This window comes from Monodelphis domestica, chromosome X (assembly GCF_027887165.1).
Source record: "Monodelphis domestica isolate mMonDom1 chromosome X, mMonDom1.pri, whole genome shotgun sequence".
NCBI classification, from domain to species: domain Eukaryota; kingdom Metazoa; phylum Chordata; class Mammalia; order Didelphimorphia; family Didelphidae; genus Monodelphis; species Monodelphis domestica.
In genome coordinates this window covers 76,440,056-76,566,837 of record NC_077235.1, presented here as the reverse complement: position 1 = coordinate 76,566,837, position 126,782 = coordinate 76,440,056, and the positions used below count along the sequence as shown (strand labels likewise).

Sequence of the window (126,782 nt, the reverse complement as noted above, 5' to 3'; positions counted from 1 at the left end):
GAGAAGGGAAGAGAGGAGAGGAGAGGAAGAGAGAGGAGGAGGAGAAGGAGAGAAGAGGAGAGGAGAGGAGAGGAGAGGAGAGGAGAGGAGAGGAGAGGAGAGGAGAGGAGAGGAGAGGAGAAGGGAGGGGAGGGGAGGAGAGGAGAAGAGGGGAGAGGAGAGGAGAGGAGAGGAGAAGGGAGGAGAGGAGAGGAGAGGAAGAGAGAGGAGGAGGAGAAGGAGAGAAGATGAGAGGAGAGGAGAAGTGAGGAGGGAAGGGAAGGAGGAGAGGAAGAGAGAGGAGGAGGAGAAGGAGAGAAGATGAGAGGAGAGGAGAGGAGAGGAGAGGAGAAGGGAGGGGAGGGGAGGAGAGGAGAAGAGGGGAGAGGAGAGGAGAGGAGAGGAGAAGGGAGGAGAGGAGAGGAGAGGAAGAGAGAGGAGGAGGAGAAGGAGAGAAGATGAGAGGAGAGGAGAAGTGAGGAGGGAAGGGAAGGAGGAGAGGAAGAGAGAGGAGGAGGAGAAGGAGAGAAGATGAGAGGAGAGGAGAGGAGAGGAGAGGAGAAGGGAGGGGAGGGGAGGAGAGGAGAAGAGGGGAGAGGAGAGTCATTGCAACTTAGTGAAGGGGTATATAAGTCTAGTTAGGTTAGGAGACACCGTTATTGGGGGTTGAAGGGAGAGGTATAATGGGGAAAATTACAGGGCCAATTTAGCGTTTGCCACAGAAGTGAGGAAAACTGGAAAGAGTCCAACAGCCACCCTCCATTTGGGGAAAGCAGATTGTACAGGGTTCAGAGAAAATATAGGTGGGATTCCATGGACCATAGTTGTAACCTCTCCCCTCAGACCCCAGTAGAGGCAGACCAGGACCTTGCACTGGGGAATAGCAGCACCCCTCAAAATACCACCCCAGCTTCTAGGCCAGCCCCTGAAACTACTGTCAGGAGAGCAACTTCACAGTAAGTCCCTCTGTCAGTGCATCAGCCCCACTTCCTGAGCACTCATACAGCTACATGGAAAGGAAATCATTGGAGACACATTATCATTTATCTGCTGCTCTGTCCTATGGACCATTAGGCCTTTCCATTGGCCTTGTAGCTGAACCCTCCTCTATATGTTTTCTCCTCCTACTGGAATGAGAGGTCATTGAGAGCAGGAACCATCTTTCTTTATTATTACAAAGCGTGGCACTTAGTAAGTGCTTAATAAATGCCCATTCAATTGTGACTTTATATGAGTACTCTCTGATAACAATGACCAATCCGGCCAGGTTTTGCTTGATAATGCAAATTGCTTCTGGGGTGGGGGAAGATTTGGATCTTATAATTTCAGAAAACTGATGTGGCAATTTGTTAGTACATATAATTGGTAAATAAAATATCCTTAAAAATAAAATTGGCCTTACAAATACAAAAACAACATAATAAGAAATACCCATTCATTTGTTCATTCATATAGGATCAATCCAGGAGGAATGGAAAGCTCTTAGGAATAAAACTAAAGAAACAAAGAAAAATAATTGGAATGAAGGAGAAGAGAAAAGTTGTCTGAAGGGACTGAGGCAGATATGCAGGGACATCAACAACCAAGATGATAACAATAGTAATTCGTAGTCCTATAAGCAGAACATCAGGAGTGGTGGCACCAAGGATGTACTAGTAAATGTTTAACAATCAGCTTTTGGTGAGGGGGGTGAGAGTATATGTATATAGTTCATTTTCAAGTTTAATCTGCTTTATTAACATTTTCCTCATAGCTTTCTTAAATCTAGACAATCAAGAAAACAAAAATCAAACCTGCTTTATAGCATTTGCTGATTTTTGAGGTATAAAAGCTCACACTGAAGATTTAACACTCTGCTCTTCTGAGACAGTTTGAGCTGGCTCAGGAACACCCTGGATGGCTCTATCCTGAGACAAGAGGAGACCGGAAGGCTAGAGTTTAGAATAAGCTAAGCTGGAGAAAGAATGCTACAGATAACAGAAAGGGTTGGTCTTTGTTCTTTTGTTTTATTTTAGTTATATTGAGGAAGAGTCTCAAAGAAGGGACAGAGCCTTTGCTCTGGATAGATATGATAGCGATAATAGATAAAACACAACTGCTCAATTATCAGTTTGTTTCCGGTTTTTTTCCTGCCAAGGTGAATGTTCTTTGGATTAGAAAGAACAGAACAAAATGGCTGATCAGTAGTTGATTCCCAGGATAAGAAGGGAGATAACACCTACTCTGCCCCATAGTATAACATTGAGCCCGGAAGAGCTAGCTTTTCAAGAACCAAAAGAAGGGACATGTTATTCCTGAGTCAATGTGATAATCTTGGAAAGATTGTGGCCCAACGGATTAAAGAAGGACAAATCTTGTCATAATTTTCAAAAAAGGAAAGAAAATGCAACATTATTTAATATAGGGCTAGAAATGCTTGTAGTATTAATAAGCAAGAAAAAGAAACGGAGAGGATAAGCAGAGGCAAAGGGGAAATAAAAATTATCATTTTTGCTGACAACATGATAATTAAAAAAACCCTAAAGAATCTATTAAAATTCATTCAAACAATAAAATAAACAAATCACAGGTCTTTCTGTATATTACCAACATAACTCAGTAGGAAGATGCCATTTAAATAACTACAAGATACGTAAAATACTTGGGAATCTACTTACCAACACACACACACACACAAATTATATGTATATGACTATAAAATATGCTTTCTAGAAATAAAGATGGACCTAAATAAATGGAGTGATATTAATTGCTCATAGGAAGGCCGAATCATTTAATAAAATAATACCAGCTAAATTAATGTACTAATTCAGTGTTATACCAATCAACTACCTAAGAATTTCTTTAGAGAGCTAAAAACTTTCCTCTGAAGGTATAGAAGGTCAAGAACCTCAGGGGAAAGAATGAGAGAAAAAGGAAGGGAAAGAATGTGGAACCTAGTAGTATCCGATCTCCAACTGTACTACTATGACATAATCATTTACAAATATTTGATCAAAGAGCAAAGAAGTCAATCTACAGGATGGATCAGGTATATAGCATCTGGAAACAAATGCTCAATAAATCTATCAACCTCAACTACTAGGATAAGGACTAATTATTTGACAACAACTTCTGGGAAAATTGGAAAGTAATTGGTCTGACATAGGATTGAGATAAAGCTTCTTTAAATGGATACTTGACTTAAACATGAAAGATCATATCATAAATAAATTAAAGGGGGGTAGCTAAGTGGTTCAGTAAATAGAGCACCAGGCCTAGAGCCAGGAGGACCTAGGTTCAAATCTGTCCTCATACTTCCTAGCTGGGTAAGTAAGTAAATCATTTAACCCCAATTGCCTACCCCTATTGCACTTCTGCTTTGGAATCAACAAGGATTTTAAAAAGAAAAAATTTTAATGAAAAAAATGAATTAGAGGAGCAAGGAAGAAAATAACTTTTGCAACTATGGGCAAGGGGAATGTTCATCACAAGGCAAAGGATGGAAAGGACCATAGCAGAAAAAAATGGATTATTTTGATTATATGAAATTGAAAAGGTTTTGCACAAACAGAATCAAGGAGGAGAGAGAAAATAAATGCTTGTTAACTTTTTAAATGCATGAAACAAAACAAAACAAACCCCCCAGAGTAATTCACAATTTCACATATAATCTGTTTTTCTCTCTTGGTGTTTGGTAAATTCAGAATTCCAAAAAAGGGAAGTGAATATAGGCAGCTAGGTGAACTGGGATTAGAGTTGGGAAGACTAATATTTAGATCCCGCCTTGGTACCAAAATATTCATAGCCACACTCTTTGTGGTAGCAAAAAATTGGAAAATGAAGGAGTGTCCCTCGATTGAGTAAATGACTGAACAAATTTTGGTATGTGATATTGATGGAATATTATTGTGCTGTAAGGAATGATAATCTGGAGTATTTCTATATGAACTGGATAGACAGACCTCCATGAACTGATGCGGAGTGAAATAAGCAGAACCAGGAGAACATTGTACGCAGAAACTGAAACATTGTAGGACAATCAAAGGTAATTGGCTTTGCTACTAATAATAATGCAATGATCCAGGACAATTCTGAGGGACTCATGAGAAAGATGCTCTCCACATCGAGGGAAAGAACTGTGGGAGTAGAAACACAGAAGAAAAACATGATTTTTCACTTGTTTATATGGGTATAGAATGTGGGGTTTGTTTTTTTCTTTTTTTCAGCATTTTCTTTTTCCAATTCCATGTAAAAACCAACATTTAACATTAAAAATGTTTTTGAGTTCCAAATTCTTTCCCTCCCTAAAACCGTTAGGGCTAGCAATTTGATATAGATTATTCATACACAGTTTTACAAAACATATTTCCACATTAGTTATGTTGTGAAAGAAAATGCAGGACAAAATGAACAAACCCAAGAAAAATTTAGAATGGTTAAAAAAAGTATGCCTCAATCTGTATTCAAACTCTATCAGTTCTTTCTCTGGAAGTGGATAACATTTTTATTATAAATCCTTCAGAATTGTCTTGGATAATTGTATTATTGAGAATAGTTATGGGGTTTTTGCTTTTAAAAGATTACTGTATTACAAAAATGGACAATATGGAAATAGGTATTGAGTGATAATATATGTATAACTCAGTGTAAAGTAAAATAAAATAAAAATAAAGTTAAAAAAACAAATCCTACCTTGGTCATTGATTAGCTGTATGAGCCTGGGCAATTCACTTAAACTCTCTCAACCTTAATTTTCTTATCTATAAAATGGAGATAATAATCACATTTACATCATAGGGTTGTTGTGAGAATCAAAAGACATAATCTGGTTTTCTTTGTAAACTTCCAAGTGCTGTACAAATTTTTAAAATAATTTTAAAATAAATAATTAAAAGAAATCATATTTCATCAATATTATCATTAGTCTGAAATTATAGGTCAATAAGTTTAACTGAAATGACTAACAAATTCCAGTGGTGTGCTGGTAATTGACAACTGGCTCTCCCTCCCAAAATGTATATATGACACACGCTTCATTTTAATCTGCTTATTAACAATTTCCCCCTTATTTTCTTCACTCTACACCTGGTACTGGCCAGCCGATACCACTGATTGCCTTCCTATGGCCCACAAGCTTATAATGGCTTTTATGTTTTTAAATAATGTTGTATCGGGACATGGTCACACTCATTTGTTTCACACTCGTGCTACACCAACTATACACGTACAAATAGAGCTTCTCATTATTTTTAAAAAACTCTTTCCTTCTGTCGTAGGATTGATACTAAGTATTAATACTAATATCATTTATTATTAATTGATACTAAGTTTTGATACCAGTATTGGTTAATATCCACTGATATTAATATTGGTTATTACCAATAATACTAAATATTGATACTGATATCAGTTAATACTAGTTGAGACTAATATCCTGTAGTACTCATTGATACTAAGTATTGATTCCAAGACAGAAGAACTGAGGCAATTAGAGTTAAGTGACTTGCCCAGCTAGGAAGTAACTGAGGCCAGATTTGAATCCGGGTTCTCCCGACTCCTGGCAGGATACTTTATCCACTATGCTACCACGCTGCCCCTATTCTTGTCATTTTCTCTGCTGCTTGGCACACAGCTTGAAGTGACATCGTTATAACTTGCCAGCATCTTGAATGACGTCATATTTCCATTAGTTCTTTTGAATATCCAATGCGTACCCAACATGCCAAAACAGGAAAAGAGGAAAAACTCATTTTAGAATCATCTTTTTAACTTAGGGTCAAAATTGGAATTTTTCTGAGTGAGAACTTCTATCAACCACTCGAAGGCCAATTAGCCTTTGCTACAGACTTGATATTGTCCTTTTTTCTTTTATGACCCTTACCTTCTGTCAAAATCCATACTAAGGATCAGTAAGGTCAGGGTTGAGAGACTTGCCCAGGGTCATACAGCTAGGAAGTATCTGAGACCAGGTTTGACTCTTTTAATTCACTATTCTAGTTACACAGTGGTGTGTTGGAACCAGTGCTAGGGTTTTATTGATTGCCAATACCACTGGTGTCAAATTCAAATAACAAACTGTACATAAAGATCTCCAGGCCACATACTGACTTGGAAAACAACATACTAACATTATCCATATTATATTATAATATTTTATTTATTATGATCAATATTTTCCAATTACATTTTAATCTGGTTTGTGCTATACTCAGGAGCACTGCAAGTCTGACACATTATTTTAAAAACCAAGTTATTATTAAAATTTGAATTTCATCAATACAATTTTGCACAATTTTATTTTCTCTTTTGCTATTTAAGTACCTTCAATTTTGCCTCTCAGCCCACAAAGCCCAAGATATTTACTAATTGGCCTTTGAGTGTTTGATAATACTGGTTGATAGAAGTTCTCATTCAGAAAAATTTCAATTTTGACCCCAAGTTAAAAAAATGATTAGACTAAGATTATTTTAAATATCTTGGGCTTTGTTGGGCTGAGAGGCAAAATTGAAGGTACTTAAATAGCAAAAGAGAAAATAAAATTGTGCAAAATTGTATTGATGAAATTCAAATTTTAATAATAATTTGGTTTTTAAAATAATATTGGTCTACTAATAATGAAAATTCTTTGGAGGGGGAAATAATATTTCTCTTAATTGGGGATTAAAGTTAGTATTCTCTCATCAAAATTGATTACTAATATTCATCTATTAATGTTGATCTGTGATTAGATTTTTCATATTTCATCTCTGAAAATGTCTTTTCCCACAGTTAGATACTGCCAAATACTGTTATTAGTCTACAAGCAGATGATTTTAATTGGGCATATTTATTCCTCGAAGGCATTTTGTAGAATTGTATTAGCTCCTTCTCTTGATTATTATAAGACAAAGTTAGAGTTCAAAAAAAAGGAATCATCTAGAAAAAGAAGTAATGATTATAAAGAGCCAGCATGGCTTCATCAAGAGCAGATTATGCCACACTAACCTCACTTTGTTTTTTGCAAAGGTAGATCAGAGAATGATGTAGATAAAAGTTCCCTTGATTTTAGGAAAGCATTTCACAAAGTCTTAGAGCTATTCTTGTAGAAAGGATGGAGATGTTGGTTAGACACCAGTACAGTTAGGTTCAGCTCTAACTGCATGTTCAGACTCAGAAAGTAGTCACTGTGTTAATGGTTCAATGTCAATTTGGAAAAGGGGATCTTAAGTACAAGACACCAGAGATGTATACTTTAGTCCTTAGGTGTTTAATTTTGTATTTCTTTCATTTGGGAGGGCGGTAATGGGGGTTAAGTGACTTGCCCAGTGTCATGCAGCTAGGAAGTGTGCAAAGTCAAATTTGAACCCACAACCTCCCATCTCCAGGCTACCCAATTGCCTAGCCCTTACCACTCTTCTACCTGGGAACTAAGATGGAAGCTAAGGGTTTTAAAAAAAATCAGTCATTTCTCAATGTCATCATATCTGCCAATTTGCTATACTATAGACTTGAGTTGCTTTAATTTGTATTTCTCTTATTACTTATTACTATTAGTTCTCACATTTCCATATGATCACTGATCATTTAATTTTCTTTTTAAACTGTTCGATCACGAGGACTTGAGCTTATATATTTTTATGTAAATTCTACATCTATCCTTCATGGCAAACTTTTACAATAATCATTTTATGCAAATAATTTCCCACTTGACAGTTTCCCTTCTTATCCTAGCTATGTTGATTTTGTTCATGTAAAAGCTTTTTAATTTCGTGTTATTAAAATTCTCCATTTGCTCTATTCCTAGTTTCATTATAAATTCTCCACCTGGTCATGGCCACAGTTATGAAATCTCTTTCTTTCCATTCTCCTCTACTTGCTTTTGATGTGGTCTTCTATATTTAGGTTTTGGTTCAGTCTTTTGGAATTTATGATGCTGTTGAGTGTCAGATTCTGGTCCAAACCAAATTTCTTCTGAAATGTTTTTCAAATTTCCCTCCAATAATTCTATTAAGTACAGTTTCCCCACCCTCACCTCTGGTAGTTTATGTTTCAGGATTTATCACTGGGTCAAATATTGGGTAGAAATTTTATTTATATTGGGTTCCTGAGTTAGATTGGGGTTTTTTTGCTATCTACTCCCCCATTTTCTCCATCAGATTGCCTTCCCTATCGTTTCATTTTCTCTTATCTTTGCTCTCTATCTACTGACTCCTTCTGTGCTGTCCATGTTTCTCCCCTTCTGGAGAAAAACTCATTTGATTTCACTCCTCCTATTATCTCCCCTCCCTTGCTGGGTTAAACTTCTAGAGAAAGCAATCTGTACTCGGAATTCCCACTGTCCCTCTTGTCACTTAATGCTTTCCACCTTGTATAATGTCACCCATTGCCTCTGACTCTGTTTCCCCATGCGGAAGAGGCTGAAGAGCACGCTGCTTGGAGAACCATGATGATGTCTGATGGAGGTGCCTTCAAGAGACTTTGTTTGGAACGTGTTTAGACATTCCATAAGTGGTTCTGGTTCTGGCAAATGGCAACTTTAGTTACAGATCAGCAACTGGAGGTGTCTTCAAAGGGTCATTCTTTCAGATGATCAATCTTGGTTCTACCCCTCCCTTTGTTGACAGGATCCAGTGAGAGAGAACTTTGGAGGGGAAGAGGCCTTAGGCATTGGCCCCTCTGAGGCCCACATGTGGCCTCCTTCTTTTGCCTTGAAGTTTTCTTTCTGTTTTCCTGTTTTAGGTAAAGGCAATTCATCTGGAGGCTATCACCTCTCAAGTTTCAAAAGGCCAGAAGAACAATTTGGTTTATGTCTCTCTGAATTCCTTCCCTCTCCCCTCCCAGAAAACCATCCTTACCAGCAAGCAAGCTTTCCAAAAGAAAAAGAAAGAGGAAGAGAATAAAACATTCAGCAAAGCATAGAAAATGGACATTTTAGGCAATGGTTGCTTTGCATTCATCTCGTTTGCCTTTAAGCCCTCTACAATATGGCTTCCAACTTCCATTCAACTGAAAGTGCTCTCTCCAATGATCTCTTAATTGCCAAAAATGTTTGTAAACCCTTACTTTCTGCCTTAGAATTGATACTAAGGATCGGTTCCAAGAGAGAAGAGCAGTAAGGGCTAGACAGCTGGGGTTAAATGACTTGCCCAAGGTCACCCAGCCTGGACATAAAGCCAGGGCCTCTCATCTCCAGGCCAGGTTCTCTATCCACTGAACCACCTGGCTGCCCCTATACTCTTTCTCTTCTTTGCTTTCATGACTCGGATCTCTCCCGGTTCTCCTCCTGCCTGTTCCACCACTACCCAGGCTCCTTAGCTGGATGCTGAATCTTCACTCAGGTTGTGTCCTCTAACTGGGAGTATCCCCAAAGGGTTGGCCCTGTGCCCACTCAGTTTTCCACATTATCTCCCCTTAGTGCCCATGCTTTGAATGACACCATCTCTGCACAAATAATTCTTGGCTCTTCGTTTGCAGCTCTATTCTTTCCCAAGTTACAGTGCCACGCTGGCACAGCCTTTTGAACATACTAAACCAGACATCCTGCAGCCATCTCAAACTCCACATGGCCAATTTGGAACTCATTATTTTTCGCCCACAACTTTTTTCTTTTGAACCTTCCTATTATTGTCAAGGGCACCATCATCCTCCCAGTTCCCCAGGTTGGCAACCTCAGTGGCATCCTTGCCTTGTCGCTCCCACACATAGAATCTGTTGTCAAGATGTCATTTCTGCCTCCACACATCTCTCTTCTATGCCCCTCCTCCCCACTCACAGGATACCATCCTAGCCCAGGCCTCCAGCACCTCCTGCCAGGATCAATTCAGGCGATGTCCTTCTATTTGATCTCCCTCTCAGGGTTTTCCTTTCTCCGAGCTGTCTTCCACTCAGCTGCCAAAGCCATCTTCCTAAAGCCCTAAAGGGCTGATTTTGTCACCGCTCCCAAGCTCCCACTCAGTCAACTCCAGAGGCTCCCAATTACCTCCCTGATCAAATAGAAAGTCCTCAGTTGGAGGCCGAAGGCTCTTCCTATCTCTCTGGGCTTCTTACCCCTTCCTCTCCTACTCTAAGAACCAGCCACAGCTGCCTTGCCAGGCTCCTTTCAGTCAACAGATACCTAACATTTTTCTCGACTCCTTTGATAAAGACTGAGATGGAATGCTTCGACAATCCTTGACAGACACAAAGCCCAAGGGGAAAGGGAAGGGCAGCAAAGGCTGAGCACAATTCCTGCTTAATGAATGTTCATTGGATCGATCTGCTTGGCAGACCCACCCAGAAATAATAGCTCAGTCACTTACTCACCTTGTGACCTTGGGCAAGTCATTTACCACCTCTGGAGATGAGTTTCCTCCTCTGGGAGGTTTCTGAGGCCTCTTCCTTCTCTAGAGCAAAGATCCTCTGATCTTTAAGGGAGCTAGAACAGATGAAATCTAATATGGGCACACCACTGCAGTTTACACTTGACCACAGGGAGAAGGAAAAAGGGATGGCTAGACTTGGCAAAGGATACAGAGAGTTCCCTGATCTAACACGAGTCAACAATGGCATGTGGTAGTCTGGAACCTAAACACAGCTGCAGGCCTTGTTAAGAGAAGCGTAGGAAGTCAAGGGCTGGAGAGTGGGGACGAGAGAGGGCATCAATGTACTGGATGGCGATGGTGCCTTACATTAGGAGTGGTTGAAGGACATGGGAATATGTAGCCTGAAGAAGCAAAGGCTTGGGGGAGATGAGTCACCCTCCAATATCCAAAGGGCTGTCACATAGAAGAGACATTTGACCTGTTCTGCTTGGCCCCCAGAGAGAACCAGGGACATTGGGTACAAGTTGCCAGTCCCTTTGCTTTTCCTTTCTTTTTTTAAACCCTTGCCTCCTAGAATCTTGGAACAGATACCAAGTATCAGTTTGAGTCAGAAGAGCTGGAGGGGCTAGGTAGTTGCTTCCTGTCTCCATGTTTTTGCATAGGAATGCCCATCCTCCTCAAGTCTTCCTCAAATTTGCCTTAGAAAACTGAGTGGCTCAGTGGATTGAGAGCCAGACCTAGAGATGGAAGGTCCTGGGTTCCAATGTGACCTCAGCCACTTCCTAGCTGGGTGACCCTGGGCAAGTCACTCCACCCCATTGTGTAGCCCTTACTGCTCTTTGGCAGCCTAGCACAGTTGCAGAGGAAGGAAACTTTAGTTCCGAAATCATCACTGATATTTACGAGGTGGGTGATTCTGGGCAAGTCATTTAGTCAGCCTCGGTTTCCTCGTCTATAAAAGAAGACTAATAATAGCACCAGTTGTCTGGGGTTGTTGTGAGGTTTTAAATGAAACAAGGTCTGTTAAGTGGCTCCTAAACCTTATAGTACCATAAAGATGTCAGCTGTTTAGCTTGTTGTTATTCAGCTGTTTTCAATTCTGCCAGCTGTTAATAGTATTGCCCTAAAAGCCTTCTAGGAAGGAAAGACATTCTGGATCTCCTTAGCTGGTGGTGTTCTCTTCTTCCTCCAAAGATCTTCCATTTACTTCTCCATTCATAGATTGTATTCCTCCCACTCTGGTCAACTAGCCCCATGTAGGGCTGGGACCTTTTTTCCCCCCTTTGTCTTCCCATATCTAACTCAGTGCTTTGTAGGAAGATGCACCCACAGCACAGAATACCCATTGATGCTCTCAAGAAATGCTTGTGGAATTGACTTGAAAGGAATTGGCAGGGGCAGCCAGGTGGCTCAGTGGATATCGAGCAAGGCCTGGAGAAGGGAGGTCCAATCTGGATTCAGGTTCCAATCTGGACACTTCCTGGCTGTGTTACTCTGGGCAAGTCACTTCACCTCTGCCTGCCTCGGTTTCCTCCTCTGTACAATGTACATTCCAATATCTTTGCCAAGAAAACCTCAAATGGGGTCACCTACAGTCAGAAGTGATTGAACAACCAACGATTATGTTACCTAATGTTGTGCTACTTTAATTGATTCATTATCCCACTGACTCGTCACTCTTACCAACTTTTTTCATCCCTTCTCAGATCTTCCTTAGCTCCCCTCTCAGCTGGGGACCATGCTTCACATTTAACCAAAATAGTTGAGGTCATTCGCTAAGAGCTCCCTCATCTTCTCTCCTCCTCATCTCACATCCCCGATGCCTTCTTTCACTATCTACTCCTTCACTCCTCTCACATGAGGAGGTGGCTTCTTCACTCCTTGCCAGGGTGACCCCCTCTCCATGCACAAACAATCCCATCCTATCCCATCTTCTCCAGCAGGTTGCCCTCTGTGCCATCCTCATGCTCTCATTGATCTTCAGTCTCTCCCTGTCTACTGGCTGCTTCCCCACTGCCAACAAACATGCTCAGGCTTCCCCCATCCTCACAAACCACTCACTGGATATCTGCCTCTCCTCCCTTTCTTGGCTGAATCCATTGAGATGACTGGCTCCAACCTTCAGTTCCTCAGTTCCTCTCCCCTCACTCTCTGAAATCTGGCTTCTGACCTCATCAGGCAGCTGAAACTGCTCTCTCCAAAGTTCAGTGTGCTCTCAAGGATCAAATCTTTCCTCAGTCCTTAACCCTCTTGAATTCTCTGCAGCCTTTGACACTGTTGATTACTTTGTTCTCATTCCGTTTTCATGACCCTGATCTCTTTCCTTTCTGGCTGCTCCTGTTTGGTCTCCTTTGGAATCAGGAAGACCTGAGTTTGAATCTGGCCTCAGAGGCTTACTAATTGTGTGAGACCCTGAGCAAGTCACTTCACCTCTGTTTGCCTCAGTTGCTCATTAACTCTGGATGTCCCCGTAAGGCACCATCCTGAAGTCTCTTCACTTCTCCCTCAACTATTTCCCTTGACAATTTCATAAACTTCCCATTTTAGTGGTCATCTCTATGCAACTGGAGTCTCAGTCCAACCCTAACCTCTCTCCTGACATCCAGTCTGGCATCTCCAACTACTTCTTAGAATCTTGAACTGTATGTCCATCCTATGGTTGTCTTAAATTCATTATCTTTGTCCCAAACCCTTCCCCTTCCCCTTTTTCTTTTACTGTGCAGGGCACCACTATTCTCTCTTTTACCTGGGCACATAAAGTAGATATTATCCTGGACTCTTCAATCTCTTATCCCCCATATCCAATTAATTGCCAAGACCTGTTGATTCTACCTTTAAAACATGGCCCTTTCTCTCCTCTGATAATGCTTTCACTCTGGTGCAAAATTCCATCACCTAGCACCTGGGTTCTCATGGTAACCACCTTGTGGTTCTGGCTACCACCTCAAATCTCTCCCTACTCCAACCCATCCTCCACTCAGTTGCCAATGATCTTCCTAAAGTGTAGGTCTAGACATGCCACACATCTCCCCCCCCACACACACACACACTCAATAAACCCCCTTAGCTCCCTGGGAGGTTTCCAGGATCAAATATCAAATTCTGTTTGACTGTTAGAAACCTTTACAAATTTTCACTGATCTCCTTGATGTTCCTAGAACAAGATCTCCATCTCCCAACTCTGGCTGTTTTCACTAGTTGTTTCCTGTTGCCTGGAATTCTCTCCCTCCTTGTTTCTCCCTCCTGGTTTCTCTGAATTCCTTCAAGTTCCAGCTAAAATTCTACCATCTGCCAGAAACCTTTCCAAATCCTCCTTAATGCTAGTATCTGTCCCCTGTTGGTTATCTCAAATTGATCCTACATATATAGCTTGTTTGTATATGGCTGTTTGGATGTTGCCTCTTCTTGAGGGCAGATGCTGTCTTTTACTTTTCTTTGTATCCCAAGCACTTAGCATAAAGACTGCTACTAAGTGTCCCACACTGGATTTGAACTTGGGTCTTCCTGACTTGAGGTCAGTGCTCTAGTCACTGTACTGCCTAAATGCCTTGAAGGTGTTGTTAGAGCTGGGAGAATCCTAGGTATATTCATAGGGCATCAGGGAAGAAACCAAGAGATAAGGAGAGATTGAAGATAAGAAAGAAGAGGAGGAAAAGACAGCAAGGAGTGGAATCGAGAACAAGAGGAGAGTGATTGGCCTCAGAAAGAGCAAGAGTTACTTTAAAAGACCCTTACCTTCCATCTCAGAATCAATACTGTACATTGGTTCCAAGGCAGAAGAGCAGTAAGGGATAGACAATGAGGGTACAGTGATTTGTCTAGAGTCACACAGCCAGGAAGTATCTGAGGCCACATTTGAACCCAGGATTTCTTATCTCCAGGCCTAGTTCTCTATCCACTGATGCACCCAGCTGCCTTCAAGCTCATTTCTTCTTTAAAAAATTTTTCTCTACTTCCTAAGTCCCCTTTCATTGAAAAAGGGGAGTGGGAACGCCTTTGTAACCAATATATCATCAAGTAAAACATATTCTTGCATTGGGTATATCCAAAATCAGTATGTCTTATTCTGCACAGAGTCCATCATCTCTCTGTGAGGAGGTAGGGAGCATGCTTCATCATGAGTCCTCTAGAATCTTGGATCATCATTGCATTGATGGGTATTCTTGAATCTTTCAAAGCTGCTTATTTAAAATGTTGTAACTTTGTAGATTGTTTTCCTGGTTCTACTCATTTCACCAGATATCAGTTCATGCAGGTCTTTGAGGTTTCTCTGAAACTGTTGCTTTCAGCATTTCTTTGTCTTTTAAATTCTTACCTTCCATTTTAGAATTAATATTGTATACTGGTTACAAGGAAGAAGAGCAGTAAGGCCTAGGCAATAGGTGTTAAGTGACTTGCCCAGGGTACCACAGCTAGGAAGTATCTGAGGCCAGATTTGAACCCAGGACCTCCTGTCTCTAGACCTGACTCTCAATCCACTGAGCCACCTAGCTGCCCCCTCCCTTCATCATTTCTAATCACATGATACTTAAATTCATAAATAATTCAAAAATGAATTCAGAAATCCACATACTATAATTTATTCAGCCATTCCCTAATTGTTGAGCACTCCCTTAATTCCCTAGTTTTTTGCTATAACCAAAAAGTTGCTCTAAATATTTTTTTAAATATAGGCCCTTTAACTTTTTCTTTGATCTCTTCTGAAAGAATATGTACAGTTTCCTGACTTTGGGGGCCTAAGGTTAAATGACTTTCCAGAACAGCTTCACCAACAATGCATCATTGTGCCTGTTTTTATCTAGCCCCTCCAACATTTGTCATTTTCCCTTTTTTGGTTATCTTTGCCAATATGACAGATGAGTGGTGGAATCTCAAGTTGCTTTCATTTGTGTTTCACTAATTATTAGTGATTTGTAATATTTTTCTTTGGTCATGTGGATTTCTTTCTTAGAAAACCACCTGTTCACATCCTTTGACAATTTGGCAGTTGGAGACTGGGAAGGGCTACTTCTTCACTAGATATTCAAGCAAAGAAGGAAAGGATAGAGCCTTATGTAGGAGGTTTTGCTATAGAGAATAAGGGAAAGTTGTCTTGGATGACCTTTATTTTCCCATGAAAGAAGGAGATAAGATTCTTTGCTGAGAGGTAGGAGAGGTACAGGAAATATAAGTTTGATGCTTGGACACATTTCTTAATAGTTTGAGCTGTGGACCAGTGGCTTGATCTGCCTCAGAGGTGATGGCTTCCCTCTTTCTGGTATGAAAGAGAATTCTTTACTCTATTGTCTATCTTGAGTTAACACTAACGTAAGTATCCCTACTTAGTACCTCACTAGACCTTTTGATTGAGTGAACAAAAAGCTTGAACTAGATGGAGAAGATGCAAGTCACTTACTAAAATGGGTGACAACTCCAGAAACTTGTGAATCCTATGATCAGAGTTGACACCTTCAGAGGCCTTTGATAAGAGTTGACACCTTCAGCACCATAAAAGCAAGCCCCAAACTCCCTCAAAGCAGATTGTCTTTGAGAAGATAGTCTGAAGAGAGTATCTACTGGAGATAGTCTTTGAATGAACTTTGCTGGAGACTTTGGCTCGGATCGGGGGCTTGGAGCTCGGCTTCAACTTGGACTCTGACTCTTGGACTACTTCGTGGGTGAGTGAAAGGCCGACTCCTTTCCTAGTTTCTGGAGAGACTAGCTTCCATCTTGGAGGAGACCACGTGGTTACTCACTACGAGCCTTCCTGATTGAGAGCTAATTAATCTCTGCCTGGATTAAGATAGATAACCTCTACACAGTTCTCTATTTTGTTGTTTCTTCTTCATTTTAAAATATTTGTAAATACATTTCTGACTCGAGACACAATAAATATTGGTGACCACATAATTTCATAAAATCATTGTCCAACCATTAAATTTAACCATTACACTGGGGATCTTCAAGCAGAAGCTGGATGATTATCTATTAGCAACACTGGAGGAGGCAATCCTTGATCAGTCAGGGATTGGAATATATGGCCTCAGAAGTCCCCTTCCAGCTCTGAGATTCTGCTGTTCTCAAAGGGTAGTCCATGGACACCAGGGGAATCCCATGAGCCTTTTAAGGGAAATAAGAGGCCAAAATTATCTTCCTATAATAACATTATAACATTTTAACTTCTGATGTGGCGAATATAGATATAGATATAAAAGCACACATAAACAAAAGCTCTTGTTTGGAGGGGGACCTTCCATAGTTTTTTAAAAGTGTAAAAGAGTGGGAGTAGCTATGGATTGAGAGCTAGAGATGGAAGGTTCTAGGTTCAAATCTGGCCTCATATATTTCCTAGCTGTGTGACCCTGGTCAAGACCCTCAACCCCCATTACCTAGCTCTGTGTTGGTGAACTTAGGCACATGTGCCAGAGGGGGCTGCTCCCCTTCCCCTCTCCATGTGGGCCTGAGGATAGTTCTGTCCCTGTCCCTCTGCCCAGCAGTCCAATGGAAGCACAGCTCACAGGCACTTGTAGTTTGGGCACTCAGTCTCTAAAAGGTTCACCATCATTGGACTAGACTTTACTGTTGTTCTGCCTTGCAACCAATATACAATATTGATCCTAAGATGAAAGAGAAGGGTTAAAAAAGTGTGAAGGAGTCCAGAGACCAAAAAACCTCATGCCCTAGAACAAGGCAGGGTGCAGAGTCCAAACTAAGCCTGTGTCCTTAGTATTATTACCTTGGGGTCAGCATCTATTCATCTCCCACCTGAGGGCTTCATCCTAGCACAGGGCCAGCCTTTGGAGATGGTTTGGTAAAGGTTGGTGACAGTTCTCAGCAAAGAAAGGGACAGACAGGCTGGTCCTTCCTAGCTCCAGTAGGGATGGCTGCAGCCTAGAACATTCTGAACAAAAGACCCCCTTTCATGGTTCCTTAAGGGAAGGATGACATACTGGTAATCTCTATCCAAGAGTGTCATTCCAGCATTGATCAAAGGAGGACAGCACTGGGGACATACTTGGGAAATGTTCAAAAGGGCTGCCTCATATTCAGTCGATCTATTTATGGGAAAAGAAAAGGCAGGTTGTTTTTTGTACCCATTGGGGTAATATAAAGTGAGATTGAATGAAGTCGTTCTGTGGTCCCCTCTAGGTTCCCCCACCTCTGACACTCCCTGTTTAAGGACACTCCAACTTCTAACACTCCCTGTTTAAGGCACCTCCCAGCACTGACACTCCCTAATTAAGGCCCCTCCAACATCAGACACAGCCTATTGAAGGCCTCTCCCACATCTGACACTCCCTGCTTAAGGCCCTTCCCACCTCTAACACTCCCTGTTTAAGGCCCCACCTAGCTTTGACACACCCTTTTTAAGGCCCCTCCTACCTGTGACACTCTCTGTTCTTAGGTCCCTACAAGCTCTGGCATTCCCTATTTTAAGTCTCGTCCCATCTCTGACAGTCCCATTTCAAAGGCTCTCCCACCTGTGACACTCCCTGCTTAAGGCCCCTCCCACTTCTGACACTCCCTGTTAAAGTCCCTCCCACTTCGGACACTCCCTGATTAAGGCCCCACCCACCTGTGACACTCCCTGATTAAGGACACTCCCACATGTGACACTCCTTGTTCTACGGCCCTTCCAACCTCTGACACTCCCTGCTTAAGGCCCCACCCACCTGTGACACTCCCTGTTTAAGGACTCTCCCACATGTGACACTCCTTGTTCTAAGGCCCCTCCCACCTCTGACCCTCCCTGTTTAAGGCCCCTCCCACCTCTGACACTCCCTGTTTAATGACCCTCCCAGATCTGACATTCCCTGTTTAAGGCCCCTCCCACCTGTGACACTTTCAGGTTAAGACACCTCCCACCAGTAACACTTCCGGTTTAAGACCCATCAAAGCTCTGACACTCCCTGTTCTAAAGCTCCTCCCCTCTCTGACTATCCCTGTTTAAGGCGCCTCCCACTTCTGACACTCCCTGTATAAGGACCCTCCCATCTCTGATACTCCCTGTATAAGGCTCATCCCACTTCTGACACTCCCTTTTTAGGGCCCCTCCAACCTGTGACACTCCCTGTTTAAGGACTCCCACATGTGACACTCCTTGTTCTAAGACCCTTCCCAACTCTGACACACCCTGCTTAAGGTCCCTCCCACCTCTGACACTTCCTCTTAAGGCCCTTCCAACCTCACACAATCCCTGATTAAGGCCCCTCCCATCTCTGATACTCCCTGTTAAGGCCCTGTTTAATGACCCTCCCAGCTCAGACACTCCCAGTTTAAGGCCCCACCCACCTGTGACACTCCCTGTTAAGGCCCCTCTCACCTCTGACACTCCTTGTTTAAGGCCCCTCCCACCTCTGCACACCCTGTTTAAGGCCCCTCCCCCATCAGACACAGCCTTTTTAAGGCCGCTCCCAACTCACACACTACCTGGTTAAGGCCCCTCCCACCTCTGACACTCCCTACTTCAGGCCCCTCCCACCTCTGACATTCCCTGTTTAAGGCCCCACCCACCTGTTACACTTCCAGGTTAAGACACCTCCCACCAGTAACACTTCCTGTTTAAGACCCATCAAAGCTCTGACACTCCCAGTTCTAAAGCTCCTCCCCTCTCTGATACTCCCTGTTTAAAAACCCTCCCACATCAGACATAGTATATTTAAGGCTCGTCCCACCTCTGACACTCCCTGTTTTCATCCCATCCCACCTCTGACATTCCCTGTTTAAGACCACACCCAGCTCTGACACACCCTTTTTACGGCCCCTCCTACCTGTGACACTCTCTGGTGTTAGGTCCCTCCAAGGTCTGGCATTCCCTATTCTAAGTCTCCTCCCATCTCTGAAGTTCCGTTTCAAAGCCTCTCCCACCTCTGACACTCCCTGTTTGAGGCCCCTCCCATCTCTGACACTCCCTGTTTCCATCCCCTCCCACCTCTGACACTCCCTGTTTAAGACCCCTCCCACATCAGACATAGCGTATTTAAGGCCCCTCCCACACCTGACACTGCTTTGTTAAGGCACCTCCCACCTCTAATACTCCCAGTTTAAGGCCCCTCCCACCTCTGACACTCCCTGTTTCAGGCCCCTCCCAGCTCTGACACTCCCAGTTTCAAGCTCCTCCCAGCTCTGACACTCCTAGTTTAAGGCCCATACCATCTCTGACACTCCCTGTTTAAGGCCCCCCAACCCCTGACACTGCCTCTTAAAGGATACTTCCACCAGTGACTCGCCCTGTTTAATGACACTCCCAGCTCTGACACTCCCTGTTAAAGGCTCCACCTACCTGTGACACTCCCTGTTAAGGCCCCTCCCACCCCTGACACTCCCTGTTTAAGACCCTTCCCACCTCTGACACTCCCTGTTTCAGGCCCCTCACAGCTCTGACACTCCCTGTTTCAGGCCGCTCCCACCTCTGACATTCCCTGTTTAAGGCCCCTCCCACCTGTGACACTTCCAGGTTAAGACACCTCTCACCAGTAACACTTCCGGTTTAAGACCCATCAAAGCTCTGACACTCCCTGTTCTAAAGCTCCTCCCCTCTCTGACTATCCCTGTTTAAGGCCCTCCCACCTCTGACATTGCCTGTTTAAGGCCCCTCCCATCTCTGATACTCCCTGTTTAAGGACCCTCCAACATCAGACATAGCATATTTAAGGACCCTCCCACCTCACACACTCCCTGTTTAAAGCCCCTCCCACCTCTGACACTCCCTGTTTTCATTCCATCCCACCTCTGACACTCCCTGTTTAAGGCCACACCCAGCTCTGACACACCCTTTTTAAGGCCCCTCCTACCTGTGACACTCTCTGGTCTTAGGTCCCTCCAAGCTCTGGCATTCCCTATTCTAAGTCTCCTCCCATCTCTGACGTCCAGTTTCAAAGCCTCTCCCACCTGTGACATTCTCTGCTTAAGGCCCCTCCCAACTCTGACATTCCCTGTTTAAGAACCCTCCCACTTCTTACAGTCCCTATTAATGGCCCTTTCACACCAGACACTCCCTGCTTAAGGCCCCACCCACCTGTGACACTCCATGTTTAAGGACGCTCCCACATGTGACACTCCTTGTTCTAAAGCCCTTCCCACCTCTGACCCTCCCTGTTTAAGGGCCGACCCATCTCTGATACTCCCTGTATAAGGCTCATCCCACTTCTGACACTCCCTTTTTAGGGCCCCTCCAACCTGTGACACTCCCTGTTTAAGGACTCTCCCACATGTGACACTCCTTGTTCTAAGACCCTTCCCAACTCTGACACACCCTGTTTAAGGCCCCTCCCACCTCTGACACTTCCTCTTAAGGCCCCTCCAACCTCACACAAACCCTGATAAAGGCCCCTCCAATCTCTGATACTCCCTGTTCAGGCCCCTGCCACCTCTGACTCTCCCGGTTTAATGACCCTCCCAGATCTGACACTCCCAGTTTCAAGCCCCTCCCAGCTCTGACACTCCTAGTTTAAGGCCCCCCAACCTCTGACACTGCCTCTTAAAGGATACTTCCACCAGTGACTCTCCCTGTTTAATGACACTCCCAGCTCTGACACTCCCTGTTAAAGGCCCCACCCACCTGTGACACTCCCTGTTAAGGCCCCTCACACCTCTGACACTCCTTGTTTAAGGCCCCTCCCACCTCTGACATTGCTGATTCAGGCCCCTCCCAGCTCTGACACTCCCAGTTTCAAGCTCCTCCCAGCTCTGACACTTCTTGTTTAAGGCCCATACCATCTCTGACACTCCCTGTTTAAGGCCCCTCCGATCTCAGACACTCCCTGTTTAAGGCCCCTCCCCCATCAGACACAGCGTTTTTAAGGCCACTCGCACCTCACACACTACCTGGTTAAGGCCCCTCCCACCTCTGACACTCCCTGTTTAAGGCCCCTCCCACCTCTGACTCTCCCTGTTTAATGACCCTCACAGCTCTGACACTCCCAGTTTCCAGCCCCTCCCAGCTCTGACACTCCCTGTTTAAGGCCCCCCAACCTCTGACACTGCCTCTTAAAGGATACTTCCACCAGTGACTCTCCCTGTTTAATGACACTACCAGCGTTGACACTCCTTGTTAAAGGCCCCACCCAACTGTGACACTCCCTGTTAAGGCCCCTCCCACCTCTGACACTCCCTGTTTCAGGCCCCTCGCAGCTCTGACACTCCCAGTTTAAAGCCCCTCCCAGCTTTGACACTTCTTGTTTAAGGCCCATACCATCTCTGACACTCCCTGTTTAAGGCCCCACCCACCTCTGACACTTCCTGTTGAAGGCCCCACCCACCTATGACACTTCCTGTTGAAGGCCCCTCCCACCTCTGACACTCCCTGTTTGAGGCCCCTCCCATCTCTGACACTCCTTGTTTAAGGCCCCTCCCACCTCTGACATTGCTGATTCAGGCCCCTCCCAGCTCTGACACTCCCAGTTTCAAGCTCCTCCCAGCTCTGACACTTCTTGTTTAAGGCCCATACCATCTCTGACACTCCCTGTTTAAGGCCCCTCCGATCTCAGACACTCCCTGTTTAAGGCCCCTCCCCCATCAGACACAGCGTTTTTAAGGCCACTCGCACCTCACACACTACCTGGTTAAGGCCCCTCCCACCTCTGACACTCCCTGTTTAAGGCCCCTCCCACCTCTGACTCTCCCTGTTTAATGACCCTCACAGCTCTGACACTCCCAGTTTCCAGCCCCTCCCAGCTCTGACACTCCCTGTTTAAGGCCCCCCAACCTCTGACACTGCCTCTTAAAGGATACTTCCACCAGTGACTCTCCCTGTTTAATGACACTACCAGCGTTGACACTCCTTGTTAAAGGCCCCACCCAACTGTGACACTCCCTGTTAAGGCCCCTCCCACCTCTGACACTCCCTGTTTCAGGCCCCTCGCAGCTCTGACACTCCCAGTTTAAAGCCCCTCCCAGCTTTGACACTTCTTGTTTAAGGCCCATACCATCTCTGACACTCCCTGTTTAAGGCCCCACCCACCTCTGACACTTCCTGTTGAAGGCCCCACCCACCTATGACACTTCCTGTTGAAGGCCCCTCCCACCTCTGACACTCCCTGTTTGAGGCCCCTCCCATCTCTGACACTCCGTGTTTAAGGCCCCTCCCCCTTCTGACACTTCCTGTTTAAGGCCCCTTCCACCTCTAACACTCCCTGTTTGAGGCCCCTCCCAGCTCTGACACTTCCTGTATAAGGACCCTCCCATCTCCGATACTTCCTGCTTAAGGCCCCTCCCACTTCTGCTCCCACCTCTGACACTTACTCTTAAGGCCCCTCCCACCTCTGACTCTTCCTGTTTAATGACCCTCCCAGCTCTGACACTCCCAGTTTAAAGCCCCTTCCAGCTCTGACACTTCTGGTTTAAGGCCCATACCATCTCTGACACTCCCTGTTTAAGGCCCCACCCATCTCTGACAATCCCTGTTTAAGGCCCCTCCCCCATCAGACACAGCATTTTTAAGGCTGCTCCCACCTCACACACTCCCTGGTTAAGGCCCCTCCCATCTCTGATATTCCCTGCTTAAGGCCCCTCCCACATCAGACACAGCCTATTTAAGGCCCCTCCCACCTGTGACACTCCCTGTTTAAAGCCCCTCCCACCTCTGACACTCCCTGTTTAAGGCCCCCCAACCTCTGACACTGCCTCTTAAAGGATACTTCCACCAGTGACTCTCCCTGTTTAATGACACTACCAGCTCTGACACTCCCTGTTAAAGGCCCCACCCACCTGTGACACTCCCTGTTTAAGGCCCCTCCCACCTCTGACACTCCCTGTTTGTTTAAGGCCCCTCCCACCTCTGACACTCCCTGTTTCAGGCCGCTCCCAGCTCTGACACTCCCAGTTTATAGCCCCTCCCAGCTCTGACACTTCTTGTTTAAGGCCCATACCATCTCTGACACTCCCTGATTAAGGCCCCTCCCATCTATGACATTCCCTGTTTGAGGCCCCTCCCATCTCTGACACTCCCTGTTTAAGGCCCCCCAACTTCTGACACTCCCTCTTAAAGGATACTTCCACCAGTGACTCTCCCTGTTTAATGACACTACCAGCTCTGACACTCCCTGTTAAGGCCCCTCCCACCTCTGACACTCCCTGTTTAAGGCCCCTCCCACCCCTGACACTCCCTGTTTAAGGCCCCTCCCACCATGACACTCCCTATTTCAGGCCCCTCACAGCTCTGACACTCCCTGTTTCTTCAGGCCCTCCCACCTCTGACATTCCATGTTTAAGCCCACTCCCACCTGTGACACATCCAGGTTAAGACACCTCCCACCAGTAACACTCCCTGTTTAAGACCCATCAAAGCTCTGACAATCCCAGTTCTAAAGCTCCTCCCCTCTCTGATACTCCCTCTTTAAAAACCCTCCCACATCAGACATAGTATATTTAAGGCTCGTCCCACCTTACACACTCCCTGTTTAAAGCCCCTCCCACCTCTGACACTCCCTGTTTTCATCCCCTCCCACCTCTGACACTCCCTGTTTAAGGCCACACCCACATCAGACATAGCGTATTTAAGGCTCCTCCCATGCCTGACACTGCTTTGTTAAGGCCCCTCCCACCTCTAATACTCCCAGTTTAAGGCCCCTCCCACCTCTGACTCTCCCTGTTGAATGAAACTATCAGCGCTGACACTCCCTGTTTCAGGCCCCTCCCACCTCTGACACTCCCTGTTTCAGGCCCCTCCCAGCTCTGACACTCCCAGTTTATAGCCCCTCCCAGCTCTGACACTTCTTGTTTAAGGCCCATACCATCTCTGACACTCCCTGTTTAAGGCCCCTCCCATCTATGACACTCCCTGTTTGAGGCCCCTCCCATCTCTGACACTCCCTGTTTAAGGCCCCTCCCATCTATGACACTCCCTGTTTGAGGCCCCTCCCATCTCTGACACTCCCTGTTTAAGGCTCTTCCCACATCAGACACAGCATATTTAAGGCCCCTCCCACCTGTGACACTCCCTGTTTAAAGCCCCTCCCACCTCTGACACTCCCTGTTTCCATTCCCTCCCACCTCTGACACTCCTTGTTTAAGAGGCCCCTCCCACATCAGACATAGCGTATTTAAAGCCCCTCCCACGCCTGACACTGCCTTGTTAAGGCCCCTCCCACCTCTAACACTCCCTGTTTAAGGCCCCCCAACCTCTGACACTGTCTCTTAAAGGATACTTCCACCAGTGACTCTCCCTGTTTAATGACACTACCAGCTCTGACACTCCCTGTTAAAGGCCCCACCCACCTGTGACACTCCCTGTTAAGGCCCCTCCTACCTCTGACACTCCCTGTTTAAGGCCCCTCCCACTTCTGACACTCCCTGTTTCAGGCCCCTCCCAGCTCTGACACTCCCAGTTTAAAGCCCCTCCCAGCTTTGACACTTCTTGTTTAAGGCCCATACCATCTCTGACACTCCCTGTTTATGGCCCCTCCCATCTATGACACTCCCTGTTTGAGGCCCCTCCCATTTCTTACACTCCCTGTTTAAGGCCCCCCAACTTCTGACACTGCCTCTTAAAGGATACTTCCACCAGTGACTCTCCCTGTTTAATGACACTATGAGCTCTGACACTCCCTGTTAAGGCCCCACCCACCTCTGACACTCCCTTTTTAAGGCCCCTCCCACCATGACACTCCCTATTTCAGGCCCCTCACAGCTCTGACACTCCCTGTTTCTTCAGGCCCTCCCACCTCTGACACTCCCTGTTTTCATCCCCTCCCACCTCTGACACTCCCTGTTTAAGGCCACACCCAGCTCTGACACACCCTTTTTAAGGCCCCTCCTACCTGTGACACTCTCTGGTCTTAGGTCCCTCCAAGGTCTGGCATTCCCTATTCTAAGTCTCCTCCCATCTCTGAAGTTCTGTTTCAAAGCCTCTCCCACCTCTGACACTCCCTGTTTGAAGCCCTTCCCATCTCTGACACTCCCTGTTTCCATCCCCTCCCACCTCTGACACTCCCTGTTTAAGGCCCCTCCCACATCAGACATAGCGTATTTAAGGCCCCTCCCACCTCTAATACTCCCAGTTTAAGGCCCCACCCACCTCTGACACTCCCTGTTTCAGGCCCCTCCCAGCTCTGACACTCCCAGTTTATAGCCCCTCCCATCTCTGACACTCCCTGTTTAAGGCTCTTCCCACATCAGACACAGCATATTTATGGCCCCTCCCACCTGTGACACTCCCTGTTTAAAGCCCCTCCCACCTCTGATACTCCTTGTTTCCATTCCCTCCCACCTCTGACACTCCTTGTTTAAGAGGCCCCTCCCACATCAGACATAGCGTATTTAAGGCCCCTCCCACGCCTGACACTGCCTTGTTAAGGCCCCTCCCACCTCTAACACTCCCTGTTTAAGGCCCCCCAACCTCTGACAGTCCCTGTTTTTGCCCCCTCCCATCTCTGTTACTCCCTGTTTAAGGCCCATCCCAGCTCTGACACTGGTATTCTAAGCCTCCCACAGCTCTGACACACCATATTCTATGGCTCCTCCTTCTCTGACACTCCCTGTTTAAGTCCCCCCCAACCTCTGACACCACCTCTTAAAGAATACTCCCACCTGTGACTCTCCCTGTTTAATGACACTCCCAGCTCTGACACTCCCTGTTAAAGGCCCCATCCACCTGTGACATTACCTGTTAAGGCCCCTCCCATCTCTGACACTCCCTGTTTGGGGCCCCGCCCACCTCTGACACTTCCTGTTTTCCTCCCCTCCCTCCTCTGACACTCTTTGTTTAAGGCCCCTATCACATCAGACACAGCATATTTAAGGCCCCTCCCACCTGTGACACTCCCTGATTAAAGCCCCTCCCACCTCTGACACTCCCTGTTTTCGTTCCCTCCCTCCTCTGACACTGCCTCTTTAAGGCCCCTCCCACATCAGACACAGGGTATTTAAGGACACTCCCACCTCTGACACTTCCTGTTTAAGGACCCTCCCACCTCTGACACTCCCTGTTTGAGGCCCCTACCATCTCTAACATTCCCTTTTTAAGGCCCCTCCCAACTCTGACACTTCCTGTTTAAGGCCCCTCCCACCTCTGACTCTCCCTGTTTAATGACTCTCCCAGATCTCACACTCCTTGTTTAAGTCCCATACCATCTCTAAGACTCCTTGTTTAAGGACTCTTCCACCTATGACACTCCCTGTTTAAGGCCCATTCCAACACTGACTCACCCTGTTTAAGGCCCCTCCCACATCTGACACTCCCTGTATAAGGACCCTCCCATCTCTGATACTCCCTGTTTAAGGCCCCTCCCACTTCTGTCACTCCCTTTTTAGGGCCCCTCCAACCTGTGACACTCCCTGTTTAAGGACTCTCCCACATGTGACACTCCTTGTTCTAAAGCCCTTCCCACCTCTGACCCTCCCTGTTTAAGGGCCGACCCATCTCTGATACTCCCTGTATAAGGCTCATCCCACTTCTGACACTCCCTTTTTAGGGCCCCTCCAACCTCTGACCCTCCCTGTTTAAGGGCCGACCCATCTCTGATACTCCCTGTATAAGGCTCATCCCAACTCTGACACACCCTGTTTAAGGCCCCTCCCACCTCTGACACTTCCTCTTAAGGCCCCTCCAACCTCACACAAACCCTGATTAAGGCCCCTCCAATCTCTGATACTCCCTGTTCAGGCCCCTGCCACCTCTGACTCTCCCGGTTTAATGACCCTCCCAGATCTGACACTCCCAGTTTCAAGCCCCTCCCAGCTCTGACACTCCTAGTTTAAGGCCCCACCCACCTGTGACACTCCCTGTTAAGGCCCCTCCCACCTCTGACACTCCTTGTTTAAGGCCCCTCCCACCTCTGACATTGCTGATTCAGGCCCCTCCCAGCTCTGACACTCCCTGTTTAAGGCCCCTCCCCCATCAGACACAGCGTTTTTAAGGCCACTCGCACCTCACACACTACCTGGTTAAGGCCCCTCCCACCTCTGACACTCCCTGTTTAAGGCCCCTCTGACTCTCCCTGTTTAATGACCCTCACAGCTCTGACACTCCCAGTTTCCAGCCCCTCCCAGCTCTGACACTCCCTGTTTAAGGCCCCCCAACCTCTGACACTGCCTCTTAAAGGATACTTCCACCAGTGACTCTCCCTGTTTAATGACACTACCAGCGTTGACACTCCTTGTTAAAGGCCCCACCCAACTGTGACACTCCCTGTTAAGGCCCCTCCCACCTCTGAGACTCCCTGTTTCAGGCCCCTCGCAGCTCTGACACTCCCAGTTTAAAGCCCCTCCCAGCTTTGACACTTCTTGTTTAAGGCCCATACCATCTCTGACACTCCCTGTTTAAGGCCCCACCCACCTCTGACACTTCCTGTTGAAGGCCCCACCCACCTATGACACTTCCTGTTGAAGGCCCCTCCCACCTCTGACACTCCCTGTTTGAGGCCCCTCCCATCTCTGACACTCCGTGTTTAAGGCCCCTCCCCCTTCTGACACTTCCTGTTTAAGGCCCCTTCCACCTCTAACACTCCCTGTTTGAGGCCCCTCCCAGCTCTGACACTTCCTGTATAAGGACCCTCCCATCTCCGATACTCCCTGCTTAAGGCCCCTCCCACTTCTGCTCCCACCTCTGACACTTACTCTTAAGGCCCCTCCCACCTCTGACTCTTCCTGTTTAATGACCCTCCCAGCTCTGACACTCCCAGTTTAAAGCCCCTTCCAGCTCTGACACTTCTGGTTTAAGGCCCATACCATCTCTGACACTCCCTGTTTAAGGCCCCACCATCTCTGACAATCCCTGTTTAAGGCCCCTCCCCCATCAGACACAGCATTTTTAAGGCTGCTCCCACCTCACACACTCCCTGGTTAAGGCCCCTCCCATCTCTGATATTCCCTGCTTAAGGCCCCTCCCACATCAGACACAGCCTATTTAAGGCCCCTCCCACCTGTGACACTCCCTGTTTAAAGCCCCTCCCACCTCTGACACTCCCTGTTTAAGGCCCCCCAACCTCTGACACTGCCTCTTAAAGGATACTTCCACCAGTGACTCTCCCTGTTTAATGACACTACCAGCTCTGACACTCCCTGTTAAAGGCCCCACCCACCTGTGACACTCCCTGTTTAAGGCCCCTCCCACCTCTGACACTCCCTGTTTGTTTAAGGCCCCTCCCACCTCTGACACTCCCTGTTTCAGGCCGCTCCCAGCTCTGACACTCCCAGTTTATAGCCCCTCCCAGCTCTGACACTTCTTGTTTAAGGCCCATACCATCTCTGACACTCCCTGATTAAGGCCCCTCCCATCTATGACATTCCCTGTTTGAGGCCCCTCCCATCTCTGACACTCCCTGTTTAAGGCCCCCCAACTTCTGACACTCCCTCTTAAAGGATACTTCCACCAGTGACTCTCCCTGTTTAATGACACTACCAGCTCTGACACTCCCTGTTAAGGCCCCTCCCACCTCTGACACTCCCTGTTTAAGGCCCCTCCCACCCCTGACACTCCCTGTTTAAGGCCCCTCCCACCATGACACTCCCTATTTCAGGCCCCTCACAGCTCTGACACTCCCTGTTTCTTCAGGCCCTCCCACCTCTGACATTCCATGTTTAAGCCCACTCCCACCTGTGACACATCCAGGTTAAGACACCTCCCACCAGTAACACTCCCTGTTTAAGACCCATCAAAGCTCTGACAATCCCAGTTCTAAAGCTCCTCCCCTCTCTGATACTCCCTCTTTAAAAACCCTCCCACATCAGACATAGTATATTTAAGGCTCGTCCCACCTTACACACTCCCTGTTTAAAGCCCCTCCCACCTCTGACACTCCCTGTTTTCATCCCCTCCCACCTCTGACACTCCCTGTTTAAGGCCACACCCACATCAGACATAGCGTATTTAAGGCTCCTCCCATGCCTGACACTGCTTTGTTAAGGCCCCTCCCACCTCTAATACTCCCAGTTTAAGGCCCCTCCCACCTCTGACTCTCCCTGTTGAATGAAACTATCAGCGCTGACACTCCCTGTTTCAGGCCCCTCCCACCTCTGACACTCCCTGTTTCAGGCCCCTCCCAGCTCTGACACTCCCAGTTTATAGCCCCTCCCAGCTCTGACACTTCTTGTTTAAGGCCCATACCATCTCTGACACTCCCTGTTTAAGGCCCCTCCCATCTATGACACTCCCTGTTTGAGGCCCCTCCCATCTCTGACACTCCCTGTTTAAGGCTCTTCCCACATCAGACACAGCATATTTAAGGCCCCTCCCACCTGTGACACTCCCTGTTTAAAGCCCCTCCCACCTCTGACACTCCCTGTTTCCATTCCCTCCCACCTCTGACACTCCTTGTTTAAGAGGCCCCTCCCACATCAGACATAGCGTATTTAAAGCCCCTCCCACGCCTGACACTGCCTTGTTAAGGCCCCTCCCACCTCTAACACTCCCTGTTTAAGGCCCCCCAACCTCTGACACTGTCTCTTAAAGGATACTTCCACCAGTGACTCTCCCTGTTTAATGACACTACCAGCTCTGACACTCCCTGTTAAAGGCCCCACCCACCTGTGACACTCCCTGTTAAGGCCCCTCCTACCTCTGACACTCCCTGTTTAAGGCCCCTCCCACTTCTGACACTCCCTGTTTCAGGCCCCTCCCAGCTCTGACACTCCCAGTTTAAAGCCCCTCCCAGCTTTGACACTTCTTGTTTAAGGCCCATACCATCTCTGACACTCCCTGTTTATGGCCCCTCCCATCTATGACACTCCCTGTTTGAGGCCCCTCCCATTTCTTACACTCCCTGTTTAAGGCCCCCCAACTTCTGACACTGCCTCTTAAAGGATACTTCCACCAGTGACTCTCCCTGTTTAATGACACTATGAGCTCTGACACTCCCTGTTAAGGCCCCACCCACCTCTGACACTCCCTTTTTAAGGCCCCTCCCACCATGACACTCCCTATTTCAGGCCCCTCACAGCTCTGACACTCCCTGTTTCTTCAGGCCCTCCCACCTCTGACACTCCCTGTTTTCATCCCCTCCCACCTCTGACACTCCCTGTTTAAGGCCACACCCAGCTCTGACACACCCTTTTTAAGGCCCCTCCTACCTGTGACACTCTCTGGTCTTAGGTCCCTCCAAGGTCTGGCATTCCCTATTCTAAGTCTCCTCCCATCTCTGAAGTTCTGTTTCAAAGCCTCTCCCACCTCTGACACTCCCTGTTTGAGGCCCTTCCCATCTCTGACACTCCCTGTTTCCATCCCCTCCCTCCTCTGACACTCCCTGTTTAAGGCCCCTCCCACATCAGACATAGCGTATTTAAGGCCCCTCCCACCTCTAATACTCCCAGTTTAAGGCCCCACCCACCTCTGACACTCCCTGTTTCAGGCCCCTCCCAGCTCTGACACTCCCAGTTTATAGCCCCTCCCATCTCTGACACTCCCTGTTTAAGGCTCTTCCCACATCAGACACAGCATATTTATGGCCCCTCCCACCTGTGACACTCCCTGTTTAAAGCCCCTCCCACCTCTGATACTCCTTGTTTCCATTCCCTCCCACCTCTGACACTCCTTGTTTAAGAGGCCCCTCCCACATCAGACATAGCGTATTTAAGGCCCCTCCCACGCCTGACACTGCCTTGTTAAGGCCCCTCCCACCTCTAACACTCCCTGTTTAAGGCCCCCCAACCTCTGACAGTCCCTGTTTTTGCCCCCTCCCATCTCTGTTACTCCCTGTTTAAGGCCCATCCCAGCTCTGACACTGGTATTCTAAGCCTCCCACAGCTCTGACACACCATATTCTATGGCTCCTCCTTCTCTGACACTCCCTGTTTAAGTCCCCCCCAACCTCTGACACCACCTCTTAAAGAATACTCCCACCTGTGACTCTCCCTGTTTAATGACACTCCCAGCTCTGACACTCCCTGTTAAAGGCCCCATCCACCTGTGACATTACCTGTTAAGGCCCCTCCCATCTCTGACACTCCCTGTTTGGGGCCCCGCCCACCTCTGACACTTCCTGTTTTCCTCCCCTCCCTCCTCTGACACTCTTTGTTTAAGGCCCCTATCACATCAGACACAGCATATTTAAGGCCCCTCCCACCTGTGACACTCCCTGATTAAAGCCCCTCCCACCTCTGACACTCCCTGTTTTCGTTCCCTCCCTCCTCTGACACTGCCTCTTTAAGGCCCCTCCCACATCAGACACAGGGTATTTAAGGACACTCCCACCTCTGACACTTCCTGTTTAAGGACCCTCCCACCTCTGACACTCCCTGTTTGAGGCCCCTACCATCTCTAACATTCCCTTTTTAAGGCCCCTCCCAACTCTGACACTTCCTGTTTAAGGCCCCTCCCACCTCTGACTCTCCCTGTTTAATGACTCTCCCAGATCTCACACTCCTTGTTTAAGTCCCATACCATCTCTAAGACTCCTTGTTTAAGGACTCTTCCACCTATGACACTCCCTGTTTAAGGCCCATTCCAACACTGACTCACCCTGTTTAAGGCCCCTCCCACATCTGACACTCCCTGTATAAGGACCCTCCCATCTCTGATACTCCCTGTTTAAGGCCCCTCCCACTTCTGTCACTCCCTTTTTAGGGCCCCTCCAACCTGTGACACTCCCTGTTTAAGGACTCTCCCACATGTGACACTCCTTGTTCTAAAGCCCTTCCCACCTCTGACCCTCCCTGTTTAAGGGCCGACCCATCTCTGATACTCCCTGTATAAGGCTCATCCCACTTCTGACACTCCCTTTTTAGGGCCCCTCCAACCTCTGACCCTCCCTGTTTAAGGGCCGACCCATCTCTGATACTCCCTGTATAAGGCTCATCCCAACTCTGACACACCCTGTTTAAGGCCCCTCCCACCTCTGACACTTCCTCTTAAGGCCCCTCCAACCTCACACAAACCCTGATTAAGGCCCCTCCAATCTCTGATACTCCCTGTTCAGGCCCCTGCCACCTCTGACTCTCCCGGTTTAATGACCCTCCCAGATCTGACACTCCCAGTTTCAAGCCCCTCCCAGCTCTGACACTCCTAGTTTAAGGCCCCACCCACCTGTGACACTCCCTGTTAAGGCCCCTCCCACCTCTGACACTCCTTGTTTAAGGCCCCTCCCACCTCTGACATTGCTGATTCAGGCCCCTCCCAGCTCTGACACTCCCTGTTTAAGGCCCCTCCCCCATCAGACACAGCGTTTTTAAGGCCACTCGCACCTCACACACTACCTGGTTAAGGCCCCTCCCACCTCTGACACTCCCTGTTTAAGGCCCCTCTGACTCTCCCTGTTTAATGACCCTCACAGCTCTGACACTCCCAGTTTCCAGCCCCTCCCAGCTCTGACACTCCGTTTAAGGCCCCCCAACCTCTGACACTGCCTCTTAAAGGATACTTCCACCAGTGACTCTCCCTGTTTAATGACACTACCAGCGTTGACACTCCTTGTTAAAGGCCCCACCCAACTGTGACACTCCCTGTTAAGGCCCCTCCCACCTCTGAGACTCCCTGTTTCAGGCCCCTCGCAGCTCTGACACTCCCAGTTTAAAGCCCCTCCCAGCTTTGACACTTCTTGTTTAAGGCCCATACCATCTCTGACACTCCCTGTTTAAGGCCCCACCCACCTCTGACACTTCCTGTTGAAGGCCCCACCCACCTATGACACTTCCTGTTGAAGGCCCCTCCCACCTCTGACACTCCCTGTTTGAGGCCCCTCCCATCTCTGACACTCCGTGTTTAAGGCCCCTCCCCCTTCTGACACTTCCTGTTTAAGGCCCCTTCCACCTCTAACACTCCCTGTTTGAGGCCCCTCCCAGCTCTGACACTTCCTGTATAAGGACCCTCCCATCTCCGATACTCCCTGCTTAAGGCCCCTCCCACTTCTGCTCCCACCTCTGACACTTACTCTTAAGGCCCCTCCCACCTCTGACTCTTCCTGTTTAATGACCCTCCCAGCTCTGACACTCCCAGTTTAAAGCCCCTTCCAGCTCTGACACTTCTGGTTTAAGGCCCATACCATCTCTGACACTCCCTGTTTAAGGCCCCACCATCTCTGACAATCCCTGTTTAAGGCCCCTCCCCCATCAGACACAGCATTTTTAAGGCTGCTCCCACCTCACACACTCCCTGGTTAAGGCCCCTCCCATCTCTGATATTCCCTGCTTAAGGCCCCTCCCACATCAGACACAGCCTATTTAAGGCCCCTCCCACCTGTGACACTCCCTGTTTAAAGCCCCTCCCACCTCTGACACTCCCTGTTTAAGGCCCCCCAACCTCTGACACTGCCTCTTAAAGGATACTTCCACCAGTGACTCTCCCTGTTTAATGACACTACCAGCTCTGACACTCCCTGTTAAAGGCCCCACCCACCTGTGACACTCCCTGTTTAAGGCCCCTCCCACCTCTGACACTCCCTGTTTGTTTAAGGCCCCTCCCACCTCTGACACTCCCTGTTTCAGGCCGCTCCCAGCTCTGACACTCCCAGTTTATAGCCCCTCCCAGCTCTGACACTTCTTGTTTAAGGCCCATACCATCTCTGACACTCCCTGATTAAGGCCCCTCCCATCTATGACATTCCCTGTTTGAGGCCCCTCCCATCTCTGACACTCCCTGTTTAAGGCCCCCCAACTTCTGACACTCCCTCTTAAAGGATACTTCCACCAGTGACTCTCCCTGTTTAATGACACTACCAGCTCTGACACTCCCTGTTAAGGCCCCTCCCACCTCTGACACTCCCTGTTTAAGGCCCCTCCCACCCCTGACACTCCCTGTTTAAGGCCCCTCCCACCATGACACTCCCTATTTCAGGCCCCTCACAGCTCTGACACTCCCTGTTTCTTCAGGCCCTCCCACCTCTGACATTCCATGTTTAAGCCCACTCCCACCTGTGACACATCCAGGTTAAGACACCTCCCACCAGTAACACTCCCTGTTTAAGACCCATCAAAGCTCTGACAATCCCAGTTCTAAAGCTCCTCCCCTCTCTGATACTCCCTCTTTAAAAACCCTCCCACATCAGACATAGTATATTTAAGGCTCGTCCCACCTTACACACTCCCTGTTTAAAGCCCCTCCCACCTCTGACACTCCCTGTTTTCATCCCCTCCCACCTCTGACACTCCCTGTTTAAGGCCACACCCACATCAGACATAGCGTATTTAAGGCTCCTCCCATGCCTGACACTGCTTTGTTAAGGCCCCTCCCACCTCTAATACTCCCAGTTTAAGGCCCCTCCCACCTCTGACTCTCCCTGTTGAATGAAACTATCAGCGCTGACACTCCCTGTTTCAGGCCCCTCCCACCTCTGACACTCCCTGTTTCAGGCCCCTCCCAGCTCTGACACTCCCAGTTTATAGCCCCTCCCAGCTCTGACACTTCTTGTTTAAGGCCCATACCATCTCTGACACTCCCTGTTTAAGGCCCCTCCCATCTATGACACTCCCTGTTTGAGGCCCCTCCCATCTCTGACACTCCCTGTTTAAGGCTCTTCCCACATCAGACACAGCATATTTAAGGCCCCTCCCACCTGTGACACTCCCTGTTTAAAGCCCCTCCCACCTCTGACACTCCCTGTTTCCATTCCCTCCCACCTCTGACACTCCTTGTTTAAGAGGCCCCTCCCACATCAGACATAGCGTATTTAAAGCCCCTCCCACGCCTGACACTGCCTTGTTAAGGCCCCTCCCACCTCTAACACTCCCTGTTTAAGGCCCCCCAACCTCTGACACTGTCTCTTAAAGGATACTTCCACCAGTGACTCTCCCTGTTTAATGACACTACCAGCTCTGACACTCCCTGTTAAAGGCCCCACCCACCTGTGACACTCCCTGTTAAGGCCCCTCCTACCTCTGACACTCCCTGTTTAAGGCCCCTCCCACTTCTGACACTCCCTGTTTCAGGCCCCTCCCAGCTCTGACACTCCCAGTTTAAAGCCCCTCCCAGCTTTGACACTTCTTGTTTAAGGCCCATACCATCTCTGACACTCCCTGTTTATGGCCCCTCCCATCTATGACACTCCCTGTTTGAGGCCCCTCCCATTTCTTACACTCCCTGTTTAAGGCCCCCCAACTTCTGACACTGCCTCTTAAAGGATACTTCCACCAGTGACTCTCCCTGTTTAATGACACTATGAGCTCTGACACTCCCTGTTAAGGCCCCACCCACCTCTGACACTCCCTTTTTAAGGCCCCTCCCACCATGACACTCCCTATTTCAGGCCCCTCACAGCTCTGACACTCCCTGTTTCTTCAGGCCCTCCCACCTCTGACACTCCCTGTTTTCATCCCCTCCCACCTCTGACACTCCCTGTTTAAGGCCACACCCAGCTCTGACACACCCTTTTTAAGGCCCCTCCTACCTGTGACACTCTCTGGTCTTAGGTCCCTCCAAGGTCTGGCATTCCCTATTCTAAGTCTCCTCCCATCTCTGAAGTTCTGTTTCAAAGCCTCTCCCACCTCTGACACTCCCTGTTTGAGGCCCTTCCCATCTCTGACACTCCCTGTTTCCATCCCCTCCCTCCTCTGACACTCCCTGTTTAAGGCCCCTCCCACATCAGACATAGCGTATTTAAGGCCCCTCCCACCTCTAATACTCCCAGTTTAAGGCCCCACCCACCTCTGACACTCCCTGTTTCAGGCCCCTCCCAGCTCTGACACTCCCAGTTTATAGCCCCTCCCATCTCTGACACTCCCTGTTTAAGGCTCTTCCCACATCAGACACAGCATATTTATGGCCCCTCCCACCTGTGACACTCCCTGTTTAAAGCCCCTCCCACCTCTGATACTCCTTGTTTCCATTCCCTCCCACCTCTGACACTCCTTGTTTAAGAGGCCCCTCCCACATCAGACATAGCGTATTTAAGGCCCCTCCCACGCCTGACACTGCCTTGTTAAGGCCCCTCCCACCTCTAACACTCCCTGTTTAAGGCCCCCCAACCTCTGACAGTCCCTGTTTTTGCCCCCTCCCATCTCTGTTACTCCCTGTTTAAGGCCCATCCCAGCTCTGACACTGGTATTCTAAGCCTCCCACAGCTCTGACACACCATATTCTATGGCTCCTCCTTCTCTGACACTCCCTGTTTAAGTCCCCCCCAACCTCTGACACCACCTCTTAAAGAATACTCCCACCTGTGACTCTCCCTGTTTAATGACACTCCCAGCTCTGACACTCCCTGTTAAAGGCCCCATCCACCTGTGACATTACCTGTTAAGGCCCCTCCCATTTCTGACACTCCCTGTTTGGGGCCCCGCCCACCTCTGACACTTCCTGTTTTCCTCCCCTCCCTCCTCTGACACTCTTTGTTTAAGGCCCCTATCACATCAGACACAGCATATTTAAGGCCCCTCCCACCTGTGACACTCCCTGATTAAAGCCCCTCCCACCTCTGACACTCCCTGTTTTCGTTCCCTCCCTCCTCTGACACTGCCTCTTTAAGGCCCCTCCCACATCAGACACAGGGTATTTAAGGACACTCCCACCTCTGACACTTCCTGTTTAAGGACCCTCCCACCTCTGACACTCCCTGTTTGAGGCCCCTACCATCTCTAACATTCCCTTTTTAAGGCCCCTCCCAACTCTGACACTTCCTGTTTAAGGCCCCTCCCACCTCTGACTCTCCCTGTTTAATGACTCTCCCAGATCTCACACTCCTTGTTTAAGTCCCATACCATCTCTAAGACTCCTTGTTTAAGGACTCTTCCACCTATGACACTCCCTGTTTAAGGCCCATTCCAACACTGACTCACCCTGTTTAAGGCCCCTCCCACATCTGACACTCCCTGTATAAGGACCCTCCCATCTCTGATACTCCCTGTTTAAGGCCCCTCCCACTTCTGTCACTCCCTTTTTAGGGCCCCTCCAACCTGTGACACTCCCTGTTTAAGGACTCTCCCACATGTGACACTCCTTGTTCTAAGACCCTTCCCAACTCTGATACACCCTGCTTAAGGCCCCTCCCACCTCTGACACTTCCTCTTAAAGTCCCTCCCACCTCTGATTCTCCCTGTTTAATGACCCTCCCAGCTCTGAAACTGCCAGTTTAAAGCCCCTACCAGCTCTGACACTCCTTGTTTAAGGCCCAAAACATCTCTGACACTCCCTGTTTAAGGCTCCTCCCCCATCAGACACAGTGTATTTAAGGTCCCTTCAACCACACACTATCCCTGATTAAGGCCCCTCCCATCTCTGATACTCCCTGTTAAGGCCCCTGCCACCTCTGACTCTCCCTGTTTAATGACCCTCCCAGCTCTGACACTCCTAGTTTAAGGCCCCCCAACCTCTAACACTTCCTCTTAAAGGATACTTCCACCAGTGACTCGCCCTGTTTAATGACACTCCCAGCTCTGACACTCCCTGTTAAAGGCCCCACCCACCTTTGACACTCCCTGTTAAGGCCCCTCCCACCTGTGACACTCCCTGTTAAGGCCCCTCCCACCTCTGACACTCCCTCTTTAAGGCCCCTCCCACCTCTGACACTCCCTGTTTAAGGCCCATCCCAGCTCTGACACCGCCTCTTAAAGGATACTCCCACCTGTGACATTCCCTGTTTAATGACACTCCCAGCTCTGACACTCCCTGTTTAAGGACCAACCCAGCTCTGACACTCCCTATTAAAGGCCCCACCCACCTCTGACTCTTCCAGTTTAAAGCCCCTCCCTGCTCTGACACTCCCTGTTTAATGCCCCTCCCACCTGCTAAACTCTTTGTTCAAGGCCCCTTCCACCTCTGACACTACCTGTTTAACTCCCCTCCCATCTCTTTTACTCCCTGTTTAAGGCCCCACCCACCTGTGACACTCCTTCTTTAAGTCCTCTCCCATATGTGAAGCTCCTTGTTGTAATGCCCTTTCCAACTCTGACACACCCTATATAAGGCCCCTCCCAGCATTGAAACTCTCTGTTTAAGGCACCTCCAAGTTGTGACACTCCCTGTTTAAGAACCCTCATAGTCCTGACACTCCCTATTCTAAGGCCCCCACCCAGCTCTGACACTCCCTGTGTAAGGCCCCTCCCATCTCTTACACGCCCTGTTTAATGGCCCTCCCACTTCTGACACTCCCGGTTTAGGGCCCCTCCCACCTCTGACACTCCCTTTTTAAGACCTATCACAGCTCTGCCACTCCCTGTTCTATAGCTCCTCCCAGCTCTGACACTCCCTGTTTAAGGATCCCACAGCAATGACACTCCCTTTTTAAGGCGCCCCCAACCTCTGATACTGCCTTTTTAATGAGCTTTCCAGCTTTGACACGCCCTCTTAAAGGCCCCTCCCACCTCTGACACACCCTGTTTAAGGTCCCTCCCACTTCTGACACTCCCTGTTTAAGGCTCCTCCAATCTCTGATACTCCCTGAACAAGACCCCTCCCACCTGTGACTCTCCCTGTTTAAGGCCCTTCCCAACTCTCACACACCCTATATAATGCCCCTCCCAGCATTGAAACTGTCTGTTTAAGGCACCTTCCACTTGTGACACTCCATGCTTCAGAAGCATCATAGCTCTGACACTCCCTATTCTAATGCCCCACCGAGCTCTAATACACACTGTTTAAGGCCCCTCATACCTGTGACACTCTCTGTTCTTATGTCCCTCAAAGCTCTGACATTTCCTATTCAAAGCCTCTCCTAGCTTTGGCACTCCCTGTTTAAAACCCCTCCCACCTCTGACAATCCCTTTTTAAGGCCCCTCCCATCTATGACACTCTGTGTTTCAGCCCCCTCCCACCTCTGGCACTCCATGTTTAAGGCCACACCCATCTCTTACACTCCCTGTTTGAGGACCCTCCCACCTATGACACTCCCTGTTTGAGACCCCTCTCATCTCTGACACTCCCTGAATAAGGCCCCTCCAACCAGTGACACTTCCTGTTTAATGCCCCTTCCACCTCTGACACTCCATGTTTAAATCCTCTCCCACATGTGACACTCCTTGTTCTAAGACCCTTCCCAACTCTGACACTCCCTATCTAAGGCCCCTCCCAGCATTGACACTCCCTGTTTAAGGCACCTCACACTTGTGACACACCCTGTTTAAGGCCCCTCCCACATGAGAGACTCTCTGTTCTTAGGTCCCTGTGAGCTCTGACATTCTCTATTCTAAGCCCCTCCTAGCTTTGACAATCCCTGATTTAGGCCCCTTCCACCTATGACACTGCCTGTTTAAGACCCCTTCCATTTCTGACACTGTCTGTTTAAAGCCCCTCCCACCTCTGACACTCCCTGTTTAAGGGGCTTGGGAGATTCAGGGGTGGGATTATCCTTTAACAGGGAGTGTCAGAGGTTGTGGGGCCTTGAAAAGGGAGTGTCATCACTGTGGAGTCCTTAAACACGGAGTATCAGATATCGCAGGAGCCTTAGGATATGGTGTCAGAGCTGGGGGAGGCTTAGAATACGAAGTGACAGAGATGGGAGGGGCCATAAACAGGGAGTGTCAGAGGTGGGAGGGGCCTTAAACAGACAGTGTCAGAGGTGGGAGTGGCCCTAAATAGGCTGTGTCTGATGTTGGTGTGGCCTTAAATAGGGAATGTCAGAGATGGGTGGGGCCTTAAACAGGCAGTGTCAGAGGTGGGAGGGGTCTTAAACAGGGAGTGTCAGAGCTGGGAGGGGCTTTAAATATAAAGTGTCAGAGATGGGAGTTGCCAAAAACAGGGTGTGTCAAAGGTGGGAGGGACCTTAAACAGGGAGTATCAGTGGTGGGAAGGGCCTTGAACAGGGAGTGTCACAGGTGGGAGGGGCCTAAATCAGGGAGTGTCAAAGCTGGGAGAGGCCTTAAATAGGGAATGTCAGAGCTTGGAAGGACATAAGAACAGAGAGTGTCACAGGTACGAGGGGCCTTAAACAGGTTGTGTAAGAGCTGGGTAGGGCCTTCAAATAGGGAGTGTCAGAGCTGTGAGGGTTCTTAAACAGGGAGTATCACAGGTGGGAAGGGTCTTAAATAAGGAGGGTCAGAGTTGGGAGGGAACTCAAATAGGGAGTGTAACAGCTGGTAGGGGCCGTAAATAGGGAGTGTCAGTCTTGGCAGGGGCCTTAAACAGGGAGAGTCAGAGGTGGGAGGGGCCTTAGAATAAGGTGTTTCAGAGCTGGGCGGGGGGGGGGGGGTGGGGGGTGGGGGGGGCATAGAACAGGGATTGTCAGAGGTTGGAGCCACCTTAAATAGGGAGTGTCAGAGGTGGGAGGTGCCTTAAACAGGGTGTGTCAGAGGAGGGAGGAGCCTTAGTATAAAGTGTGTCAGAGATGGGAGGGGCCATAGAACAGGGATTGTAAGATGTGGGAGAGACCTTAAACAAGGAGTGTCAGAGGTGGGAGGGGCCTTAATTAGGGAGGGTCAGGGATGGAATGGTCCTCAAACAGGGAGTGTCAGAGGTGGGAAGGGCCTTAAATATGGAGTGTCAGAGGTTGGAGGGGCCTTAAATAGGGAGGGTCAGAGGTGGGAGGGGCCATGAACAAGGAGTGTCAGAGGTGGGATGGGGCTTCCACAAGGAGTGTCAGTAGTGGGAGGGGCCGTAAAAGGGAATTCTCAGAAGTGGGAAGGGTCTTAAACATAGAATGTCAGATGGGGAGGGGTCTTAAACAGAGAGCGTCACAGGTGGGAGGGGCCGAAAACATAGAGTTTCAGAGATGGGAGGGGCTTTTAAAAGGGAGTCACAGAGCTGGGAGGGGCTTTAAACAGGGAGTGTCAGAGGTAGGATGGGCCTTAAACAGGGAGTGTCAGAGGTGGGAGGGGCTTTAAACAGGGAGTGACAGAGGTGGGAGGGGCCTTAAGCTAGGAGTGTCAGAGGTGAAAGGGGTTTTAAACAGGGAGTGACAGAGGTGGGAGGGGCCTTAAACAGGGATTGTCAGAGATGGGAGGGGCCTCAAACAGGGAGTGTCAGAGGTGGGAGGGGCCTTCAATAGGAGGTGTGAGAGGTGGGAGGGGCCTTAAACAGAAAGAGTGAGGGGTAGGAGGATCATTTAAGAGGGAGTGTCAGACATTCCAGGCCTTAAAAAGGTAGTGTCATCACTGTGGGGTCCATACACAGGCAGTATCTAAAATGGGAGGAGCCTTAGAATATGGTGTGTCAAAGGTGGGAGTGGCCCTAAGTAGTCTGTGTCTGTTGTGGGAGGGGCCTTAAACAGGGAGTGTCAGAGGTGGGAGTGGCCTAAAACAGGGAGTGTCATAGGTGGGTGGGGTCTTGGACAGAGAGTGTCAGAGGTGGGTGGGGCCATAAATAGGCTGTGTCTAATGTGGGAGGGGCCTTAAACAGGGAGTGACAGTGGTTGGAATGGACTTAAATAGGCTGTGATTGTTGGGGGAGGGTCCTTAAACAGGGAGTGTCAGTGATGGGAGGGGCTTTAAACAGGGAGTGTCAGACATGGGAAGTGCCTTAAACACAGAGTGTCAGAGGTGGGAGTAGCCTTAAACAGAGAGTGTCAGAGGTGGGAGGGGCCAAAAACAGGGAGTGTCAGGGGTGGGAGGGGCCTTAAATTCGCTGTGTCTGTTGTGGGAGGGGCCTTAAACAGGGAGTGTCAGAGATGGGTGGGGCCTTAAGCAGGGACTGTCAGAGGTGGGAGGGGCCTTGTACAGGCTGTGTCTGTCATGAGAGGTGCCTTAAATAGGGAGTTTCAGAGATGGGAGGGGATTTAAACAGGGATTGTTAGCTGTGGGTGGGGTCTTAAATAGGCTGTGTCTGTTGTGGGAGAGGCCTTAAACAGGGAGTGTCAGCGGTGGGAAGGGACTTAAATAGGCTGTGATTGTTGTGGGATGGGCCTTAAACAAGGAGTGTCAGACATGGGAGGTGCCTTAAATAGGGAGTGTCAGAGGTGGGAGGGGCCTTAAACAGAGAGTGTCAGAGGTGGGAGGGGACTTAAACAAGGAATGTCAGGGGTGGGTGGGGATCATAAATAGGCTTAGTCTGATGTGGGAGGGGCCTTAAACAGGGAGTGTCAGCGGTAGGAAGGGACTTAAATAGGCTGTGATTGTTGTGGGAGGGGCCTTAAACAGGGAGTGTCAGAAATGGGAGGGGCTTTATACAGGGAGTGTCAGACATGGGAAGTGCCTTAAACAGGGAGTGTCAGAGGTGGGAGGGGCCTTAAACAGAGAGTGTCAGAGGTGGGAGGGGCCTTAAACCGGGTGTGTCAAATGTGGGAGGGGCCTTAAAGAGGGAGTTTCACAGGTGGGATGCCCCTAAAACAGGGTGTGTCGCCCCTAAAACAGGGTGTTTCAAACCTGGGAGACCCCTTAAATAGGAAATGTCAGAGCTGGGAGGAGACATAGAAGAGGGAATGGCAGAGTTTGGAACGACATAGGAACAGAGAGTGTCACAGGTACGAGGAGCTTTAAACAGGGTGTGTAAGTGCTGGGTTGGGCCTTAGAATATGGAGTGTCAGAACTGTGAGGGTTCTTAAACAGGGAGTGTCAGAGTTGGGAGGGGCCTTAAACAGAAAGAGTCAGAGGTGGGAAGGTCCTTAGAATTAGGTGTTTCAGAGCTGGGAGGGGCCATAGAACAGGGATCATAACATGTGGGAGAGGCCTTAAACAGGGAGTGTCACCGGTGTAAGGGGATTAACCATGGAGTGTCAGAGGTGGGAGGGGCCGAAACCTGGGAGTGACAGAGGTGGGAGGGGCCTTGTACAAAGAGTTTCAGAGGTGGGAGGGGCTTTAAACAGGGAGTGTCAGAGCAGGGAGGGTCCTTAAACAGGGAGTGTCAGAGATGGGCAGGGCCTTAAGCAGGGAGTGTCAGAGGTGAAAGGGGCTTTAAACAGGGAATGTCAGAGCTGGGAGGGGCCTTATAACCTGTGTCTCAGAGATGGGAGGGGCCTTAAACAGGGAGTGTCATAGGTGGGAAGGGCCTTAAATAGCCTTTGTCTGTCATGGGAGGGGCCTTAAACAAGGAGTGTCAGAGATGGGAGGGGCCTTATACAGGGAGTGTCAGAGATGGGAGGGGCCTTAAACAGGGAGTGTCAGAGATGGGAGGGGCCTTAAACAGGGAGTGTCAATGTTGGGAGGGGCCTTAAACAGGGAGTGTCAATGCTGGGAGGGGCCTTAAACAGGGAGTGTCAATGCTGGGAGGGGCCTTAAACAGGGAGTGTCAGTGCTTGGAGGGGCTTCAGGGAGTGTCAATGTTGGGAGAGTCTTTAGGGAGTGTCAATGCTGAGAGGGGCCTTAAACAGGGAGTGTCAGAGATGGGAGGGGCCTTAAACAGGGAGTGTCAGAGGTGGGAGGGGCCTTAAACAGGGAGTGTCAGAGATGGGAGGGGCCTTAAACAGGGAGTGTCAGAGGTGGGAGGGGCCTTCAATAGGCTGAGTCTGTCATGGGAGGGGCCTTAAACAGGGAGTGTCAGAGGTGGGAGGGGCCTTCAATAGGCTGTGTCTGTCATGGGAGGGGCCTTAAACAGGGAGTATCAAGATGGGAGGGGTCTTAAACAGGCAGTGTCAGAGCTTGGGAGGGGCTTTAAAACGGAGTGACAGAGATGGGAGGTGCCTTAAACAGGGAGTGTCAGAGGTGGGAGGGGCCTTAAATAGGCTGTGTCTCTTTTGGAGGGGCCTTAAACAGGGAGTGTCAGAGATGGGAGGGGCTTTAAACAGGGAGTGTCAGAGATGGGAGTTGCCTTAAACAGGGTGTGTCCGAGGTGGATGGGGCCTTAAACAGAGAGTTTCAGAGGTGGGAGGGGCCTAAGACAGGGAGTGTCAGAGGTGGGAAGCCCCTAAAACAGGGTGTTTCAAAGCTGGGAGAGGCCTTAAATAGGGAATGTCATCGCTGGGAGGTGACTTAGAATAGGGAATGTCAGAGCTTGGAAGGACATAAGAACAGAGAGTGTCACAGGTACGAGGGGCCTTAAACAGGGTGTGTAAGTGCTGGGTTGGGCCTTAGAATATGGAGTGTCAGAGCTGTGAGGGTTCTTAAACAGGGAGTGTCAGAGATGGGAGGGGCCTTAAAATGGGATTCTCAGAGCTGTGAGGGGCTTTAAACAGGGAGTGTCAGAGGTAAGAGGGGTCTTAATCAGGGAGTGTCAAAGGTGGGAGGGACCTAAATCAAGGAGTGTCAGTTGTGGGAGGAGCCGTAAACAGGAATTGTCAGAACTGGGAGGGGCCTTAAACAGGGAGTGTCTGAGAAGGTAGTGGCCTTAAACAGGGATATGTCAGAGATTTGTTGGCCTTAAAAAGGTAGTGTCATCACTGTGGTCAGAGTGATGCGGTCAGATTGTCCCACCTCTGACACTCCCTGTTTAAGGCTCCTCCCCTCTCTGACAGTGTAAGGTCTTGGGATTCTTAAGGCTTCACAAAACCCTTCAGCAATGCAGGGGGCTCCGAATTAGATAATACTTGAACTTGGGGAAGGTCTGGGTGGCTTTATCCTATGACTCCTATAGACTTTCCTGCTTCTCAGAGTTACTAAGTGATTTTTCCAGGGTCACAAATTGGCTTTCCAGAGGTCCAGGGCCAACCAAGTCTTTTCTACTCAACAATCTTCAGATGCTACCCAGTGCCTCCTGCATGAAATATAAATTCTTGTTTGGCATTCAAAGCCCTTCTTAACCTGGCCACTTCCTGCCTTCTGGGCTTCTTACACCTTTATCTTATTACAGGAAGTTAGAGAGCACAGTGGATAGATAGAATGCTGGGTCTGTAATCCAGAAGACCCGAATTCAAATCTGGCCTTAGATACTAGTTGTGTGAGCCTAGACAAGTCACTTAAAGTGTTTGCCTCAGTTTCTTCCTTTTAAAATGGGAATAATAATAGCAAGTTTGTTGTTGTGAGGATCAAATGAGATAACAATTGCTAAGTGTTTGGCACACAGTAGGTGCTATATAAATGTTTGTTGTTGTTATCAGTCCCTTGTGCATCTTCTGAGATTGGGCACTGGCTTCCTTGGATGCCATGCAAACAATCATGAAATGCTTTCCCTTCTCCAAGACAACTGAAATCCCATCTTCTGTAAGAGTCTTCTCCCCTCTGAAATTGCTTCCTGCTTCCATAGTTGTCTTACCCATTGGAATGGGAGCTCCTTGAGAACAGAGATGAAGTTTTTGCCTTTCTCTGTAGCCCCAGAGCTTAGCACAGTGCCTGGAAACCTTGTAAATAGATGTCAATGGATCCCAGGGCCCATCCAAATCACATGGTTGCCAAACCAAGAAAATCTTTGGTCTCTTTTGACCTCAGCTGAGGTTGGCAATGAGAGCATGAATCAGAGGACCTGCTCTCCAATCACAGTTCTGCCCTTTGTCATTTCCTAGTTGTGTGACAGTTTCCTTCTCTGTAAAATGAGGGAGGGGGGTTTTGGACTAGATCAGTGATGGCGAAACTTTTAGAGACCAAATGCCATGTCCCACCCTACCCCCAGAGACTGAGTGCTGTGTGCCCCACCCCTTACCCCACACAGGGGAAGGAGAAAGTGCTCCCATTGGGCTGCTGGGGCAGAGGGGCAGTTGAAATGAGGAATGTCCTCAGGCATGGTGGAGAGGGGGAAGAGAGCAGCTCAGCCAGTGCCCTCTGGCTTTCTAGTAACAGACTTTGGTGGGCATGCCCACAGAAAGGGCTTTGCATGCCCTCTTTGGCATGTGTGCCATAGGTCCACCACCATTGGAGTAGATGGTTTCCAGGATCTCTTCTAGTTCTAGAGCTAAGATCTTATGTGTGACCTTGGGTAACTCAGTTTCTTTCCCTGGGTCTCAGTTTCTCCCTCTGGAAAAGGTAGAGGTAGGACTAGAAGGCCCCTGAGATCCCTTCCAGTTTGTAATCTAGGTTCTAAGACTTGCCAAAGGTCACAGAGTATGTGACAAAGCCTGGCTAGAAGCCATGACCTTCTAAAGGCAAAACCAGTAGTCTTTCCAATCCCAGTTGCTCCTAATGCTCCCTTCATGACCCTGACCTCATCCCCAATCAGACTCTGTATCACTTCTCCAGGTCATTGGAGAACTCCAATTGACTGCCAATTCAATTTGGCGTAGTGGAAAGATCACTTTGGACTGCAGTCCAAAGACCTGGGTTCAAATTCTGCCTCACTTTCCTCATCTCTAAAATGAAGAGCCAGGCAGCCTAGAAAGTCCTTTCCTGCCCTTGATCTAGCATCCTATGATGACATCACTCAGTCAAGAGCTGGCTACCCTCAGATCATTCATTCCCCCTTCCCAGCAGGCCCAGGGGGTGCCAGAGAAGGGCGTTGGCAATCACAGTCAAAGGCCTCTCTCCTTACTCCTGGTGGGGATTGCTGCTCTTATTGCCATATATGGAAAGCAGTTTTTCTATTGTAAATCTGGAGTGACAGAGTTCTAGTCCATTGGGGGGGGGGTAGCACGGAAACTTCAGTCCATGAGTCATGGAGGCTGAGGATGGGGGTGGGGGAAGGACCTGGGACCAGCCATTGGGCTTCAGATCTGCCTGTCATGTCAGCAGGCCAATGAGCAGAGGGTGGGAGGCAGGAGCCCAGGGTAGAGATGCTGGGAGGGCCTGGGCCAGAGTGCAGGCTCCTACAACAGGAAGAGATGGCAGTCTGCTGTGGGTCATGGGACAAGGCAAGTGTGCTGCCGGAAAAACAAAGCCCAGAGAAATGGCCACCAAGTAAGGCAGCCTTGTGGGGCCCCTGAGGTCCGGAGGCCAGCCTGGAGGGAGGGCAAGCCCGTGCCAGGAGAATCCTTCAAAGCACAATTCCCAGACCTGCTTTTTCCCAACCTGTTGCATTGTGGGAAATATATAAGATCTGGAGGCAGAGCCCCTAGCTTTGAATTCTGCTTATACCCCCTCACTTGTGTGACCTTGGGCAAGTCCCTTACTGAAGTTCCCTTTCATCCCATAATCTAGGAACCAGTGGACCTGCCAGGCACCTGGGCCACGTCACTTACAGCACATCATAGAAGAAGGGGCACTGCAATTGGCATTAAGAGGATCTGAGTTTAAGTTCCACCTGTGACGCAATAACAGCTTCTTCTTTGCCTCAGTTTCTCCACATTTAAAAGGGTCAATGGCCCTTAAGATTTCTTCTACCTCTGAAGGTATGATTCTGTGAACTTCACTGTACCTTGGTTTCCTCAGTAGACAAATGGAAGGGTTGGATAAGATGGCCGCCAAGGCCCATCCAGGTAGAGAACTAAGTTCTCTTCAGCTGATTTTGTTCCATCTATCTCTGAAGGAGCAGACCTGGAATTCAAAGCCCAGGCCTTTTCTTCTTAGTAGAAGGGTGGCGAAAGGGTCTGTGAAGTCAATACAACCTGTGTGACTTTGGGCATGTCCCCTCCTCTCCCTGGGTCTCCTTTTCTTCTTCTGTAAAATGAAAGGCTTGGACTCAATGGCCTTTGGGGCCCTTCCAGCTCTATGGTTAAGACCCTAGGCATGACCTTAGACAAGTCTCTTCACGTCCCTGAGTCTTAGTTTCCCCCTGTATAAAATGAGGGAGCTGGAATCCATGGCCTTTCCAACTCTAGAGTTGGGATCCAATGTGTCACCTTGAGCAAATCCATTCCCTTCCCTGGGCCTCAGTTTCCCCCTCTGTAAAATAAGGGAGGCTGGACTTAATGGTCTCTGAGGCCCTAATCAGCCCTAGGGTTAAGACCCTATGTATGACCTTAGACAAGTTCTTCCTCTTCCCGGGCCTCAGTTTCCCCTCCTCTAAAATGAAGGGGTTAGACTCCATGGCAACTCTGAGGCTCTTCCAGCTCTAGAGCTAGGATCCAATGTGTCACCTTGGGCAAGTACATTCCACTCTCTGGGCCCCAGTTCCCCCCTCTGTAAAAGGAGAGAAGTTAGACTCGATCCCCTCAGAGGTCCCTCCAAGCTTGGGGTCTAAGATTCTAGGACCACTGTAGGATGGCCTGAAGCCCATGGAAGGAGCCTCCAAAGGCCAGAGAAAGAAGACCTTTTCTTGGCTTCCTGGCCAGGACTTAAATAATAGTAATACGGCTCTTGATTCTACATTGTTTTGCAGAGCTCTTTTCTTCCCAACAGCCCAGGGAGATTGGGAGTGTGAGGGTGATCACCCCCATTTTACAGACACATAAACCAAATCCCAGAGGCAGTAAGGTGGTCCAGTGGTTAGAGCACCAGGCCTAGACTCAGGAAAACCTGAATTAAAATTCAGCCTCAGACACTTCCTAGCTGTAAGACTCTAGGCAAGTCCCTTAACCCTATTGACCTCAGTTTCCTCATCTGTCAAAATTAGCTAGAGAAGGAAATAGCAAACTACCCCAGGATCTTTGCCAAAAAGCAAACAAACAAATAAAAACCCAAGTGGGGTCAGCTGAAGAGTCAGACATGACAGAAAAATGACTGAATAACACTGAAACCTAGAAGTCAGTCCCATCATTCAAACGGGGGGGGGGGTGGGGGGGGACAAATTCTAAAAGACTCTTTCCTTTCCACTGAGTCCTACTCTTCCTCATCGTGCTGTGTCCTGAGTAAGTTTCTCAGGGCTTAGGAGCAGAAGGTGAAGCAGGATGAATCCCCCAGTTTTCCCCACAAAGCCCATCATGGTCCTGGGTTCGAGAGGCAGGCCAGCCTTGCCTAGGAGAATGGCAAGTGGCTTCAGTTTTCATCATTGCATTGGCTTGCTTCCCTTGCAGATGTCTCAGGATAGGGCTGGCCACTGCCTCAGGCCCAAACCGGGCTGGAACTAGTCTGGAGGTAGAGGGAAACATGGGAGGACTTGTTTTTTTTTCCACTTAATAAGTCATCCTTTAGAGTGGAAAAACCCACTAAGAAGGAAAGGAGGGAAGGGAAGGGAGGGAAGCCAAGTGAGAAGGGGAGAGACGGAAAATGGGAAGGAGAAAGAGAGGAAGGGGAAGGCAGCGAATGATGCTAAAGAGGTGGGGAGCAGGGGGGAGGGGAGGACCATGAAGGGGGAGGGGAGAGAAGGCTGGAGAACCGGGAAGCAGACGAGTTGGCCTGTCTGGGCCTCTTCTCATTGGGTCTTGGAACAGCCAGGCAGAGCCACTGATTGGGTGTTTCTGTGGCTGCCCGACGGGGCAGCGCAAATCTGCCGAGAAAGCTGGCTCCCCGGCCCCAAGAACTGAGGGTACCCCAACTCCAGTGAGGCTGGCAGAGCCACAGAACTGGGCTTCCCAGAGACTTGGCAGGTCAGGGCCAGCCTAGGGCTTGAAGCCAGGGCCGGGGGTGCCCTCCGAGTTGTGGTCAGCTCCCAGGGGCTCCCTTGGGTGTCTGTCTCGGTCACCCCACTGGCTCAGTGCCCAGGAGGTAAGGAGGGTTTGGGTGGGGCCTCGAGGAGGCTACCAACCGTTAGGCGGAGAGTCGGAGCCGGCTGTGCTTGCCAGAGGATGATGTCTGGGTGGGGGAGTCTGGCAGCCGCTGGGAGTTCCAATGACTGTCTGTCCAGCTTTTTCCCATCAGTCTCCTGGCACCAGGCTCCCTGGCTGGGCCGGCGGGCGGGCCAGCAGGCGAGCGGCTATTTTTGGAAGCTTTCAAAATATCTTCCAAGGTGCTGCTGCCTCCATTCAGGCCCGGATTTCAGGGATTCATTGAAGACAGTTAGGAGGATGGAGCCCAGCCTGGGAAGCCTCCTCCTCCCGGCAGAGCAAGCAGCCACTCCCTGCCTGCTGGCCTTGACTGGGGGGCAGGGGGAGGCCATCTAGCCATCTGACTGAGGAACGGGTGGGGCTGGGACCCAGCTAAGTCCAAGGATAGGCCGAGCCAGTGAATGGAGCCCTGGAGAAAGGTAGAGTCGAGGCACAGGGGGAACACCAAAGACCCCAGAAGACCGGTCAACATATTCTGTGATCCAGGGGGCTTTCTGAGGCTAAGTGGCACAGTGACAGAGTGCTGGAACTGCACTCAGTTGGACCTGAATTCAAATCTTGCCTCAGACACTAACTAGTTGTGTGAACCTGGTCAAGTTACTTAAAAAAAACTCCCTGTGCCTCCATTTCCCCCACCTGCAAAATAATGGGGTTAGAATCAGTGGCCTCAATGATTTCAATTATACTACTGAATGTGGAGTCCAGAAGTTCTGGGTTTGAATCCCTCCTCAAAAACACACTGTAGGGGACAGCTGGGTGGCTCAGTGGATTGAGAGCCAGGCCCAGAGACAGGAGGTCCTGAGTTCCAATCTGGACTCAGACACTTCCCAGCTGGGTGACCCTGGCCAAGTCACTTCACCCTCATTCCCTAGCCCTTACCACTCTTCTGCCTTGGAACCAGTATTGATTCTAAGACAGAAGGCAAGGGTTTAAAAAGAACACTGTAACCCTGAGTAAGCCATTTAGCCTCAGTTTCCTCATCTGTAAATAGGGGAAAATAAAGAGCATCTACCACACAAGTTTGTCAAGAGAATCAAATATGGAAAATGATGCAAATCCTAGATTGCTATGGAAATACTAGATGCTTATTATTATTCTTATTTCATTTTCTCTGTAGATATTTATTAGACTCTGAGCTCCTTAGGTTTGTTTTTCTTTACTTAGCACATTGCCTGACACTCTTTTTTGTTTGTTTGTTTCCTAAAACCCTCACTTTCAGTCTTAGAATACTGTGTACTGGCTCCAAGGCAGAAGAGTGGTAAGGGCTAGGGAATGAAGGTGAAGTGACTTGGCCAGGGTCACCCAGCTGGGAAGTGTCTGAGGCTGGATTGGAACCCAGGACCTTCTATCTCTAGGCTTGGGGTTCTATCCACTGAGCAACCCAGCTGCCCCCCCACATGTTTTTAAAGTCTTCTGTCTTAGGTTCCAAGGCAGAAGAGTGGTAAGGGCTAGGGAATGGGGGTGAAGTGACTTGCCTAGGGTCACCCAGGTAGGAAGTGTCTGAGGCCGGATTGGAACCCAGGACCTCCTGACTAGTGCTCTATCCCCTGTGCTACTTAACTGCACCCTGACATTTAATAAATATTCATTGACTGACTGACTTCTAAGTTCCTCAGAGCTGCTCTGACTTTCCTTGTCCCAAGCTGCTTTCCCTTTCTTTATTTGTATTTGTTAACTTGTTCTCTCCCCCATTAGATTGAGAGCTCCTTGAGGTCAAGGACTATCTTTGGCCTCTATTTGTATCCTCAGGCTTAGCACAGTGCCTGGCACATAGTAAGTGCTTAATAAATGTTTCCTGACTGGCTTCCCTGCTCCGACATTCCTTGTTCTAAGATCCTTTCCTTGTGGAATATTCTGGGTCCCTCTCAGCCCTGATGTTATGTGTTCTCAATTCTCTCCTATCCCTGACAATGTATTCTAAGGTCCTTCTCCACTCTGACAAAGGTCTTGACTCTGGGCTAAGGTCCCTTCGAGCTCTCCAGTCTTCCTAAGGTCTCTGTGGAGAGCATTCTCTGAGCCCTGGGACTCATAGGCAGGAGAGGCACCAAACGGAACCAAACTTGGAGTTTGTTGTATCCCTAATAAAGTGCTTGGTGATTAATGGAGTGTTGAGGAACTCTCTGGGGGATTAGGGAAGAATGAGAAATACGCATTATATGCAAATAGCTTTCTATAATTAAAGCCTTTTGAGAGGGGGCTCTCCCACCCCCAAAAGCAGCGTGGGAAATGCTTTGTCCCAGATCTCCATCCAGAGGGTAGAGCCAGAACTAATCCACAACAGTCAGGCCTTTGCCCCAGGTGCCAATATGGGAGGGGGCGCACTTCCTCTGAGGAGTGCTAGACTTGAATGCTTGCTAGCTACTTCACCCAGTCCCAAGTGGCCTGTGGTGGTCACATCCCTCTCCTCGAGCTTCCTTCTCATCAGAACTGCCTGCCACCCACTATGTGGGATGCTTGAGCTCAGTTGGGAACGTCGGTGACAGAGGGGCATTTCACAAGTAACCTCAGTCACCCCCTGTTCTTTTCTCCTGTCCTCCCTTCCCACTGTGTCCTCTGGAGGCTTCCTTTCTTCTTGTTTTAATTACGTTTTCTTTTTAAAATAAGAACATACAAAGAAGAGAAAAAGAGGATTATAAATGAAACCACAAATCTCTGTAGCAAAGGGCTTTGCCTTCAAAGTCCTTCCTCTCTTGTGAACAAATTCCCTTTCATCTAGGACCTGGCTTCTCATATTCTTCCCATCTTCCTGTGCTCTTTGGAATCTTGCTCTCTGCTCCAGGTTCCCCTAGACTGGCTGTCGCGCCTTCACTCCCACACCCAGACACCAAAGACCAGGGGAAAGTGACTACTTTCTATCCTCCTCACTGCCACTTTCAGACCCCTTTCCTTTTGCCTCGATTTCCTTTCAAGGTCACTCCATCTTGCCTAGACCCTTGTCACCGCCTCCTCCAGGCTTTTGAGTTACTCTCCATCGTCCCCCATCAGCTCAATGTCAGCTTCATAATTATCACCTTCACTCCAATTCCTGACCCCAAATGTCCTCAGGCTGCTGCAGAATTCCCACAGGTCTCTAGGACACACCACAAAAAAGAGACTTGCTAAATACAGCCATATACTTTCGTTCATTTGGCAAACATTTCTTTTAAAAAATCAAGATTTGGTTTTTTTGTTTTTTTCCATGTTGTTCATTTTTCTAAGTGAATAATCTTATAAAGCCCAAATCCCAAAACATAAACCCGAATAAGCAAGTGAAAAATTGTCTCCTTCCATCTGCATTTTGACTTCAACAGTTCTTTCTCTGGAGGTGGAGAGCATTTTCTGTCATAAATCCTTCAAAATTATTCCGCATCCTTGTATTGCTGAGAGTAGCTAAGTCTATGCCAGTTGATCACTCCACAGTATTGCAGTTACTGTGTATGTTTTCCTGGTTCCGCTTTTTTCACTCTGCATCAGTTCATGTAAAACTTTCCAGTTTTTTCTGAAATCCTCCTGTTTATCACTGCTTACAGCACAATAGTGTTCCATCGCCATCATATACCATAATTTGTCAGCCATTCCACAATTGATGGACATTCCTTCAATTTCCAAGGCTTTTCGCAAACATTTCTTAAGTTCCTACTGTATTCCAGAGCCTGTACTAGACACTAAGGATGTTGTTGTTCAGTTGTTTTTCTTTTTTTTTTAAAACATTATTTTATTTGGTCATTTCCAAACATTATTCATTGGAAACAAAGATCATTTTCTTTTCCTCCCCCCTCCCATCACCTCTCCCATAGCTGACGCATGATTCCACTAGTTATCACATGTGTTCTTGACTCGAACCCATTTCCGTGTTGTTGGTATATTCATTAGAGTGTTCATTTAGAGTCTCTCCTCAGTCATATTCCCTCCACCCCTGTAGTCAAGCAGTTGCTTTTCCTCGGTGTTTTTACTCCCACAGTTTATCCTCTGCTTGTGGATAGTATTTTTTAGATCCCTGCAGATTGTTCAGGGATATTGCATTGCCACTAATGGAGAAGTCCATCACCTTCGATTGTACCACAATGTATCAGTCTCTGTGTACAATGTTTTCCTGGTTCTGCTCCTGTCACTCTGCATCAATTCCTGGAGATTGTTCCAGTCTCCATGGAATTCCTCCACTTTATTGTTCCTTTTAGCACAATAGTATTCCATCACCAACATATACCACAATTTGTTCAGCCATTCCCCAACTGATGGGCATCCCCTCATTTTCCAATTTTTGGCCATCACAAAGAGCGCTGCTATGAATATTTTTGTACATGTCTTTTTCCTTATTATCTCTTTGGGGTACAAACCCAGCAGTGCTATGGCCGGATCAAAGGGCAGACAGTCTTTTATCACCCTTTGGGCATAGTTCCAAATTGCCCTCCAGAATGGTTGGATCCATTCACAACTCCACCAGTAATGAATTAGTGTCCCCACTTTGCCACATCCCCTCCAGCATTCATTACTTTCCTTTGCTGTCATGTTAGCTAATCTGCTAGGTGTGAGGTGATACCTCAGAGTTGTTTTGATTTGCATCTCTCTGATTATCAGAGATATAGAACACTTTTTCATGTGCTTGCTAATAGTTTTGATTTCTTTTGCTGAGAACTGCCTGTTCATGTCCCTTGCCCAGTTATCAATTGGAGAATGGCTTGATTTTTTTGTACAATTGATTTAGCTCTTTGTAAATTTGAGTAACTAAACCTTTGTCAGAGGTTTTTATGAAGATTGTTTCCCAATTTGTTACTTTCCTTCTGATTTTAGTTACATTGGTTTTGTTTGTAGAAAAACTTTTTAATTTGATGTATTCCAAATTATTTATTTTGCATTTTCTGACTCTTTCTAAGTCTTGCTTGGTTTTAAAATCTTTCCTTTCCCAAAGGTCTGACATGTATACTATTCTGTGTTCACCTAATTTTCTTATAGTTTCCTTCTTTATGTTCAAGTCATTCACCCATTTTGAATTTATCTTGTTGTAGGGTGTGAGATGTTGATCCAAACCTAATCTTTCCCACACTGTCCTCCAATTTTCCCATCAGTTTTTGTGAAATAGTGGATTTTTATCCCAAAAGCTGGGTTCTCTGGGTTTGTTGTATATTGTCCTGCTGAGGTCATTTACCCCGAGTCTATTCCACTGATCCTCCTTTCTGTCTCTTAGCCAGTACCAAATTGTTTTGATGACCACTGCTTTCTAATATAGTCTGAGATCTGGGACTGCAAGGCCCCCTTCCTTTGTATTTTTTGTTGAGTCGTTTTTCAATTATGGCTCCCTTTGGGATTTTCTTGTGCGATATTGAAATCACTTTTAAAAAGACTGACATATATACTAATTTAAGGTCACCAAGGAATTCACTTATGTAATTCCTAACTGAAACACTCAAGTCAGCTGCCAACTTTTTTTTTATTACAAACAGGAGGAAGAAAGTGAGAGAGAGAGAGAGAGAGAGAGAGAGAGAGAGAGAGAGAGAGAGAGAGAGAGAGATAAGGGAGAGAAGGAAAGAAGTTTAAATATCCACTTTGCTCAGGCTGAGCCAAAGAGGGCTTTAAGGCCCTGGATAGCCAAGGCAAGGAAAGGGATCACTCATTATCACTCATGTGACCAATATGAAGGAAAGCAGTCCACGGGCTCCTCCAACTCCAAGCACCAGCCTCCAACTCACTCTAGCCCTCCTCAAAGGAAGTCCCGAGAACTCCAGAGACTGTTCTCTACCTCACTTCCTGGGTCTCACATGTCCCAATGGTGGCTCTAGCTTGACCTAGGACCACCCAGAGGTCTGTCCTTTTTTTGCACATGTCTGTTGAGGAACATATTCTCAAATAATTAAATCTTGAGTTTTGCTGCAGCCCTTCCTAATCTTGTTACCCTGAGTAGGGTGGAGATTGTAGTTTCCAAGACCTGATTCTGTTATTCCAAGTATCTCTATTGTTATTGATCAGGAAATAGCTAAATCCCATCTTCTAAAGAATGGTCTGAATAGGGTGGAGTAGTTTTGAAATTCACACTTGGCAGAGGTAATTTACCATTTCTTTCTCCAGTTTATTTTAGAGAGGACAAAACTGAGGCATACAGGGTGAAGTGACTTGCCCAGGGTCACATACCTAGGAACTATCAGGCTGGTTTTGAACTTGGGAGGAACATGAGTCTTCCTCACTCCAAGCTCAGTATTCTATTTACTGCAGGGCCACCTTGTTACCCCAGACACTACAGATACAAAGGCCTAAAAGAGACAGTCCCTTCCCTGAGGGTGCTTACCTAATCCTGTATTTATACTGACACACACTCAACTGTGCAATTTATCCCAATACACATCCTGAATCAAGCTATCTCTACAAAAATGCATCTAGACAATTTCCTCTTTCTTCCCTTTCTCTCTCTCCCCCTTTCAAATGTCCAGGATAGAACTATCGAGAAAGAGTCTCAGATTTGGAGTCAGGGGATTTGGGTTTGAATCCAAGTTTTAGTGCTTATAATCTGTGTGGTCTTGGGCAAATCACTTCAACTCCCTGGGGCTCCATTTCTTCATCTGTAAAGTGAGGAGGATAAACAAGATGACTTTTGGAGTACCTTCTAATCCTAGATTGCTGATCCTATGAAAGACCCTTCCCCTCTCCATTAAATTAGACATCATATGTATACATTAGCTCACAGTTCCTTAGCTGACTCAACTCACCTCATTTCTATCTTGGTCTGTCAATCAATAAACATAAAACTCTTACTATTTGCTAAGCCTTGGAGATACAAAGAAAGGTTAAGGACACTGTCTGCTCTCAAGGAGCTCCCTGTCTCTAATCTATTCCAACTACACACAGAGGTGGTCATCCACCAATCCAGGTGTGTGTCAGAATTACTACTTTTGGTTCTTTCAGGGAGAGCAAGCCATTTGGAGCTCCCCAACCCTTTCAAACTAACTGGAGCTAAATGCCACTAAAAAAATCCATTCCTTTGGCAGAAGGCTTTGCATCTCTGGAAGTGATCTTATTAATATACAGCTTCCTAGGGGCAGCTAGATGGTGCTACACTGGAGAAAATGACTGGATCTAGAGTCAGGAAGACCTGAGTTCAAATCCAGCCTCAGACACTTCCTAGATTAGTGGCCCCGAACAAGTCACTTCATACTGTTTGCCTCAATTTCCTCCTTTTCTACAATTAGCTGGAGAAGGAAATGGCACAACCCCAAATGGGGTCACAAAAAAATCAGACTGGACTTAAAGAACTGCCTAGACAAGGGTCACGATAACAAACTCATACTTTCCCAGGCCTTTGGCTGCGTACAAACTACTTTTCATTGAATTCAGAATTGTCTTGCAATTGAGCAGTGATCTAGTAGAATTCTCCTAATTTGCACAGGAGGAAATTGAGGTTCAGTAGAGGGGAAGTCACATGGCCAAAGTCACATTTCTAGGAAGTGGCACTTAAAGCATTATGTAAATGTCAGCTGTAATCTCACTCTCCAGACAACTATAAGGAGGAGGCTGGATTGGGAACTCTAATATCCCCTTCACTACTGACGCCAACATCCCATCATCTTAGAGTAGTCTTCTAGGAACACTTCTCTGTTCTAAATGCTCAAATCCAATCCACATTTGCTCTTTCAGTTTTCAAACTTGAGGTTTTAAGATCTCTAAGAAGGTTTTATTCTGTCCTGAGGCCATTCCCAACTCTGACACTCCCTCACCTGAGGGCCAACAAGCTCTGACCCTACTTGTTCTAGGGCCCCTCCCAACAATGAAACTGCATGTTATAAAGCACCTCCCAGCATTGACACTCCCTGTCCGGAGGCCCCTCCCAGCATTGACCCTCCCTGTCCTGAGGCCCCTCCCAGCATTGACATTCCTCATTTAAGGCACCTCCCAGCATTGACACTCCCTGTTTAAGGATCCGCCCAGCACAGACACTCCCTGTACTGAGGCCCCTCAAAGCACTGACACTCCCTGTTTAAGGCCCCTCCCAGCATTGACACTCCCTATCCTGAGGCCCCTCCCAGCATTGACATTGCTTGTTTAAATCCCTTTCCAGCATTGACACTCCCTCTCTTAAGGCCCCTCCCAGCATTAAAACTCCCTGTTTAAGGCCCCTCCCAGCATTGACATTTCCGGTTTAAGTCCCCGCCCTCCATTGACACACCCTGTCCTGAAGCACCTCCCAGCTCTGACACACCCAGTTTACGGACCCTCCCAGCATTGACACTCCTTCTCCTGATACCCCGGCCAGCAACGATATTCCCTGTCTTAAGGCTCCTCCCAGCACTGATACTCCCTGTTTAAGGCCCCTCCCAGCATTGACAATCCCTGTTTAAGGCCTCTCCCACCATTGACACTCCCTGTTTAAGGCCCCTCCCAGCATTGACACTCCCAGTTTAAGGCCCCTCCCACCATTGACACTCCCCATTTAAGGCCCCGCCCAGCATTGACACTCCCTGTTTAAGGCCCCTCCCAGCACCGATATTCCCTGTCTTAAGGCCCCTCCCAATATTGACACTCCCTCTCTTAAGGCCCCTCGCAGCAATGATACTCCCTAATTAAGACCACGCCCTCCATTGACACTCCCTGTCCTGAGGTCCCTCCTAGCTCTGACACACCCTGTTTACGGACTCTCCCAACATTGACACTCCCTGTTTAAGGCCGCTCTCAGCATGAACACACCCTGTACTGAGGCCCCTCCCAGGACTGACACTCCCTCTCTTAAGGATCCTGCCAGCATTGACACTCCCTGTCTTAAGGCCCCTTCCAGCATTGACACACCCTGTTTATAGACCCTCCCAGCATTGACACTCCCTGTTTAAGGCCCCTCCCAGCATTGACACTCCTTGTCTTAAGGACCCTCCCAGCATTGACACTCCCTGTCCTGAGGCCCCTCCCAGCTCTGACACACCCTGTTTAAGGATCCTCCCAGCACAGACACACCCTGTACTGAGGAGCCTCACAGAATTGAAACTCCCTGTCTTATGGCCCCTCCAAGCCTTGAAAATCCCTTTTTAAGGCCCATCCCAGCACTGAGACTTCCTGTCCTGAGGCCATTCCCAGCATTGACACTCTCTGTTTAAGGCCCCTCCCAGCAATGACATTTCCTGTTTAAGTCCCCACCTTCCATTGACACTCCCTGTCCTGAGGCCCCTCCCAGGATTGACACACCCTGTTTATGGATCCTCCCAGCATTGACACTCCCTGTTTCAGGCCCCTCCCAGCATTGACACTCCCTGTTTAAGGCCCCTCCAAGCATTGACACTCCCTGTTTCAGGCCCCTCCCAGCATTGACACTCCCTGTTTAAGGCCCCTCCAAGCATTGACACTCCCTGTTTCAGGCCCCTCCCAGCATTGACACTCCCTCTCTTAAGGTCACTCCTAGCATTGACACTCCCTCTCTTAAGAACCCTTCCAGCATTGACATTCCCAATTTAAGGCCCCGCCATCCGTTGACACTCCCTGTCCTCAGTCACCTCCCAGCTCTGACAAACCCTGTTTACGGATCATCCCAGAATTGACACTCCCTGTTTAAGGCCTCGCCCTCCATTGACACTCCCTGTTCTGAGGCCCCTCCCAGCATTGACACTCCCTGTTTAAGGACCCGCCCTCAATTGACACTCCCTGTCCTGATGCCCCTCCCAGCTCTGACACAACCGGTTTATGGACCCTCCCAGCATTGACACTCCCTGTCGTGAGGCCCCTCCAAGCAATGACACTCCCTGTTTAAGACCCCGCCCTCCATTGACACTCCGTGTCCTGAGGCCCATCCTAACTGTGACACACCCTGTTTACTGACCCTCCCAGCATTGACACTCCCTGAATAAGGCCCCGCCCTCCATTGACACTCCCTGTCCTGAGGCCCCTCCCAGCATTGACAGTCCCTCTCTTAAGGACCATCCCAGCATTGACACTCCCTGTCCTTAGGCCCCTCCCATCTCTGACACACCCTGTTTACGGACAATCCCAGCATTGACACTCCCTGAATAAGGCCCCGCCCTCAATTGACACTCCCTGTTCTGAGGCCCCTCCCAGTTCTGACACACCCTGTTTATGGACGCTGCCAGCATTGACACACCCTGTATAAGGCCCCGCCCTACATTGACACTCCCTGTCCTGAGGCCCCTCCCAGCATTGACACTCCCTGTCTTAAGGCCCCTCCCAGCAATGTTACACCCTGTTTAAGACCCCAACATCCATTGACACTCCCTGTCCTGAGGCCCCTCCCAGCTCTGACACACCCTGTTTACAGACCCTCCCAGCTTTGACAGACCCTGTTTAAGGACCCCCCTCCATTGACACTCCCTTTCCTGAGGACCCTCTCAGCATTCACACTCCCTCTCTTAATGACCCTCCCAGCATTGACATTCCCACTTTAAGGCCTCACCGGCCATTGACATTCCCTGTCCTGAGGCCCCTCCTACCTCTGACACACCCTGTTTAAGGCCCTTCCCAGCATTGACACACCCTGTTTACGGCCCCTCCCAGCATTGATACACCCTGTTAAAGCCCCGCCCTCCATTGACACTCCTTGTACTAAGGCCCCTCCCAGCTAGGACATAATGTGTTTACGGATAATCCCAGCATTGACACTCCTGTCCTGAGGCACCTCCCAGCTCTGACACACCTGTTTACGGACACTCCCAGCATTGACAGACACTGTTTAAGGCCCCGCCCTCCATTGACACTCCCTGTTCTAAGGCCCCTTTCAGGTCTGAAACACCCTGTTTATGGACCCTCCCAGCATTGACACTCCCTGTTTAAGGCCCCGCCCTCCATTGACACTCCCTGTCCTGAGGCCCCTCCCAGCTCTGACACACCCTGTTTACAGACCCTCCCAGCATTGACACTCCCTGAATAAGGCCCCGCCCTCCATTGACACTCCCTGTCCTGATGCCCATCCCAGGTCTGACACACCCTGTTTAAGGACCCTCCCAGCATTGACACTCCTTGAATAAGGCCCCGCCCTCCATTGACACTGCCTGTCCTGAGGCCCCACCCAGCTCTGACACACCCTGTTTAAGGACCCTCCCAGCATTGACACTCCCCATTTACGGCTCCTCCCAGCATTGACACACCCTGTTTAAGGCCACGCCCTCCATTGACACTCCCTGTCTTGAAGCCCCTCCCAGCTCTGACACACCCTGTTTAAGGCCACGCCCTCCATTGACACTCCCTGTCTTGAAGCCCCTCCCAGCTCTGACACACCCTGTTTAAGGCCACGCCCTCCATTGACACTCCCTGTCTTGAAGCCCCTCCCAGCTCTGACACACCCTGTTTAAGGCCACGCCCTCCATTGACACTCCCTGTCTTGAAGCCCCTCCCAGGTCTGACACACCCTGTTTAAGGCCTCACCCTGCATTGACACTCCCTGATCTGAGGCCCCTCCCAGCACTGACACTCCCTCCCTTAAGGCCCCTCCCAGCAATGATACACCCTATTTGAGACCCCGATGTCCATTGACACTCCCTGTCCTGATTCCCATCCCAGGTCTGACACATCCTCTTTACGGACTTTCCCAGCATTGACACTCCCTGTCCTGAGGCCTTTCCCAGCTGTGACACACACTTTTTAAGGCCCCTCCCAGCATTGACACTCCCTCTCTTAAGGATCCTCCCAGCATTGACACTCCCTGTCTTAAGGCCCCTCCAAGCAATGATACACCCTGTTTAAGACACCGAAGTCCATTGATACTCCCTGTCCTGAGGCCCCTCCCAGCATTGACATTCCCTATTTAAGGCCCCTCCCAGCATTGACATTCCCTGTTTAAGGCCCCTCCCAGCAATGACATTTCCTGTTTAAGTCCCCGCCTTCAATTGACACTCCCTGTTTAAGGCCCTTCCCAGCATTGACACTCCCTGTTTAAGGCCCCACCCAGCATTGAAACGCCCTGTTTAAGGCCCCTCCCAGCATTGACAATCCATGTTTAAGGCCCCGCCCTCCATTGACACTCCCTGTCCTGAGGCACATCCTAACTCTGACACACACTGTTTACAGACCCACCCAGCATTGACACTCCCTGTTTTAAGGACCCTCCCAGCATTGACAGTCCCTGTTTTAAGGACCCTCCCAGCTCTGACACACCCTGTTTACTGACCCTCCGAGCATTGACATTCCCTGTTTATGGCCCCGCCCTCCATTGGCACTCGATATCCTTAGGCCCCTCCCACTATTGACACTCCCTCTCTTAAGGACCATCCCAGCATTGAAACTCCCTGTTTAAGACCCCGCCATCCATTGACACTCCCTGTACTGAGTCCCCTCCCAGGTCTGAAATATCCTGTTTACGGACCCTCCCAGCATTGACACTCCCTATTTAAGGCCCCGCCCAGCATTGACCCTCCCTCTCTTAAGGACCCTCCCAGCAATGACACACCCTGTTTACGGACCCTCCCAGCATTGACACTCCCTATCTTAAGTCCCCTCCAAACATTGACACTCCCTTTTTAAGGCCTTTTCCAGCATTGACAATGCCTGTCCTGAAGCTCCTCCCAGCATTGACACTCCCTGTTTAAGGACCCTCCCAGCAACGACATTCCCTGTTTAAGACCAGGGTCTCCATTGAAACTCCTTGTCCTGAGGCCCCTTCAAGCACTGACACATCCTGTTTAAGAATCCTCCCAGTACGGACACACCCTGTAATGAGGCCCCTCCCAGCATTAACACTCTCTGTCCTGAGGCCCCTGCCAGCATTGACACTCCCTCTCTTGAGGATCTGTCCAGCATTCACACCTCCTCTTTACGGCCCCGCCCTCCATTGACACTCCCTGTCCTGAGACCCCTCCCAGCTTTGACACTCCCTGTTCTGAGGCCCCTCCCAGATTTGACACTCCCTTTCCTGAGGCCACTCCCAGCATTGACATTCCCTGTTTAAGGCCCCACCCTCCATTGACACTCCCTGTCCTGAGGCCCCTCCCATCATTGACACTCCCTCTCTTAAAGACCCTCCCAGCATTGACAGTCCCAGTTTAAGGCCCCTCCCTCCATTGACACGCCTTGTCCAGAGGCCCCTCCCACCTCTGACACTCCCTGTTCTGAGGCCCCTCCCAGCATTGACACTTCCTGTTTAAGGCCCCTCCCAGCATTCACACTCCCCGTTTAAGGCCCCTCCGAGCATTGACACTCCCTGTTTTGAGGCCCCTCCCAGCATTGACACTTCCTGTTTAAGGCCCCGCCCTCCATTGATACTCCCTTTCCTGAGGCCCCTCCTAGTATTGACCCTACCTGTCCTGAGGCCCCTCCCAGCTTTGACACTCCCTCTCTTAAGGACCATCCCAGCATTGACACTCCCTCTCTTAAGGACCATCCCAGCATTGACACTCCCTCTCTTAAGGACCCTCCCAGCATTCACCTTCCCTGTCCTAAGTCCCCTCCCAGTATTGACCCTCCCTGACCTGAGGTCCCTGCCAGCATTGACACTCCCTGTCCTGAGGCCCCTCCCAGCACTGACACACCCTGCTTAAGGCCCCTCCCAGCATTGACAGTCCCTGTATAAGGCCCGTCCCAGTATTGACCCTCCCTGTCCTGAGGCTACTCCCAGCATCGACACTCCCTGTCTTAAGGCCCTTCCCAGCATTGACACTCCCTGTCCTGAGGCCCCTCCCATCATTGAAACTCCCTCTCTTAAAAACCCTCCCAGCATTGACATTCCCTGTTTAAGGCCCCACCCTCCATTGACACTCCCTGTCCTGAGGCCCCTCCCAGCATTGACACTCCCTCTCTTAACGACCCTCCCAGCATTGACACTCCCTGTTTAAGGCCTCGCCCTCCACTGACACTCCCTCTCTTGAGGCCCCTCTCAGCTCTGACACACCCTGTTTACAGACCCTCCCAGCTTTGACAGACCCTGTTTAAGGACCCCCCTCCATTGACACTCCCTTTCCTGAGGACCCTCTCAGCATTCACACTCCCTCTCTTAATGACCCTCCCAGCATTGACATTCCCACTTTAAGGCCTCACCGTCCATTGACATTCCCTGTCCTGAGGCCCCTCCTACCTCTGACACACCCTGTTTAAGGCCCTTCCCAGCATTGACACACCCTGTTTAAGGCCCCGCCCTCCATTGACATACCCTGTCCTGAGGGCCCTGCCACCATTGACACTCCCTTTCCTGAGGCCCCTCCCAGCTTTGACACTCCCTGTCCTGAGGCCCCTCCCAGCTCTGACCCACCCTGTTTATAGACCCTCCAAGCATTGACATCCACTTTTTAAGGCCCCAACCAGCACGGACACTCTCTGTCTTAAGGACCCTCACAGCATTGAGACTCCCGGATTACGGCCCAGCCCTCCATTGACAATCTCCTCCATTGAGACTCCCTGGTGGGGTCTTAACCAGGGTGTGTCATTGCTGGGAGGGTCCTTAAAGAGGAAATGTCAATGTTGGGAGTGTCCGTAAAGAGGGTGTGTCAGAGCTTGGAGGGGCCTCAGGACAAGGAGTGTCAATGTACTTCCAGGTCGTAAACAGGGTGTGTCATTGCCGGGAGGGGCCTTAAGACTGGGAGTGTCAATGCTGGGAGGGTCCCTAAAAAGGGTGTGTCAGAGGTAGGAGGGGCCACAGAACAGGGAATGTCAAGGGAGGGTGAGGCCTTTAAGTGGGAATGTCAATACTGGGAGGGTCTAATAAACAGGGTGGGTCAGAGCTGGGTGGGGCTATGGACAGGGAGTGTCAATGGAGGGGGGGGCCTAAAACAGGGAGTGTCAATGCAGGGCAGGGACTTAAACAGGGTGTGTCAGAGCTGGGAGGGGCCTCAGAACAGGGAGTGTCAATGGAGGGCGGGGCCATATACAGGGAGTGTCAATGCTGGGATGGTCCATAAACAGGGTGTGTCAGACCTGGGAGGGGCCTCAGGACAAAGAGTGTCAACAGAGGGCGAGGCCTTAAAAAGGGAGTGTCAATGCTGGGATGGTCCATAAAGAGGGTGTATCAGAGCATGGAGGGACCTCAGAACAGAGAGTGTCAATGGAGGGTGGGGCCTTATTCAGGGAGTGTCAATGCTGGGGGGGTCCCTAAACAGGGTGTGTCAGAACTGGGAGGGGCCTCAGAACAGGGAGTGTCAATGGAGGGTGGGGCCTTATTCAGGGAGTGTCAATGCTGGGAGGGTCCCTAAACAGGGTGTATCATTGCTGGGAGGGGCCTTAAGACAGGGAGTGTCAATGGAGGGTGGGGTCGTAACAGGCTGTGTCATTGCTGGGAGGGGCCTTAAGACAGGGAGTGTCAATGCTGGGAGGGGCCTCAGGAAAGGGAGTGTCAATGGAGGGCGGGGCCTTAAACAGGGAGTGTCAATGCTTGGAGGGTCTGTAAACAGGGTGTGTCAGAGCTAGGAGGGGCCTCAGCACAGGGAGTGTCAATGTACGTCCAGGTCGTAAACAGGGTGTGTCATTGCCGGGAGGGGCCTTAAGACCGGGAATGTCAATGCTGGGAGGATACTTAAGAGCGGGTGTGTCAATGCTTGGAGGGGCCTTAAACAGGGGGTGTCAATGGTGGGAGGGGCCTTAAACAGGGAGTGTCATTGCTGGGAGGGTCCTTAAACAGGGAATGTCAATGCTGGGAGGGTCCTTAACACAGGGAGTGTCAATGCTGGGAGGGTCCTTAGGGAGGGAGTGTCAATGCTGGGAGGGTCCATAAACAGGGTGTGTCAGACCTGGGAGGGGCCTCAGGACAAGGAGTGTCAATGTATGTCCAGGTCGTAAACAGGGTGTGTCATTGCCAGGAGGGGCCTTAAGACTGGGAGTGTCAATGCTGGGAGGATACTTATGAGCGGGTGTGTCAATGCTTGGAGGGGCCTTAAACAGGGGGTGTCAATGGTGGGAGGGGCCTTAAACAAGGTGTGTCAATGCTTGGAGGGGCCTTAAACAGGGAATGTCAATGCTGGGAGGGTCCTTAAGAAAGGGAGTGTCAATGCTGGGCGGGGCCTAAAGACAGGGAGTGTCAATGGAGGGCGGGGCCTTAAACTGGGAATGTCAATGCTGGGAGGGTCTGTAAACAGGGTGGTTCAGAGCTGGGAGGGGCCTATGGACAGGGAGTGTCAATGCTGGGAGGGGCCTTAAACAGGGAGTATCAATCCTGGGAGGGTCCTTAAACAGGGAGTGTCAATGCTGGGAGGGGCCTCATGACAGGGAGTGTCAATGCTGGGAGGGTCCTTAAACAGGGAGTGTCAATGCTGGGAGGGGCCTGAAACAGGGAGTGTCAATGCTGGGAGGATCCTTAAGAGAGGGAGTGTCAATGCTGGGAGGGGCCTTAAACACGGATTGTCAATGCTGGGTGGGGCCTTAAACAGGTAGTGTCAATGCTGGGAGGATCTGTAACGTACATTGACACTCCCTCTCTTAAGGCCCGGCCCTCCATTGACACTCCCTGTCCTGATGCCCATCCTAACTCTGACACACCCTGTTTAAGGCCCCGCCCTCCATTGACACTCCCTGTCCTGAGGTCCCTCCCAGCTCTGACACACCCTCTCTTAAGGACCCTCCCAGCAATGACACACCCTGTCTTAAGGACCCTCCCAGCATTGACATTCCCTGTTTAAGACCCGGACGTCCATTGACACTCCCTGTCCTGAGGCCCCTCCCATCTTTGACACTCCTTGTTTAAGGCTCCACCCAGTATTGACACTGCCTGTTTAAGGACCCTCCCAGCATTGACACTCCCTGTCTTTAGGTCCCTCCCAGCATTGATACTCTCTGTCCTAAGGCCGCTCCCATCTCTGACACACCCTGTTTAAGGACAATCGAAGCATTGACAATCCCTCTCTTAAGGATCCTCCCAGCATTGACACTCCCTGTATTAAGGCCCCTCCCAGCAATGATACACCCCGTTTAAGACCCGGCCCTCCATTGACACTCCCGTTCCTGAGGCCCATACCAGGTCTGACACCCAGTTTAAGGACCCTCCCAGCAATGACACTCCCTGAATAAGGCCCCGCCCTCCATTGACACTCCCTGTTTAAGGACCCTCCCATCTTTGACACTCCTTTTTTAAGGCTCTGCCCAGCATTGACACTCCCTGTTTAAGGCCCCTCCCAGCAATGATACACCCTGTTTAGGGACCCTCCCAGCATTGACACTCCCTGAATAAGGCCCCACCCTCCATTGACACTCCCTGTCCTGATGCCCATCCTAGCTCTGACACTCCCAGAATAAGGCCCCGCCCTCCATTGACACTCCCTGTCCAGAGGCCGCTCCCATCTCTGACACACCCTGTTTATGGACCATCCCAGCATTGACACTCCCTGTCTTAATGACCCTCTCAGCATTGACACGCCCCATTTAAGGCTCCTCCCAGCATTGACACACCCTGTTTAAGGCCACGCCCTCCATTGACACTCCCTGTCCTGATGCCCATCCCAGGTCTGACACATCCTCTTTATGGACCCTCCAAGCATTGACATTCCCTGTTTAAGGCCTCGCCCTCCTTTGACACTCCCTGTCCTGATGCCCATCCCAGGTCTGACACATCCTCTTTATGGACCCTCCAAGCATTGACATTCCCTGTTTAAGGCCTCGCCCTCCTTTGACACTCCCTGTCCTGAGGCACCTCCCAGCTCTGACACACCCTGTTTATGGACCATCCCAGTATTGACACTCCCTGGCCTGAGGCCCCTCCCAGCATTGACACTCCCTTTCTTAAGGCCCCTCCCATCATTGCCACTCCCTATTTAAGGCCCCTCCCAGCAATGACATTTCCTGTTTAAGTCCCTGCCTTCAATTGACACTCCCTGTCCTGAGGTCCGTCCCAGCTCTGACACACCTTCTCTTAAGGACCCTCCGAGATCTGACACACCCTATTTACAGACCCTCCCAGCATTCACACTCCCTGTCCTGAGGCCCCTCCCAGCAATGATAGACCCTGTTTAAGACTCCAACGTCCATTGACTCTCCCTGTCCTGAGGCCCCTCCCAGCTCTGACACACCCTGTTTACGGACCATCCCAGTATTGACACACCCTGTTTAAGGCCCCGCCCTCTACTGAACTCCCTTTCCTGAGGCCCCTCCCAGCATTGACCCTCGCTGACCTGAAGTCCCTGCCAGCATTGACACTCCCTCTCTTAAGGCCTCTCCCAGCATTGAAACTCCCGCTCTTAAGGATCCTCCCAGCAATGACACTCCCAGTCTTAAGGCCCCTCCCAACAATGACACACCCTGTTTAAGACCCCAAAGTCCATTGACAATCCCTGCTTAAGGCCCCACCCTCCATTGACACTCCCTGTCCTGAGGCCCCACCCAACTCTGACACACCCTGTTTACAGACCCTCCAAGCATTGACATCCACTTTTTAAGGCCCCAACCAGCACGGACACTCTCTGTCTTAAGGACCCTCACAGCATTGACACTCCCGGTTTACGGCCCAGCCCTCCATTGACAATCTCCTCCATTGAGACTCCCTGGTGGGGTCTTAACCAGGGTGTGTCATTGCTGGGAGGGTCCTTAAAGAGGGAATGTCAATGTTGGGAGTGTCCGTAAAGAGGGTGTGTCAGAGCTGGGAGCGGACTCAGGACAGGGAGTGTCAATGTACCACAGGGTCTTAAACAAGGTGTGTCAGAGCTGGGAGGGGCCTCAGGAAAGAGAGTGTCAATGGAGGGCGAGGCCTTAAAAAGGGAGTGTCAATGCTGGGATGGTCCATAAACAGGGTGTGTCAGACCTGGGAGGGGCCTCAGGACAAGGAGTGTCAATGTACGTCCAGGTCGTAAACAGGGTGTGTCATTGCCGGGAGGGGCCTTAAGACTGGGAGTGTCAATGCTGGGAGGGTCCCTAAAAAGGGTGTGTCAGAGGTAGGAGGGGCCACAGAACAGGGAATGTCAATGGAGTGTGAGGCCTTTAAGTGGGAATGTCAATACTGGGAGGGTCTAATAAACAGGGTGGGTCAGAGCTGGGTGGGGCTATGGACAGGGAGTGTCAATGGGGCGGGGCCTAAAACAGGGAGTGTCAATGCAGGGCAGGGACTTAAACAGGGTGTGTCAGTGCTGGGAGGGGCCTCAGAACAGGGAGTGTCAATGGAGGGTGGGGCCTTAAACAGGGTGTGTCTTTGCTGGGAGGGGCCTTAAGACAGGGAGTGTCAATGCTGGGAGGGGCCTCAGGTCAGGGAGTGTCAATGGAGGGCGGGGCCTTAAACAGGGAGTGTCAATGCTGGGAGGGTCCTTAAGAGAGGGAGTGTCAATGCTGGGAGGGTCCATAAACAGGGAGTGTCAATGGACGTTTGGGTCGTAAACAGTGTGTATCATTGCTGGGATGGGCCTTAAGACAGGGAGTGTCAATGGAGGGCGGGGCCTTTAAAAGGGAGTGTCAATGCTGGGAGGATCTGTAAACAGGGTGTGTCAGTGCTGGGAGGGGTCTCAGAATAGGGAGTGTCAAAGCTGGGAGAGGCCTCAGGACAGTGAGTGTCAATGGAGGTCAGGGTCTTAAACAGGGAGTGTCAATGCTGGGAGGATCCTTAAGAGAGGGAGTGTCAATGCTGGGAGGGGCCTTAAACACGGATTGTCAATGCTGGGTGGGGCCTTAAACAGGGAGTGTCAATGCCTGGAGGATCCATAAACAGGGTGTGTCAGTGCTGGGAGGGTCCATAAACAGGGTGTGTCAGTGCTGGGATGGTCCGAAAACAGGGAGTGTCAAAGCTGGGAGGGACCTCAGGTCAGGGAGTGTCAATACTGGGAGAAAACTTAGGACAGGGAAGGTGAATGCTGGGAGGGTCCTTAAGAAAGGGAGTGTCAATGCTGGGAGGGTCCTTAAACAGGGAATGTCAATGTTGGGAGTGTTCGTAAAGAGGGTGTGTCAGAGCTGGGAGGGGCCTCAGGACAGAGAGTGTCAATGGAGGGTGGGGCCTTATTCAGGGAGTGTCAATGCTGGGAGGGTCCCTAAACAGGGTGTGTCAGAACTGGGAGGGGCCTCAGAACAGGGAGTGTCAATGGAGGGTGGGGCCTTATTCAGGGAGTGTCAATGCTGGGAGGATACTTAAGAGCGGGTGTGTCAATGCTTGGAGGGGCCTTAAACAGGGAGTGTCATTGCTGGGAGGGTCCTTAAACAGGGAGTGTCAATGCTGGGAGGGTCCTTAAGGGAGGGAGTGTCAATGCTGGGCGGGGCCTCAGGACAAGGAGTGTCAATGTACTTCCAGGTCGTAAACAGGGTGTGTCATTGCCGGGAGGGGCCTTAAGACTGGGAGTGTCAATGCTGGGAGGATACTTAAGAGCGGGTGTGTCAATGCTTGGAGGGGCCATAACAGGGAATGTCAATGCTGGGCGGGGCCTCAGGACAGGGAGTATCAGATCTAGGAGTAGCCTCAGTACACAATGTGTCAATGCTGGGAGGGGCCTAAAGACAGGGAGTGTCAATGGAGGGCGGGGCCTTAAACTGGGAATGTCAATGCTGGGAGGGTCCGTAAACAGGGTGGTTCAGAGCTGGGAGGGGCCTATGGACAGGGAGTGTCAATGGAGGGCGGGGCCTTAACCAGAGAGTGTCAATGCTGGGAGGGTCCGTAAACAGGGTGTGTCAGAGCTGGGAGGGGCCTCATGACAGGGAGTGTCAATGGAGGGCGAGGCCTTAAACAGAGAGTGTCAATGCTGGGAGGGGCCTTAAGACAGGGAGTGTCAATGCTGGGAGGGGCCTTTTACAGGGAGTGTCAATGGAGGGCGGGGCCTTAAACAGAGAGTGTCAATGCTGGGAGGGGCCTTAAGACAGGGAGTGTCAGTGCTGGGAGGGGCTTTAAACAGGGAGTGTCAATCATGGGAGGGTCCTTAAACAGGGAGTGTCAATGCTGGGAGGGGCCTGAAACAGGGAGTGTCAATGCTGGGAGGGGCCTGAAACAGGGAGTGTCAATGCTTGGAGGGGACTTAAACAGGGAGTGTCAATGCTGGGAGGATCCTTAAGAGAGGGAGTGTCAATGCTGGGAGGGGCCTTAAACATGGATTGTCAATGCTGGGTGGGGCCTTAAACAGGGAGTGTCAATGCTGGGAGGATCCATAAACAGGGTGTGTCAATGCTGGGAGCGGGCTCAGGACAGGGAGTGTCAATGGAGGGCGGGGCCTTAAACAGGGTGTGTCAGAGGTAGGAGGGGCCTCAGGACAGGGAATGTCAATGGAGGGTGAGGCCTTAAAGTGGGAATGTCAATGCTGGGAGGGTCATTAAGAGAGGGAGTGTGAATGCTGGGAGGGTCCGTAAATAGGGTGTGTCAGATCTGGGAGGGAACTCAGGACAGGGAGTGTCAATGGAGGGCGGGGCCTTATTTATGGAGTGTCAATGCTGGGAGGGTCCTTAAGAGAGGGAGTGTCATTGCTCTGAGGGGCCTCAGGACAGAGAGTGTCAAGGGAGGGCGGGGCCTTATTTACGGAGTGTCAATGCTGGGAGGGACTGTAAACAGGGTTTGTCAGAGCTAGGATGGGCATCAGGACAGGGAGTGTCAATGGAGGGCGGGGCCTTATACAGGAAGTGTCAATGCTGGGAGGCCCCTCCCAGCTCTGACACACCCTGTTTATGGACCCTCCCAGCATTGACACACCCTGTTAAAGCCACGCGCTCCATTGACACTCCCTGTTCTGAGGCCCCTCCCAGCTTTGACACTCCCTGTTTAAGGCCCTGCCCAGCATTGACACTCCCTGTTTAAGGCCCCACCCTCCACTGACACTCACTGTCCTGAGGCCCCTCCCAGCATTGACACACCCTGTTTACGGACCCTCCCAGCATTAACATTCCTTGTCTTAAGGACCCTCCCAGCATTGACATTACCACTTTAAGGCCTCACCCTCCATTGACATTCCCTGTCCTGATGCCCCTCCTACCTCTGACACACCCTGTTTAAGGCCCCTCCCTCCATTGACACTCCCTTTCCTGAGGCCCCTCCTAGCATTGACCCTTCCTCTCTTAATGACCCTCCCAGCATTCACCTTCCGTGTCCTACCTTCCCTCTCAGTATTGACCCTCCCTGACCTGAGGTCCCTGCCAGCATTGACACACCCTGTTTGAGACCCCGACCTCCATTGACACTCCCTGTCCTGATGCCCATCCCAGTTCTGACACACCCTGTTTATGGAATCTCCCAGCAATGACATTTCCTGTTAAGTCCCTGTCTTCCATTGACACTCCCTGTCTTGAGACCCCTCCCAGCATTGACACTCCCTCTCTTAAGGACCCTCCCAGCATTGACACTCCCTGTCTTTAGGTCCCTCCCAGCAATGACATACCCTGTTTACCGACCCTCCCAGCATTGAAACTGTGTGTCTTAAGGACCCTCCCAGCATTAACACTCCCTGTCCTGAGGCCCCTCCCGGCTCTGATACACCGTGTTTATGGGCCCTCCTAGCATTGACATTCCCTGTTTAAGACCCCAACCTACATTGACACTCCCTGTCCTGATGCCCATACTAGCTCTGTCACACCCTGAATAAGGACCCGCCCTCCATTGACACTCTCTGTCCTAAGGCCGCTCCCATCTCTGACACACCCTGTTTAAGGACAATCGAAGCACTGACAATCCCTCTCTTAAGGATCCTCCCAGCATTGACACTCCCTGTTTAAGCTCCGCCCTCCATTGACACTCCCTGTCCTGAGGCCCCTCCCAGCATTGACACTCCCTCTCTTAAGGACCTCCCAGCATTGACACACCCTGTCTTAAGGCGCCTCCCAGCAATGACACACCCTGTTTAAGACCCGGCCCTCCATTGACACTCCTTTTCCTGAGGCCCCTCCCAGCTTTGACACTCCCTATTCTGAGGCCCCTCCCATCACTGACACACCCTGTTTACGGATCCTCCCAGCATTGACACTCCCTGTTTAAGGCCCCGCCCTCCATTGACACTGCCTTTCCATAGGCCCCTCCCAGCTCTGATACATCCTGTTTAATGAACCACCTTCCATTGACACTCGTTTTCCTGAGGCCCCTCCCAGCATTGACACTCCCTGTTTAATGCCCCGCCCTCCATTGGCACTCCCTTTCCTGAGGCCCCTCCCAGCATTGACAATCCCCTTCTTAAGGCTCCTCCCAGCAATGACACACCCTGTTTAAGACCCCGCCCTCCATTGACACTCCCTGTCCTGATGCCCATCCTAGCTCTGACACTCCCTGAATAAGGCCCCGCCCTCCATTGACACTCCCTGTCCAGAGGCCGCTCCCATCTCTGACACACCCTATTTATGGACCATCCCAGCATTGACACTCCCTGTCTTAATGACCCTCTCAGCATTGACACTCCCCATTTAAGGCTCCTCCCAGCATTGACACACCCTGTTTAAGGCCACGCCCTCCATTGACACTCCCTGTTTAAGGACCCTCCCAGCATTGACACTCCGTGTTTAAGGACCCTCCCAGCATTGACACTCCCAGTTTCAGGCCTCTCCCAGCATTGACACTCCGTGTTTAAGGACCCTCCCAGCATTGACACTCCCTGTTTAAGGCCCCTCCCAGCATTGACACTCCCACTCTTAAGTACCCTCCCAGCATTGACACTCCCTGTTTAATACCCCGACCTCCATTGACACTCCCTGTCCTGATGCCCATCCCAGGTCTGACACATCCTCTTTATGGACCCTGCAAGCATTGACATTCCCTGTTTAAGGCCTCGCCCTCCATTGACACTCCCTGTCCTGAGGTCCGTCCCAGCTCTGACACACCCTGTTTACGGACCATCCCAGTATTGACACACCCTGTCTCAAGGCCCCTCCCAGCAATGATAGACCCTGTTTAAGACCCCAACGTCCATTGACACTCCCTGTTCTGAGGCCCCTCCCAGCTCTGACACACCCTGTTTACAGACCATCCCAGTATTGACACACCCTGTTTAAGGCCCTGCCCTCTACTGAACTACCTTTCCTGAGGCCCCTCCCAGCATTGACCCTCCCTGACCTGAAGTCCCTGCCAGCATTGACACTCCCTGTCTTAAGGCCCCTCCCAGCATTGACACTCCCGCTCTTAAGGATCCTCCCAGCAATGACACTCCCAGTCTTAAGGCCCCTCCCAACAATGACACAACCTGTTTAAGACCCCAACGTCCATTGACACTCCCTGTCCTGAGGTCCCTCCCAGCTTTCACACTCCCTGTTCTGAGGACCCTCCCAGCACTGACACACCCTGTTTAAGGCCCTGCCCTCCATTGACACTCCCTGCTTAAGGCCCCGCCCTCCATTGACACTCCCTGTTTAAGGCCCCGCCCTCCATTGACACTCCCTGTTTAAGGCCCCGCCCTCCATTGACACTCCCTGTCCTGAGGCCCCACCCAACTCTGACACATCCTGTTTACAGACCCTCCAAGCATTGACATCCACTTTTTAAGGCCCCAACCAGCACAGACACTCTCTGTCTTAAGGACCCTCACAGAATTGAGACTCCCGGATTACGGCCCAGCCCTCCATTGACAATCTTCTCCATTGAGACTCCCTAGTGGGGTCTTAACCAGGGTGTGTCATTGCTGGGAGGGTCCTTAAACAGGGAATGTCAATGTTGGGAGTGTCCGTAAAGAGGGTGTGTCAGAGCTGGGAGGGGCCTCAGGACAAGGAGTGTCAATGTACTTCCAGGTCGTAAACAGGGTGTGTCATTGCCGGGAGGGGCCTTAAGACTGGGAGTGTCAATGCTGGGAGGGTCCCTAAAAAGGGTGTGTCAGAGGTAGGAGGGGCCACAGAACAGGGAATGTCAACGGAGGGTGAGGCCTTTAAGTGGGAATGTCAATGCTGGGAGGGTCTATAAACAGGGTGGGTCAGAGCTGGGTGGGGATATGGACAGGGAGTGCAAATGGAGGGCGGGGCCTAAAACAGGGAGTGTCAATGCAGGGCAGGGACTTAAACAGGGTGTGTCAGAGCTGGGAGGGGCCTCAGAACAGGGAGTGTCAATGGAGGGCGGGGCCATATACAGGGAGTGTCAATGCTGGGATGGTCCATAAACAGGGTGTGTCAGACCTGGGAGGGGCCTCAGGACAAAGAGTGTCAACGGAGGGGGAGGCCTTAAAAAGGGAGTGTCAATGCTGGGAGGGTCCATAAACAGGGAGTGTCAATGGACGTTGGGGTCGTAAACAGTGTGTAACATTGCTGGGACGGGCCGTAAGACAGGGAGTGTCAATGGAGGGCGGGGCCTTTAAAAGGGAGTGTCATTGCTGGGAGGGTCCTTAAACTGGGTGTCAGACCTGGGATGGGCCTCAGGAAAGGGAGTGTCAATGGAGGGCGGGGCCTTAAACAGGGTGTGTCAGAGTTAGGATGGGCGTCAGGACAGGGAGTGTCAATGGAGGGCCGGGCCTTAAGAGAGGGAGTGTCAATGTACGTCGGTCTCTTAAACAGGGTGTATCATTGCTGGGAGGGGCCTTAAGACAGGGAGTGTCAATGCTGGGAGGATCCTTAAGAGAGGGAGTGTCAATGCTGGGAGGGACCTCAGGACAGGGAGTGTCAATGGAGGGAGGGGACTTAAACAGGGTGTGTCAGAGGTAGGAGGAGCCTCAGGACAGGGAATATCAATGGAGGGTGGGGCCTTAAACAGGGAGTGTCAATGCTGGGCAGGGCCTTAAACAGGGAGTTTCAAAGCTGGGAGGGGCCTCAGAACAGGGAGTGTCAATGGAGCGCGTGGCTTTAACAGGGTGTGTCAATGCTGGGAGGGTCCATAAACAGGGTGTGTCAGAGCTGGGAGGGGCCTCCCAGCATTGACACTTCCTGTATAAGGCCCCGCCCTCCATTGACACTCCCTGTCCTGATGCCCATCCTAGCTCTGACAAACCCTGTTTACAGTCCCTCCCAGCATTGACACTCCGTAAATAAGGCCCCGCCCTCCCTTGACACTCTCTGTCCTGAGGCCCCTCAGAGCAATGACACTCCCTCTCTTAAGGACCCTCCCAGCATTGACACTCCATAAATAAGGCCCTGCCCTCCATTGACACTCCCTGTCCTGAGTTCCCTCCCAGATCTGACACACCCTATTTACGGACCCTCTCAGCATTCACACTCCCTCTCTTAATGACCCTCCCAGCATTGACATTCCCACTTTAAGGCCTCACCCTCCATTGACATTCCCTGTCCTGAGGCCCCTCCTACCTCTGACACACCCTGTTTAAGGCCCCGCCCTCCATTGACACTCCCTGTCCTGAGCCCCCTCCCAGCATTGACACACCCTGTTTATGGATCCTCCCTGCACTGACACTCCCTGTTTAAGTCCCCTCCAAGCATTGACACTCCCTGTTTCAGGCACCTCCCAGCATTGACACTCCCTGTTTAAGGACCCTCCCAGGATTGATACTCCCTGTTTAAGGCCCCTCCCAGCATTGACACTCCCTGTAAAAGGCCCCTCCCAGCACTGACACTCCCTGTCTTAAGGCCCCTCCCAGCATTGACACTCTCTGTTTAAGGCCCCGCCCTCCATTGACACTCCCTGTCCTGATGCCCATCCTAGCTCTGACACACCCTGTTTAAGGACCCTCCCAGCTATGACACTCCCCATTTACGGCTCCTCCCAGCATTGACACACCCTGTTTAAGGCCCCGCCCTCCATTGACACTCCCTGTCCTGAGTTCCCTCCCAGGTCTGACACACCCTGTTTATGGATGCTCCCAGCATTGACACTCCCTGTTTAAGGCCCCTCCCAGCATTGACACTCCCTGTTTAAGGCCCCTCCCAGCATTGACACTCCCTGTTTAAGGCCCCTCCAAGCATTGACACTCCCCATTTACGGCTCCTCCCAGCATTGACACTCCCTGTTTAAGGCCCCGCCCTCCATTGACACTCCCTGTCCTGAGTTCCCTCCCAGATCTGACACACCCTATTTACGGACCCTCCCAGCATTCACACTTCCTCTCTTAATGACCCTCCCAGCATTGACATTCCCACTTTAAGGCCTCACCCTCATTGACATTCCCTGTCCTGAGGCCCCTCCTACCTCTGACACACCCTGTTTAAGGCCCCGCCCTCCATTGACACTCCCTGTCTTAAGGCCCCTCCCAGCATTGACACTCTGTTTAAGTCCCTGCCTTCAATTGACACTCCCTGTCCTGAGGTCCGTCCCAGCTCTGACACTCCCTCTCTTAAGGACCCTCCGAGCTCTGACACACCCTATTTACAGACCCTCCCAGCATTGACACTCCCTGTCCTGAGGCCCCTCCCAGCTCTGACACACCCTGTTTACGGACCATCCCAGTATTGACACACCCTGTTTAAGGCCCCGCCCTCTACTGAACTGCCTTTCCTGAGGCCCCTCCCAGCATTGACCCTCCCTGACCTGAAGTCCCTGCCAGCTTTGACACTCCCTGTCTTAAGGCCCCTCCCAGCATTGACACTCCCGCTCTTAAGGATCCTCCCAGCAATGACACTCCATGTCTTAAGGCCCCTCCCAACAATGACACACCCTGTTTAAGACCCCAACGTCCATTGACACTCCCTGTCCTGAGGTCCCTCCCAGCTTTCACACTCCCTGTTCTGAGGACCCTCCCAGCACTGACACACCCTGTTTAAGGCCCCGCCCTCCATTGACACTCCCTGAATAAGGCCCCACCCTCCATTGACACTCCCTGTCCTGAGGCCCCACCCAACTCTGACACACCCTGTTTACAGACCCTCCAAGCATTGACATCCACTTTTTAAGGCCCCAACCAGCACGGACACTCTCTGTCTTAAGGACCCTCACAGCATTGACACTCCCGGTTTACGGCCCAGCCCTCCATTGACAATCTCCTCCATTGAGACTCCCTGGTGGGGTCTTAACCAGGGTGTGTCATTGCTGGGAGGGTCCTTAAACAGGGAATGTCAATGTTGGGAGTGTCCGTAAAGAGGGTGTGTCAGAGCTGGGAGCAGACTCAGGACAGGGAGTGTCAATGGAGGGCGAGGCCTTAAAAAGGGAGTGTCAATGCTGGGAGGGTCTGTAAACAGGGTGTGTCAGATCTAGGATGGGCCTCAGGACACGTAGTGTCAATGGAGGGCGAGGCCTTAGAAAGGGAGTGTCAATGCTGGGAGGGTCCATAAACAGGGTGTGTCAGACCTGGGAGGGGCCTCAGGACAAGGAGTGTCAATGTACGTCCAGGTCGTAAACAGGGTGTGTCATTGCCGGGAGGGGCCTTAAGACTGGGAGTGTCAATGCTGGGAGGGTCCCTAAAAAGGGTGTGTCAAAGGTAGGAGGGGCCACAGAACAGGGAATGTCAAGGGAGGGTGAGGCCTTTAAGTGGGAATGTCAATACTGGGAGGGTCTAATAAACAGGGTGGGTCAGAGCTGGGTGGGGCTATGGACAGGGAGTGTCAATGGAGGGCGGGGCCTAAAACAGGGAGTGTCAATGCAGGGCAGGGACTTAAACAGGGTGTGTCAGTGCTGGGAGGGGCCTCAGAACAGGGAGTGTCAACGGAGAGCGGGGCCTTAAACAGGGTGTGTCAATGCTGGGAGGGGCCTCAGGAAAGGGATTGTCAATGCTGGGAGAGGCCTCAGGACAGGCAGTGTCAATGCTGGGAGGGTCCTCAGGAAAGGGAATGTCAATGGATGGTGGGGCCTTATACAGGGTGTGTCAATGCTGGGAGCGTCCATAAACAGGGTGTGTCAGACCTGGGAGGGGCCTCAGGAAAGGGAGTGTCAATGGAGGGCGGTTCATTAAACAGGGTGTATCAGAGCTGGGAGGGGCCTATGGACAGGGAGTGTCAATGGAGGGCGGGGCCTTAAACAGGGAGTGTCAATGCTGGGAGGGTCCTTAAACAGGGAATGTCAATGTTGGGAGTGTTCGTAAAGAGGGTGTGTCAGAGCTGGGAGGGGCCTCAGGACAGAGAGTGTCAATGGAGGGTGGGGCCTTATTCAGGGAGTGTCAATGCTGGGAGGGTCCCTAAACAGGGTGTGTCAGAACTGGGAGGGGCCTCAGAACAGGGAGTGTCAATGGAGGGTGGGGCCTTATTCAGGGAGTGTCAATGCTGGGAGGATACTTAAGAGCGGGTGTGTCAATGCTTGGAGGGGCCTTAAACAGGGAGTGTCATTGCTGGGAGGGTCCTTAAACAGGGAGTGTCAATGCTGGGAGGGTCCTTAAGGGAGGGAGTGTCAATGCTGGGCGGGGCCTCAGGACAAGGAGTGTCAATGTACTTCCAGGTCGTAAACAGGGTGTGTCATTGCCGGGAGGGGCCTTAAGACTGGGAGTGTCAATGCTGGGAGGATACTTAAGAGCGGGTGTGTCAATGCTTGGAGGGGCCATAACAGGGAATGTCAATGCTGGGCGGGGCCTCAGGACAGGGAGTATCAGATCTAGGAGTAGCCTCAGTACACAATGTGTCAATGCTGGGAGGGGCCTAAAGACAGGGAGTGTCAATGGAGGGCGGGGCCTTAAACTGGGAATGTCAATGCTGGGAGGGTCCGTAAACAGGGTGGTTCAGAGCTGGGAGGGGCCTATGGACAGGGAGTGTCAATGGAGGGCGGGGCCTTAACCAGAGAGTGTCAATGCTGGGAGGGTCCGTAAACAGGGTGTGTCAGAGCTGGGAGGGGCCTCATGACAGGGAGTGTCAATGGAGGGCGAGGCCTTAAACAGAGAGTGTCAATGCTGGGAGGGGCCTTAAGACAGGGAGTGTCAATGCTGGGAGGGGCCTTTTACAGGGAGTGTCAATGGAGGGCGGGGCCTTAAACAGAGAGTGTCAATGCTGGGAGGGGCCTTAAGACAGGGAGTGTCAGTGCTGGGAGGGGCTTTAAACAGGGAGTGTCAATCATGGGAGGGTCCTTAAACAGGGAGTGTCAATGCTGGGAGGGGCCTGAAACAGGGAGTGTCAATGCTGGGAGGGGCCTGAAACAGGGAGTGTCAATGCTTGGAGGGGACTTAAACAGGGAGTGTCAATGCTGGGAGGATCCTTAAGAGAGGGAGTGTCAATGCTGGGAGGGGCCTTAAACATGGATTGTCAATGCTGGGTGGGGCCTTAAACAGGGAGTGTCAATGCTGGGAGGATCCATAAACAGGGTGTGTCAATGCTGGGAGCGGGCTCAGGACAGGGAGTGTCAATGGAGGGCGGGGCCTTAAACAGGGTGTGTCAGAGGTAGGAGGGGCCTCAGGACAGGGAATGTCAATGGAGGGTGAGGCCTTAAAGTGGGAATGTCAATGCTGGGAGGGTCATTAAGAGAGGGAGTGTGAATGCTGGGAGGGTCCGTAAATAGGGTGTGTCAGATCTGGGAGGGAACTCAGGACAGGGAGTGTCAATGGAGGGCGGGGCCTTATTTATGGAGTGTCAATGCTGGGAGGGTCCTTAAGAGAGGGAGTGTCATTGCTCTGAGGGGCCTCAGGACAGAGAGTGTCAAGGGAGGGCGGGGCCTTATTTACGGAGTGTCAATGCTGGGAGGGACTGTAAACAGGGTTTGTCAGAGCTAGGATGGGCATCAGGACAGGGAGTGTCAATGGAGGGCGGGGCCTTATACAGGAAGTGTCAATGCTGGGAGGCCCCTCCCAGCTCTGACACACCCTGTTTATGGACCCTCCCAGCATTGACACACCCTGTTAAAGCCACGCGCTCCATTGACACTCCCTGTTCTGAGGCCCCTCCCAGCTTTGACACTCCCTGTTTAAGGCCCTGCCCAGCATTGACACTCCCTGTTTAAGGCCCCACCCTCCACTGACACTCACTGTCCTGAGGCCCCTCCCAGCATTGACACACCCTGTTTACGGACCCTCCCAGCATTAACATTCCTTGTCTTAAGGACCCTCCCAGCATTGACATTACCACTTTAAGGCCTCACCCTCCATTGACATTCCCTGTCCTGATGCCCCTCCTACCTCTGACACACCCTGTTTAAGGCCCCTCCCTCCATTGACACTCCCTTTCCTGAGGCCCCTCCTAGCATTGACCCTTCCTCTCTTAATGACCCTCCCAGCATTCACCTTCCGTGTCCTACCTTCCCTCTCAGTATTGACCCTCCCTGACCTGAGGTCCCTGCCAGCATTGACACACCCTGTTTGAGACCCCGACCTCCATTGACACTCCCTGTCCTGATGCCCATCCCAGTTCTGACACACCCTGTTTATGGAATCTCCCAGCAATGACATTTCCTGTTAAGTCCCTGTCTTCCATTGACACTCCCTGTCTTGAGACCCCTCCCAGCATTGACACTCCCTCTCTTAAGGACCCTCCCAGCATTGACACTCCCTGTCTTTAGGTCCCTCCCAGCAATGACATACCCTGTTTACCGACCCTCCCAGCATTGAAACTGTGTGTCTTAAGGACCCTCCCAGCATTAACACTCCCTGTCCTGAGGCCCCTCCCGGCTCTGATACACCGTGTTTATGGGCCCTCCTAGCATTGACATTCCCTGTTTAAGACCCCAACCTACATTGACACTCCCTGTCCTGATGCCCATACTAGCTCTGTCACACCCTGAATAAGGACCCGCCCTCCATTGACACTCTCTGTCCTAAGGCCGCTCCCATCTCTGACACACCCTGTTTAAGGACAATCGAAGCACTGACAATCCCTCTCTTAAGGATCCTCCCAGCATTGACACTCCCTGTTTAAGCTCCGCCCTCCATTGACACTCCCTGTCCTGAGGCCCCTCCCAGCATTGACACTCCCTCTCTTAAGGACCTCCCAGCATTGACACACCCTGTCTTAAGGCGCCTCCCAGCAATGACACACCCTGTTTAAGACCCGGCCCTCCATTGACACTCCTTTTCCTGAGGCCCCTCCCAGCTTTGACACTCCCTATTCTGAGGCCCCTCCCATCACTGACACACCCTGTTTACGGATCCTCCCAGCATTGACACTCCCTGTTTAAGGCCCCGCCCTCCATTGACACTGCCTTTCCATAGGCCCCTCCCAGCTCTGATACATCCTGTTTAATGAACCACCTTCCATTGACACTCGTTTTCCTGAGGCCCCTCCCAGCATTGACACTCCCTGTTTAATGCCCCGCCCTCCATTGGCACTCCCTTTCCTGAGGCCCCTCCCAGCATTGACAATCCCCTTCTTAAGGCTCCTCCCAGCAATGACACACCCTGTTTAAGACCCCGCCCTCCATTGACACTCCCTGTCCTGATGCCCATCCTAGCTCTGACACTCCCTGAATAAGGCCCCGCCCTCCATTGACACTCCCTGTCCAGAGGCCGCTCCCATCTCTGACACACCCTATTTATGGACCATCCCAGCATTGACACTCCCTGTCTTAATGACCCTCTCAGCATTGACACTCCCCATTTAAGGCTCCTCCCAGCATTGACACACCCTGTTTAAGGCCACGCCCTCCATTGACACTCCCTGTTTAAGGACCCTCCCAGCATTGACACTCCGTGTTTAAGGACCCTCCCAGCATTGACACTCCCTGTTTAAGGCCCCTCCCAGCATTGACACTCCGTGTTTAAGGACCCTCCCAGCATTGACACTCCCTGTTTAAGGCCCCTCCCAGCATTGACACTCCCACTCTTAAGTACCCTCCCAGCATTGACACTCCCTGTTTAATACCCCGACCTCCATTGACACTCCCTGTCCTGATGCCCATCCCAGGTCTGACACATCCTCTTTATGGACCCTGCAAGCATTGACATTCCCTGTTTAAGGCCTCGCCCTCCATTGACACTCCCTGTCCTGAGGTCCGTCCCAGCTCTGACACACCCTGTTTACGGACCATCCCAGTATTGACACACCCTGTCTCAAGGCCCCTCCCAGCAATGATAGACCCTGTTTAAGACCCCAACGTCCATTGACACTCCCTGTTCTGAGGCCCCTCCCAGCTCTGACACACCCTGTTTACAGACCATCCCAGTATTGACACACCCTGTTTAAGGCCCTGCCCTCTACTGAACTACCTTTCCTGAGGCCCCTCCCAGCATTGACCCTCCCTGACCTGAAGTCCCTGCCAGCATTGACACTCCCTGTCTTAAGGCCCCTCCCAGCATTGACACTCCCGCTCTTAAGGATCCTCCCAGCAATGACACTCCCAGTCTTAAGGCCCCTCCCAACAATGACACAACCTGTTTAAGACCCCAACGTCCATTGACACTCCCTGTCCTGAGGTCCCTCCCAGCTTTCACACTCCCTGTTCTGAGGACCCTCCCAGCACTGACACACCCTGTTTAAGGCCCTGCCCTCCATTGACACTCCCTGCTTAAGGCCCCGCCCTCCATTGACACTCCCTGTTTAAGGCCCCGCCCTCCATTGACACTCCCTGTTTAAGGCCCCGCCCTCCATTGACACTCCCTGTCCTGAGGCCCCACCCAACTCTGACACATCCTGTTTACAGACCCTCCAAGCATTGACATCCACTTTTTAAGGCCCCAACCAGCACAGACACTCTCTGTCTTAAGGACCCTCACAGAATTGAGACTCCCGGATTACGGCCCAGCCCTCCATTGACAATCTTCTCCATTGAGACTCCCTAGTGGGGTCTTAACCAGGGTGTGTCATTGCTGGGAGGGTCCTTAAACAGGGAATGTCAATGTTGGGAGTGTCCGTAAAGAGGGTGTGTCAGAGCTGGGAGGGGCCTCAGGACAAGGAGTGTCAATGTACTTCCAGGTCGTAAACAGGGTGTGTCATTGCCGGGAGGGGCCTTAAGACTGGGAGTGTCAATGCTGGGAGGGTCCCTAAAAAGGGTGTGTCAGAGGTAGGAGGGGCCACAGAACAGGGAATGTCAACGGAGGGTGAGGCCTTTAAGTGGGAATGTCAATGCTGGGAGGGTCTATAAACAGGGTGGGTCAGAGCTGGGTGGGGATATGGACAGGGAGTGCAAATGGAGGGCGGGGCCTAAAACAGGGAGTGTCAATGCAGGGCAGGGACTTAAACAGGGTGTGTCAGAGCTGGGAGGGGCCTCAGAACAGGGAGTGTCAATGGAGGGCGGGGCCATATACAGGGAGTGTCAATGCTGGGATGGTCCATAAACAGGGTGTGTCAGACCTGGGAGGGGCCTCAGGACAAAGAGTGTCAACGGAGGGGGAGGCCTTAAAAAGGGAGTGTCAATGCTGGGAGGGTCCATAAACAGGGAGTGTCAATGGACGTTGGGGTCGTAAACAGTGTGTAACATTGCTGGGACGGGCCGTAAGACAGGGAGTGTCAATGGAGGGCGGGGCCTTTAAAAGGGAGTGTCATTGCTGGGAGGGTCCTTAAACTGGGTGTCAGACCTGGGATGGGCCTCAGGAAAGGGAGTGTCAATGGAGGGCGGGGCCTTAAACAGGGTGTGTCAGAGTTAGGATGGGCGTCAGGACAGGGAGTGTCAATGGAGGGCCGGGCCTTAAGAGAGGGAGTGTCAATGTACGTCGGTCTCTTAAACAGGGTGTATCATTGCTGGGAGGGGCCTTAAGACAGGGAGTGTCAATGCTGGGAGGATCCTTAAGAGAGGGAGTGTCAATGCTGGGAGGGACCTCAGGACAGGGAGTGTCAATGGAGGGAGGGGACTTAAACAGGGTGTGTCAGAGGTAGGAGGAGCCTCAGGACAGGGAATATCAATGGAGGGTGGGGCCTTAAACAGGGAGTGTCAATGCTGGGCAGGGCCTTAAACAGGGAGTTTCAAAGCTGGGAGGGGCCTCAGAACAGGGAGTGTCAATGGAGCGCGTGGCTTTAACAGGGTGTGTCAATGCTGGGAGGGTCCATAAACAGGGTGTGTCAGAGCTGGGAGGGGCCTCCCAGCATTGACACTTCCTGTATAAGGCCCCGCCCTCCATTGACACTCCCTGTCCTGATGCCCATCCTAGCTCTGACAAACCCTGTTTACAGTCCCTCCCAGCATTGACACTCCGTAAATAAGGCCCCGCCCTCCCTTGACACTCTCTGTCCTGAGGCCCCTCAGAGCAATGACACTCCCTCTCTTAAGGACCCTCCCAGCATTGACACTCCATAAATAAGGCCCCGCCCTCCATTGACACTCCCTGTCCTGAGTTCCCTCCCAGATCTGACACACCCTATTTACGGACCCTCTCAGCATTCACACTCCCTCTCTTAATGACCCTCCCAGCATTGACATTCCCACTTTAAGGCCTCACCCTCCATTGACATTCCCTGTCCTGAGGCCCCTCCTACCTCTGACACACCCTGTTTAAGGCCCCGCCCTCCATTGACACTCCCTGTCCTGAGCCCCCTCCCAGCATTGACACACCCTGTTTATGGATCCTCCCTGCACTGACACTCCCTGTTTAAGTCCCCTCCAAGCATTGACACTCCCTGTTTCAGGCACCTCCCAGCATTGACACTCCCTGTTTAAGGACCCTCCCAGGATTGATACTCCCTGTTTAAGGCCCCTCCCAGCATTGACACTCCCTGTAAAAGGCCCCTCCCAGCACTGACACTCCCTGTCTTAAGGCCCCTCCCAGCATTGACACTCTCTGTTTAAGGCCCCGCCCTCCATTGACACTCCCTGTCCTGATGCCCATCCTAGCTCTGACACACCCTGTTTAAGGACCCTCCCAGCTATGACACTCCCCATTTACGGCTCCTCCCAGCATTGACACACCCTGTTTAAGGCCCCGCCCTCCATTGACACTCCCTGTCCTGAGTTCCCTCCCAGGTCTGACACACCCTGTTTATGGATGCTCCCAGCATTGACACTCCCTGTTTAAGGCCCCTCCCAGCATTGACACTCCCTGTTTAAGGCCCCTCCCAGCATTGACACTCCCTGTTTAAGGCCCCTCCAAGCATTGACACTCCCCATTTACGGCTCCTCCCAGCATTGACACTCCCTGTTTAAGGCCCCGCCCTCCATTGACACTCCCTGTCCTGAGTTCCCTCCCAGATCTGACACACCCTATTTACGGACCCTCCCAGCATTCACACTTCCTCTCTTAATGACCCTCCCAGCATTGACATTCCCACTTTAAGGCCTCACCCTCATTGACATTCCCTGTCCTGAGGCCCCTCCTACCTCTGACACACCCTGTTTAAGGCCCCGCCCTCCATTGACACTCCCTGTCTTAAGGCCCCTCCCAGCATTGACACTCTGTTTAAGTCCCTGCCTTCAATTGACACTCCCTGTCCTGAGGTCCGTCCCAGCTCTGACACTCCCTCTCTTAAGGACCCTCCGAGCTCTGACACACCCTATTTACAGACCCTCCCAGCATTGACACTCCCTGTCCTGAGGCCCCTCCCAGCTCTGACACACCCTGTTTACGGACCATCCCAGTATTGACACACCCTGTTTAAGGCCCCGCCCTCTACTGAACTGCCTTTCCTGAGGCCCCTCCCAGCATTGACCCTCCCTGACCTGAAGTCCCTGCCAGCTTTGACACTCCCTGTCTTAAGGCCCCTCCCAGCATTGACACTCCCGCTCTTAAGGATCCTCCCAGCAATGACACTCCATGTCTTAAGGCCCCTCCCAACAATGACACACCCTGTTTAAGACCCCAACGTCCATTGACACTCCCTGTCCTGAGGTCCCTCCCAGCTTTCACACTCCCTGTTCTGAGGACCCTCCCAGCACTGACACACCCTGTTTAAGGCCCCGCCCTCCATTGACACTCCCTGAATAAGGCCCCACCCTCCATTGACACTCCCTGTCCTGAGGCCCCACCCAACTCTGACACACCCTGTTTACAGACCCTCCAAGCATTGACATCCACTTTTTAAGGCCCCAACCAGCACGGACACTCTCTGTCTTAAGGACCCTCACAGCATTGACACTCCCGGTTTACGGCCCAGCCCTCCATTGACAATCTCCTCCATTGAGACTCCCTGGTGGGGTCTTAACCAGGGTGTGTCATTGCTGGGAGGGTCCTTAAACAGGGAATGTCAATGTTGGGAGTGTCCGTAAAGAGGGTGTGTCAGAGCTGGGAGCAGACTCAGGACAGGGAGTGTCAATGGAGGGCGAGGCCTTAAAAAGGGAGTGTCAATGCTGGGAGGGTCTGTAAACAGGGTGTGTCAGATCTAGGATGGGCCTCAGGACACGTAGTGTCAATGGAGGGCGAGGCCTTAGAAAGGGAGTGTCAATGCTGGGAGGGTCCATAAACAGGGTGTGTCAGACCTGGGAGGGGCCTCAGGACAAGGAGTGTCAATGTACGTCCAGGTCGTAAACAGGGTGTGTCATTGCCGGGAGGGGCCTTAAGACTGGGAGTGTCAATGCTGGGAGGGTCCCTAAAAAGGGTGTGTCAAAGGTAGGAGGGGCCACAGAACAGGGAATGTCAAGGGAGGGTGAGGCCTTTAAGTGGGAATGTCAATACTGGGAGGGTCTAATAAACAGGGTGGGTCAGAGCTGGGTGGGGCTATGGACAGGGAGTGTCAATGGAGGGCGGGGCCTAAAACAGGGAGTGTCAATGCAGGGCAGGGACTTAAACAGGGTGTGTCAGTGCTGGGAGGGGCCTCAGAACAGGGAGTGTCAACGGAGAGCGGGGCCTTAAACAGGGTGTGTCAATGCTGGGAGGGGCCTCAGGAAAGGGATTGTCAATGCTGGGAGAGGCCTCAGGACAGGCAGTGTCAATGCTGGGAGGGTCCTCAGGAAAGGGAATGTCAATGGATGGTGGGGCCTTATACAGGGTGTGTCAATGCTGGGAGCGTCCATAAACAGGGTGTGTCAGACCTGGGAGGGGCCTCAGGAAAGGGAGTGTCAATGGAGGGCGGTTCATTAAACAGGGTGTATCAGAGCTGGGAGGGGCCTATGGACAGGGAGTGTCAATGGAGGGCGGGGCCTTAAACAGGGAGTGTCAATGCTGGGAGGATCCGTAAACAGGGTGTGTCAGTGCTGGGAGGGGCCACAGAATAGGGAGTGTTAAAGCTGGGAGGTGCCTCAGGAAAGGGAGTGTCAATGGTCGGCGGGGTCTTAAACAGGGTGTGTCATTGCTGGGAGGGGCCTTAAGACAGGGAGTGTCAATGCTGGGAGGGTCCTCAGGACAGGGAGTGTCAATGGATGGTGGGGCCTTATACAGGGTGTGTCAATGCTGGGAGCGTCCATAAACAGGGTGTGACAGACCTGGGAGGGGCCTCAGGACAGGGATTGTCAATTGAGGGCAGGGTCTTAAACAGGGTGTGTCATTGCTGGGAGGGGCCTTAAGACAGGGAGTGTCAATGCTGGGAGGTCCTTAAGAGAGGGAGTGTCAATGCTGGGAGGGGCCTCAGGTCAGGGAGTGTCAATGGCGGGCGGAGCTTAAACAGGGAGTGTCAATGCTGGGAGGGTCCGTAAACAGGGTGTGTCAGAGCTGGGAGGTGCCTCCCAGCATTGACATTTCCTGTATATGGCCCCGCCCTCCATTGACACTCCCTGTCCTGAGGCCCCTCCCAGCTCTGACATACCCTGTTTACGGACCCTCCCAGCATTGACACTCCCTGCTTAAGGCCCATCCCAGCATTGACACTTCCTGTTTAAGGCCCCGCCCTCTTTGACACAAGGAGTGTCAAAGACGGGAGGGGCCTCAGAACAGGGACTGTGTCAATGGAGGGGGGAGCCTTAAACAGGGAGTGTCAATGCTGGGCGGGGCCTCAGGACAGGGAGTTTCAAGTGTGAGGGAGGCCTCAGGACAGGGAGCATCAGAGCTAAGAGTGGCCTCAGTATAAAGTGTGTCCGTGCTGGGAGGGGCCTTAAACAGGGAATGTCAATGCTGGGAGGGGCCTCAGGCCAGGGAGTGTCAATACTGGGATGGTCCATAAACAGGGTGTGTCAGAGCTGGGAGGTGCCTCAGGACAGGGAGTGTCAATGCTGGGAGGGTACTTAAGAGTGGGAGTGTCAATGGAGGGCGTGGCCTTATTCAGGGAGTGTCAGAGCTAGGATGGGCATCAGGACAGGGAGTGTCAATAGAGGTTGGGGTCTTAAACAGGGTGTGTCAATGCTGGGAGGATCCTTAAGAGGGGGATTGTCAATGCTGGGAGGGGCCTCAGGAAAGGGATTGTCAATGCTGGGAGAGGCCTCAGGACAGGCAGTGTCAATGCTGGGAGGGTCCTCAGGAAAGGGAATGTCAATGGATGGTGGGGCCTTATACAGGGTGTGTCAATGCTGGGAGCGTCCATAAACAGGGTGTGTCAGACCTGGGAGGGGCCTCAGGAAAGGGAGTGTCAATGGAGGGCGGTTCATTAAACAGGGAGTGTCAATGCTGGGAGGATCCGTAAACAGGGTGTGTCAGTGCTGGGAGGGGCCACAGAATAGGGAGTGTTAAAGCTGGGAGGTGCCTCAGGAAAGGGAGTGTCAATGGTGGGCGGGGTCTTAAACAGGGTGTGTCATTGCTGGGAGGGGCCTTAAGACAGGGAGTGTCAATGCTGGGAGGGGCCTCAGGACAGGGAGTGTCAATGGATGTTGGGGCCTTATACAGGGTGTGTCAATGCTGGGAGCGTCCATAAACAGGGTGTGACAGACCTGGGAGGGGCCTCAGGACAGGGATTGTCAATTGAGGGCAGGGTCTTAAACAGGGTGTGTCATTGCTGGGAGGGGCCTTAAGACAGGGAGTGTCAATGCTGGGAGGTCCTTAAGAGAGGGAGTGTCAATGCTGGGAGGGGCCTCAGGTCAGGGAGTGTCAATGGAGGGCGGAGCTTAAACAGGGAGTGTCAATGATGGGAGGGTCCGTAAACAGGGTGTGTCAGAGCTGGGAGGTGCCTCCCAGCATTGACATTTCCTGTATATGGCCCCGCCCTCCATTGACACTCCCTGTCCTGAGGCCCCTCCCAGCATTGACACTCCATCTACTAAGGACCCTCCCAGCATTCACCTTCCCTGCCCTAAGTTTTCTCCCAGTATTGACACTCCCTGACCTGAGGTGCCTCCCAGCACTGACACACCCTGTTTATGGATCCTCCAGGCATTGACACTCCCTGTCTTAGGTCCCTCCCAGCATTGATACTCTCGGTCCTAAGGCCACTCCCATCTCTGACACACCCTGTTTAAGGACAATCGAAGCATTGACACTCCCTCTCTTAAGGATCCTCCCAGCATTGACACTCCCTGTTTAAGACCCTGACCTCCATTGACACTCCCTATTCTGAGGCCCCTGCCAGCACTGACACACCCTGTTTATGGATCCTCCCAGCATTGACACTCCCTTTTAAAGGCCCCACCCTCCATTGACACTCCCTGTCTTTCGGCCCATCCCAGCAATGTTACACACTGTTTACGACCCCAACGTCCATTGACACTCCCTGTTTATGGACCCTCCCAGCATTGACACTCCCTCTTTTAAGGACCCTCCCAGCATTGACACTCCCTGTCCTGATGCCCATCCTAGCTCAGACACACCCGGTTTACGGACCCTCCCAGCATTGACACTCCCTGTCTTAAGGCCCCGCCCTCCATTGACACTCCCTGTCCTGAGGCCCCTCCCAGCAATGACACACCCTGTTTAAGGCCCCCGCTCTCCGTTGACACTCCCTGTTCTGAGGCCCCTCCCAGCACTGACACACCCTGTTTAAGTCCCTGCCCTGCATTGACACTCCCTGTTTTAGGCCCCGCCCTCCATTGACACTCCCTGTCCATAGCCCCACCCAGCTCTGACCCACCCTGTTTATTAGACCCTCCCAGTATTGACATTCCCACTTAAAGGCCTCACACTCCATTGACATTCCCTGTTCTGTGGCCCCTCCCAGCTCTGATACACCCTGTTTAATGAACCGCCCTCCATTGACACTCCCTTTCCTGAGGCCCCTCCCAGGTCTGACACACCCTGTTTATGGACGCTCCCAGCATTGACACACCCTGTATAAGGCCCCACCATCCATTGACATTCCCTTTCCTGAGGACCCTCCCAGCATTGACACTGCCTGTCCTGAGGCCTCTCCCAGCATTGACAATCCCTTTCCTGAGGCCCCTCCCAGCATTGACAATCCCCCTCTTAAGGATCCTCCCAGCATTGACACACCCTGTTTAAGACCCCAACCTCTATTGACACTCCCTGTCCTGATGCCCATCCTAGCTCTGACACTCCCTGAATAAGGCCACGCCCTCCATTGACACTCCCACTCTTAAGTACCCTCCCAGCATTGACACTCCCTGTCCTGAGGCACCTCCCAGCTCTGACACACCCTGTTTATGGACCATCCCAGTATTGACACTCCCTGGCCTGAGGCCCCTCCCAGCATTGACATTCCCTGTTTAAGGCCCCTCCCAGCACGGACACACTTTATACTGAGGCCACTCTTAGCTCTGATGCTCCCTGTCCTGAGGCCTCCCTCACACTTGAAACTCCCTGTCCTGAGGCCCCGCCCAGCATTGACACTCCCTGTTTAAGGCTCCCCCCTCCATTGACACAGTCCCTGTTCTGAGGCCCCTCCCGTCTTTGACACTCCTTGTGTCAAAGAGGGCGGGGCCTTAAACAGGAAGTGTCAATGCTGGGATGGGCCTTAAGCAGGGAGTGTCAATGCTGGGAGGGTCCGTAAACAGGGTATGTCAGAGCTGGGAGGGGCCTCAGGACAGGGAGTGTCATTGGAGGGCGGGGCCTTAAACACAGAATGTCATTGATGGGAGGGGCCTTAAGCAGGGAGTTGCAATGGAGGGCGGGGCCTTTAACAGCAGTGTCAATGCTGGGATGATCTGTAAACAGGTATGTCCTACCTGGCAAGGGCCTCAGTACAGGGAGTGTCAATGGATGGCGGGGTCTTAAACAGGGAGTTTCAATGCTGGGAGAGTTCGTAAACAGGGTGTGTCAGAGCTGGGAGGGGCTTCAGGACAGGGAGTGCCAATGGAGTTAGGGGCCTTAAACAGGGAGTGCCAATGGAGTTAGGGGCCTTAATCGAGGCGAGTCTATGCTGGGAGAGTCCTTAAACAGGGTGTGTCATTGCTGGGAGGGTCCTTAAGAGAAGGAGGGTCAATGCTGGGTGTGGCCTCAGGACAGGGAGTTTCAAGTGTGAGGGAGGCCTCAGGAAAGGGAGTGTCAATGTAGGGCGTGGCCTTAAACAGGGTGTGTCAATGCTGGGAGGAGCCTTAAATGGGGAGTGTCAATGCTCAGAGGGTCCATAAACAGGGTGTGTAATTGCTGGGAGGGTCCTTAAGAGAAGGAGGGTCAATGCTGGGTGTGGCCTCAGGACAGGGAGTTTCAAGTGTGAGGGAGGCCTCAGGAAAGGGAGTGTCAATGCTGGGAGGATCCATAAACAGGGTGTGTCAGTGCTGGCAGGGGCCTCAGAATAGGGAGTGTCAATGGAGGTCAGGGTCTTAAACAGGGAGTGTCAATGCTGGGAGGATCCTTAAGAGAGGGAGTGTCAATGCTTCGATTGTCCTTAAACAGGGTGTGTCAGAGATGGGAGCGGCCTTAGGACCGAGAGTATCAATGCTGGGAGGGACCTAAGACAGGGAGTGTCAATGCCTGGAGGATCCATAAACAGGGTGTGTCAGTGCTGGGAGGCACCTCAGGTCAGGGAGTGTCAATACTGGGAGAAAACTTAGGGCAGGGAAGGTGAATGCTGGGAGGGTCCTTAGTAGATGGAGTGTCAATGCTGGGAGGGGCCTCAGGACAGGGAGTGTCAATGGAGGGCGGGGCCATATACAGGAAATGTCAATGCTGGGAGGCACCTCCCAGCTCTGACACACCCTGTTTACGGACCCTCCCATCATTGACACTCCCTGTTTAAGCTCTGCCCTCCATTGACACTCCCTGACCTGAGGCCCCTCCCAGCATTGACACTCCCTCTCTTAAGGACCTCCCAGCATTGACACTCCCTGTCTTAAGGCCCCTCCCAGCAATGACACACCCTGTTTAAGACCCTGCCCTCAATTGACAATCCCTGTCCTGAGGCCCCTCCCAGGTCTGTCACACCCTGTTTATGGACGCTCCCAGCATTGACACACCCTGTATAAGGCCCCAACATCCATTGACACTCCCTGTCCTGAGGCCCCTCCCAGCATTGACACTCCCTGTCTTAAGGCCCCTCTCAGCAATGACACACCCTGTTTAAGACCCCGCCCACCATTGACACTCCCTTTCCTGAGGCACCTCCCAGCTTTAACACTCCCTATTCTGTGGCCCCTCCCAGCACTGACACACCCTGTTTACGGATCCTCCCAGCATTGACACTCCCTGTTTAATGAACCGCCCTCCATTGACACTCCCTTTCCTGAGGCCCCTCCCAGGTCTGACACACCCTGTTTATGGACGCTCCCAGCATTGACACACCCTGTATAAGGCCCCACCATCCATTGACATTCCCTTTCCTGAGGACCCTCCCAGCATTGACACTGCCTGTCCTGAGGCCTCTCCCAGCATTGACAATCCCTTTCCTGAGGCCCCTCCCAGCATTGACAATCCCCCTCTTAAGGATCCTCCCAGCATTGACACACCCTGTTTAAGACCCCAACCTCTATTGACACTCCCTGTCCTGATGCCCATCCTAGCTCTGACACTCCCTGAATAAGGCCACGCCCTCCATTGACACTCCCACTCTTAAGTACCCTCCCAGCATTGACACTCCCTGTCCTGAGGCACCTCCCAGCTCTGACACACCCTGTTTATGGACCATCCCAGTATTGACACTCCCTGGCCTGAGGCCCCTCCCAGCATTGACATTCCCTGTTTAAGGCCCCTCCCAGCACGGACACACTTTATACTGAGGCCACTCTTAGCTCTGATGCTCCCTGTCCTGAGGCCTCCCTCACACTTGAAACTCCCTGTCCTGAGGCCCCGCCCAGCATTGACACTCCCTGTTTAAGGCTCCCCCCTCCATTGACACAGTCCCTGTTCTGAGGCCCCTCCCGTCTTTGACACTCCTTGTGTCAAAGAGGGCGGGGCCTTAAACAGGAAGTGTCAATGCTGGGATGGGCCTTAAGCAGGGAGTGTCAATGCTGGGAGGGTCCGTAAACAGGGTATGTCAGAGCTGGGAGGGGCCTCAGGACAGGGAGTGTCATTGGAGGGCGGGGCCTTAAACACAGAATGTCATTGATGGGAGGGGCCTTAAGCAGGGAGTTGCAATGGAGGGCGGGGCCTTTAACAGCAGTGTCAATGCTGGGATGATCTGTAAACAGGTATGTCCTACCTGGCAAGGGCCTCAGTACAGGGAGTGTCAATGGATGGCGGGGTCTTAAACAGGGAGTTTCAATGCTGGGAGAGTTCGTAAACAGGGTGTGTCAGAGCTGGGAGGGGCTTCAGGACAGGGAGTGCCAATGGAGTTAGGGGCCTTAAACAGGGAGTGCCAATGGAGTTAGGGGCCTTAATCGAGGCGAGTCTATGCTGGGAGAGTCCTTAAACAGGGTGTGTCATTGCTGGGAGGGTCCTTAAGAGAAGGAGGGTCAATGCTGGGTGTGGCCTCAGGACAGGGAGTTTCAAGTGTGAGGGAGGCCTCAGGAAAGGTAGTGTCAATGGAGGGCGGGGCCTTAAACAGGGAGTGTCAATGGAGGGCGGGGCCTTAAACAGGGAGTGTCAATGGAGGGCGTGGCCTTAAACAGGGTGTGTCAATGCTGGGAGGAGCCTTAAATGGGGAGTGTCAATGCTCAGAGGGTCCATAAACAGGGTGTGTAATTGCTGGGAGGGTCCTTAAGAGAAGGAGGGTCAATGCTGGGATGGGCATCAGGACAGGGAGTGTCAATGGAGGGCAGGGTCTTAAACAGGGTGTGTCATTGCTGGGAGGAGCCTTAAGACAGGGAGTGTCAATGCTGGGAGGGGCCGCAGGATAGGGAGTGTCAATGGACCTCGGGGTGTTAAACAGGGTGTGTCATTGCTGGGAGGAGCCTTAAGACAGGGAGTGTCAATGCTGGGAGGGACCTCAGGACAGGGAGTGTCAATGCTGTGAGGGTCCTTAAAACAGGGAGTGTCAATGCTGGGTGGGTCCGTAAACTGGGTGTGTCAGAGCTGGGAGGGGCTTCAGGACAGGGAGTGTTAATGGAGGGCGGGGCCTTGAACAGGGAGTGTCAATGGACGTCAGGGGCTTAAACAGGGTGTGTGATTGCTGGGAGGGGCCTTAAGACAGGGAGTGTCAATGCTTGGAGGGGCCTTAAGAGAGGGAGTGTCAGTGCTGGGAGGGGCCTCAGGACGGGGAGTGTCAATGGAGGGCGAAGCCTTAAACAGGGAATGTCCATGCTGGGAGGGTCCTTAAGAAAGGGAGTGTCAATGCTGGGAGGGTCCGTATACAGGGTGTGTCAACCAGGAATGGGCATCAGGACAGGGAGTGTCAATGGACGTTAGGGGCTTAAACACGGTGTATCATTGCTGGGAGGTGCCTAAAACAGGGAGTGTCAATGCTGGGAGGGGCCTTACTAAAGGGAGTGTCAATGCTGGGAGGGTCCTTAAAACAGGGACTGTCAATGCTGGGAGGGTCCGTAAACAGGGTGTGTCAGACCTGGAATGGGCATCAGGACAGGAAGTGTCAATGGAGGGCGGGGTCTTAAATAGGGTGTATCATTGCTGGGAGGGGCCTTAAGGCAGGGAATGTCAATGCTGGGAGGATCCTTAAGAGAGGGAGTGTCAATGCTGGGAGGGACCTCAGGACAGGGAGTGTCAATGGAGGGCGGGGCCTTAAACAGGGAGTGTCAATGCTGGGAGGGTCTGTAAACAGAGTGTGTCAGAGCTGGGATGGGCATCAGGAGAAGGAGTGTCAATGTAGGGCGGGGCCTTATTCAGGGAGTGTCAATGCTGGGAGGGGCCTCAAAACAGGAAGTGTCAATGCTGGGAGGGTCCGTAAACAGGGTATGTCATTGCTAGGAGGGGCCTTAATCAGGGAGTGTCAATGCTGGGAGGGGCCTTAAACAGGAAGTGTCAATGCTGGGAGGGTCTGCAAACAGGGTGTGTCAGAGTTGGGAGGGGACTCAGGACAGGGAGTGTCATTGGAGGGCGGGGCCTTAAACACAGAATGTCATTAACACCTGAATAAGGCCCCACCTCCATTCACACTCCCTTTCCTGAGGCCCCTCCCAGCATTGACACTCCCTCTCTTAAGTATCCTCCCAGCATTGACACTCCCTGATTAAGGCCCCTCCTAGCAATGATATTTCCTGTTTAAGGCCCCGCCTTCCATTGACAATCCCTGTTCTTAGGTCCCTCCCATCATTGACACTCCCTGTCCTGAGGTCCCTCCCAGCATTGACACTCCCTGTTTAAGGATTCTCCCAGCACAGACGCACCCTGTACTGAGGAGCCTCCCAGCATTGACACTCCCTCTCTTAAGGCCCCTCCCAGCATTGAAACTCCCGCTCTTAAGGATCCTCCCAGCAATGACTCTCCCAGTCTTAAGGCCCCTCCCAATAATGACACACCCTGTTTAAGACCCCAACGTCTATTGACACTCCCTCTCCTGAGGTCCCTCCCAGCTTTCACATTCCCTGTTCTGAGGACCCTCCCAGCACTGACACACCCTGTTTAAGGCCCCGCCCTCCATTGACACATCCTGTTTAAGGCCCCGCCCTCCATTGACACTCCCTGTTTAAGGCCCCGCCCTCCATTGACACTCCCTGTCCTGAGGCCCCTCCCAACTCTGACACACCCTGTTTACAGACCCTCCAAGCATTGACATCCACTTTTTAAGGCCCCAACCAGCACAGACACTCTCTGTCTTAAGGACCCTCACAGCATTGACACTCCCGGTTTACGGTCCAGCCCTCCATTGACAATCTTCTCCATTGAGACTCCCTGGTGGGGTCTTAACCAGGGTGTGTCATTGCTGGGAGGGTCCTTAAACAGGGAATGTCAATGTTGGGAGTGTCCGTAAAGAGGGTGTGTCAGAGCTGGGAGGGGCCTCAGGACAGAGAGTGTCAATGGAGGGGGGGGCCTTATTCAGGGAGTGTCAATGCTGGGAGGGTCCCTAAACAGGGTGTATCATTGCTGGGAGGGGCCTTAAGACAGGGAGTGTCAATGGAGGGCTGGGTCCTAACAGGCTGTGCCATTGCTGGGAGGGTCCGTAAACAGGGTATGTCATTGCTAGGAGGGGCCTTAATCAGGGAGTGTCAATGCTGGGAGGGGCCTTAAACAGGAAGTGTCAATGCTGGGAGGGTCCGTAAACAGGGTGTGTCAGAGTTGGGAGGGGACTCAGGACAGGGAGTGTCATTGGAGGGCGGGGCCTTAAACACAGAATGTCATTAACACCTGAATAAGGCCCCACCTCCATTCACACTCCCTTTCCTGAGGCCCCTCCCAGCATTGACACTCCCTCTCTTAAGTATCCTCCCAGCATTGACACTCCCTGATTAAGGCCCCTCCTAGCAATGACATTTCCTGTTTAAGGCCCCGCCTTCCATTGACAATCCCTGTTCTTAGGTCCCTCCCATCATTGACACTCCCTGTCCTGAGGTCCCTCCCAGCATTGACACTCCCTGTTTAAGGATTCTCCCAGCACAGACGCACCCTGTACTGAGGAGCCTCCCAGCATTGACACTCCCTCTCTTAAGGATCCTCCCAGCATTGACACTCCCTATCTTAAGTCCACTCCAAAAATTGACCCTCCCTTTTTAAGGCCTTTTCCAGCATTTACAATCCCTGTCCTGAAGCCCCTCCCAGCATTGACACTCCCTGTCCTGAGGTCCCTCCAAGCACTGACACACCCTGCGTAAGGCCCCTCCCAGCATTGACAATCCCTGTCCTCAGGCCCCTCCCAGGTCTGACACACCCTGTTTATGGACCCTCCCAGCATTGACACTCCCTGAATAAGGCCCCGCCCTCCATTGACACTCCCTTTCCTGAGGCCCCTCCCAGCATTGACACTCCCTGTCTTAAGGCCCCTCCCAGCAATGACACAGCCTATTAGGACCCAGCCCTCCATTGACACTCCCTGTCTTAAGGCCCCTCCCAGCACTGACACTTTCTGTCCTGAGGCCCCTCCCAGCATTCACACTCCTTGTCCTGAAGCCCCTCCCAGTATTGACACTTGCTGTTTAAGGCCTCTCCCAGCATTGACACACCCTGTACTGAGGCCCCTCCGAATTCTGACACTCCCAGTCTTAAGGCCCCTCCCAGTATTGACACTCCCTTTTTAAGGCTCCCAGTATTGACACCCTCAGTCCTGATGCCCCTCCCAGCACTGACACCTTCTGTTTAAGGCCCCTCCCAGCATTGACAGCCCCTGTTCTGATGCCCCTACCAGCATTGACACTCCCTGTCCTGAGGCCGCACCCAGATCTCACACTTCCTGTTTAAGCCCCCTCCCAGTATTGACACACACTGTCCTGAGGCCCCCCCAGCATTGACAATTCCTTTTTAAGGCCCCTCCCAACATTGTCACTCCCTGTTCTGAGGCCCCTCCCAGCATTGACACTTCCTTTCCTGAGGCCCCTCCCAGCTCTCTCACTCCCTTTTTAAGGCCCCTCCCAGCATTGACACTTCCTGTCCTGAGGCCCCTCCTAGCTCTGACACTCCCTGTTTATGGCCTCTCCCAGGTCTGACAAGCCCTGTTCTTGGCCCCCCCCCCCCCCATCTCGAATCAGTTCTTCTTTACCTAGGAGATTTGTGAGTTTCAAGGATGTTTAGAGATAGTTAACAATGGAGCCTGGTGCTGTAAGGATTATAGCAATATGATCCAATTGGAGGATTTTGAGTCAGGACACTGGGCTTGAAAGGCCGACTCTCTCATTCCTGAGCTTTGTGCTCCATTTTCTTTCTCATCCTCAATTTTTCCTTATGTAAAATAAGATGATTGGCTTCCCGCTTTGAGCACTTGCTAGCTGTGCAATTCTGGTCAAGTGCTTTTCCCTCTCTGGACTTGTTTCCTCCTTTGTGAGTTTAGATTGGATGACTACTAAATTGCATTAAGAATCTGAGTCAAATGTCACCAAATCTGTAAGCCTAAAGGACCTTGCAAATGAATACAAGGGATTCCAACAGTGTATCTGCTTGTTAATCAGGTATTTTTGGAGGCAAAAAGTCTTCTGCCAAAGGAATGTATTTGTATTTGGAAGGCCCTGTACACCTATATCTCATTTTGGCCTCTAAAGCAGCATTTGTCCAAAGTCATATAAATATTAAACAGTTGAATTGAACTTTACAGCCTTTGTTGTTTTTTACAAATGGGGAAACTGAGGCCCACAGAGGGGAAATGCCTTGCTTTACAAGTGGCTCTGAATTCCAATCTTTTCCTTTCAAGAGTCCTTGATCAGGAGCTGGAAGGAACTTTGGAGACTATTTAGTTCAGTACCCTCGTTTTACATTTAAGAAAACTAATGCCAAATGAAATAGTGACTTTTCGGGTCACATAGGTAGTAAGTGATGGAGGTGGAATTTGAACCCATGTCCTATGATTCCAGAGCTCCTGTACTTTTTACACTTATTCACAAGCTTCCTTGTCTGTGTCTTCCTTCCCTTCCATCTTCTTACACCTAACTTCTCACCTACATCTCTGCCCTTCCCCTCTGAAATTCAGTAATACTGGCCTCTTTACTATTCCCTCTAACAGCACCCTTCATTTCCCAACTCTAGCTGCTTTGTCTGGCTGGCTCTGATGCCTGGAATGCTCTCTTTCTTAGTCTGGGCCTCCTGGCTTCCTCTAGTCCCTCCTAATATCTTTTTGGATCCCTCTTAATTCTGTTGTCTACTTTCTGATGATCCATCTGGTCTTTAGCATGTTTGTACACAGCTGTTTGCTTGTTGTCTCCCGTATTAGATTGGGAACTCCTGGAGGGCAGAGACCCTCTTTTGTCTATTGTTGTCTCCCTAGCTGTTAGCACAGTGCTTGGAACATTTGTTGTTGTTGGATTGTTTCAGTTGTCTGATTCTCTTGGTGACCACATTTGGGATTTTCTTGGCAGTTACTGGAGTAGTTTGCAATTTCTTTCTCCAGCTCATTTGACGGATGAAGTGACTTGCCCAGGGTCACTGAGTTAGTTTGCTATTTTCTTCTCCAGCTCATTTTATAGATGGGGAAACTGAGACTAACAGGGTAAAATGACTTGTCCAGGGTCACCCAGATAGTTTGCCATTTCCTTCTCCAGCTTATTTAAAGCCAAAGAAACAGGCCAACAGGGTGAAATGACTTGTCTAGAGTCACATAGTTGGGAAATATCTGAGGTATTCCTGGTTCCAGGCTCAGTATTCTATCTCCTGGATCATTCATATGCCCAGCACATAGGAGGTACTTAATAAAGGTTCATTGACTGGCTGCCTGGTTTTCTAGCAGCTTCTGACCCTCCAGGTTCCATTTCTCCCTCTCTAGCCCTTGGACTCCATTGTACTAGCTGTCTTAGCCCCCAGGAAATACCCCAGCTATTCCCAGAGCCACCTACCTTCTAGGCCCTCTCCAGTGAATACCTTCTGTCTTAGAATAGATACAGAGTATCAACTCCAAGGTAGAAGAACCCTAAGTGCTAAGCGATAGGGGTTCAGTGACTTACCCAGGGTCTCCCAGCTAGGAAGTATCTGAGGCCACATTGGAACCCAAGACCTTCCTTCTCCCGGCTGGCCGGGTTCTCTACCCCTTGAGCCATCCAACTGCCCTTCCTCCAGTGCAGGCAGAGTGATAGTTCTGCCCTCGGTGATCCCATCCCCTCCCCACCTCCCCATCCCCTCAGCACAGGCCCTCTGACTCCACATACATGTCTACAGACTGGTCTGGACTGGATCCCATACCAGAGGGGTTTCTGAGCAGCTCTGGTAAGGCAGCCCATCCAGGACCCACGTCAGGCTCTCCAAGTCCTGCAACTACAACCCAAAGCAAAGCCAAGAGGAACCAGAGGATTTCCAGGGGATCCCTTTGGAGGCATGAGCCAGAACCAGGGGCTTGGAGAATTGGCTCCGAAGCCCAGCTGCGCGGCCTCTAGTCTCACTTCCCTGGCCTGGGCCTCAGTTTTGTCTGTTGTAAAATGGGGCCAGGGGGTTGGACACTGACCTCTGGGATCCTTTCTAGTCCTGTGATGAAAGGCCCTCTCCCTAGGGAATGAGAACTCTCAGTGGGGAATGCACACCCGCCCAGGCTCCTGCTCTCCCTCTTCTAGTGTCCTCCTCCTCATTCCTCGAACCCCTCCCCCCAGCAGAGGAATTCCCTTGGCCATCTCCCCCACTCTCTGGCATTTAAGGAAACTCCCTGGGAAGGCAGCTCCACCTTGAAAGAGGCTCCTGGCTCCAAGGAGTCTCTGGCTGCAGAAAGCCACTCTCTCATCTGACAAATGAGGAAATGGTGCCCCAAAGAGGGGAAAGGAAAGGACTTCCCCAAGGTCACACAGGCAGAAAGTAGAATATTTCCTGTTTCTGTTTTCTGGACCCTCTTACCCATGCCGCTGCCTTTTCCTCTCTGTAAATGCTACAAGGCAGACAGAGGGTAAAGGCTTACTATCCTCGGGTCCAAACTAGGCTGGCTGAAAGCTCTTGCTGTGGTCACTCCTATGGGTTGGGAGAAATTATTATTATTTAAATTCTTACCTTCTGCCTTAGACTCAATACTGTGTATTGGTTCCAAGGCTAAAGAGCAGTAAGGGCTAGGCAATGGGGGTCAAGTGACTTGCCCAGGGTCATACAGCTGGGAAGTGTCTGAGGCCAGATTTTTAAAACCCTTCCCTTCCATCTTCGAATCTGTACCATGTATCGATTCTAAGGGAGAAGAGTGGTAAGAGCTGGGCAATGGGGGTGAAGGGACTTGATCATACAGCTAGGAAGTGTTTGAGGCCAAATTTGAATTCAGAACCACCTGTCTTGAGGCCTGGCTCTCCATCCACTGAACCACCCAGCTGCCTCTGGTTAGGAGAAAGTGGGGTGCCTTCTTTGGAAGGTAGTGAGCTTCTCATCACCTGAAGGCTTCTGGTGGAAGCTGGGTGGCCGCTTCTGAGATGATACTGGGCTGAAGTAGCCCCTGAGGTCCCTGCTAGCCATCGCCTTGGGGGATTGCAGATGCACAGACTGGAAGAGCAGCTTGGTGGCCTTCAAGGCTGCCCTGTGAGAGCTTTCCTGAGGCCCCTGAAGGGCTCTCACTGGGGCAGGGATAAGGTTGGTCCTGTTTGGCCTTGGGGGGGGCAGAACCTGAGGCTGATTTCAGCTCAATGTCATCCCAACACCGGGAGGCGGGGCTGTCCCCAGGGGAGCGGCCTGGATCTGGGGGTGCCAGGCTCCCCCCTTAGAGTTCTTCACATGCCAGATCTACAAAGTGCTTCCCCAAACTAAGGCATTCCAGAATCCACCGGGCTATTGCAGCGGGCACAGACTGGGCTGCTGGGTCTGGTGTGCAAATCCCCAGTTCTACCCCTTGGGTCCTCAGTTTCCACATGGCCCCCAAAGTCCCTCCCAGCCCTCGGGCTAGGCTCTCGCTTGTGACCGTAGGTGCCCCCCCATTTTCCTCCTCGGTAAACCCTCCATGGGGGGCGGAGGGGGGGACTGAGAGATGACGGGAAGGAGGGGAGTAGATGCTGAGGGCTTGGGACTGATTTCTCCAGAAAAAAGGTGGAAGAGGCGCCCGGAAGCTGCCGTCCTAGCCCTGGGGAGCTGGAGAATGCTGCTGGGGGGGCCCGGGACAATGGCCGCCAGAGCTGCCCCTGCCCCAGGCCACACTACTACCTGTCCCCCACCCCCAGCTCCGGGTCCTGCTGGGAGCCTCCCTGGGCCCCTTCCTTCCCCCCTCCATCCCTGCCCCCCAGCTTCCCCTCAGTAGTATTTGAATCAGAGGAAGCAGAGAGACTGAGGAAGTGGGGCCCAAAACAAGCCCCTCAGGCCCTGGCCTGCCAATGTAAACACTGGGAGGCTTCCTGTTGTTGTGGGCCCTGGTGGGCAGGCGGCTCCCGACCTCAGCCCCAGGCCCCTCCCCAGAGGCTCGGCAAGAGCTGCCTCCAGCAGGTACTGGAGCTCCGCCTCCCGCTGCCGTTGCCCCACCCCTCTGGCTAAACTCATTCTCTTCCCTTTCTGTTTCTGGAAAAGCAGCCCAGAGTCAGGGCTAAATCCACTAAGATCGACCCATTGTTCGGAAGAGGAAACTGAGTCCAGGTAGGGGAGTTTTACTGGAAAGACCCTGTCAAATGTTTAAGCCCTCACCAGTCTGGACATTTGGGGGGAGTGCCGCAATAGGTTAGTTCACATTCCCACCTCCGTGGCATGGAATAACCCCTGTGGGCATCCCTACCCCAGGAGGGGAAATTCTGCCTTAGAACGTGGAATGCTGGACTTAGATCTACATTGGAATGTCAGAGCTCTAATGAAGCTTAGAACAAAGAATGACAGCTGAGAGGGGTGATAGAACCTTAGAATAGCTGGAGGAACCTATGCCAGATTTCAGAACATAGAACATCAGGGCAGGGAGAGACCTTAGAACTTGCAGTGTCCCAACTGGGAGGGCCTCATAACCTGGAATATCAGTACCAGGAGACATCTTAGTACAAGGATTGCTAAAGAGATGCCCAGAGGTAGAATGACAGAGGGGACATTTTGGAGAATGTGGAACATCAAACAAAGGAGAGAACTTAGAACACGGAATGTCATACATGGGAAGGAGCTTAGAACACGGAAGGTTGAAGCTGAGAGAGACACTGGAACATAAAATGTTAGAGCAGGGAAAAGTCTTAGAACTGAATGTCCGTGCTGGGAGAGAACTTAGAAAAGGGAATACCAAACATGGGAGGATCCTTATTATTTAAATTCTTGCCTGAGAGTAGTCACATGAAATATAATCTTAAACCCATGAGAGATTTCAGAACACAGAATGTCAGGGCATGGTGGGAACTTAGAACATAGAATGTAAGGTCTGGGATACATCTTGGAATATGATTTGTTAATGATGGGAGAAGAAGTCTTAGAACATGAAATAACAGAGTTAGGAGAAACTTTGGAACAGGGAATGTCCTAGCTAAACCTAAGAACAGGGAAAGTAAAATTGGAGGAAACCATGTAGAACAGTAGAGTTGCAGTGACCTTAGAACATGAAATGTTAGAGTAGGGAAAGCCTTTTGAATATGGAAGTTTGGAGGTGGGAGAGACATTGGAATATGAAATGTGAGTACTGGGAGGAATCTTAGAACATAAAATGTCAGAGTTGGTGAAAGTCATAGAACATGGAATGAGAGAACTGGAAGTCTTTTTTTTTTAAACCCTGATCTTCCCCATCTTAAAATTAATACTGGGTATTGGTTCCAAGGCAGAAGAGTGGTAAGGGCTGGGCAATGGGGGTAAAGTGACTTGCCCAGGGTCACCCAGCTAAGAAATATCTGAGGCCAGATTAGAAACCAGGACTTCCCATCTCTGGGCCTGGCTCTCAATCACTGAGCTACCCAGCTGTCCCCTAGAAGGAATCTTGAACAGAGAATATAAGATAAGAGAAGAAGTCATGTTAAATGAAATTAAAAAGCTATGAGAGATTTGAGAACATAGACTGTGTAGGGGGTAGGGAAGAGATGAGAACATGGAATGTCAGAGTGGAAAGAGGCCACATAACATGGAATTTCTGATGCAATGGGCCATAGAATGTCAAATATCGAATGTATCTTGGCATATGACATGTCAGAACTATGAGGAAGCTTGGACCAGAAAGCATAGAACTTTGTCAGTGCTGGCAAGAGTCATAGGTCATCAGACAGAGAATGCCAGAACTGGATGAAACTTAGAACAGAGAATGTCAACTGGAAGAAGCAACATAAAATAGAATTTCCAATAGATGAAAAATTTGATGAGTGTCATGTTTGAGGACCCATTAGAACACAGACCATCAAGACTTTGAGAGAATTTATGATATGGAATACTGGTGAATTAAGGGGGTCTTAGAATATTGATGGCCAAAGTTGGAGGGAGATGAAGTCTTAAGACTTAAGAATGTTCGAGCTGGGAAAAAACCCCTTAGAACAGGGAATGTTAAACTTAGGAGTACCCTTAGAAAATATCATATCAGAGCTGGAGGAGGACCTATAAAATGACATTGTGGAGCTATGAGATGCCTTAGAACAGAATATGTCAGAATAGAGTCTTTAGAAGGAAAAACATCAGAGATGAGAGAATGTAATAAACAGAAGGTCAGAGCTTTTAAAGGTTTTAGAATATGGAATGCCCAGATAGGGAGGAAGGTTAGAACACTGAATCTCAGAGCTAGGAAAGGCCATCAAATACAGAATGTCAAGAGTGGGGAGATCCTTTAGAACACGGAATGATAGATAGAGCTGAAAGTAACCTGTGTTCATATAGAGAAAGCCAGATCTGGAATCATAAAAGGAAATTTGAATGTAGAACATCGGAGCTGGGAGAGACCTTAGAACATGGAAGATCCATGTAGAGAGAAGTCTTAAAACACTAAATGTCAGTTCTGAGAGGAACTTTAGAACAGAGAATGGCTGGTTTAAAGTTCCAGAATGTATTGGACAGAGAATGACAAAGCAAGAAGAAACAATGGGATAGGGAAACAATGGAGCTGGAAAGGACTGTAGAAGATCAAATGTTAGAACAAGAAGGGGTCTTAGGACATCAAATGTCAGGGTTGGAGGAGACTTTAAAGTATAGAATGTAAGGGCAGAGAGAGAAATTAAAACAGGGACCTTAGACCATGGTATGACTGCTGCAGTGATATAGAATTCTGGTAGAATGTCAGAGATTGAATAGACCTGGGAACATGGAAACTAAGAACACAGAATATCAGCTTTGCTAGCTCTACAGAAAATAGGATGTCAGACTGCTAGAGATGAGCAGGGTCTTAAATCATCAAATGCCAGATCTAGGAAGAATCTTAGAACAGAGAATATGAACACTAGGAGGAATCTTTGAGCAGAACGCGTACAATTGGAGGTAACAAAATATAGAATGACAAATCTCAGAGTGCCTTTAGAACATGGAATATCAGAACAGCAAGGAACCTTAGAACAGGTAATGTCAGAGCTGGGAGAGACCTTAGAAAAGAAAATGTTGTTGAGAGGATTCTTAGAATAAAAATAGTGGCCAGGAAGACCCATAGATCAAAAACCTGAGAACATGGAATAATAGAAATGGGAAGGAGCTTAGAAAAGAGAATGTCAAAGCTGGGAGCTGTCTTGGGACATGGAATGAATTAAGCTGGGAGGGGCTACAACAAATATGAGAGCTGGGAGGGACATGAGGAGAGAGAATGCTAAAACGGAATGTCAGCTGGGAGGAGCCATAGCAAATAGAATGCCAGACCTTAGAACATGGAATGTCAGAGCTGGGAGGAATATTAGAAGAAAAAATGTCAGATGACAGAGGGATCTTAGAATATGGTTTATTGGGGGCAGAGAGACCTTAAATCAACCTTAGAACCCAGAATATCATAGCAGGGAGGAACCATACCACAAAGAAAGTTATTTGGAAGAGGCTGAAGACGAAGAACACCAGAACTAGGAGAGATCTTAGAATGTGGATTGTCAGAAGTGAGAAATATCTTGCAACATGGAATATCATAAATGGGAGACATGCTAGAACATGGAACAAATGGCATCTGAGTTTTAAGGTTACTCCCGACATTTGATATATTAAGATCTTGTCCATCTCTAGCGATTCATGTTCTAAGACCATCTCTGACATTCCATACTCTAAGGTCCCATTAAGCCTTTGTAATCTGTGTATTAAAATTGCTTAGAAGTTTGAAATTCCATTTTATATGGTCTCTCCCAGTTAACAATTTCTATTCTAAAGATTCCAGGTTTCATGACTTCTAACTCTGACATTCTATGTTCCACAGTCCCTATGAGATCTGGTATTCTTTTATTTAACCCTTACCTTCCGTCTTGGAATTAATGCAGAAGAGTGGTAAGAGATCCAGTATTCCAAGCCTCCTCCCAGTTCTAACATTCCATGCTCCAAAGTCTATTCAGTATCTGACATTCTATGTTCTATGCTCCATTCCAGCAGAAAATCCACGTTCTCTGATCCTTCCTACCTCTAACATTCCATATATGATCTTAAGTCACGATAAGCTCTTACAATCCATGTTCTAAGGTCTTTACCAAGTCCTTTTGTGTTCTGACACTCTGTGTTCTATCTTTCCTCCCAGTTTAGGCCTTCCTCTAACTTGACATTCTCCATTCTAAGATTCCTCCCCGCTAGGACATTCCATGTTCTAAGACTTTTCCATTTCTGACAATCCATGTTGTAAGATCTCTTCCAGTTCTGACATTACATGTTCTAAGATATTTCTGAATCGTGAACTTCTGGGGTCTCATCAAACCCTGCCGTTCTGTATAGTCTACGTTTTCTTCACAGCACGGACATTCTATGCTCTATGGCACCCCCTAGCTGACACTCTCTGTTCTAAGCATCTTCCCAGCTCTGACATTTTGTGCTCTGAGACATTTGCCTCTGACCTTTTTCTTTTCTAATTGTCTAAAATCTTATGCTAGCTCTCAGCTCTCCATTTTCAGTGGCTGCCACCAGCTCTGTTTTTGTATTTTTCCCAGTTATGGCACCGGAAGATCTCTCTCAACTCAGTCATTCTGTGCTCTAGGACCCTTTCCATCATCTGATATTCTCTCTTCCAATATTTCTCCCATTCTGACCTGAAAAACCATTCCAGCTCTGGCTTTTTCTAAGATCTCTCCCAGATCTAGCATTCTTTTTGCTATCATCTTTCCTATCTGACATTCCATGTTCTAAGCCCACTCGCATCTCTTACTTTCCATGTTCTAAGATCCTGTTCAGATCTAACATTCTTTGTAACTAGGCTCTGACATTCCATGTTTTAAGAGCTCTCTCATGTCTTACTTTACACATTCTAAGACCTAGCCAAGCTCCGACATTTTCTTTTCCTTTCTTTTTTTTCCTTTTAAACATTATTTTATTTGGTCATTTTCAAATATTATTCATTAGAAATGAAGATCATTTTCTTTTTCTCCCCCCCCCCACCCCTCCCAATGGCGATGCGTGATTCCTCTGGGTATCACATGTGTCCTCGGTCCGAACTCTTTTCCATGTTGTTGGTATTTTCATTAAGGTGTTCATTTAGAGTCTCTCCTCAGTCATATCCCCTCCACTAACATTCCCTATTCTAAGCATCCTCCCAGTGCTGACATTCTATGTTCTAAGACTTCTCTGTCCTCTGACATTTTTCACTAATAATCCTACCAGCTCTGAAATTCTGTGTTCTAAACATGTTCCCAATTCTGACATTCCATGTCCTGAAAAGTCTCTCCCAGTTCTGACATTTCTTGTTTTAAGTTCTCTCCCAGCTCTTAAATGCCATGTTCTAAGATTCTTCCAATCTGTGAATGATCTATTCTAAGATCTCTCCTAACTCTGATATTCTTTGGTCTAAGGTTGCTTATATTCTTGGCATTTCAGCCTCTGACATTCACTTCTCTAAGACTTCTCTTAGCTCAGCTGGTCTTTATTCTAAGGTCTTTCCCAGCCCTGACACTCTCTGTTCCTCCCAGTCCTGATATTCCATGTTCTAAAAACCCTTTGGGGTATGACATCACATTCTAAGCTTCCTCTCCCCTCTCACATTCCATGTCCTGAGACTCCTCTTATTTCTGACTTTCTATGTTCCATGGACTTTCATTGGTGTAAACCTTAAAATTCCTTAGACTTATAAATGTTGGAAATTTCACCATTGGGATATTTCATACTTGGAAAATTTCTTACTGATAGTCTATTGGAATATGAACCCCATTGGCATGGGAGGTTCCTCCTCCTCCCTTCTTAAGATTACTTTAGGACAGAAACCTTTTGCTGAACAATGGAAAGGACTTTGACCTATGCTTAAGCATAGAACAGGAATTTCTTTGAGTCATGATTGATTTTAGAATTGATACAATGGAGATACTTGGAATCAATCTCCACCCTACTCAGTCCTAACAGGATTGAGGAAGGGCTGCAGCATAGATCAAAATTTAATTATTCCAATCTCTACCCTACTCAGGTTAACAGGATTTAGGAAGGGCTGTAGCAAAGGATCAAAGATTTAATTATTTGAAAATATGACCTTCAACAGACATGTGCAAAGCCAGAGACCTCTGGGCGGTCCTGGGTTAAGCTAGAGCCTCCATTGACAGGGAAATTGATGAAGAGTGATTGGTAGATGTGAGGACTGAGGGGAGGCAACTTGGATGGTGTCCTTAAAGATAGGAGGGTCTGGAGACTCGGGGAGAGAGGTGGATTTTTGGGTCGGTGTTGTTCCTGGGCTCTGAGAAGCTTGCTCTGAAGGAAGCTGAAGGTGGGGGCCTCTGAGACTGTTTCTCCATTTTGGTCACGTGAGTAATAGGGACTGATCTCTTTTCTTTGCCCCAGCTATCTAAGGGCCTTTTGGCCCAGCCTAAACAGAAGGGGTATTTAAGCCCTATTCCCTTCTCTCCCTTTTTTCTCTCTCTCTCTCTAATTCCTTTCTTCCTCCTATTGTAATTAAACTCCATAAAAGGTTGACGGCTGACTTGAGTTTTCATTTAGGAATTACATAGCTGAATTCCTTGGCAACCTTAAATTAATATATATCAGTCTTTTAAAAGTGATTTCCTTGTCACATTGGTCAGACATTCTGTATTTTATGATATTATCAAGGGACACTCTATTTAGAAGAGAGAATATTCTACCCTCACCCTCACTTCTCTGATATCCTCTCTTCTAGTATTCCCAATAGTTCGGACATTTCAGATTCTAAAAACTCTGCCAACTCTAATATTCCGTATTCTAAGGTCTGTCCCAATACTGACATTCTCCTTGCTCTGACCCCTCCCAGATAACTTTTCATGTTCTAAACTCTATCCCAGCTCTTCCATTTTCTCTTCTAAGATCCCTTCCAGCTCTGACATTCTATGTTTTAAAGTTCCTTCCAATTCTGTTATCACGTGTTCTCAAAAATCTTGCAACTCTGACATGCCATGTTCTAAACTGCCTTCCAATCCTGGCATTTTCTTCTGAAGATCACTCCTAGCTTTGAGTTTCTGTTCTATGGTTGATCCCACCTTTAATCTTAAGTTCTATGACTTTTCCCAGCTCCGATATCCTATGTTCTATGGAACTCTCAACTGACATATCCCAAGTTCTAAATTCTGTCATAAGGTCAGAACTGGGAAGAAGCTTAAAACAGAGATTGTCAGATCTGGCAGAGACCGTTGCACAGTGAATGTCAGAGCTGGTGAGAGTCATAGGACAAGAAATTCCAGAGCTGGGAGGGAGCTTTGAAGGGCGAATTTTAGCTTGCAGAGATCACATAGAATGGAATATTAAAGAAAAGAAAAGAGAACCTTCATGCTTAGCCAGGCCTTAGAACAAGGAACGAATGTGAGTTGAAAGGGCCCACAGGAAAGAGTCAGAGCTGGTAGAAAGTTTAGAACATGGAATGTCATTTGGGAGAAATCGCATAAAATGGGATTCTTTTTATTTTTAAACCCCTCCCTTCCATCTTAGAATGAATACTGTGTTTTGGTTCTAAGGTAGATGAGCAGCAAGGGCTGGGCAATGGGGGTCAAGTGACTTGCCCAGGATCACGCAGCTGGGAAGTATCTAAGGCCAGATTGGAACCCAGGACCTCCCATATCTAGGCCTGGTTCTCTATAGTACACTGAGCCACCCCACTGCCCCCATAAAATAGGATTTCAAAGCAAGAAATAACCTTAAAATATAGACTGGCGAGGTGGAGAAAGACCTTGGAAAACAGAATGTCGGGGCTTAGATGGGTCGTAGAAAAGAAAATGTCTGATGTAGGAATGTCAGAGATGAGACACGGAACATGGAATGTCAGTTGGAAAGGATCACTGCAAATAGGATGCGACCTTTTTCAAAGCACAGGTTCTGGGAGCAGTGTGGGTAGCAAGCTGCCTGCTTCGAGCTGAGGGTGAGGAAAGGAAGAGAGCCTGCCGGGATATTATCATTGAAGCTGGCAAGGTGAAAAGGCCTCTTTGCGTTGAGTTTCTGAAGATGGGAAAATGTTCTAAAAACGGTGATTCATCCAAAGGTGTGCACAAGCTCCGCGTGAAAAGATAACCAAGAACAGTGGCGGTAGGAGATGTTCCGAGCTCCCTGCCTTGACAGGGTCTTGAATTCTGCTTTATTCCTGCAGCAGAAGGTCCTGAAATGGGTGCCGGTGGATGTTCTCAGCAGCTCACAATTTGGATGCGTGTCTGCACGAATTCCCAAGTCACGAGGAAGCTTTGTAGCGACAGAGATGCCCTGAGAAGCCAAGATTCCACTCGGATGGGCCTCTTCCACTGGCTGCCTCAGGGCTCAGCCCTTTGACCCCCTTCCCTGTTCATCGCCCAGCTGCCCGAGCCTAGGTCAGCCGCCCAACAAGTGCTCCGTTTGTCCCATCATTCCATGCAGGCTCAACCCCTTGCCTAAAAGATATCCCTTAAATTAGTGTTTCATTTCCTTTAAAGTTGAAATAAGGCCAGCCTCATGGGATGCCTTTCCTGATCCTCTGAGGTGTTCACACCTTCCCTTTTCAAATCATCTTGGCTTTCTCTGTTAATACTTGTCTACCCTCATTGGTTGATTTGGGGCAGGGATTTTGCGGCTTGTCTCTATCCCCTTGCAACGAGGGGGCACTTTCTAAATGCTTCTTGAATTGAACAAATTCACCCTTAAAATAGAATTGGGGACAGAAAGATGCCTCAATGGATTAAAGCCAGACATAGAGATGGGAGGTCCTGAGTTCAAATCTTGGCATCAGACACATCCTAGCTAGGTGACCCTGGGCAAGCCACCCCCACCCCCAATTGCCTAGCCCTTAGCACTCTTCTGCCTTGAAACCAATGCTTAGTATCAATTCTAAGACAGAAGGCAAGAGTTTTTAAAAAAATGGAATTTCAGGGACAGCTGGGTAGCTCAGTGGATTGAGAGTCAGGCCTAGAGATGGGAGATTCTGGGTTCAAATTTGACCTTAGACACTTCCTAGCTGTGTGGCCTTGGGCAAGTCACTTAACCCCCATTGCCTAGCCATTACCACTCTTCTGCCTTGGAACCAATACACAATACTGATTCTAACCCAGAAAGGAAGGGTTTAAACAATAAAATTTCAGAGCTTTGAGAGGCTTCAGGACATGGGTTGAAAGAGCTGGGAGGGTTTTTAGAACCTGCAATGTCAGAGCAGGGAGAAATCTTAAAGCAGAGATTATCAGATGGGGGAAGGGTCTTCAATCATCAAATGCCAGAACTGGGATGTTCTCTAGAACAGAGAATGTCAGAAGTGGAAGAGACTAGAACAGTTCATGCCAGTCAGCAGAGGCCATAGAACTTAGAACCTCAGAGATGGGAGTTGCCTTACAGGGTAGAATGTCAGAGTTCAGAGAGATTTTAGAACACGGGATGTAAGAGTTGGAAGGAGTATCAAAACACAGAATGTCAGAACTAGAAGAAAGCTTTGGACAGAGATTATCTACTGATCCGAGGAGATGGAAAACAGAATGTTTTAGAGTTTGGAGAGATCTTAGAACACAAAATATCAGATCTCAGAGAGATTTGTAGAGAGAAAGTCAGACAGACAGAGAATGGGAGAGCCCTTATGACAGGCAATAGTATATCTAGGAGATAGCTTAGAACATGGAATATCAAAGTTGGGAACAACCTTAAAACAGAGAATGTCCAAGCTCAAAGAGCCTTTAGAACAGGGAAGAACAGGGAATGTTCAATCTGGGTGAGGCCATGGACCATAGAAAGGTATAGTCTGAACATCTTATGCAGGGGAAGAGGGGAAGATGCCTTCCCTGACTGTCTCCTCCACACCTCCTTCATATGAAGAGATGGCCCTTCTTGCCAAGGCAAACATGCCCAAGTTATCCCATTCTGTCCCATTTTCTCCAGCAGATTGCCCCCAAATCTCTCACTTATCTCCAGTCTTGCCCTGGCTACTGGCTGCTTCCATACTATCTACAAAGAGTCCCATGTCTCTCCCAAGCTGGAAAAAACCATCCCTTGACACATCCACCCCAACAAGCTCTTGTCCCATATCTCTACTCCCTAAATTCCTCAAGAAGGCTGACTATCTGTGGTAGGTTCTTCTGTTTCCTTTCCTCCCATTATTTCCTTAACCCTGAAATCTAACTCCTGACCTCATCATTCAGAACTTCTCTCTCCAGAATGACCTTAACTGCCAAATCAAATAGCATCAATTGAATTTCCATCCTGCTCCAGAAAGACTTCTCTGCAACCGTTGGCGCCATCAATACTACTATTCTTCAGACTGTCTTCTCTCTAAGCCTTAATGACACCCCTTTCACATGGTTCTCTTCCTGCCTGAATGTCTTCTCCTCCTCCTCCTCAGTCTCCTTTGCTGGGATCTCATTTGGGTCGTGCCTGCTAAGCATGGGTGTCCTCCAAGACACTGTGCTCAACCTTCTGCTCTTCTCCCTCTATATTAGTTCATTTGATAATCTCATCAAGCTCCCATGGATTCAATGATCATCTGTGCTGATGGTTCTCAGGTCTACTTAGTCAACTCTAATTTTTCTCCTGCCCTTGAGTGGTCTTGAATCTCCTACTCTCCACTTGACCTTTTGAACTAGATGTCCTGTAGACTTCTTAAACTCAATCTGTCTAAAACCGAACTCATTCCTTTCCTCCCAAGTCCTCCCCCAATCCATTATTGTTGAGGGCACCATTATTCTCCCACTCTACTAGGCTCACAACCTAAGTGTTCTCTTCACTGCCTCAGTCTCTTAAATCCCTGCCTCACCCCATACCATACCCAATCTATCTCTGAGACCAGTTGATTGTATCTGTCTCCTGTGCCCCCTTCTCCTCTCTGACACTGTTACTACACAGGTGTAGACCCTCATCGCCCCATACCTGGCCATCCTGCCTCCCGTTTCTCTCCACTCCAGTCCATCTTCCACTCAACTGTCAAATTGATCTTCTGGAAGCAGAAGTTTGACCATGTCCATAACCTCCAGTGGCTCTCTGTTACCTTGGATTTGATGGCTTCCTTCCCATCTTCTTACTCCTTCCTTACTGGTTCCAGTATTCTACCATCTATCAACAGTGACATCCTTACTGTTCCTTGGACATGACACTCCCTGCATTTTCACTGGCTGGCCTTCATTCCTGGAACTCTCCCTCCTCATCTCTGCCTCCTTCATGCCTTCAAGTCTCACTTCAAATCCTACCTTTTTCCAGAAGCCTTTCCCAGTCCTACCTGAGTGGAGTGCCTTTCCTCTGAGACAGCCCTCGATGTATCCCAACAAATAATAATAATAATATTAATAATAATGTCAGCTTGGACTGTGGTCATTGGCCCTTCTGGCTTCTGCTCTCTGCCTCCTCTGTGCTATTTGTCAGAATAATCTTCCTTATGCATAAGTCTAGTCTCTCCTCTGCTTTAAAAATCCTAACTGCCTCCCCATGTTGGATGAATTCATTTACCTGGCAGTCGAGGCCCTCCATACTCTGGCCCATCCTGACTTTGCAGCCCAAGGCTGTAGTAGTCTACCCTTTGCCCTGTAAACATGCCAGCGTCAGTGTGACACAACAGAAAGTACTTTGGCTTTAGATTCCAAAGGTTCAGATCCCACCCATCATCTGTACCAGTCGTGGGGTTCCATCACTGCAGACCTCAGTCTCCTCCTCTGTAGAGTGGGGAGATTAGACTAGATGGCCTCTTCCCGCTCTAAGTCTAGGAATGTTGCTTTACTCGGGCCATTCCCACCCACCCCCATCTTTGCCTCCTGAGTTTCCATCTTGTAAAACTTAACCAAATGGCACTTTAGAGGGACTTTAGAGACGGGGAGGACCTTAGAACACAGAATGTCACAGCTGCTAGGGAACTCGACAGGGAATGGCAAAACTGGGAGGGCCCTTCAAACAGGGAATCTCGGAGCTGGGAGAACTCTTGGAACCTGGAATAGCAGAGCTGGGAAGAGCTTTAGAACAAAGAATGTTAGAGTTGGGGGGGACAGAAAATATCAAAAGCCTCCCCCAGCTCACCTTTCAGGGCTGACCTTCCCCCAGGATCTCGTACCCTACTCCTGGCTATGTGACGCTGCGTCTTCCCCTGGGTCTGAGCCCATTTCTGCCTCGGCCCATCCACACTTGAGGCACCAAAGGCAGAAGGGAGAGAGGATGGGAGGGCAACTGGCATAGCTCGCATCGGTTCGGTTCCCTGGTGGGATTTTTTTCCACGTGAGACACGGCCTCCTTCTTGGGCCTCTGATGTGTGCCTGCTCTCTCTTAGAAGGAGGCCTGAGGGGCAATGGGTGGCCAAGCGCGACTACGGTCTGAGATCGCTGCCAGCCCCTCTATCAGAGGGGGCGACCTGGAGATCAGTGGAAGCCAGGGAGGGGAGCCCGCGACTGGACGATTACAACAATCGTTTTGGACTTTTAGGCTCACTCCAGGCAGTTGCCATCTTCGGTGGGGGTGAGCGAGGGGAGGCTGCCCCCAGGCCCCAGCCTGGCAGCGGGTGCCCTCCTTATCCCGCCCATCAGGGCTCTTTGGTCTTCTCTTCCCAGGTCCCTTACTCAGTGAGCCCAGCCTTGTAAGAAAGGATAAAAATGGCCACTAGGTGGAGCCACAATGCACAGAGAGTCAGGAAGACTTCATTCCAATCTAACCTTAGACACTGACTAGCTGGGTGATGAGGGACAAGTCCCTGTCCTGCTGTCTGCCCTCAGTTTCTTCATCTGTAAAATGGGGACAATAATAGGACAGCCCTCCCAGGGTTGTTGCCAGGAGAGAATATGAAAGAATAACGGGAAAAGCTCTTAGCCCAGTGCCTGACACATAGTAAATGCTATGTCAACATTAGCCACCCTTATTCTTTTATTGTCATCAAAAGAAAAAGAAAATAAGAGATTCAGCAGAATTAGCCAACCCGTCACTTAAGTCCAAAGGCCCGTGCAGCATCCCCGCCTTTTGAGATTCTCACTTCTTTTGGCCATTATCCTTGCAGAGCATTCACTTTGGTTCCTCCATGTTGTTCTCTCTTTCAATTGCCCCAGTCACAGATTTTATCCATTCTACTTGCTTCACTTTACATTGGTTCACAACTCTTCTCTCTCATCTCTGCATCCTTCAGTCATCATTTCTTCCAGGAGACTACCTTTCCACGGCATCTAGCCACCACTCTTCCTTTAGCTGGTCCCCAATCAAGAGTACAGAATAGATTGATTAATTGTCAAATCAAATAGTCTTTTCTCCATCTTCATCCTTCCTCTCTGTAGCATTTGACACTACTGATCACTCTTTCCTCTTGGATACTCCCTCCTCTCTAGTTGGGCATGGAACCATTCTCTCTTCCTACTTATGTGACTTCTCCTTGGTCTCCTGTTCTGGAACATCCCTAGTTGTGGATATCTCTTGAGGTTCTTCCCCCTCCATTTTTGTTCCCCTCCCCTCTCCTCTCCTTGATCTCATTAGTTATCTATCCATGGGTTCAAATATTATTTCTATGCAAATGACTCCCTCATCTATAAATCCAGCCCTATTCTCTCCTGCATTATAGTTCTATGTCATCAACTGCCTATTGGACATCTCAAGCTCAACATGGCCAAAACAGACCTCATCATCTTTTCCCCCAAGCCCACCCCTCCCTTTCCCTCTTCCTATTGATGGTAGTAGCACCATCCTCTTCCTCATCTGTAGTCCCAGCCTCTGGGTCATCCTTAAGAATTCATTGACTCTCCGGAGAGTCCAGGTGTTGTCCATTTTGCTTCCACAAGTCTTCCATGTCTCCCTTTCTCTCAGCTCCCACAGCCACCACTCTCCTACTAGTTCTCATCACATCTCACCTGAGCTATTGCAATAGGCATCCTAATTGGTCTTTCTGCCTCCAGCTTATCCCAGATCCAGTCCAGCTTCCACACAATTGCTAAAGTGGTATTTCTAAGGTGCAAGTCTCACCTACTTGGAGTGGATTTCCTCCTTAACTCTGCCCTTAGGATTCCTCATGAACTTCCACATAACCTTCTACATGATGCCATTGTTGCTCCTGCCCCTGTCCCCAGTTGCTAGTGCCTTCTCCATCATTGCTGTAGCTCGGATTCATCTTGTATATTTTGAAAATACAGAGATATATGAATATAAACACACACGCATGCATGAACACACATTGGCCCCTTCTAGCAGAAGGCAATCTCTTTTTTAAACCCTTACCTTCCATCTTAAAATATATATTAAATATTGGTTCCAAGGCAGAAGAGAGGTAAGAACTAGGCAACTGAGGTGAAGTGACTTGCCCAGGGTCACACAGCTAGGAAGTGTCTGAGGCCAGAATGGAACCCAGGATCCCCCATCTCTGGCCTGACTCTATCCACTGAGCTACCCAACTGCCCCAAATGTTATCTTCTGGAGGGCATTATTCATTTCATTCCATTCTTTGTATCATCAATGCTCAGGAGGAACAGAATAAATGCTGTCAAATGATTGATTGCATGGGGAGCCTGTAACCGTGTCCCTTGGGGTGTTTTCTTGGGGGTGCCACATCTGTATTTTTGTCTCTCGTGTCTCTATATGTCCTTGTGTGTGGCCTCCTGTGTCTACATTTCCATATGTGGTCTCCATCTCTTTGTGAATCCTGGTCTCTGAATGTACAACTGTGTGTCTTTGTGTGTGTGTGTCCTTGCACGTGTGTGCCATTGTATTAGTGTGTGTGTGTGTGTTGTGTGGGGGGATATTCAGGCCTCTTTGTGGGTCTCTCTGAACTTCTGAAATGAATCTTTTTTATCGGGTAAATGACCTAGTCCATATTTATGTGGAGGGCGTATGGGTATGTTGCATCTTCTTCCTGGATGTGTCTCTCTGAATCCAAAAGATGATTGCATTGAGTGGCTATTTGGCACTGAATCTGCTCCAGGCCCTGACTATTGGGCTGAAATCTAATTAGGAGATTGCAGGAATTGCCATAATTCATTTGGCTTTATTTCCTCTGCCAGGGTTTGGGCCCCTTCCATCTCACTATGTTAATCTACTTAACTATTTGAAAACTTGGGGCTAGAAGGGAAATAGGGACAGACACAAACTATCAGAAGCTGGGGGAGGGCGTTAGCGCTGGGAAGCAATGGCCTCAGAGTCATACTGGGCCTTAGAGAAAAATTAGGTCTTGGATCTCCAGCTCCTGACTCCCAGGCTAGCAATCTTTATATTACACTATGATGTCTCAGGGTCAGCTGGGAGGTCCAGTGGATAGAGAGCACCAGGCTTGGAATATGGAAGATCTGAGTTTAAATCTGGCCTCAGACATTTAGTAGCTATGTGATCCTGGGCAAGTCACTTAACCCCTGTTTGCTTCAGCTTCTCATCTGTAGTTGAAACTGGTAAAGGAAATAGCAAACCACTCCAGTATCTTTGCCAAGGACTTTGTCCATGGAGGCACATAGAGTTGGACTTAACTGAAGGACTAAACAACAATGATTTCTTATCTCATCAGCTAAGGTGTTTGCTGAGAACTCATTTAATCCTAGATTTGAGATGAGAAAATCTGGGTTCAAATCCTGGCCTTGCTATTAACTACTTGCATGAACTTAAGCAAGTACTTTAATCTCTCTGGATTTAATTTTCCTGATCTGTAAATTAAAGTAATTGTATCCAATGACCCCCTGAAATCCCTTCCAACTCTAGACCTATGACCTTTTTCCTAGGTGTGTTGTCATTTTCACAGGGGACTTCGAGAAAAGCCATAAATGTAATGAAATTTCAGTGATGGCATTCCAGCTACTGTGCCATGCCATAGGTGTGTGTGTGTGTGTGTGTGTGTGTGTGTGTGTGTGTGTGTGTTGGGATAGTAGACAATACTCCTCTTGGCAATTTGACTCCGTTTTATCTCTAAGATCTATGCCATCCCTCAAGCCTAACCTGGGGAAGCTGGCACAGGCTCTGCCTTTCTCTCTCCTCCCTATCCTTAAAGATCTCCAAGCAGATAACTTCGAAGCAGTTTGAAAAAGAGGAAAGAGGACCAGACTGAGAGTCAAGGGACATGAATTCTAACCCCAGATCACCCATTACTTCACTTCTCTAAGCCTCAGTTTCTCCTCTGTAAAATGACCAAGCCTATTCTGAGGTCCCTTCCAACTGAAACATTCTGTGATTCAATGAGTCTTACAACCATGATGCTTGAGCAAAAATATTGAGAACTAGTGATGGGGGGGGGGGTTTCCTGACAATCCCATTTCCTCTTTTGTCTCCAGAATTCAGCTGAGCTGTTTTTTTAACCCAAAATAGAAGGGATGGCCTCTGGCAACTAATGAAAAATGGACGCAAGGGCAGAAATGGAATTCCTCCAAGAGATCCAGGAAGTGTGGGGGTCACTGGCTTGGGAGGAAGGAAGGGGTGGGATGGGGGGAACATGGGAGAATGGGGCTCCTGCCTCTCCATTGACTGTGAGATTTAATCAAGAAAACCTCAAGGATTCTGTCCCCAGGCCTGAAGGGAAGACAGAAGCGTCATAAAAATAATTCATGTTTCTGGAGCCTTAAAGTACTCATTGTATTACACAATGAGGTTTCACCCGCTAAGGTAATAATGATTGTCATCGTTATTATGATTAAGAGTAATAATAATAATAATAGCTAGTATTTGTATAACAGTTTGATTTCCACTCAGAAGAAAATCTCTCTTGGAGTGTCCCAGGACTCTGTTCTGTTTAACATTTTTGTCAGTGACCTAGTCAAAGGCATATTCATCAAATTCAAAGATAACACAAGGCTGGGAGAGAGAGACCTACCACATTGGATGACACGAGGATCCAAAAGAATCTTCCAAACCTAGAAGAGTATTTGAATCCAGTCTACTAAGGAAGATGTAAAGTCTTATACTCAGGTACCGAAAAATCCATTTCACGTTTACAAGATGGAGGAGACATGGCTAGACAGCCATTTTGTAGGAGCATTATGGGAGTTTTAATGGGCTGTGAACTTAATAAAAGTCAACAGTATTATGTGACAGCCAAAAAAGCAGGTGCCATCTTGGGCTGCATTGAAGGGCAGAGCATCATCATCATCATCAGAATAATAATAACGATAATAATAATAATAAAAAACAAGAGAAAGGACCATCCATCAGTGAGAGAAAACTTGCCTTTTGTTCCATCCAACACTATTTCCATGCTCATGTTGTCTTAAGACACATCTGTGAATATACCTTTGAATAAATGCAAAGAAATGTTTAAAAGGAAAGGAGGTAGCTGAAGCTAAAGATAATGCTTTTCTAAATTCAAAGTCTCTAAGTCTAGTCATGTCTAGTCAACTAAGCTTTTGAAAATGTGCCAGGTATAAGGAGGTGATGAGATCATAGCTAAGTAGCATGTTGGGTTCTGAGTCCTTTGGTTTAAGAAGAGCATTGATAAACTGGAGAACGTTCAGAGGAGGGCATTCAAGGGGCCTGGAATCCAGGGCATTTGAGGCCCACTGGAAGCTCTTTTGTATGCCTAGGCTGGAGAAAGGCAGACTCAAGAGGCCCCTTGATAGCTGTCTTTATGTGTTCGAATGGTTGCCAATGGGAAGCACGATTTGACTTGTTCTGTTTGGTCCCAGTTGGAAGAACCAAGATCAAGCAGTAGAAGTTGTAGCGTTCTGAAGTAGTCAAGATAGAAGTTCAGCTGTTGGGGTCAGAGGCAGATCAAAGCAGATTTTCTTTCATATTAGTTTATTTAGGGTTTTATTTGGGGTTTTGGTTTCATATGAATATTCTCTTACAACAAGGACCAATATGGAAGCATGTATTGCATGATAACACATGTATAACCCGGGTCAAACTGTTTACCAGCTCCAAAAGCGGGGAGGGGAGGGAGAGAGGAAATCCAAATCCTAAAATGTCAGAGAAGAGTTGTCACAAATTGTTCCTCCATGCAACTGAAAAAATTCTATCTGTCTGTCTGTATTTATTTGTGTAGCAGTCAGATTGCCTTAGAAGAGAGCATGTTTAGTCTTGAGCATGCTCGGTATTGCTCATGGCTGGGAAGGCCTCTGACCCTTGACCCCAGCTTCTCCCAGGTTAGGCGGGAAAACAGGTTTCTTTGTTCTCACTTGGTTAAGAGAAACCACACCTATGCCTTGTCATTGACCAATGAGGGTCATCCCTATGTACTACGTAGCAAAGGGTATTTATGGCCCAGCAAGCTCCGCCTCGCCCCCTCTCTCTCTCTCTTTCAGGCTAGCTGATGGCTGTCCTTGCAGGAGCTTGGCCAGAGGCCAAGCTCCATCTTTAATCTTTCTCTATTCATCTCTCTGACCTGTGTGGTATTAAATATGGATCTTGGACTGGTAAAAGCCTTCGGAATAGTCCTTTGATCAGAGCTTGGCTGTGGCTCATTGATAATTAATAAAGACTCATTCTGACCACCTCATATCTCTAATAGGACTCCGTCATCCCCCTCGTGGTATCAAAAACTTCTATCCTGTCTCTATCTTCCTACCTTGTGGCTTCTCTCCCCTCTGAGAGACCACAATCTGTCTCATGGACCTCTGTTTCCAGGAGAAGCTGGGGGCCATTAAAAGCATAGCCCAGCTTCCAAAAGCAATCGGTCCCATTCTTCTCCCTGAGTTCATCTCATTGGCTTGTATACAGTGTCCTTACGAGATAAATGGACCTCTGGATAGAGAGATGATGAACATAGATTGTAAACTGAGGCATACTTTAAAGCACAGTCAGTGCAGGAACCTATCTGGTTTTACTATACATGCTTATACCAGGGATTTTGTTCTTGATTTCTTAGTGGAAGAAAGAGAGAGAGAATGCAGGTGTGAAAACAAAATAAAATTTAATTAGAAAGAAAGAACCCAGATATGTAGACTGATGGACCAACTCAAAGAGCTATCCTTTTCATTTCATAACCATTCAGACTGCCACATAAGCACCGGTTGTTTCTTGTCTGTTAAAATAAAATCCATTCTCTCCTTCTCTCACTATCTCTCTGTCTCCCTCTCCCTCTCTCTGTCTCTTTCTCTCCCTCTCTCTCTCTGTCTCTCTGTCTCCCTCTCTCGGTCTCTCTCTCCTTCCCTCTCACTCCGTCTCTGTCTCTCTGTATCTCTCTCTGTCTCTCTCTCCCTCTCTCTCTTTCTCTCTGTCTCTCTGTCTTGCTCTCTGTCTCTGTCTCTCTGTCTCTTTCTCCCTCTCTCTTTCTGTCTCTCTCTCTGTCGTCTCTCTCTCCCTCTCCCTCCCTCTCTGTCACTCTGCCTCTCCCTCTCCCTCTCTTTCTCTGTCTCTGTCTCTCTGTCTGTCTCTCTGTCTTTCCCTCCCCCTCTCTCCCACTCTTTCTCTGTCTTTCCCTCCCCCTCTCTCCCACTCTCTCTGTCTCTCCTTCTCTCTGTCTCTTTCCCTGTCTCTTTGTCTTTCTCCCTCACACACACCCTCTGTGTGTGTACAATGGTATTTGGTGGTTGACTTGGCCAATGTTTCTTAACTTTCTTCCTGAAGAAAACCATCGTGGTTATTGGTGGTGACCTTATGTTTGGTACCCTTGCGTCGTGTTTTCTGGGGTTTTGCCATCCTCCTCTGTGCCCACCTTTGCACTGAAGTTGCCCTCACCACACCAAGGGTTAACGTATATGTTGACTTCATGGGGAGGATCTTAAGTTCTTCCAAGAATTTCTCAACTCTTAATCCTCTGGAACAGATGTTGGTGAATAAGCTGCAATTAGCTTCATGGTGGTCTTTTGGAAATGCTGCTTATGAGCAGTGTGTTCTGAGGTGACCAAATGTCCCATGAAGTGATGGTTTCTGATGCCTTTGGCCACACAATAAAGCCGCCTCTTTTCTTTGTGCCTCCAGTGAGAACCTGTGAGTGATTGTTCCAATTAACTACAACTTCCTTCATTCTTTCTTCTGGTTTCAGTTACAGTGAGAACATCAAGACTGACAAGCTTTGGGTGCCTCGGGACTCTGTCTATGCCTCAGTTACTAAGTAAGGCATGTTAATGACTTGAATTAAGAACCAAGAGCTGTGCCACCATCATTACAGAAATAGAAGGACTCATCCTGTACTGAGGGACGTTTTCTCTTTTTCTTCTATTTCTTTCATTTTGAGGCTATCTTGGCCAAAGGATTCTCCATGGAATGGCCACATTTCTGACCTCAGAGAGGGTTGTCCTTAGAAAGCAGTCCCAGGCAATTACAGTGTTGTCACCAAATCTTTCCAGAATCAGAGAACTGGAATTTCTAGAACACAGGCTGAGTAAGCCCTGGGAGGAGGGAGGGCCTTAAAGGACAGGCATATAATACATTTGCTGCATTGTCAAACTGGACGTTTTCCAAAGGTTTCCAAGAACACCTTCAAGTGAAGGGGTATGGAATAGGCAATGAGGAGACCAAGCTATCACTCTGTGTATGATATGATCGTCTACTTAAAGAGAATCAACTAAAAAGCTAGTGGAAATAATCAACAACTTTGGCAAAGTTGCAGGATACAAAATAAACCCGCATAAGTCATCAGCATTTCTATATATCTCCAACATATCTAAACAGCAGGAATTAGAAAGAGAAATTCCATTCAAAATCACCCTAGACAATATAAAATAATTAGTAATCAATCTGCCAAGAAACACAGGAACTATATGAACACAACTACAACACACTCTCCACACAATTAAAACTAGATCTAAACAATTGAAAAAACATTGATTGCTCATGGGTGGGATAAGTTAACATAATAAAAATGACAATCCTACCCAAATTAATTTACTTCTTTAGTGCCATACCCATTGAACTACCAAAAACTTTTTTACTGAATTAGAAAAAAACCATAACAAAGTTCATTTGGAAGAACAAAAGATCAAGGATATCCAGGGATCATGAAAAAAAAAAGGGAAAGAAGGTGGCCTAGCAGTCCCAGATCTCAAATTATACTATAAAGCAGTGGTCATCAAAACAGTATAGTACTGGCTAAGAGACAGAAAGGAGGACCAGTAGAATAGAGTTGGCGTAAGTGACCTCAGCAAAACAGTCTATGATAAACCCAAAGAGCCCAGCTTTTGGGACCAAAATCCACTATTTGATAAAAATTGCTGGGAAAATTAGAAGACAGTATGGGAGAGATTAGGTTTGGATCAACATCTCACACCCTACACCAAGATAAACTCAGAATGGAAGAATGACCTGAATATAAAGAAGGAAACTATAAGCAAATTAGGCGAAAACAGAATAGTATACTTGTCAGATCTTTGGGAAAGGAGAGACTTTAAACCAAGCAAGAAATAGAAAAAAATCACAAAATGCAAAATCAATAATTTTGATTACATCAATTTAAAAAGTTTTTGTACAAACAAAACAAATGCAACCAAAATTAGAAGGGAAGCAACAAACTGGGAAACAATCTTCATAACAAAAACCTCTGACAAAGGTCTAATTACTCAAATTTATAAAGAACTAAACCCATTGTACAAAAAATTAAGCCATTCTCCAATTGATAAATGGGCAAGGGACATGAATAGGCATTTTTCAGTTAAAGAAATGAAAACTATTAATAAGCACATGAAAAAGTGTTCTAAATCTCTTATCATCAGAGAAATGCAAATCAAAACAACTCTGAGGCACCACCTCACACCTAGCAGATTGGCTAACATGACAGCAAAGGAAAGTAATGAACGCTGGAGGGGATGTGGCAAAGTTGGGACATTAATTCATTGTTCTGGAGTTGTGAATCGATCCAGCCATTCTGGAGGGCAATTTGGAACTATGACCAAAGGGCACTAAAAGACTGTCTGCCCTTTAATCCAGCCATAGTACTGCTGGGTTTATACCCCAAAGAGATAATAAGGAAAAAGACTTGTACAAGAATATTCATAGCTGCCCTCTTTGTGTTGGCAAAAAATTGGAAAATGAGGGGATGCCCTTCAATTGGGGAATGGCTGAACACATTGTGGTATATGTTGGTGATGGAATACTATTGTGCTCAAAGGAATAATAAAGTGGAGGAATTCCATGGGGACTGGGACGACCTCCAGGAAGTGATGCAGAGTGAGAGGAGCAGACCCAGGAGAACATTGTACACAGAGATTGATACACTGTCGAATGTAATGGACTCTCCATTAGTGGTAATGCAGTGATCCTGAACACCTTGGAGGATTTATGAGAAAGAAGCTATCCACATCCAGAGGAAACACTGTGGGAGTAAAAACACCGAAGAAATACAACTGCTTGAATACATGGATCGAAGGGATATGGCTGTGGATGTAGACTAAATGATCATCCTAGTGCAAACATCAACAACATGAAAATAGGTTTTGATCAAGGACACAAGTAATACCCAGTGGAATTGTGTGTTGGCTATGGGAAGGGGTGGGGGAAGGGGAGGGAAAGAATATAATCCTTGTAACCAAGGAAAAATGTTCTAAATTGACTAATTAAATAAAAATTTAAAAAAAAAGAGAAGGGGTATGGGAGCTCTTAGTGGTAGCTCGCACCCAGAATGGCTATGAGGGATGACATCACATGGCCGTTAACAAGAAGATGCATCCTAATGCAGGCAGGGAGTAGGGATGGGAGGAAAGATCATTTCTACCAAATGACACTGATTTTAGTTGACATCCTTTTCCCTACAAAATGATATCCCTAAGAAAAAAGCACAGTCAAAAAGAGGCGAGGATAGGGCAATATTTACAGAAAGAGATATTGGTTAGGAGAGGGATCTCAAGCTTGGCACTTGAGGCCATGGGATCATGGATTTTAGCTGTATGGGAGCTCAATGGAGTCCAAGTCCTACAGAGGAGGAAACAGAGGTCCAGGAAGGTCAAGTTAGATTTTTGAACTAACCACTTATCTGAGTGGGGAAAGGGAAGGGACAAAGAGGTATAGAGAGGAACAGTTAAAAATACAATAAAGGAAAACAAATTTGCAATTGAAATAAAGTCCATGAAGGAGGGGAAGGGTAGGCAAGTAGGACTGGAGGAAAGGGATTGAATCTTGAGGAACAGATGAGTGTCAAAACTGTTTAAGCAAAACTTGAGGAAGAAAATGATTGTTCATCCTTCATTTTTGAAGACAGGACCAATGACGTCATGGATAATAGTGATGTCTTGACTTGCTCATGAATTGGATTGAAGTGAGGCAGAGCTGCACAGCGTCTCTGGTCTCTCTCTTCCAGTGTCATCCAAGCCCAATGGCAGAAGAAAAGTCAGAATGACAGTGGGATACAGTGCATGGTCTTTGCCAAGCTCTAAGCTCTCTACAACAACTGCTTGGGTCGCCTTCATGACTTTTGGAACAAATTGTTCTCATGTATGCCTTCTGCTGGGGAAGTATTCACATGCCTGGGGCAGACATCTCACTAAATCACTGATGTTTTGAGGCTTGTTGTTAACCTCACCCTGGTTTAGCCCATCTCCTAGTGCGACTGTTTTCAGGCGACATTGTACTAATTGCAACAAAGCTCCTCAACAAGATTCATGATGACTAATGAATTGGCCATTTACTATGTTTCTTACCCCACCACTAGATTATAAGCTCCATGAGGGAAAGCAAAGGGTTCTCTACTTAATTGAAGTCTCTTCAATTGATTTGGACCCATTTTGGAAGCATGAATCCCCTGTACGGAGACAAACATTGTGCCCAGTAATATCAAGACTGTCAATCAATAGACTTCAATTGGGTGTTTACTGTGTCCAGGTATCAATCCACAATAAATGACCTGCAAATCTTTTCTAGAAGACCTCTTGTGACAGAGAACTCACTGCCTTTTCAATGTATGCCATTCTACTTTTTAAAACTTTTCTTTTCTTTTCTTTTCTTGGTTACAATACTCACTTTATTTCCCTCCCTCCCCTCCACCCACCCTTCCCGTAGCTGATGCGCAATTTCATAGGGTATTACTTGTGTCCTTGATTAGAACCTATTTCAATGATGTTGTTTGCACTAGGATGTTCATTTAGAGTCTACATCCACAACAATATCCCTTCAACCATGTATTAAAGCAGTTGTTTTTCTTCAGTGTTTTAACTCCCACAGTATTTCCTCTGAATGTGCATAGTGTTTTTTCTCATAGATCCCCCCAAGTTGTTCAGGGTCACTGCATTGCCACTAATGGAGAAGTCCATTACATTCGATTGTACCACAGTGTATCAGTCTCTGTGTACAATGTTCTCCTGGCTCTGCTCCTCTCACTCTGCATCAATTACTGGAGGTTGTTCCAGTCTCCATGGAATTCCTCCACTTTATTATTCCTTTTAGCACAATAGTATTCCATCACCAACATATACCACAATGTGTTCAGCCATTCCCCAATTGAAGGGCATCCCCTCATTTTCCAATTTTTTTTGCCACCACAAAGAGTGCAGCTATGAATATTTTTGTACAAGTCTTTTGTCCATTATCTCTTTGGGGTACAAACCCAGCAGTGCTATGGCTGGATCAAAGGGCAGATGGTCTTTTAGGGCCCCTTGGGCATAGTTCCAAATTGCCATCCAGAATGGCTGGATCAATTCACAACTCCACCAGCAATGCATTAATGTCCCCACTTTGCCACATCCCCTCCAGCATTAATTACTTTCCATAGCTGTCATGTTAGCCAATCTGCTAGGTGTGAGGTGATACCTCAGAGTTGTTTTGATTTGCATCTCTCTGATTATAAGAGATGTGGAGCACTTCTTCATGTGCTTATTAATAGTTTTGATTTCTTTATCTGAAAACTGTCTATCCATGTCCCTTGCCCATTTATCAATTGGAGAATGGCTTGGTTTTTTGTACAATTGATTTAGTTCTTTGTAAATTTGAGTAATTAAACCTTTGTCAGAGGTTTCTATGAAGATTTTTTCCCAATTTGTTGTTTTCCTTCTGATTTTAGTTACATTGGTTTTGTTTGTACAAAAACTTTTTTAATTTGATGTAGTCAAAATTATTTATTTTACATTTTGTGACTCTAAGTCTTGCTTGGTTTTAAAATCTTCCCTTCCCAAAGGTCTGACATGTATACTATTCTGTGTTCGCCTAATTTACTTATAGTTTCCTTCTTTATGTTAAAGTCATTCACCCATTCTGAATTTATCTTGGTGTGGGGTGTGAGGTGTTGATCCAAACCTAATCTCTCCCACACTGTCTTCCAATTTTCCCAGCAGTTTTTATCA

The 126,782-nt window shown here is 49.5% G+C and overlaps 2 long non-coding RNA genes across 5 annotated transcripts; one reads left to right on the top strand and one right to left on the bottom strand.

Moving 5' to 3' along the window:
- Nucleotides 1–6,486: 6,486 nt before the first annotated feature.
- LOC130456171 (uncharacterized) lies at nucleotides 6,487–26,929 on the bottom strand. Of its 2 annotated transcripts, XR_008914747.1 has the most exons (4): nucleotides 18,992–26,929; nucleotides 16,957–17,275; nucleotides 16,610–16,837; nucleotides 6,488–16,340 (listed from the first exon to the last, which is right to left on the bottom strand). It is a non-coding gene; the product is annotated as an uncharacterized LOC130456171 (long non-coding RNA). The 2 variants fall into 2 exon arrangements; XR_008914746.1 differs by having other exon boundaries at nucleotides 6,487–16,340; nucleotides 16,957–26,927.
- Nucleotides 26,930–42,196: 15,267 nt separating this feature from the next.
- Nucleotides 42,197–121,548, top strand: LOC130456160 (uncharacterized). Of its 3 annotated transcripts, XR_008914689.1 has the most exons (3): nucleotides 42,206–42,412; nucleotides 46,887–47,077; nucleotides 117,918–121,548. It is a non-coding gene; the product is annotated as an uncharacterized LOC130456160 (long non-coding RNA). The 3 variants fall into 3 exon arrangements; XR_008914687.1 differs by lacking the exon at nucleotides 117,918–121,548 and having other exon boundaries at nucleotides 42,197–42,412; nucleotides 46,887–47,322; XR_008914688.1 differs by lacking the exons at nucleotides 42,206–42,412; nucleotides 117,918–121,548 and adding an exon at nucleotides 43,381–43,910 and having other exon boundaries at nucleotides 46,887–47,322.
- Nucleotides 121,549–126,782: the final 5,234 nt, after the last annotated feature.